At 46.5% G+C, this 120,744-nt stretch overlaps 5 protein-coding genes across 10 annotated transcripts; 3 read left to right on the top strand and 2 right to left on the bottom strand.

Annotated features, from left to right (window-relative positions):
* Window positions 1–3,547: 3,547 nt before the first annotated feature.
* On the bottom strand, window positions 3,548–37,547 carry ANAPC1 (anaphase promoting complex subunit 1). Of its 4 annotated transcripts, none has more exons than XM_049800078.1 (47): window positions 37,179–37,547; window positions 36,868–37,029; window positions 36,640–36,691; window positions 36,326–36,429; window positions 35,842–35,924; window positions 34,616–34,689; window positions 34,186–34,334; window positions 33,472–33,692; window positions 32,624–32,833; window positions 31,898–31,993; window positions 31,376–31,466; window positions 31,195–31,260; window positions 30,173–30,310; window positions 29,721–29,861; window positions 29,280–29,340; window positions 28,561–28,748; window positions 27,634–27,708; window positions 26,348–26,613; window positions 25,252–25,343; window positions 24,162–24,310; window positions 22,424–22,502; window positions 22,279–22,315; window positions 22,102–22,172; window positions 21,794–21,972; window positions 18,875–19,101; window positions 17,507–17,625; window positions 16,684–16,955; window positions 16,125–16,359; window positions 14,838–14,929; window positions 14,533–14,667; window positions 14,285–14,367; window positions 14,055–14,133; window positions 13,456–13,530; window positions 12,611–12,687; window positions 12,283–12,373; window positions 12,139–12,192; window positions 11,641–11,834; window positions 11,179–11,265; window positions 10,546–10,663; window positions 9,606–9,683; window positions 9,100–9,167; window positions 7,287–7,425; window positions 6,808–6,894; window positions 6,142–6,237; window positions 5,567–5,765; window positions 4,950–5,084; window positions 3,548–3,901 (listed from the first exon to the last, which is right to left on the bottom strand). In XM_049800078.1, exons 1-47 carry the CDS (start codon window positions 37,389–37,391, stop codon window positions 3,786–3,788), a joined length of 5,853 nt encoding a protein of 1,950 aa, XP_049656035.1. In that variant the 5' UTR covers window positions 37,392–37,547; the 3' UTR covers window positions 3,548–3,785. The 4 variants fall into 4 exon arrangements, with proteins under 4 accessions (XP_049656035.1, XP_049656037.1, XP_049656036.1 ...); XM_049800080.1 differs by having other exon boundaries at window positions 6,142–6,231; XM_049800079.1 differs by having other exon boundaries at window positions 34,186–34,331.
* A 5,572-nt stretch (window positions 37,548–43,119) lies between these two features.
* Window positions 43,120–63,890, top strand: MERTK (MER proto-oncogene, tyrosine kinase). 3 transcript variants are annotated; one of them, XM_049800694.1, is made up of 19 exons: window positions 43,120–43,220; window positions 46,909–47,272; window positions 47,567–47,667; window positions 47,913–48,086; window positions 49,158–49,244; window positions 49,926–50,041; window positions 52,530–52,713; window positions 53,020–53,171; window positions 56,314–56,467; window positions 56,812–56,965; window positions 58,368–58,453; window positions 58,561–58,656; window positions 58,962–59,042; window positions 59,357–59,449; window positions 59,593–59,711; window positions 60,670–60,779; window positions 60,980–61,139; window positions 61,531–61,667; window positions 63,324–63,890. In XM_049800694.1, the coding sequence occupies exons 1-19, from the start codon at window positions 43,151–43,153 to the stop codon at window positions 63,832–63,834; spliced, it is 2,949 nt and encodes a 982-aa protein (XP_049656651.1). In that variant the 5' UTR covers window positions 43,120–43,150; the 3' UTR covers window positions 63,835–63,890. The 3 variants fall into 3 exon arrangements, with proteins under 3 accessions (XP_049656651.1, XP_049656652.1, XP_049656653.1); XM_049800695.1 differs by having other exon boundaries at window positions 43,127–43,220; window positions 56,317–56,467; XM_049800696.1 differs by having other exon boundaries at window positions 43,127–43,220; window positions 56,845–56,965.
* Window positions 63,891–65,258: 1,368 nt separating this feature from the next.
* FBLN7 (fibulin 7) lies at window positions 65,259–71,535 on the top strand. Its single transcript, XM_049800097.1, has 8 exons — window positions 65,259–65,449; window positions 66,797–66,956; window positions 67,519–67,689; window positions 68,211–68,336; window positions 68,435–68,572; window positions 68,667–68,804; window positions 69,758–69,896; window positions 70,057–71,535. The coding sequence occupies exons 1-8, from the start codon at window positions 65,354–65,356 to the stop codon at window positions 70,427–70,429; spliced, it is 1,341 nt and encodes a 446-aa protein (XP_049656054.1). The 5' UTR covers window positions 65,259–65,353; the 3' UTR covers window positions 70,430–71,535.
* Window positions 71,536–77,518: 5,983 nt separating this feature from the next.
* Window positions 77,519–107,183, top strand: ZC3H6 (zinc finger CCCH-type containing 6). The gene is made up of 12 exons (XM_049801035.1): window positions 77,519–78,226; window positions 90,103–90,283; window positions 91,662–91,787; window positions 92,813–93,068; window positions 95,029–95,150; window positions 97,579–97,695; window positions 99,177–99,290; window positions 99,867–99,974; window positions 100,780–101,033; window positions 101,674–102,194; window positions 102,461–102,700; window positions 104,318–107,183. Exons 1-12 carry the CDS (start codon window positions 78,135–78,137, stop codon window positions 105,817–105,819), a joined length of 3,633 nt encoding a protein of 1,210 aa, XP_049656992.1. The 5' UTR covers window positions 77,519–78,134; the 3' UTR covers window positions 105,820–107,183.
* A 2,165-nt stretch (window positions 107,184–109,348) lies between these two features.
* Window positions 109,349–118,787, bottom strand: LOC126038418 (uncharacterized). The gene is made up of 8 exons (XM_049800140.1): window positions 117,994–118,787; window positions 117,623–117,838; window positions 116,848–117,031; window positions 113,273–116,524; window positions 112,364–112,549; window positions 111,931–112,103; window positions 111,491–111,608; window positions 109,349–109,354 (listed from the first exon to the last, which is right to left on the bottom strand). Exons 1-8 carry the CDS (start codon window positions 118,785–118,787, stop codon window positions 109,349–109,351), a joined length of 4,929 nt encoding a protein of 1,642 aa, XP_049656097.1.
* Between the last annotated feature and the right edge of the window lie 1,957 nt (window positions 118,788–120,744).

The following is a 120,744-nucleotide window of genomic DNA, read 5'->3' as shown; positions in this document are numbered from 1 at the left end:
GCACTCTGGGTACCGAGGCATGACGCCAGAGGAGCCCGGCCCTCTGTCCCCAGCTGCGCCAAGCTCCCGCCGGGAGCTGCCCCCCACAGTTATCCAGGCACAGGACCCCAGCGTGGGATGAAGAAGCCCCCGGGTGCTGCTGATAGATGGTAGAGAGCCTTCCGTGTTCCATCTCCGTGCCGTGCCTGAGCAGAGCTGCTGCCCTCTGCAAAGCCCCCCAAGGGGCCAAGCAGCCCGGCTCCCACCTGCGACTGCCCGCCCGCAGCAGAGAGCGGAGCGGGTCCCAGGGCTGTGCCGAGGACCCCCCAGCCTGGGGTTTGCCGAGGTGGGGGGCTGGATGGGTCCCCTTGGCAGCAGGGTGCTCGCCCACGCGCGGCAGGGGCAAGCGACAGCCTGCAAGGGAGCTGGGGGAGGCTTTGAGGCACTGGGATGCTGGGCACGGGGCATCGCACCGGCAAAGGCAAAGGTGGGATCCCCGCGTGCTGACCCTGCCCCTGCCTTGCCCCCCGCACATCCCAGGGCACCCCCAAGTCCTCCCACCACCCCACCGCAGCCAGGGTCCCCAAGCAGAGCTCCCCTGTGCCCAGGGGCAGCACACGCTCCATGGGTGCTCAGGGACCCACAGTGGGACGAGGCAAAGCCCAAACCCCAACCAGCAGCCAGCACTTGCAGTTTAAATACGCAAAATTTAAAATATTCACTCTGTGAGAGCCTGGCCCAAGTAACACATGGCAGCGCGAGGAGCGCAAGGCATTGCAAAGTCTACTGCATACATATTTTCTGCAATTCACAGCTAGCAGCTAAAGTAACCAGCGTTTTAAACCGCTTGCAAAGCCTCGTCCGCAGCAGTAAATAGCACCTTACCCTGGCAGGCTGGGGGACCCCGGGGTGGAGGCAGCCCCCCGGGGCCGGAGGGGGCGCGGGGGCTCCACGTGGGGCCGGGAGAGCAAAGCTGGCATTCGTAACGGGCGCCAGGCACTCCGAGCCAAAACTCCGCCGCCGGTCTGCCCAGATCATTGGTCCAGGTCACGACAGCGGCTGCTTTCAAATTCTGTTAAACCTTAAAAAGGAAACAGGAAGCCTCTCGGCTCTTCACTTCATGCAGCTCAAGAGGCTCACACACACATGCATGCACACCCACACGCTCTCCTTCCTACCCCCGAGGCTGAAGCAATGGCAGGCAGGGCACTGCCGAGGTGGTAGACCTGTGCCCTCGGCGTGTTGTGCTCCTGGCATCAGGCTGGACCTGCAAGTATCCTAACCCCGGCTGCACGGGGAGATCCTTCCTCCAGCCCCAGGGAAGCTGCCCTTTGCACCTCCTTGCAGGGGCTTGCTTAAAGCCTGCCTTGCTGCTTCATTTTGTTTGTGGTGAAACTCATCTTCATTCTCCAGCTTGCAGAGCCACCAAGCAGCATCAGCCTCATGCCAGCAGGAGCACGGACCCCAAGGCGCCAGACTGCTGTCCCAAACTCCTCTGAACGTAGGACAAAACCCCATTTATCCAGGAGGACAGTGAGAGGCATTAGCCCAGCTTCAGTTCAGGTTTCTCAGCTTTTCACTCAAAATCCAGCATTTGCATTTTCTGCTCTTCCTCCCACAGCACACACAGGGCAAAACAAGTAAGAGAGCTAAATGGGTGCAAGTTGTTCCGTGTTTGTGGTAGGGGTTTTAGGAGGCTAGGAAACATTCATCCTCAGAAAAGTCAAGGGCAGATTGCTAGGGAAAGAAGTTTCATTCGCTTTATGAAGAGTTTAATGCTTCACATTTCTCCAGTTTAGAAGAAAACAACTTCCCCGAGCTGCAGCAAGGGAGGACATATGCGCACCCCCAAGCCTGGCACCAACCCCTGGCCCCAGGGGAAGGAATGGCCAGGACCACACAGCTAGACCTCATGGCACAAGTGGGGTTTTCTACACTTGTTAATGGCTTTATTTAATTCACATAACAAAGAAGGTACCTTTGGAGTAGGTGGTTTTTTGTTTTGTTAAACCCAATGTCTCCAGGCTGCAAGAGTCGGAGAGGCACTGCAAGGTGCTCCCTTTCCTTTCCAAAATCTCAAAGGCAAACCCTTGTCCCCAGAACTGAGACATCTCCTATGCACTCTGCGCAGGAACTTCCCTCAGGACACATCTGATTTCCTCTTGCTGTCGCCGCTGCACCCGTGAGGGTGTTGTCAGGCTCGTTCTTTTTTGCAACCCCTGTCCTGACCCAGAGCCAGCAGCAGGACGCAGGAGACCGTCACCCCCAGGTCGCTTGCCAGAGCTCGCACCTGCAGAGAAAACCCATCCGCTCGCTTCCCATCATCAAGGCAGGGACCTGTGCAACCCACAAACAGGACAGCTCAGGGGGCTGGCACCAGAGCTACAGCTCCAAAGCCTTTGAGCTCTTTGTCCATCACGTGGGTTAAAGGCTTCACCTCCCCTGAAACAAAACACTGACTTCCCTATGTGGGTGCCTAAGGAAATTGGATCAACTTCTGAACAGCTTAAAAGAAGGGGAGAGGCGTGGGATTTGTCATGGGGCCCACATGTCCTTCCTTCAGTACACCTTAAGCCACTGAAAACCTTGGTTAATTCATGTCAAATGTTCTTTTTAACAACACTTAGAAGGTTTGTAAAATTTTTTCTACTTCTGCTTTCTTCACAGTCACTCTGCTCTTGCTCTGTCCATTTGTCCCCTCCCTAAAATCCTTTGGCTCCCCCTACTTGAGGGATTGGAGAAAAAAAAAAAAGGGGGGACCAAGATCAGCGCAAGTCCCACAGAGTAAGATCAAATTTGAAACTTCAGAATAAGCAGAGTCCAACAGCTTGGGCTGGCTGCTTTTCCAGTAGTAATCATTCAACCTCTGGCTGCTTTTATTGGAGTAACTCCACCTGTTTTATGAAAAATTAAGTGCCTAGCCTGCCCAGCACAAATACGGAACCAGCCATGCTCCAAGTTCAGTGCTCTGGGGAAATACATAAGGCAGGGTAGCAGAGATGTAGGAAACACAAACGAATGCCCCATTATTTAAATTGTCTGTAACTAGTTTCGGTTCTTGCCCAGACATAACGTAACATAGTGGAGGCAGGTGTTTTCTCAGCAGCCACTGACTAATTGCAGAACAAAGATTAGAAAAGAAAAAAAAAAAAAGATGTAAACAGTGCAGTAGTGAGTATGTCACAGATGAGTCGAGCAGAGCAATTTACACTTAGAGAGTATGTACGCTTATGGAGGAGACATACAGTAGCCTTTGTGAGACAAAAAAAAAAAAAAAAAAAAAAATCGCATGAATGAGACTGAAAGATCATGCCAGTTCTTGAAAAGCATACTTGGCACAATGCAAGCAGCGTGACAGGTGGCTTGCTTTTCCTTCCAGCCTGAGACCCAAGAGGAAAAGCAAGTTTGGCGTCTTCTGGGCTGCCTATCTCCTAAAATCTGCAGTACCTCATGGAAGTAGATTAAGATACTTCACAAGCTAAGAGGTTATAAAAACAAGGAAATTGTATGGTTCCCAGCCAAGGCATTTTCAGAACTCACCACAAAAAGACATATTTATAAACAATCCTTAGTTACAAAAGTAAATTTATTATTAGTTCACTTTTACAATTTTTTTTTAATTCATTGTAACAATTTATAAATAACTCCTGGTCATAGTCACCACATGCAGGGACAAGTCTGAAGTTTGTGTTGTTTGAGAAGTTATAAAATTAAGTACGTTTTACCTGTACGTTTTCAAAAAGCATGAAACAACACACAGCTGGCTCTATTGTTCAGTAACCGCACGCAGAACAAACGTCTCAGACCTACAGCACCATGGACTGTGGATTTCTAAGTAACAGAGGAGCGAGCCTTAGTAACGCACGAACTGGCATATTCAACTGCTTGAACTTCAAAAGCAGCTCAGAGAAACTCGTGCTTCCTAAAGAGATTAAAAAAAGAAAGAAAATGAGCACGCATTGGTGTAATGCTTGCACAACAGAAGAACTGTCAGTAGAAGAAGGAGAGCCAGCCGGAATTCAGAGCGTATCTCTGGAGATGTGCTCACTGCTATTCATTTTGTTGCAATGCTGGTTAAAAAGTGAATTTTTATATTAGAATTTTAAGAAATCTCAAATTCAATTAAGATGGCAGGAACTCCCAGAATAGAGGCACATAACAGGTAGAGAGGACACAGAAAACCAAGATTTCCATAAAGGTCTTTTGACCTGAACAGATACCCAGGCACCTCACTGGAAAACATCCAAGAAAAGACACATTAGCCTGTACGCTCAGGGTGCCATCACCTGCACAGGACTCCCGGGCTGGGGGCTGTGGCCTCCGGGAAGCCTTCAGCAATGGATTCCTCTCACCACTGAGGTGGTAATGTTCCTGCCACACCCCTAAGCAAGCCACAGAGTTCCCCAAATCGAAGTCCAGCTGCATTTCTTTTGCAACCCGAGAAACCTTAGGCAAGCAGAGGAGGACTGATACATCCCCAGGTTGGGCTGATGAAGGGCAAGAGAAAAGCTGCCAAGTGAAAGGGTGCAGAATTTCCCTGGATCCTAAATCAGATTACCACTGGAAACCTAGAAGAGGTGATTGGTCTGACTAGGTGCTTATAGGAAAGAGATTTAAGGACATTCGGGATACAGCTAGCCCAACAAAAAAAATGCCTTCCCCTGTCACAGCTCACCTTATCTGGTCCTACTGCCTGCGAGAACATTGCTACATGCAGGTCAGGAAAAAGCCAAGACTTTTTTTTTTTTTTTATATAGGCTAATTCTGGCTTCTTTAGTCCTGCATAAATTTTCTACCTTTTATGTCCAGACTCGAGACAATTAACAAAGAATAAAAAAGTCAACGGAACTGCTTTCAGAGGAGACACACGCTGTCACATAATTTACAGGATATACTCCTAGTATGCAAGGCCAAACCCAGCAGCATGTGTCCACGCAAGTCCGGAGTGCTGTCCTACACTCCAGTCTTACCTTCCAAGCCTCCAGCTGCCAGCTGACCTGGCGTTGGGACAGAGTGGTAAATAAGGAAGCAAGCCAGCATGCTCAGTTGAGATTCTTCCGTGGGCTGCCCGCTTAGATAGGAATGCAGAGACACATCCCCTCCAGCTGCAACAGACAAGACACACTGTTGAAATTTTGGGAGCATTTGTGGGAGGAAACAGAAAGGCAAGACAACAGTATTTCCACAGAAAAAGCCTGCTGAAAAGTGTCTCCATCTCCCCACAGATGGTGGGCTAGGGGTTTCTTGCAAACCTTCCTTCTGCCATGGCCAACCTACACCCTGTTATCTGCTGTCACCCCCCCTCACTTTCACTCCTACCAAATTCTCCCAGTGCATTATTAGGAAAGCACGTTCCTCGGGAAACAAAACCTTCCAGGTTAACTAAACTTCCCGCCAATACAGTCAAACATAATTCTTCAGTGAATGTTTCACACCAAACTGAAAACAAGTTGTTCTATGCTAACATGCAAGTGCCTTCCCTTCAGTTATAATTTTTCAGTACTTTTGAGGCACAAGTCAACCCAGATCAGCAAGACGACAAGAACGCTGAATCACAGCTGCAGGGTTAAAGTTATCTTCTCCATACCTTGAAGCCACTGATCCAAAGTGTTATCGATAGTGCACTTCATCACAGGCAGAAATTCAGAGTTCATGAAGAGTCCTCGGTTCAGATTCCTGCTCATCCTCTCCTGGTGACTTCTGGAACTGAAAAATTCTAACACCAGCTTTATCTGCCATAGCTCAAATGTCTCGGACATTTCTCTTCTTTCTAATCTCCTCACAGCCTAGCAGAGGGGAAATACAAAGTGACAGTGACAACGTGAGCTGAAGGAGGAAAGAAACGTTGCTGTCATAAACATTAATAAGTGAATCCTAATCCCCCTGCCTTGCCAAGGACTGCCCTTCTGAGTACCTACTGAGAAAAACTGCCAGCTAATGCTTCTGGTGTAATTTCAGTTTTCATTAACTTAGATTATTTTCCAATTTGCTTTTAAAATCTCTGCTATCTCCCTGTAAGCTCACTAATATATCTTCCCTTCTGTCTTCTACAAAATAAAAAAAAAAAAAAAAAGAAAAAAAAGAAAATCACAGGCAATGAACAATACTCTTATGCCAAAGTATAACTTTAAAAAAAAAAAAAAAAAAAGGCGTTTACTCCACCTGATCTATTGCTATGTACGTGGGCAGCATCTCTGGATTTTCTTGAGTAACACACTCATAAAGAATCGAGGAGAAAAGATCCAGGATTTCCTGTTTCTGATAAAAGACACATGTTTAACAAAGCACACATGCTAGACACAATTTATTTCAGGTTCTCGCATTGCTCACATTTCCTTCCATTAAAGTTAACCCATGCACTGACATTGCATAAATTAGCAATAGCTAACAATGCTACACAGTTTGCTTTCATTCTTGGGCTTATTAAAACTAGGCATAATGCAGCTATATTTTACTCCCTCCCTTAAGTCATTTCCTGCAAAGGAATACAGTGCAAAACACGCTAACCCTTCTGCAGCAATTTTACCTAAATGCTTCAGGACACTGAACATGGCTCTCGGTATTTGCTAAATACATTCTGCAATGAATACAACTGGTGTATACAACTAACAGCAACTGTGATGTAAGCAATGGGGAAAAAACCCAAATAAACCCAACAAAAACTATAGGGTCAACACTGTTTTACACCTTTGTATTACAAAACATCCCTTAGAATATTCCCTGTCCCCACCACTTGAAGGACTGAATTCTGTTCCTCAGTTTAACATTTTTCCCACCTTTTCTTCATGCAAACAAGAAACCATGCTAGTCCACATCTAAGCATCATACCTGGCCCATGTTCACAGTTGGTTTGCAAAAATAATCAGCGAATGAAAACAAAGCAGGATCAGAAGTGAAAGCTGAAATTGCTTCTGGCTAAAAAACAGATTAAAACGCACTCTTAAAATGAACTTTTTGGTTTTACTGCACAAACATAATAGCAATTTATACCCAACCTTTCCTTCCCCAGCACACAAGTGAGAAGATTGTAACCTACCTAAAGCGTCTCATGGGCAAAACATGTCCAACACTTCTGTCTGCCCATGACAAACATACATTCACATAGCTGCTCATAGCTTAAGCTCATCACATGCCCTGTGAAAGCCACCAGACTTCCTTTCCCTCAAGCAAAGCAAGTAACTTCAGTACTCATAACCATGTGGCAGAGCTAGGTGCTGGAAATAAATTAACACAGCATGACCTGCTGTGCTTCCCTCAACCTTTCTAGAGGTAGCATTAATGGCAGGAAACCAGTATGGGAGCGATACCTTGAATGCCCGAGCTTCAGAGTTTCGGTGAGTAACAGTCTGTGCTAAGAGACTGCGCCAGCCCATCGGGTCCTCCTTGTAGGACAGCTGCCCAGCTCTCAGCTTCACATACAAGACACCACCCTTTGAAAGGATTGATCTGAAATAACAACACCAGTGCCTACTTTAAATTGATACATATGCACAATAAGGAAGACCTGTAAAGGAAACCTGAACTCCCAACAGCTCATATGAGATAATACCCCCATTTAGGCTTTGTCCTGATTATTTAAGCCCTGCCCCACTTGCGTATACATAGAAATCTTGGTATCTTCAGGGCAGGCTGCTATCAAACAGTGATGTGATGGCAGGCAATGGTGATGAAAAAGGCATGAGGCCTACTGATACAAGGAATGTAACTTCCTGAAGCCACTGCAGGTTCTTATTAGACTCTTCTAAGATGAACTCCCAGCACCAAGGAAAACCATGCAAGTTGGTATCCACAGCTTTAAAGGCATGCTGGAAGGCCCTTTCTCCATGTTAGAAAAAAAAATTAAAAAAAAATAAAATAAAATATACAAAACCCAAACAAAACCCCACTATTCCTGACCAAGCCTACAAACAGAAGTGTGCAGCAGTTCAAAGTCACACTATTGCAAAGCAGCTGCATGTTTACCTGATTTACAGTATCAGTTGTGCCATTAACTGTAGGCTCTGGGCATCCTTAAAATAACTAAATTATCTGTACTGAAACTAACTGCTTAGCATAACAACGTAGCAGCAATTCACATGTAGTAAGATAGGGAAAATTACTTCTCACACGAGCATTTATCGCCAAAACACTGCCGGCCAGGTTCCTACCATTTTAAAGGGCTGAGGACAAGATGGTGTTACATGAGAGCTGACAGATTCAAAGCATCTGGAGACCCAGAGAACAGGTAGGTCCCAAAGGCAGCAAGTTCCTCAGTCACCCACGCTGGTTTCTGCTGCAGCAGCACAGGAAGGCTCTTTTGGACAAACAAGTGCTCAAGTGTGGTAAAGGCTCAACCCAGAAGGACAAAGCTGGCTTCTGCTGCTAGTGCAGCAGATGTATCAGTATTTGGCTCATGATCTGGAGGAATCTGCGCTCTGCCTCAGTCCTGTTTGTTATCTTTGAAGGCACGGACCAACAGATGCTGCATTGCAGTGCCTAGTTTAATCTCAATAGTGGCATTTAAATTAACCAGAAAAACCATGTTACTGATCAAAGATGCAGCTGGCTGCTCCTATACTACTCACAGTGACAAGTTACACTGTAGGCTGTTAAGCACAAAGATGAGAATGATTTTACCCACAGATACTGTATTCCGGTAAGATTTCTGTTTTTCACAGTTGCCCGACGGAGAGTTAAAATGCAGTAAGCAGTACTTTGTATACTTCACGTAATATGAGAAAAATAGTATTTCACAAAGCAGTAACAGTTAGCTAACTACTGTATCAACAGTCTGGGAAACATGACATCATATCAACTCAAAACTAAACTAAAACCATGAGTTTAAGATGGTTTCTGGTACTGCTCAATCCTGCTGCCAATATCTGCGGTTTTTACTACCAGGTTTTCCCCTGCCCTGTTTTTGCATGAATTATTCACATCAATAGGTGAAACCAGCCACGCAGTTTCTTTCTTCACCCAAAAGTGCTGTCAAATGCACAACAGTGAACCGATCAAAAGCAGACTTCTTTCCAAACTGTAGGTGTTACAAGTATAGGAGATTTTAAAAAAACACAAAGCCAACCTTAAAAAAGATATTACTACAAGGTCATTATTCAGTTAAGCATTATAAAGAATACTTACTTTAGATGATTCGTTCCCTTGGTTAGATCTATTAGTAATTCCCAATACCGTGGTCCCTTCACTCTGATCTGTCAACGTAAGCATTTTTATTACTAGATATAACCAGAATCATAAAATTAAAGTTTTCTACACAAGCCTACAGTTCTTTCTGGGCCCTTACAAGAGCACGTGTCCTTTTATAGTGCTACCCGCACAGAAAACTCAGAAGGAAGAGCACATAGCTTTGTCTCTCCTACAGTGAAGCTTTCTGGTACAAGGAACTCCCTGCGACATCAGATCTTGAAAGCATTATGATCAAGACCAAAGAGAAGCACATGGGTTAATTTAACACATGCTCCACAGAGACAGAATTGTCTTTGGAGCCACTGCTATGGGACAGCATTGTCCAGAGCCTGGCTAAGGTTGGACAGGGAAATCAAAGGAAAGTCACTAAGTCTCTGTTCTTGCACTGTTTGTAGCACAAACTGGGTGATTAAATTCCTTGTTAAAATGGAGACTTCCTTTACCTGCTTCAGTAAGTGAAGCTCTGGAAGAAGCGTGGGTGCCATCAGTTCCTCGGTGGCTTCTGCATACCACTGTGTGCCCTTCAAAATGCCACCATTATTCACATATTAGTAAAGCTCATTTTCGTGTGAGAAGAAAGAAAACGTGCATCTCATTTATAACAACGCCATTGGCAGAAGTCAGTCAGTTTCTGTTCCTGAGTTCTGAGTAAATACATGACTTAGCATCGCCTTTAATGTCAGGAAACATAAACCTAAATTAAAGGTATATTTCCCACAGATAGATCAACACATAACATTGTGCAAGTCAAGCACACTTCAGCTGAACTCTGAAGGCTTGAGAAATTAACTATATTATGAACGTGAGGAACTCTTTGCCAGAACCACAGGGGATCCATGCTGCACCTCTTCTCCCCTGAAATGCCAAGAACCCTTTCTTCAGTCCTTTCATGAGCATCAGCTGTCTCACATAAGCATGTACAAAATAAATCCTGCAGAAAGGACTCTTCCCCAAAAGACATATAATGGAAGCACTAAGGAGAAACACTAAGTTGACTCTTTCAGCAGAATTAGGAGAAGGCTTTTAAAACCACAGGTGGTTCCAACCACCTCTGTGCCTTTGAAAGTCCTTCCTCTTTAGAAGGAGAACTATGACACTGGGTCAGTCATTACACACTTGACTGAAGACTTTGTGGTGCCTTTTACTTGTCCCGTATTCTGCTCTCAAGGTGACATCAAAGCATGTGTAAGGTGTGAGTGGGCTGAGCACAACCCTTCGATTATTTCTGTAGAATTTGGCTCGCCTCCACCACAAGTTGAAAACAAACCCAAGGCTGCTGGCCACAACAATGAAAATAGCGTGCCTTTGGTATATCAGAGTCTTCAGTTGTCTCCCACACCTTCTCAAAGGCCTTTTCTCCTTCTTGCCTTGCAGACACATTACCTTGTACGTAACCTCTATCAGTGCATAACATGGAGTGTTTGAATCCACATCAACAGGTGTTAAGAGCCTTGGTTCTGCCGCCAGCACGTACAAGTGACGTAAAGCCTGAAGGTGGTACCTGTGTGTGGGAATGAGGAATTCGGCACTGTGCAGTACAGGCAGGGAATAAACCCCAAATACCAAACTATACACAGCTCAGTAACAAAATATAGTTGTTGATCAAACTAAAGAGAAATTTGTAGCAATATAGTAGATTTTACATTTTTTTAACATGTATGGGTTAGCTAACAGGACGGGACTTAATGAATCCTAACTAAAACTGATTGAGAGTCATAAACGGACAGGTCTTGCATGCAAATCTCTTCAGCTGAGCAAACTGGAACAGTCAAGTCACAGGAGCACAGCGTAGAGCCTCAGGAAACCTGCCTGCATTTCCTCACTGATCAAAGATCACTGCCATCGCCTTATATCTTCACTTATTTCTTCTGTTTTCCACTTTTTTTTTTTTAAAAAAGCTCAAAAAATTTATTTACAGAGCACCTAGGTAAAAATTCTAGATCATTTGCTTCTAGATAACTCTTTCTTAAGAGGATGATTTAGCTTAAGGAAATATCAACCCTAGCAAACCCTTACCGATTGTCCGTGCTGTGAACAGGGAAGTGAGGGTACAGAGCACAAAGGAGAGCAGCAATTGAAGAATTTGAAGTGCTTAGTGAGTATCTGTAGAAAAACATTATCTATTAGTTTCAGTGCTAACAAAGGCTGGCCACTTGCAAAGGTGTTCAAAATATTTTGGTGTCCCAGGGAAGGGAATGACCGTAGCAAAGCGCATACAAGCAAGGAATTTACAAATGTGCTCCTATAGCAGTGAAAATAAACATGTAGCATTATGAAATAAACAAAAGACAGAAACATTCCTATGGCATTCAAGTGATGCAGTATCTAGAAAACAGGACTTTCATTTGCAATAGAAGAGGTCTTATGCATCTGTATGTTATTTTAAAAAAAAAAAATAAATCAAGTAAATTGCACACTGCTCCAGCTTTTGCAGGAGAATTGAAAGAAGAAAAACTGTCTTTGGAAATGGCAAGTTACCTTCCTCCTCCCAGAAAGAGAAGCCCCAAAGCCATGTGGTGAGCCAGGTGGAACCCGTAGTTCATCTCTCCACCTGTCTTCTTGTGCATGAAACGGCAAAGCTGAAGGACTTTCAGGTTTCCAGAGCCAGCCATCACCATCGCAAGAGACAGCAGCAAGACACTCAAGCATGTTTCGAGATTATAGTGACCTGTCTTCAAGTACAATAGGGAAGGCATTATTACAGTTCTGTGGTCAAATGCACACTTCTGGTCGGTCTAACATGCTGCTTTCTACCTCAGAGTTCGAAAACCACATTCCACAGAAAGAGGGAGAGCGGAGAACCAGCAAAGTCCTTAACAAAAATGATTCACAGCCCTGCCACATTCTATAAATAGTCTGCAATATAGAAAAGTAAAAGGGATAGTTTTGTTTCCATTAAGGTTTTGGTGAGGGTAATCAAAGTATGTTAAACAACAAAGCCTCCTTTTCATTGAGAGAAAACTAGAAAGAACTTACTATTGAAGCTGTTGGTGCCGACAAACACTTCAGGAAATCTGTTGCATATTTGTACTGGAAAGAAAAGAAATGTGTACTAAATACAGATACAAAAGATAAGTTACAGCTCTATGGAAATTGAAGGGAAAAATAAAAACCTCTTACCAAGCATTTAAATGCTGCCAGATTTTCTGAACCAGCAAATCGAAATCCCAGTGACAAACACGCTCCAGCAATGATGTAGACATGAGCTTGCCTAATAAGCAACATAAACAGGAAATGACTAAATGTTTCTCTTTTCCTCATCTGAATACACATCACAAACTCCTTTATAATTAAAAAAGGGAAAAATGAAAAGAAAGACTTATCCTTTACAGAAAATGGAGAATAAAATTCCCTAAATATCAAGGGAGAGGTTTTTTTTTTGCATACTGATATGTCTATAAAGAGTTCAGCTGCATTTTTCAGAAGAAGAATTTTTTACATTACTTACGCCAGTGTTTCTAAACTCAGATCTTCAGATGAAGGCAGCTCTGTTGCATGAAGAGATATACTGTTCTCTCTTATGATCTATAAAAAGCATAAGAGAGAAAAATTAATCCAGGGGAAACATTAACTCAAACTCTGGGCATCAAGGGTTCATATGAGATACAAAACAGGGCTGTTTCACAGGCGTGTAAAAGTTGGTTTTTGGTTGGGTTTTTTTTCCCCACATGCTATTGCTCCACTGTACTTCTGATCCAAAAGGGACACCTTTCAATGGTCCTGGATCTGGTCCCTTAAAAATTTCTAAAACAATGGCAATATTGTGTCAGAAGCACAGTGTTACTGTGTGTACTCAAATACGAGAGAAAACAGAACAGGATGATACCTCAGGAGGCCATATAGACAATCAGCATTCTGTATTTCTGATATTTATTTATCTAACTTGCTGTTAAAAATTCCATACAACCTATCTTGGAATATCACTGATCTCACTGTTGAACAGTTATTCCTAACGCTCAACTGAAATCAGCTTGCAGCAATTTTGCACCTGGCTTCTCCCTGGTCACTGTGGAGAAAAGTTTAATCCCTTTCCCTCTGTGGCACCATTTTCTGCCCTGAACAGAAATGCTGCATCCCTCCTCAATCCTCTCCTTTTTAGCATAACGGTATGGGAGGAGTCCCCAGTGCTCCCATAACAGTCCAGGAATCCAATGTAACAGTCATCTCTGTCACGTGAACACAATTACCGTGCATTTTTTTGTGCAGGTCATGGGACTTCGGAAATGTTCACATGCAGAACAATACAGTGAGATGTAAAATAGGGAAGTAAACACATTAAATGTAAATACCTACTTGAGGCACGTTGCTATTAACCCACTTGGAATTGGGCAAGATGTCATCCCACAAAATCAGGCATCGAGCCAAGGTCTAAAAAAGTGAGAAAGCCAAAATGTAAGGAAGGAAAAAAACACTACACAAACATCAGTGGTATTTTTTATGGTACTAACTGCATCCAGAAACACAGACAATCCAGCTAACCACTAGCAGCTTCTTCACTCTTTCTCAGCTTTCAAATTAGAAATGACAAAATAGCACTATGTACTTAGATGCTGAGGCCTAACTTATTTTATCTGTGAAATTAATTTGGGAAAAGCTATAAAAATTTACCTAAATGTTTAATTTAACATTCCACATAAAATGTATCATTCAAATATTTCTCAATAAATTCTGTCTCTAGTGCTGCATGACAAGCAAACTGTCTTACTACAAGTGGAAACTGGTTGAAGGTATGAGTTTGGCTGGCAAGCAACAGGGTTACCAGCTACCTAAAGGATTCTGCATGATTGGCATGTGGGCTGGATTAAAAATTAAAATTTACAAAAAAAATTAAACTAAGATGCATTTTCAGTATCTTTAAGTAGATGGAGAAACGAAACAAAAGAAAATCTTACCCTCAATAAAAGGAACTCTGGTTTTACAAAGTCCAGCAAATACATGGTGTCTGGTGCTTGAAGCCAGTCAGCAATGGATCTGCAGAGCACAGTAAAGTTACAGGGTTTCCAGATCATATTTCAGCAACGCACAAAATTGAGTAAGCCACATGAAGCAGAGCCAATGTTACAGCAGTTTACACTGCTGTCACAGGTTACTGCAAAATGTCTGAGCAATTCCAGGTTAATACCTGTTATTAGTCTTTAGGTAGATCATAGCAAGTGCAAGTGTGGCACCTGGACAAGTAACGTCCACATTTATGGTGTCTCCCTCCTGAGAAAACAAAATGAATGCTTTCAGACCAGTTGACTAGGAAAGCAACAGCCTGTAGTGATGTGCATACGCATTCAAAGTCACTTGATGCGTCGAGATACACACCTCTCAGACTTCTAACTATTGCTATTTGAGCTTAAATGAGCAAAAATCATCAACACGTACCTTGATTTGATAACTGGGAGACTTGTGCTTCTCTCTGTGCATTCCTGCTTGGAATCGCCTGTGACCCCCAACCATGTACTGGTAAAGCTGCTCAGGAACATTGAGGTCCGACATGCCTATCAAATTACTACCGTGCTAAGGAATGAAGAGAAGTAGTAATATGGAAGTGCCTTCTCATACGAGAAAAAAAAAATGCTTTCAGACAAAGGCATTTGGGAGTCAAAGATGAAACAGCTCTTACTACCCCACCCCAATATATAATGATTCTTCTACTAACTGCAGTTGAAATGAAGAGAGGCACTTACCCCTAGGCAAACCATGCCTAAGGCTAGCCCAGATGCAAGTGAATAGGACTCTCTGTCTGTGCAGTACTCCATTTCTGGGCCAGGGGGACGTCCTGGAAAAAACAAAACAGCAAAATTAATCTTTTAAAATTCAAGCTAAGTAAACATTGTTTAATTAAGCACGACATTCCTAATGAAATGAGGAGAAAAAAATTAATCTGTCCTTTCTCAAGAAAGTCAGGAAAATTCTCGGTGGAATTACAAGTTATTGTCATTTAACTCACCCATCACCAAATGGCAAACCCCTCCAGAAGCAGTATATATTGCTAAATGATATGATTGGAGTTCAGAGACACAGTGAAAATGCCATGTTACAATTGTGTATACTTTAAGACCTCTGAACCTATCCAAATGCTGCCAGCAGAGTTCAAAAGCTGTTGCCAGAGAAAACAGGATGTATCAAATTACCAGAAACATAACATTTCACCCTAAAAATTTATCCCATTCTCTATTTAATAAACCATACAGTCTCTTTTAACTAGAGTTACCTATAAACATGAATAAGAACTTAACTGTTACAAATAAAATCAGAAGAACTATGCACAGAATGAGGACACAATTCAGATCAGAAATTTACTATTCAGAATCAGCTCTTAAAGACTACTGTTTAGAAAGCCTTAAACACAACTTGGAATATGAGAATTTAGGACACGATGGATGTACTTCCACCAACCTAGCGAGCCAAGACAACTGTCCTTGCAAGAGGAAAGCATTTTTTCCCCACCCAGTGCCTCTGACTGTTTTCTACGATAGCAGCTACCTCATGGACAGACAGGTGAAACAACAAATGTCTGAGAATCATCTGATGCGTTGGGTATACAGTGTGCAATAGATCTGCTCAAAAGCTGTAGAGGGTCAGGATCTCTGCAGCTATGGCACCTGGGTCAGGAGGAATGTGTACTTACAGCAGACCTTTTACCAAGTAGCTGGCAACCCCAGAAACCCCAGACCAGCTCTCATCAGACAAAATTTCCAGATGGAAAAAGTACCTAGGTGCAGCAGTGATGCAGCTACATCTCTTCTACTAAATTCAATGATTGTTCTATGCTATACAAACACACAGTTCACAGCAACTTCTGTTCCTCTGAAAACAGAGGATGAGGTTTGGAAAAAGAGAGGCAAATATTGTAGTGGCACATGCACAGTTTAAAGAAATGTTAAAATTCTCAGCTCCCTGATGTATTGTGCAAATCATTCACGTCATGGCTCTCCCAGTCCACATCCCATTTTTTCAGTGTTAGCACCTACCTATTTCAGCCAGCAGAACCTCAGCTGTGTGCCTGTGAGCAGTGCCCTGATAGACAAGGCCTATCCCTATCACAGCAGCCACCTGCACATTGTGGGGGACATCCAGCTCTGTTGAAGTTGGTGGCAGAAGGGCAGGTATGTGGATGCTCAGGAGGCGCGTAATGGCCATATCCATTGTGCCCAGTTTGGCAGCAGAAACGCCAAGCAACAGTCCAATACTTGTCATCTCATGGCCCTGAGAAAGGAAACAAATATCAGCGACCAAAGAAAGCAGACATGCTCAGAAAAGGAGAAACACTTGTCCCAGTGTTCCATTCACCCATCCCAATGAGCTGTGCACAATATGGAAAGATTTAGAGATAGAACTGCTGAAAATCTTTTAAACAGAAATAAAGTCCTGCACTACTAACATCAATGAAGCAACTCTGATATTCTCCCACACCAGGAAACTTCCAATTCAGTATTTCAAAGAAATCTGCTGACTTTTCTTTCTTGTTTTGTTTAAAGAATTCAAGTCCTATAGATACTTCTCTCTGTTGCTTCTGAAAGAAGGCCTCACCTTTGTTAAGTAGTCATGTATATTGAGCGTGGCAAGTTTTGTGAGATGCCCGTTGAGACCCAGAGCCATGAGGAAGCCTGCGTATTCATTCGCTAGTTCAGCAATTTTGGGCTTGTTATAGACAATCCAAGCAGAGTCTATCTGTGAAGCAGGTGCTATCTTCAGGCCAGCAGCTACCCCATTGTGAAAGCTGGCCCAGCAAGCCATGTTAGGAGGCACATCGATGTTCCCACTGTTCAGATCAACAGTGGTGTTCCTAGGAGGAGCACGGCCTGCCAATGACAGAATCATTAAAAGCAATTAGGCAATGCAAACCGCTTCAGAAACAGCTCTCAACTTCAGTAGGGTGGCAAGTAAATGAACACAGACAGCATGCTAGGTAACACTTCTGATCTGAGATAGCCTTGGGTATCTTCAGGCATGTCAGAAGACAGAAACACAGCATAGTAGATAAACCAACAATATGGACTTTGCAGTATCTGTGTCCTGTATGACACCAACACTGACCAGCTGTGTCCTCTTAAGCAATTTATTTCACTTCTCTCTGCTTCTCAGAATGTACCTGATATAACGTCTCAGTGTTTGATAATAACACTGGCCTTGAGCATTCCAGGAGAAGAAACTAGGAGGCAGATTCGAAACCAAAAATTGCTGCTACTTCACAAAAAGCACACTTAAGCTATGAAACTCTTTGCAGAAAGACACAGAAGATACCACAAAAATTATAAGAGGTTCAGAAAGAAATGGGTTAACAATTGAAAGAAACTCCATCACATTCTGTTAAATACTGAATTTCTTTGGAAGAAAACGCTGACCAACGTACCAGTTAGATTCAGCTTAGGGATGGGCAACTGCTCCGTTGGAACAGGATGGTAGGAGAACAAAGTGAACATTCCTCGTCCAACAGGTAGTGCCATGGTTCGCTGACACAGCTGTAACAACCTGTTAGGGAGATGAAAGCAAAACCAAGCCAACTGCTTAATATGGCAAGTTTTTCCAAATACATGATAGAAAATGAACCTACAGACAACAGGCACTGGACAGACTATTTTTTCCCCCAACTATGAGATAGCATGTTGTCTTTCCTTTTTTAGTAGGCCGAACTTTTGAACCAAATCTTTGGTCCTTACAAGACTGATCTCAAAGACACTTTAGCTGACATTATGTTGAAACTTGCCACCATTTTCCCCTTAAAGCTAGGTGCTAGTTAAATAAATTTGTGCTATGGACAATTTAGCAGCCATATTGGAAACAAGGTGAAAGGAGAAAGCAAAACAAAGCTGATTGCCATATGGGATCTTGCTATGACTAGTGATCACATCTAGTAATAACCTGTGTACAGAATTAATAATGTGCTTCCAAGAATGCTGACCACAATTCTCTATGATTTACTCTGGAAACACTTTCTAGACTAGTTAGATTACTCAGCTTGTTAGGTCAGACAATAATCTGATGCATTCCTTTAGCTTCCTACTTCTGTAGAGTGTTTTGCATGTTAATGATGTTCTGAAGTTTGCTTTTCTTCTTTTGGTTTTTGTTTTTCAAAGATACTTTTAACACGCCCAAAATAAGCAAATAAAGAAGCAAGATGGGGACAATTGTGAGGCCACTGGGCATAGAATGGCTCCAACAGGAGGTTTCAAAAGAGAGAGGGATGGGACAGTGAACTTGCTTTCTGTAGAATTAACTAGGTCCCCTGTCCCAAGCCTTGCTTAGACTTAAGAGCAACCCTGAACAAAGGGCTCTCCAGTTTTAGGTAGGGGATGGATGATGTTTTGATCTCTACAGAGGCATTTTCTCTAGAAAGCATGTCCTGCTTATATTTCATACTTTTTAGGTGGAAAAAAAAATGCTACAATCTGCTTTCAAAACCCTAACTGATCTCAACATGCTGTTTGGGGTTCAAACTAACAGTCTTTCCCATATGCTGCTCCAGTCCCAAGAGCCCTCCAACTCAAATACAGCAGAGTTTTGATGTACACTGAGCTTCAAAGACTTGGATTATGAAAGCCAGCCCTCTCCTATGTGTCCTTCACTGAGGCCTGCCTACTTTAATGTTCAGTTCAGAATCAAATATATTGCAGTGTTTGGTTAGACATACTTAACTTTAAGCCACCAAAAACATTCATACAATTTTTCACCCGAGTGAAATACTAGTGAGGAACAGCTCAAAATGGAGACAGTTCTTTACCGGTTTTCTTTCTCTTCTATGTATTCATGGTCACTAGCTTCTGGCATCTGCACTACATTGACACGTACAGGACGGGCACTCTGAAGGAGTCTGCGTACTTCCTGCACCCTCAAGTCCTCACTCCATATTAGCGACATCACTTCCTCGTTCATGTCATTCATGCCATCCTCATCCTCTTCTGATTCAGTTCCAGAGGGAATATCAGAGGACAGCACTGGGCCCACAGACTGCAAGGGAAAGAGAAAGGAGAGAAGTAATTTCCAGTAGTGCACATGGATATTGCTAACTCTCAGAAAGCCAGCAAATACCAGCACCACCACCTGAATGCACTCAGCACAATTACCTGCACTGAGATGGGTCTGTAAATAGAACGGACTGACACTTCTGCAATCATGAAACGACACTGTTCACACACCCCTTATGTTGATTTAGAAGGCTACGAGGATTTCTGAATGTTGTAATCAAGTATTTTTGCACATCTAAATGGGACAAATAACTATCAAGACAGGAGGAGGTGACATCTCAAATACGTCAAAGATGTAGCAAAGGCTGTTGAGCAAGGACTGACAAGCGGGAGCTTGAAGAGGTGACATATGAAATAGTTATCTTTCTTTCAAAACTACTTCTTGTTTCAGAGCAGTAGTAGAAAAGGGCTTTCCCCTCCCTGCCTACACAATTATCTCCGATGGCTATGAAAATATATGTGTTTTTTTCTTCAAGTTCAGCAGTGAAAAACAGAAACCTAGACGAGCATTTCGATGTATATTAAAACAGAGGTTAAACTCTGAAAGGCACAGATACAGTCCCCCTGGTGACAACCTGCTTTTAGAATTGCCAGTACCTACTGACCCTCAACCCAATCAGGGCTGCTGTTCTGCATATTCTGTTCAGAAACCTGCATTATTTTTCTAATCATTGACTTTTTCATGAATCAAAGCTTTAATTTGGATTACCCCCTGCAAAACCTTGGAAAAACCAAGCTACCTATGAAAACAGCCTGTATGGCAGTAAATTCCAAATGTTTTTTGCTGTCAGCCAACCTGGGTTTCACCACAGTAGCAGAACATTTTTTGGACTTCCACACTGGAGCTACATGACCAGAAAAATACTGAAGCATTTTATTGCTTAGAAGCACTGTGGAAAAGCCTTCCTTCTGTGCAAGACTTACCAAATCCTTTTTTAAGAATGTCCTCCCCTGATTATTCATATCACACAAGCGATGCACAGGACCTCCAACAAGAATTGCAAGGATAGCATACGTCAGGATGCCATGGAGTATGCCCACAATCTGCTTGCCCTACACTTGCTTCAGACAATGCTGTCACTCTGGATGAAGGACGGTTCATTTTATTTTTAGAGAGTTCTGCAGAAATAAGCTTTCCCACAGAATATAGTTTCCTTATGGTCTGACAGAATAATGTAGACATTGACCCTAAAGTGGGCCACTATATTCTTCTTTTCCATCCTTCATAGATGAGAGATTCATTTAAAAAAATAACAAGGCAAGTGATGACAAATATTGATATGGTAAATCTAGGAACAAAAAGACCCCACACCTCTCTTGAAACTGGTCATTTTTCCTGTTCTATACCTCAGAATTTCAACAAGCTGAAAGATACAGAATCACACAGACTAGATCAAACACAGGATCATCCTAAAGCTCACTGCTAACACATGAAGGAGTGCAAGTAAATTAACAGCTGATGAATGAAAACCAATTTCTTCTGATAAATACGCACTAAATCTCAATACATAACTGCACCACCCATATAGCCAGCGTCCGTTTTGAAACAGGAAACTCCACCCTGCCCTCCTGAGAAATGACAAACAATTTGGTGTTTGAAGATCACTTTATCCTTTTAAGGTAACGTATATTCGAGGCATTGTTATAAAGTAAGTGATAAAATCAAATTTATAATCATTTTAAGATTCAGTACTGTTAAAGCTGGGCAAAATTTCACCAGCAGAAAATAAAATGGATTTTTAACGAGCGGCTGGACATGGGATTTGAACATGTAGTTCGTTTGCTTTTCTGCTAAATGAATTAACTTTTTTGATACACAGTTAGTCATAAAGCCTGTTATAAAAAATTGGAATAATTTTAATATCATTTCCAAAGCTAAGACAGCAAAAAGGATCTTGACCAAGATGTACTTGAGACTACAAAGCCCTCTTCCTGACTTCTGAAGAGGCTACAGACAATCTGCTACTATTAAGTGCTTTTATGTATGCCACTAGCCAGTTTTCAAGAGCAGCTTTGGCTTCCAGAGTGTCCTCAACAAGACACCTAAGTGAGCTACCACTCGATGAGATGCTAGTGATTCCCACCATCAGAAGAAAATGTTTCAGAGAAAAACACCACACACTTCTTTTCATTTTACTTCAGGATACAACTAAACCCTTTTTGAGAAAAGAGAGCAATATGAAAAGTGTATTTCAGAAAGCAATCCAGTTCTTCCAGAGAAGAGGGAGATGCCAGCCATGCCAACCCAAGAAGGAGCCAGACTGACAAATTCCAACTTTCTTCTCCTTGTGCCATTGCTGTTTTGATGGCAGAGTCTCTGGATGGAGTATCAAAACCTCTCTAACACCTCTCAAAGGTGCAGCCATTTTGGAGAGGAGGACTTCTCATGGAGGCAATCAAATATCTCTGTAGGCAAAACTTTTGAGTACCATGCCTAAATTAAGTTTAAAATCTGTTTTATATTGACAGTTTCCACAGCTATGCATGTACTCTTCCTGTGCCGGCTGCTGGCTTTTATACTGAAACCCTCACATGCATGTAAACCCTGTGTTGCCCTCAATCTTGAATTCTGCACCTTCTGATGCCCAGAACATCAGCAGATGGTGGGGAAGCTTCTGAACAGAGTGCTCTATCCAATGCCCAGTATCGTGAAATCCATTTATGCCCATACTCACAGATTTACCCTTTTGCAGGTTCCCTTCACACGCCTGTTTGGACAGATCCTGGCGCCCAATCAAGAGACAAACTGCTTCTGGCCAGTCTGAGGCAGGCTGCTCTCGGCAATAATATATTGCATCTCTAATAGGAAGAGCCACACCAAAGGGGAGAGACTCCAGATCTCTTAGGGTGAACCCTTAAAATTAATAAGAAAAAAATTAAACTATTTTATCAAAACTAGATAAAGTGTATTTCATATTATACAAGCACAAGACTATTATTTATGATTGTTACCATTTTGCATAATGATAAAAGCTGCTCTTACCAACATTCGTCATCCAAATAACTAACTTTTCAGCCAGGCTAGAAACAGATGTGCTGTGGCTGAAACTGCATCTGTAAAATAAAGGTGAATAAAGGAGAAGCCAATAAATGCTAGTCCAAAAGTCAGCAGAAAGTCAAAAACTCAAGAGTTTAAAATAATACTAAAAAACCCCCATACCGACTGTCATCCTCTTCTGTTTGCTGTTTTCGTTGTCCTAGGAAAAAACAAGACCACATTACTTCCACATTCTTCAAGCAAAAGTACAGCACATAACAAGCACAAGACACTAAGAGATACTATGATGGTATCAAAGCATCATTACCTGATGTAATCTTGCACAAATAATGGGAGGCTTCATTAGATACAGCGTTCTCATCACCAAGTATGTACAGAGCCACACTCTGGATAGGAAAAAGACACCATATTACAAAGTCACTCAGTGTACAGCTGTTGCTATACTGCCTATCAAAATAGGCGGAAGAGTTAACTTAAACAGTGGGACAGGGCTGTTATGAAAACTTTGTTAGTAAAAGGAGATTGAAACAACTGAAGCAAGTAACAAACTCTTACGCTTTAGATTTCTAACTTTAAGTTTTGAAAAAATAAATCGTGAAACAACTCAATTTTCCCTAATAATTGTTTCAAAGGTAAGAAGAGAGAGATCTTTGAAACAGAAAAACACGTTCCTAGTCACATTCCCCATGTTGCTCATATTTCATTTAATTTCTCTTGCAAAACACACACATCTTCTCCAGACACCATTTTTCACTCAGTTTTCTCCACATCTTGAATATTGCCTCCTTTGTGAAGACTCTGAGCGAAAAGTTATTCCCCATTCAAAGCAGGGTCCACTTCAGCTATCTAGCCAGCAACATAGTGATCTGTCACCCTATTTACTTTTTCATACTGCCAGACAAGCTGGCATGCCAAAGGCAAAAGTTACAGGTAAAAATCTTTTGGTTTTCATTAAGATCTTCCAGTAAAAGACACTGCTGAGATGCCAGCTCTGACTTCCCCATAGGCAAGTCACACAGAGGTAGGAGGAAAGACGAGTTGGATGGACAGACACAGGTGACAGCCTGAGGGAAAGGCTACAGCTCTTCAGAGCTTGAATTCAGAGGCAAATTTTAAGTGAAAGATTCAGCACTTTAAACAGTTTCAGTGCTGCTGCTTCAACCCTCCACACTCTGAAGCAGAGGACAGGCTGACTCCTGGCAGCTTGTATCAGTGACTCTGCAACTAATCTTGGACACTTGGGTCAGAGCAGAGCCTCTCCTCCCTGCTTTGCTCTTCAGCCACCCCAGGCTCAACATCCCTGCTTCAAATCCTGTATTGGCAGGTTTTCTCCATAAATGCTTTGTGAATAAGTGAGCAAGGCTGACCAGAAGATAACATCAGCACTTATAACTACTCATGCGACTAAATATTTATGTTGATGCATGCCCAAGAAGAAAGCCGGGAAATTCTCACTCACAAAATACAGTTAACTGAGTTACATTATTACTTTGCACATGCCACTACTGCAAACCACAAAAAAAAAAAAAAAAAAAAAAAAAAAGCAGCAGTGAAGCATAGGCTATGCACTCAGCACTCACAAGCTCTCCTTCCCATCTCAAATACCTCCTCCCACCTGTGAAAACCCATCCACACCCTTCAGTAATATTAAAGTAATAAAAGAGAAGAGGGCACTCACAGGGATTTCTCTCTGCTAAATACATATTATTCTCCCTGTGGAGAGGCTGACACTGCACAGTTTACTACAATGCAGGGATACTCAAGAGAATTTCATGCAGACCGATGAGGTCTACTTAGTACAGAGTAGCAACACTTGGAGATGCTTAAGTCTCCAAACAGTACAGCTACAGCAGAGTTATTTATCACAGGCTCAATAACCCTCCAGTATGCCCCCGTTGCTCCACACAGTATGATTAAACCCTCTGTTATTTGACTTCCCATTGGGGACACTTCACTCACAGGAAAATAAGCAGCTAGGGCAAACCCTGGCCACAGTGTTGCTATGCTGACAGAATAAAACATATCCTTTTTAACAAAGTACGTACCAGTACTACCAGTTTGCTCCTTTCACAGACTCCTGGTAAGTAAGGATAAGGCTGTACTCCTTCTCCCTTCAGACAGGAACTCAGCCACTGAAAGATACTTGGAGGCTCAGCAGAAAAAAATGAGGGATGGTGCATGAAACCTGTTTGGACTTAATCATATGAACAGCAATGACATTAAGTTCATGGCAAATGCACAATAATTCTCCACTATTCCCAAAGCAAGCCCTACAGTACTTCTTTTAACAACAAAAACACAGTATTTCCCCAAAACGTTACAGATCACATCTCTCTCCTGTTAGATGGAAGTTTATAGCTAGACAGTAATGAAAACTTGAGACACCTGTCTTTCAAGAACAAAAATTATCTCAGCCCACAGCGAAAAGGAGTAAGTACAGAGTAATACTCAAAAACCTCACTGGAACAGTCTTGTAATTCAACAACATTAAATTGCTTAAGTGAGAGGACAACCTAACTACAACCTCTTTGCCTTCCCTATCCACAAACATGAATACCAAAGCCTGAGCAATGCTATGAGATTTATTTTTTTTTTGGTCAGGAGAAACAGTAGTTTGTCTTACATGATTAGCAAATTTCAGCTGGTTGGACACTAAACAGGTACACAAACAATGTATGGCCTTATTTTAACTTTGAGGTTTGTGCTTTCAGCTCTGATTTAGTTGTTGTGAACTATAAACCAAGAGCCTGCCAGCCTAGTGCTACTTTCCACAAGAGGGGCACATATCACTACCAGGCTTTTCCACAGTTGTCTGCTAAGATTTCTCAGCCAGCCTGAGCTAGGAGTTTGCCAAGATGAAACCATCGTTCCCTCCAAAATTCTTGTTCTGTGGAGTGTCCTATGAGGCACTGAACTGGAGGCACCAGCTCATGACTATACTATGCTAATTTCATTCCAGTCTTCTTAGGAGGCTATTAAAACAAGGCAACCTCAACACTGTGTGTAAGCAGTTTTGCATATTGGGGTTAAGTCCTGACCAGCCTTAAAGAGAACAGTTAGCAACATGCTCAGAATTAGAGATAATTTGTAAATCATCATGACTGAATACCCAGCTTCACATAGCCTTAAACTCACCTTGATCAATGATACAAGTCTGTCTGGAGGTTTTTACAAGGGCTGGATAGTCTCTGTAGTAATAGTCTATATAAGCTTCAAGTTTTAAGTCTCTAGAATGAGAGAGATTTGAATCACATTAGAGGAGGAAAAACCCACCCAACCTTTCTGCATTTCTGTGACATCTTCTGTTGATTTTTTTAAATGTTTGTGTACACACTAGATGTAAGAAGGGAAGTTCTGACTTTCTTAGCTAGAGCTGCTCAAGGGCATTGCCTCTTCCCTAAGCAGTGAATCTGCATGTTTAATTTTTCCCTGAGTACACTTCTCTTCAGCTGCTGTTCTGCTTTGTCCCACACCTCAACCATCATCACCACCTAAGGTGTGACAACTGTCACTATGGTTTCCCCCAAATTCTAATTGTTAAAGCCAGATAACCTGCTGGGTTATCTGCAAGACATGAATGCATATAACAACTGGCAGCCTTAGAAGACACACAATCTTTCATTTCAGACTTGCTTCTAGTTGGCATGACACAATAGAGGACAAGCCAACCTTTTCAGCACTAGGGACTGGATGCCACTTCCGGGAACCATTTAGCCAGCCAGCTATAGTATGTGCTACTGGGGAAGAATCTATAGCCATAGAAAAAATTTGGCAGAAATAGCAGATACAACTCAGGGAGATGTTACTGGGCCTTTTACTTAAACACACATCTATATCTATCTATCTATGTGCACGCAATGCAACTAGAAGGTGGTTGTGGAAGACATGAAGATGCAGTCACTGACTGCAGTGAAGATGCCACAACAAACAAGAATATTTGACAAATCTTGTGAGCTGAGCTGTGACAATACAGTAGAAAAAACACAGGCTGCAGCATCTAAGATTTGTGAATCACACTGATATTGGTAAGTGGCCAGACCCATACAAGAGATTTGCTCCAGCAAATACATTTAAGCACAATAAGGTTTTAAACATTCATTTATTTTCTTCAATACATTAAAAGCCTGCTGCACATTGGACAATCCCCAAACTCCCCATAAAAATAATACATACCCATCACCAAGAGACACTACACAATATACAATATCTGTGATTTGTCAGTTGGGCATACCTGGCCAGCTGAACCAGAACAACAACAAGTGAACGAATTCCTTCTCCCATTAGACTATTCAGCTTGAGCTCCTCATAGATCAGATGAAGAACAAAGAAAACAGCAGGAATATGGGTGAAAAGGAGGGTTGAGGAATCCAAACTAAGACTCTGTGAAAAGTCATCCTTTGGAGCCAAAACTTCCAGAGGGTCCAGTCGCAAAGCTTTGGCTACAGGATGAGACTCAAAATTCCTATGGTAATCAGAGCTCAAGAGATATTCCCAGTCCTGGACCAAACAAACAGGAAAGAGGCAGAGGTTCCACAGTGAACATAACCTTCCAGCAAGAGTACTCCAAACTATTGTTACAGAGGAGGTTTTTTTCCCCATAAACCAATGCAAATGTCATTATTGTATGGTAAATGTGCTGCACAAACTCTGCAAGCCACAGAGATTCAGTTGCTAAGTTTCATCCCCTGACACCCCGCCCCCCAGCCCCCCATGTGCATAAAAGAATCAAAGCCTTATATTTAAGAGAACAAGACAAAAGAAAGCCAAGAGGGCCTTCTTTGCACCAATATTCTGGGCAGGAGACCTCACTGAGCATTTACGCAATTTGCCTAGCGCTCCCAGCCTTCTTTGTACTTCCCCTGCCGCAGCACGCCAGGCATTAGATCCTGATCTTTGTTCCATGTAGACTGTAGTCCATAACCCCATGGGCTCACTCAGCTGTCAACCCACAAAAAACTAATAGCACAACTGGACCACCACAGATTGTAAGCTTCTTATGATGGGATGATAGTAAGCCTCATCCACTTTACTGTTAGGCCATGTGAAAACTTCCTATTCCTGTCTAGACAAAACCCAGTGAATCAGTCTTAAACAATCCGCTATATTTGGTGAAAAACAGCACATTCAGTGAAGTATATAAACTGATGCTCCCAACTTGCTAAAGGTGCTGAGTAGCCATGGAAGTGAGATAACTTCATTTTAAAGGGATGAAGTATCTAGGAGAGATTTGACATTGTCAGGAGACAATCCAGGATTGCTTTGTGATCCATATTAAATTCACTCCTGACTCCAACCTCCTTCTTTGGAAGTGAGAACCCTGACAAGCAAGATCACATCATGCATCCACTGCACAGAGCAAAAGAACTTTCCTTCCCCTAAAGGCTTGTAAACTCAGATGAGCTCAGATGAAATGCAATACTCTCAGGGTGTTTCCTCTGGTTTGCCTTTAAAAAATACCAAACCAACCAACCAACCCCTCCCCAAGACTCTTATTTGTAAAACAGAACCATTTCTTACTTCATCTGACCCTGTTTCTGATGGTCTAGCCTTCTTTGGAGCAATAACGGGTGAAAGTGATCCTTCAAAATCAAGCTGCAAGAAATAAAAAGATCAAAAGTAGCTCAGTATTGAAATTCCCAGGAGTGCACAAGTGAATCACTTATCATAACATCCGAATTTAAACTAAGCATTACATGACATTGCTTTGGGTACTTCTATATATTTTACTTTCATATAAAACATATACTGCAATTCGATTTTTTTCTATACACTGCTAGTTAATGCAGTGTATGGTACATTAATTTCACAGTTTGCGTGCCTAACATCTGGTATTTACTAGGATGGGAAATACTGTGGATGAGCTAATGCTAGTAATGTAGATATACTGTAATTGCTTTCACTTCAGTTGTATGCATATCCTTGCTGGTTTTGTTGTTTGTTTTTTTCCTGAGGGTACTGCAAACGTACTTGCTAGCAGGAAACTCACTTACAGAAAACTCCAAATACATCCAGTAAAACAGCTGAAAAAACCAGAACTTTAAATGTTGTAATTAAAAAACTACATAGAAAATCCTCTTTAGGAAACAAGAATCTGAGTTGTGATTTGTGTTTCTAGCAAAAATAGGCTTAATATGGATTAGGTGAATCAAATCTTTAATGCATCAGTATTAGTCATGAAATGGAGTAAAATCTTCATAATTTATTTTTATTTGACCAAAGACAGTTGGTGCTAAGTACCTTATAAATATATTTCATGATAAACACAGACTAAAAGGTATACCTAAAATTTAGCAATATAGAATTGATTTGATGGCATCTTGTTATTTAAGACAGGATACAATCTAGTTCTGACACAATTCGGTGTGTCTCTAACCATTTTGAACCTTGAAGAATTACCAGTAGCGTTAACATAAGCCAGGAAAACAAACATATAAGCTTGCTTACGTTACGTGTCCAGGACAGTCTCTCTGTGTTGTAACCCATCATATTCATGAGACATGTTACAAATAAATTCCATTCTGAGTGATAGCTTGGTCCTCCTGGAGCATTATAAGCATTGTACCACTTGACAAGCATCTGTACTGCTATCTCCTTGGGCAGAATAGCTTTGATGCCTTGCAGACATCTTTTCACTGTTGGAAAAGAAAAAAAAAAAAGTTAGGTGTGGTTTCCATCTTATCTTCTGGTACTTCTTCCAATCAGTGCTATAAATCTTTACAGTTCTTGGACCTCCTTTTAACTCTCCAGCAACTCTTTTAATAAAACCCACACCACACAACCTCCAGCAGCTGTTCCTTTAGTTCAGGTTAAGCACAGCCCCTCTAGTTCACCACACAAAGGGGAAAAAAGTTCCTTTTTGCTCATTACTGAAACCGGCTTGTGTCTGAACTTGCATCTCAGCCCTTCCTTAAGCAAGAACATACACAATAGCAGAGAGCAAAGCAACCTAAAGAACAAAGGAAGTTTTAAGAGTGCAGTGGGTGAATCACTAAAAGCTACAGAGCACACCTAAACAAGCGGTAGCAGCTCTAGAAGGTAAGTTACTAGAGCTTGGAACATGTGGTACTGAATCATTACAGTCCAAGATATGCATAAACTACTTTAAAAAAATGAATCCTCAGAAATTATGGAACATATTCCATGTGATGGATTCTGAATCATACCTAGTTCTGAAGTGGCAATTTCAGGAATTGTAATCCGAACCATTGTATTATTGCTGAGTTCCTGAAAAAATAAAAAAGGTAAGAGTCAAATTATGAAATGCATAAAGCCAGGGTCCCTTTCTATTAACTCAGAACTCATTTATGTATTAAGCATATTCCTAATTCCTGGCTATTTGCTACACTGAAGATTTGCACCTTCTGATGCTAGCTCCATGAAACACTTGAAATAGATCTTGAGCTGAATGACTTGAGGGAATCAATTAAATTCTGTGACTTGTAGAGTATTCTACAGAAAGAAAAATGTGGAGCGACCAATGCAAGTGTGACATTTTGCTGTTGATCAGGAGCTGCTACCAACGTCTCACTATGCAGTAGAAGTAAATGTTACCCTCACTTTGCTTTGCTAACGAAGACCAACTCAAATTACAGGATAATACCTACTAAAGTTACTCTGTTGTGGACAGGATCTCTTAGAGCATGAATGAAAGTACCAAGCTGCTGAAAAGTACAGTCTTCAATGTAAGTCGAGTCATGAATTTTGGAAGTATCCCTTAGCTCTGGAACTGGTGACAAGAGCACACCCTGAAAAGTGGTAAAAATGATTGCTTAGAATTGTTGAAAGAAGAGGATCTGAGCAAAAGACAGCTAAAATTGCCATTTTTAATGTACCAATAAGTATTTTGAAAACAATTATAAATCTTTCCAATCTCTGCCTCAGAAGTTTTACAGAAATAAATAAACAGTGCAGCACTAAATACATCCTCTTTAAACACTGTTTATTCAAGGGATTTACAGAAGAAAAATGAAAGATACCTTGAAAATTAAAAATCAATAAATCATTTGAAGCTGTTACAACTAAACTCTTCCCAAGGCAGGGCCTTCTTTCTTCTTACCTCTTCTATGGGCCCAAGATGCTTATTCAAAGGCTTTGATGGAGTGCTGACACTATCCAAGGGAGTACTTGGCCTAGGCATTTGGTTGGACATTGTCAGGGATGGAGCAGGCAGTCCAGGAATAAAAACCTTCCCCACCTTTTTGTGAACAATATATAGGAAACAAATAGTTGGTTTTCATGCCTGTGCTTCCACAAGCTTGCTTACATATACAAATGTTATCAGATTTTAACATCTTAAAGTTTTAAGAAAAGTGGCTATGTACTTAAACTAAAGTCTCTGAAGAGAAGATTAAAGATTACTTCATGTACTTACTTTCTTCAGGTGATGACACACCAAAGAACTACCATATATGGTCAGTATTGTACAGGTCTACTCCCACTAAAAGCTCTAGCAGGGCTTCACTGAGAAAGCTCTACTTTCAGAGAGTATACTTTTTTAATATACATACATATATATACACACACACACAAACGTGTACACACACACGTACAAATTGCAGTGTGCAAGGTTTCTGCATAGATAGAGAGAGCATAGTGCATCTCTATAGAATTTAAGAAAAAGTTTTAGTTAGTTTGGATGAATTGTGTCCACCCTAATAACAGCCCATTGAAATGCAAAATAATTTTGACATCTAAAGCTATCTGGCATGCTACAGAGAAGCATGAAAGTTTTTTGCTCAGGAACAATTCTTATGTTCCATATTCTTGAAGTTTTCTTTCTTTGAAAGCATTTTATTACTTTAGCATTTTACTATCACTGAAAATAAGCTCAAGAGATTATTTAATTGTACCACAAGATGCCACTGATTCTTCAGAACTACCTTTCCAGCACTTCACATAAACTACAGTTAGTACATCAGCACAGCCACCTTCGCAAGCAAGTCCCAAGTGAGCAGCAGCAGCCTACAGTAGCTTAAAATGATACCTTGTAAGGTATGATGCACACAGGATCCCTCTGTACAGCCCAGCTTGTAACCAAAGATTCAAATATTTATTGGGGATAGGAAAACTGTTACTTACCCGAACCACTCCAGAATAAAGCACTAGATTTCCACTGCCTTCCAGAACCAGCAGCGTATCAATGCCCTGTAAGAACCAAGCCGAATATTCAGCTTCTTGTATTTAAGTAAAAAGACAACAGTTGAACACAAGCGACAAAGCAGGATACTCCACAGTTAATAGTCCATACAGAGGTGTGTACCTGCACTGGAGCTGCATCCTTTGCTTGAATATTGGTAACAGAACCAAAGATCAGCTGTGACTTATCATTGCTCTCTTGAAATTTTACACACCTAAAGATTTGAGAAAACAACAGGAAACATAAAAGGACTGTCCCATCAATTAAAACAGTGTTGCATGGTGCAGTTACTTTTATTGTGGTGTATGTGGTTCTTTCCTCCTTCCTTTGCTTGTTTTGCCCTGCTAGTCAACTTATTTTTACTCTGCTAGTCTAATTAAAACCCCCAATGTATTTCTAAGGGGTAAAGACAAGGATAAATAAGAATACCGTTCAAATCACAGTGAATGTTCTCTCGCAACTTCAGTTTTATTTAAATAGTCCAAACCATCTATGCCACCACAGTTAAAAACATACGATATGTGAGCCAGAGATGTACTACAGATTCCACTAGCTGGAGGAGTAAGTATGGTAAAACCCATATCTAGCTGGTAATTTCTAGAGTGCTCCTCTTTGTTCACCTGCCCCCAAGATAGAGATGCTCACCGCAGCTGGAGCTGGGATTCCACTAAAAAGCACAAGAACTTCTGCCCACAAAGGTCAGTGGTAATAAACACTTTAGATGCTTGGGAATTCTTCTCTCTGTAGAAGAGACACAATGATCAGCACACTGTTTGGTCTACTATAAAAATTTTAAATGAAGGAAAACACAGGGTCCAGAAGCTGTAGGGTCACACTGGACTTCAATTAGCAGTGCATCAAGTTGCTAGAACGTGCCAGTCTCGGTTCCAGTCATTACTCTTGAAACTGATTTTCTAGCACTCCAATCTCCACATTCGCCACTTTTGGCATGCAGAGCAGATGCTATTTGGCTTTGTTCTCCTGTTCCATCTTAGGGTTAATGCTGTGTTTTGCCCCTTTTGATGGTAACACAGGAAGAGATACTCCCCCCAGAAGATCAGAAAAAACCCAAAGCAATGACGAGGTTAGAACCCACTTTTCTTTAGAAATCTCATGAAACCATTCCCCCACTCAGAGGGCCATGGATAATACAACAGACAAAACTGTTCCATGTGCCCACTTCTCTTTTGAAGGGAGCTAGGCACTGAGTGAGCATCATTTTTCAAAAAAAATTAGGAAGTACAAGTCCACAAATTTACTTTAAGGTGGCACCATTTGCAGAAAACACACTAAAATAAGCTGTCATTTTACTTTATTTCCCCCCCGCAATGGAAATCCAGAACTTCTCACAACCCAACACAAGCACCTAACCTCATGTTTGTGACTGTTTCCGTCCACAGATGATCTATACAGAGTTCGGGAATAATTGGTTCAGTTTCTGTTATGAGGAAGGAATCACTGGAAGCACTGTTTGGAGAATGGGTGATACTGTGCCTCTTTGGTGATTGAGCACTACTGGAAAAGTTGAACCTCTGCACTCCTGAGAAAGAATGCACTCCCAGGGCAGGGGAATGAGAGCGGCTGCAAGCAAAGACATAAGACATTACTGAAAAGTGATTTTCAAAATCAGGTATGGAATCCCACGGAGCTCATACACTGGTAGAGACTTTAAAAACAAACCAAACCCACCCTAAACCAGTAGCTAATTCGGTGTTAGTTTCCTTTAGCAATACACCCCAGCACAGGAAAGCAATTCTGTCATTAATTTCCAGTCATCTCTGTCAGAATCTAATAGAAGAGATTTCAAAAGTAGGAAAACCAACATTTTAAGTTGCGTGGTCCATTTCATCAAAAATCTCTCCCAACCTCTTCCCTCTAAATATGGCTTCCTTTAGAAAAGCTAACTGAAAACATTCATGGGACTCAAAAGACCTTCAGACAGTTCTCAACTCCACTACAGACTGACTGTGTGATGACAGAACAGCCTCTTTGGCTCTTGGAGACCAATTACCCTCCTGTGCTATAGGGATAATAGCACACCAAATGTCACAAGAGCATTCCAAGTGGGCTTTCAGATGCTGTAACAGAAGAGGCACCTGCACCTTAGATGGACAGATTTGTAATGGCAGACAGACAAGACAGCAATACCAGATGTCCATCCTATTCTATAGCTTGTATTCTTTGCTACCATCTATCTGCACGTTATGTTCAGCACGCACCTCAAAGCAGCCATGTTGGAGATAGATGGTGAGCGGGACTGCATGCTGGGTGATGACACTGATCTGCTCTGGCTGTGGATAGATGAGTAGTTCTGGAAAGGGGAGCCCACAGGCGAGTCTCCCTTTGAGAGGCTTCTGAGATGAGCAGTCAAAGAGCTGCTAGTGGCCATGTTCTGCGGTGTGCCCATCTGCTCAGAGAACTTCAGCACTGCGTTCTGCTCCTGGGAGAGAAAACAGAGCTATCTATACAAAACCAGCACATGAGCAATAACAGCCAGGAAGACAGTCAAATAGCTTGTTTCATCAGTTAGGTGTTAAAAATTTATGCCTAGGTAGGTGCTCAGCCTAAGAAGTTGTTTCTACCAACCATGCTCTCTCCCTCAGAGTCACAGAAACTACTCCTATGGTTTTCAGAGCAGTTGTTTGTCACTTCTCACAGAAGACAACAGTTTAAACAGTGTCCAAACCTTCCGGTACAATGCAAGGAATATGACGATAAACACAGTATACTTCATGACCATCACCATCACATGACCTCCTTGACTGTGGTATAGGCAAATACATGAAAGAAACTATATTTTTAAAAAACCCATCTTATTCTCTTATAAATAAAATAAGTCACAGATACAAGGCATTTCTAACATATACAGCCATAACGGCATGTCAATACACACAGAAATTTTTTATGATATTTAGTCAACAATAAATTTGTACCTCTGGCTTTACTCTCCGAAGAGCCCAAACAGTATGTAAACTCTGCACAGTATCATAGGTCATCACAATGGAAGGTTCAGCATTGAGAAACACAATCCTCAAGGTGTAATCAGCAACATACTGCACTCTAGCAGAGCCAAACACGCCTGCTAAAGAAACAGTTAACTTCAGTTAAGGCAAAAGGATCATTTCCACAGCAGCGTTATGAGTTACAGGGTTAGCATTTTTCCTACCCTCTTTCTTCCACAATCTGGGTTACTTTCCTGAACATTTTCTGTGTTCACAAAGCAACTAAAACACCCCACTTCTGAATTCTTGAAAGAGTGATTGTTTGCAAATTCTGTGATAGAGAAAATGCTCAAGTGACACATTAAGCATTTGATGCCATACTGATGGACTCCAAGTGACACATCTAAAGATGTAACCTTACCTCCAGACTTACAGACAAGAGGTGTTATCTCATCTAATGGGTGTAGCATGCTGAACATAGTAGGCAAAGGCTCTCTAGAAAGAAACCAAACAAAGCACGTTCAAAAAACAAATGCTAAGAAGAATCATTGTTCTCTCCTGTAGCTGGTACACGTGCTGCAATCCCAGAACAGCTCCTAAAACCTTAACAAATCAGAGCCTGAAATCTAACAGTAGAGACATGTGTTCTGTTCACAGAAGCTTGTTGAATTAACTTGAGTAGAGTCAGACAAAGGCTGATGTATCAAACAGAATGATTAGGTCTTGCTTTACATCGCAGAGCACTTGAGAATGACCCCACCTGGTGGCCACACGACAGACTTTGGCTGGCCCGAGTGAACAGAGCTGGCACCAGAGTTAGGAAGAGGAGTAGGAAGAGGAGAAAGCCCATAACCCAGATTCAGCTTAAGAGTTTAGTTTCCACAGCTTCCAGGTCCCAGACAAGCAGACAGCCATCAGGTCATTTGTATCCATCACAGAGAAGAAATCAAGCCACACATCTGTGGTCGCAATAGCAAAAGAAGGAATTTTCATGGAAGGCCAGTTTGAATAGGGTCAATCATGATTTTTGCAATGTACCCTCTTGAACATTCTCAGAACCTCTATTTCTAATCCCAACACTTCTGAGGACTAGAGAATCACAAGTGCCTGGAATGGACATATAAAGCCCAAGAGAGAGCAACTGGCTATATGAGAGCTGCTCATCAGCACACCATCCAACTCCTTACTCTGCTTCTCAGCTATATGCCCAGCCACAGAGCATAGGGTCTACAATCCTCACCAAATAAATAACAGGATGCTCCATACAGTTAAAGCATTCTGCAGCTGAGAGAAAATGTCTCGATGACAATCCTTAAGTGAATCTCCCAGTTTACCATCACAGCCTGGAACCAATTCCCAGGAAAAACCTTAATGAAATCAGGCTAGTAACACTCATATCGTGCCTCCCATACCCTATTCCCAGAATCACTACTCCCAACTAGTCCTTAAGGCAAGACAGTATCAGAGAAGTATCATGAATCGTTAGTATTCAGCCACTTCCTGCTATTTCCTGACGTTTCACCCGATTTCATCTGTCCCCGTCACGAACACACAGGTTCTTTCATTATTGCTCTTCAACTCTTGCACTGCTGTATTAGATTAGCAAACAGTCTATAATGAAAAAAATCAAAGCCACTCATTACATACCTGGGTGGACTTGGAGGTACTTCATGTGAAGAACTGCTGCGCTCAAATAACAAACCATATTTTGTTGGCCAGACATTTGCGACCTATAAAAAATTACAAATAGATTTATAACAACAACAAAAAACCCAAAACCCACAAGTACTTACTATATTGATTATGTTTCATGTTCGAGTATCTCGTTAGAGCAAAATAAGATGTTTAGGCCTTTTCTTGAGAGAAAGGTAATTTAAATCAGAGCAGGTTCTCAGACTACAAAGCAGTCATACCCATACTTTCCCACATCGTACAACCAGCTGCCACTACTTCCAGAAGTATTCAAAGCCTGAATGACACAGTTGCACTGTCATCAGCTTTGTTGCTTTCGCTCACAGAGTGAAGAAGTCAGGCAGCCTCCACCAGGAGTGCTTTATGCACACCTCCCTACCTCAACAGTGTGCAAACAGATAACAAGCCCATTTGTGGACAAAAAATAGGCAGCACTTACCTGAAAAGGTAAAGCAGCAATGTAATCCTTTCCCTCTATGCTATGCACATTTATACAGGAATTCTGCAATATGCAGATACATTTTTCTACTACTTCATCACTGCCTGAAACCAAGGGGAAAAAAAAGGAAAAAAAAAACCAACAATCAAACACAGTAAAGTTTCTCTCATTCCTTAGACATCCTCTATACAGAAAATACAAGCTTCAGGGGGAGTGGCTGTCTTAACATAGCAAGTCTTGATGACTAAACTTATCATGTCAAGAGAGCTGAACTCAAAGCATTTGTTTGGCATTACAGTAAGCAGGAAACTTACCATCAGCTTTTTCAGATTTTTCCTGGGGTATAATGAAGTCACACCATAAGGCCTGAAACCAAATACAATATAATTACTTCTGAAAAACAAGCTGATGCTACTACACAATCTTTGCCTTTCCATATTTCCCAAAGTAACCCCTCCTCAGAATGCTGTTTGAAAACAGTCAGTGAGTATTTTTTAGCTAATGTGCATTCGTTCAGTCACCACCTTTCCACGTTTTCATACCTGCAGAACAGGGCTGTCAACAGTGAAAGCCTTGTAAACAGTAGATGCTTGGTTTTTACTTCCTTTGCTCCAGATGACCATGTTGCTGGCCACATACAGCTCTTCATCGTAGTCCACCTCTTCCCCAACATCACTGACACCTTTCCTCAACTGCCAACTTTCCTGAAAACCAAGGGGTTTTTTAGAAAAAGTTACAAGACCTGCCGGCGTCATCACAACAGCCGGTCATTGCTCAGCGGTCACGGTTTGGCCAATTTATTTAGGAAGCCAGAAAGCCAGGCCAGGGCCCCCACGCCCTCGCTGCCTCCTACCCGCTGCCGCTCGTGGATCGTCACCTCGCGGAGGGAGCCCACCAGGCCGGCCGCCCCGTCGGAGGAGCAGAGCTCGGAGGCGGGCTGCAGCCGCCGCAGCTGGAGGGTGAGGGCGCTGGGATGGCGCCGGCAGTGTTCGCGGCCCCGGGGGGCGAACTCCTGCAGGTCGCCGGCCGCAATCATCGTCGCCCTCTCGTCAGAGTGGTCCGACATGGGGCCCCGATATCCTCATTATTTCTGGGACGGACGGACACCCGCCGCGACCGGGCTCCGGCTCCCGCGCCGCCCGGAGGCCACGCGGGAAGCGGCAGCGCGGCTGGGGCGAGCGCGGACGCCGGCGGCTCCTCACACGGGCGCGGCCATCTTGTCGCTCCCGCCCTGCTCCGCGGCGCCGCGCGGGGGACGCCGGGAAGGAAATGGCGGGCGGTGGCGGAGGGGCAGCCGCGCAGCCCCAGCTCTGTCCGCGTAGGGGCCTCACGGCGGGCACGGGGGCATTTGGCCGTGTCTCCTGAGGGGAATTCTGCTCAAAACGCTGTGCTGGGGTGGTACGGTCACACGGATCCTTAAACCAGAATCGCTGGCGTGCGGTCCAGAGCCTCGGCAGCCCGCTGTCCCCGGACGCAGCGGGGTACGTTGCGTAGCGCTCAGCGCCCTGTATGCCCGTCCTTTTCCCACCTCCCACGGCAACTTTCCTCATAAACTTGACCTACGTCGCCCCTCATGAACCGAATTGTCACTCTGCACCTTCTCTTCTGACTGTAGCCGGCAAGGAGCCAAAGGACTGTCCTCTTAAATCTCTGAGGGTTGCAACAAAATACCCCCTTACAGCCAAGCCTGTATTTCTGCAGTTAAATATTTTAACAGCTTCTACACTGATGCTTCAACATAATTTTGCTTTAAGGCATAAAAGTTTACACAGCATGGAATTTAGTTACCTGTAGAGTTTGAGCAGTTACTTTCCAAAGGCAGGCATGGCTCTTAGGAAACAGAAAATGCAATATACGTTAGACCATTTCACGGGACTGGCAGAGCCTCCCTGTCACTCTGCAGTTGCCAACAGGCATGTTGCACAGCCCTCTTCACAAAATTTCAGGTGCTCATGTGATATGGATGAGCATAACTCCTTGGAAGTCTGCCCTCCACAGACTTACACCAGCTAAAAACCCAGCTCCTGACGTGGCTGTTCTCCTGTCTTGAGCACAGAGAGGTTATATCATCCACCTTCACTCCTGAATGGGTGCAGGGACTGCCTGCCACATTCGTGAAGGCTAAGGCTGAGGGTGCCAGAACCTTTGCAGCTGTATGTCTGACTACCAGTGCTAGATGTCAGGCAGTTAGCCTGGCTTTTCTGATGAGAACCACCAGATTTTGCCAAAGGAATGATGCACTGACATGCATTTCTGTATAATCAAATGTCACCCATGTGTAATCGGGTCGTTTGGGTTCCAGCATCTGCTGGTCTGCCTTGGTTGTGGTCTCACAGCAAAACATGCAGAAATAGTGCGCTGGGATATACTCAGCTGCCAAAATCTGGTGGGACAATCAGATTATTTTTATTCTTTTAAGAACAAGTGTCACGGATGGGATCAGCACCGTGCTGTTAATCTGGCCATTTTGCAAGCACTGTAGCACCCACAGGCATCTGTCCCATGCGGATGCGTCGGCAGTAAGCAAGCTTGTCCTGCGGTCTTTTCAACCATTTAAACATTGCAAAATGAGCTCTTTTCTTTACCTCTCACCTTTTTAATTGCTCACCTAAACAAGAGGGTGTTGCTGGCTACACATCACAGCCAGTTACTAGCTTTCAGTGTAGCGCCATTCCTGCAACAGTGTACTTTCTCTATTTGTGTCCAAGTAGCATACCAGAAAATGTCTTTTTTTTTTTTTTTTTTTTTTTTTTTCCCAATTAGCACCTGTGGTGTGAAGTCCAAAAGGAGCCTGTGTTTGTTTGACAGGCAATAATAACAGAACAAAACCTGTATGAAGTACCCTGATGGGAACTGGAAGGGTAGGGCATTCTGATGAGGATGATTTATTTTCAAGGTATTAGTTTCACAAGAGAAATCAAAGGAGGAGGGAGAAGCTGTGGAAGAATTGAAAACATACTTGAAACCATGGTTCCAGCATGTGATTTGGGGAATCCTTGGTTCAAGTCATGATAATAAGCACTTATCGTTTTCTCAGAAATGAGAAGCAGCTTGCTGGGGAAAGCCAGGTTTAGTAGAAGCAAGAATTCACCGAGCTGCAGAGTGTTTTCAAATCGTATTGCAGCTTCTGGCAGGAAGACAACTGGAAGAAATGGTAGCCTGGATCTACAGATCCAGCCAGGGACCAAATTTCCATATGGAGACAAATGGGGGTATGTAAACAAATAAGACTGTGAAATACAAACAGCAGCTTTGTGGGCAAGTAAGAATGCCCAGGGCTCAAAACAAGGAAGGTTCAAGCCAGTGTCCAACCTTTGGAGATGGCTTTCTGCTTTTGCGAAATAATTTGCAGACCAGGAGAAATTGTCCTAGGAAGAAACAGCTGACCCAAGGGACAGAATGTGCCTGGTAAGAGAGGTAGCATGTACCGTGTGCCCAAAGAAAGCATCACAAGAAAAAAGGCATTTTAGTAGCGCCACAAAATGTTCCATTTTCTCTGCAAATTGTTCACGAGCTGCATCCTGTGACCGGGATATAACATTTAACACAAATGGACCATCTGCCTTGAGCTAAAAACATGTTGCCAAAAGAGTTTGGTATTTCAAAGAACAGGAGCCCTTGCAAATAGAAATAAAAATAGACACAAAGAGGAAGCAGAAATAAAGGAAAGAAGAGATTTAGCAAAGTGAAAACAAAAATACAGAAATAGCAAAGGGGAAAAAAAATCTCAGCAGATAATAGCCCAAAGCCCGATTGCCGAGTACCATTTCTGCTAAATGGTCCGATTTCACAAGTATTACATTGCTTCCAAAGTCTCTGAATAGTCTTGTGAGAAAATGGTGTCGATGCTCTGAAGTGAAACTGCAAAACCCCTAAACGGTCAAGTCCAGGCTCTGATGTTATCAGAAGAGGATTATAACTTCTCATCCAGGCAGGAGAAGCCCATGATGATAAAGATAGGCATCTTTGCGCTCATGAGCAGGACTCCGCATGGAGATGTATACCAACACAGCAGGAAAACATAGACTCATGAAAACACGGACTCCCTCAGAGGGATGGCCTGGGCAATGGATCCAATAACCTTTGTGCTGGAACGCATGGCTCAGAAATGGCCAGTACCTGTGCAGTTACCTGCACTCTACTCTGCCCTTCCTCCTTCGGAAGGGGAGACGTGGGTGCTCCCTCCATTGTGGTCTGTGCTGCGCTACAGCACCTGGAGAGCTGTGAGCATGACTGGTTTAGCTGGTTCAGGGTTGGATCTTGGCACTCAGACAGAGGAGACAGGCAGCCTTTGTTTCTGATTGAAGGTTCTCCCTTTGTTTCGGTCCTCCTTCCTTTGACATCAGTTGGTTTCTTTTCCTCTCCCACTGTCCTGTGAGGTATTTCTAGGGCCAAATGCTGGCTGATGCCCAGCCACAGGCAGCAAGAACAGGGGATGCTGTTTGGGGAGATCTTGCGAGTCCAGCCATGCATATACTTTGGGACCAAAAACCACAAGTTGTTTGTGTGCAGACCCCCCAGAAACTGTTGAGTTTGGGCTCTGAGGTATGGAAATATGTAATCTGCTCAGAGGAAGGCTGTCAAGGCTGCTTCTAAGCCTATACCCTATATGCTGTTGGAAGGAGACCGAGGACAGCAAGGTGGAAGCTGCACATCACCAACCCCAGAGCAGCCAAAGTGGTCAGACTGAATCCTGCCAGCTGCTTACAGACCTTTCCTATCACAAACCTGGCCACAAAGTTTTTTCTCTGGTTTCTCCTCTCCCTGTTTTTTCCTCCCCCTCCATGCACCAGCCTCTTCCTCACATCAAGCTGTGCCCAAATGAACCGCAACAAACCCTATCAAGCTGGAGACTAGTTTACACCAGCGCTGAGAAGAAACCAACCTACTGTAAAGAAATGACCCAAATTAGGGGATTTTAGAGAGCTATTTAAATCCTCTTTATGTGCCCATGTGTTCTCATTGTTTATTTTTTTCTTCCTCTTTCATAGAAATAGCTCCTGCTTCCTTCGCCCCATGTTAGTGGGGCAATTATATGACATTATCCCAATGCCAGGGGCTGTTTCCACTCTGCGGCCCACAAAGTCTAAAGGCCTTTCCATTGCTTTGTTCCCAAAAATTGCAAAGCCAGCAGCAACGGGGAACACAGCCAGATGAAAGTGCACCCATGTGGCAAAGGCTGACCACAAATGACAGGCTTATATCAACAGCCAGCCTGGAAAGACAGAGGGACGAATGCCTGTCACCTGGTCTCCTCCTACTCCCCGAGTGACATTGGATATATGGGGAATGCGCTCAAAATCTGGAGAAAAAGCGATGCTGCTGGAGCTGCACGGAAGGTGCTGGTGTTCGGGCACTGCTGAAGATGCTCAGTCTTCTTGCAGCAGCTTTAGTACATTTTTCTTCTCCCCTTTAATCTGGGCCTCTGGTGACATGCGCCCTTCCTTAGCTGCTGATCACTTCAAGATGTGAGAAGCTGGTCTGGAGTGAAAGAGGCGGCGAGGGGGGAAATTCGATCTTTGTCACCAAGGCCTGAGAATATGCAGTGCATAAGCAGCTTTGCAAGTCGAAGAAGTCTGGGAGTGATTTGCTCTTTTTTCACTGGACTTAAGATGTTTTTTCTTCCCTATTGGAAAAGATTTCAGACCGGATTTTGTACGGTTCTTTTCTTTCTAACAGCCTGAGAAGTGCACTGCCCTTCCCAGCTCTCATTATAAATTATACCCAGAAATGAGCAGCTTCAACCCTGAGCTGTCTTCTTGCCCCATCTCTGTTTCCACAGCATGCTGATGCTTCCCTAGTGCTAATTGAACAAAATTTACATCTCTTTTCCTAACTTCAAGGCTTTGGGAAGACTATAGCAGGCTGGTGGAAAAAAAGGTACACTTATGTCATAGTTGCAGACTTTTATGTGCGGGGAGCAGAAAGGTTGCAGCAGAGAAATACACTGAGTCACATGAAGTCCAGCTGCCGGTTCCCCAAATCCCGGTCCATTGCCATTTGTGGTGGGGGAAATGCTGATGGCCTCGGTACAGCTTGGTCTCAAACCTCTTGAAGCACGGCCAGCGTTAGGGTCAGGTTTTGAATACCCAGAAACTCCCCCATTTCCTTCCCGTGCCATCAGGAGATGTGTTCTGTTCACTCTTTATATTAATTGGCTCGTGTTGCGCATTGGTTTCACGGGGGTCTTCTTCCTTTTCTCATTGTGGCTCGGTTTTGTCTCTGTCCCCTCCTTGCCTCCGTGAAAACGAGAAGGAAGGGTGCTTTCAGCACACCATGCCCTTCCTAGCCTGCAGCACGGGGTCCGGGACCTGCTCCCCCCCGGCAGCGGCGATGCCCCCACCTTCTCGGTGTGGGGCTCCGCAGGAAGGGGAGGCTGGGAGGAAAGGAGCCGTTCCTCCGAACGTGCAAGCACAGCCCTAAAACACCTTCCCGGAGATAAATCCAGTCCCACTGCGGAAAGAAGTTGTCCCTCCGCGGGCAACGGAAAGACAAGCTCTTCTTCTCCTAAGCAGCAGCGATTGCACCACGGCACCCTACCGGGGCCAAGCCCGGGCACCTTTGCCACCTGCCGGGCCGCCCTTGCTGGGGCTTGTGGGACGGGACCGAAGCCCTGGAGCGCAGGGCACCGTGCCGCGGTGCTGCCCCGTCCCCGTCCCCGCCCACGCCCCACGCCGAGGCCCCGCGGGCGGGAGGCGGGCCGGTGCCCTGCCGGGGCGGGCCGGGCCGGGGCGGGGCGGCCAGCGCGCCGGCGGCGCGGCGAGACGCGGCGGAGAGGGGACGGGGACGGCGACGGCGACGGCGGCGGCGGCGGCGGCCGTGGCGATGGGCGGCGGGCGGTGGGCGCTGCTCTGGGCGCTGCTGGCGGCCCTGCGCCCGTCCCGCAGCGGAGCCGGTGAGTCTGCGGGGAAGGCGCCGGGCGGGGGGGGAAGAGGGAGCCCAGAGCGGGGCTCCCGGGCTGGGGGCGTCCAGGACGGCCCGGGGGTGGCAGGGCTGCTCCGGTGCCGGCGGGGGCCTCGGGGGTCCGGCGAGGGGTGTTCGTCCGGGCCATTTTACCTGCAAATGCTGCTTCGTTTCACCCGGCCACCGGCCGGGGTGTTGCGTGGCCACCCCAGTGCCCCCCGCACGCCTCTCCTGCTCGCTGGGCCTGCAGACTAAAGCGAAGCTTAAATCCTTGGGGGGAAGCTCAGCAGTGATTTCGCTGGGGGTCTCTGAGGGCAGCACCTCTCTGCCAGCCCCAGAGAGCGCGAGTTTTGCCGTTCTGGGACGCAGCTCTGCCTCTGCTCTGCCTCTGTCCCACTTTGTTGATGTGATGTGCCTCTGCTTGCTGGGGACACTGCGACAAGCAGGGACCAAAAGCTGCCACAGATCAGCGGGTCTGCGATTTATCCCATTTGCCGTGAGCCAGCTGCGTACCGGTGTTGGGAAAAGTCACCGGGAAGCACCGTGGTTTGTGGCACAGGGCTGCGCTTTGCGGTGCTGTCAGTCTGCTGGCTTTTCAGCTCCACGTGCTTGGTTACCTGCAAAAAGAAACGCAAAGAGATAGACGTAGTTTTTGGACTTAAAGTGTGCCGTCATCAGGGCTGCCCGACGTTTGGTCGCAGGCTGTGAGGTGCTGTGGGTTTGTTTGTAGCCTGTGCTCAGGGATGCTGGGCGGTCTCAGAGTCGGCATGCACATGGGGTTTAGCAGGGAAGGCAGGAATGCCAGTGTTTGCTTTGGGCAAGGTGGACTCAAAAGTCTTGACTCTGTCACTGCGGGAATCTGCAGTGAGGGGGAGCTCGCTGTGGATTTAACCAAGAATCCTAGACTGGTTTATAGAAAAGGTATTTGAACCCTGAGAGTCTCTTTGGAAGTCAGGTGTGGCCCCAGGGGAAATTCAATTCTGACAGCTCCCAGGGGATGGTGAGGTAGGAGAACCTGCGGGCAGGGGCTCTTCATTCCTCCTGCCCTGTCTGGGTGCAAAGATGCCTGAGCAGAAAGCTGTTGTCAGCAGGTGAATTACTTCCAGTAATGGGAAATCCAGGGCTAGGGATGTATGGAGCTTCTTGGCAGACCTGGGTGTTTTCTAATACCTTCCTCACTGGGACTGCAGCAGAACTACTTGCTGTTTCAGTTGCGGGGTATGCAACTCCCTGCTTTATTTTTTGTCCGTAATAAAGTATTTTGCCCCTAATAGCTGGCAGATTTTCTTGTTAAAACTCTATTCTCCAGGCTAGTAACGGAGAAGGGCATGCGGGACCTGCTGGGCTGCACAGAAAGATCTGTCTTTGCTAGCACTTTAGTTTTGCTGTGATCCCAGGTGTTTCCAGAGACCAGCACTGTGCTTGTAAGTGGATGTATTTCCATGCCAGCTTTTCCCTCAGGCCAAGCTGGGGTAAGCGAGGGGAGCTGCTCCAGTGTGGCAGGCACTCATGCAGGCACGCCTGCTTTCAGCTCGTTGGCCCTAGCGTGGGCTTTTAGAGCCAGCCTAAACAAATCGCTCTGGACACAGGTAAGGGGTGTCCTGCCACACTGAGCAGATCTCTTCAAAGACACCGTGAAGATATCCACATCCCAAACAGTTGGGGATGGAAGGGGTACCCAAAGGCAATGCTGGATATGAGAAATTCCTGTTGTCACATGAGTCAGAGAGGAAAGTATTTCATTCCTGGGCCAGCAAACACCTCTTTCCACTTCATCAGTGTAGAAGGCTAAGATCCTCTTTGCTCTTTGCCTTTAAACCTGAAGCAGCCTGGGGGAGCAGAAATCGTCCCAGAGCAGGCAGAGTGCCTGCCGAGGGCAGGGACCGCCAGCATGCATCCATGTCCTCCCTGGCCAGGGGTCCCTGCCGGGGGAGCTGCTCTGGCCAGAGCTGGAAAGCTTTGAAATGAAGCATGAAAACAGCTGTTTGAGATTGGATAGTGCCAGGCAGCGAGTGGCTCCAGCCTGGGTAACCTCCGGGAAGAGCAGGGGAGGGAAGGGGATTTGGGGTCGCTCGCTTGTTTGCATTTGGCAAATCTTTTTGGAGCTGCCTGTTTGAGAGCTGGTGACCTGGCCCGCAAGTAAATGGCAGTCGGCTGCATTTTGCAGCAGTCACATGGCCTTTGTTTGTGTTGGGATGGTAAAGCTTAGGAAGCAGGTTGGAAAAGCTTAGGGTCTTTTTTTTTTCCTGAAAGGGAAACCCATTGTTTTGTGTGAGAGCCAGGGAGAGCCCTGTGCTTTCCTCTGCACCCCCAGACCGGGCAGAACTTAAAAACCCTTCTCAAATTTCTGTCTAGAAGTAACATTTCTTGAGGGTTAAAAATACTGAGCAATTTAGCAAGGGAATATATCCAGCCTCAAAATTAGGTTGTGTTTCTTGGCTCTCGGGAAAGCATACTAGGTTCATGCCTCATTACTCACAACAGTAATGACGTAGCTTTAAAAACTTGTTTGATGTTTGAGGACTAAGACCTGCCTCAAAACAAACTCAGCTGAACTCCGGTTAAATAAAAAGGTTGTGCTCTCTACCTGCGGTATTATCTTTTAAATTGTGAACAGTTTTTTATTCAGAAGAGGCAAATTAATTTAGTTGAAATTCCTGTCTGGCACAATGCCTTTGCTTGCTGAAAGCAGCAAGGGAGATTTACCACTCTGCTTGGGATTTCTGTATGCCTGTGAAAACCTCAGAAAGCTCGGAAAGGGTCTAGTAAAAGCATCTACTTGTGCTATATTCTCTATATCTTATCTCTTAAAAAATACACAGGTTGGTTTGGGGAGAATTGCTTTACATGGAGCTGCTCTTCGTCTTGTTCGTGGCTGGGATGGGAAGTGGTGGGAGGGAGGGGGAAAACGCCGCTACAGCACTGGGTATGTTCGGTGATTTGTAGACGGGGGCACGAAGACCTCAGAAAGAGCTGGTAAATAGCCTTTCCTTGGGAAAAATGTCTGGGAAAAGACCCTGGGAGAACAACACTAAACAGCAGCCCGCTCCTACACACCGTCTGAAGGCATTTCTTCATCCATCTGCAGCTGTTTTCCTGAGAAAAGCAGCTCGCTGGAGGCACTTAGCTTAGCAAAAGTGGTTGACTCAGAGAGCATCTCCCTCTTTCAGAGCAGCTCACCCTGTCCTGGGAAAGAAGCAGCATTACCAGCAAAGAGCCTAAAATCAGAGAAATCCCTGCCGGGGACTCTTTCTCTGCCGCAGCTGAAAATGCTTGAGATGAGGCCCTGAAAGGGGTTTAGTGGAGTGAAGTCCCAAATTCCTCCTGCCCAGGGATCCTTTTATATTCCAGTCCCGGGGGTACGATGCAGCAGAAATAGCTCCTGCCTCTCCCCTGCTGAAAGAGAAGTGGCTGAGCACTTTCTTTAGCCTGAGCTGCTCCCATTTGTTTTAAAAAGGCTTTTTTTGGAGGTGCTGCTCGTACATAGTCAGTCTTGGGACAGCCCCCATCTACATGTTTCCTTCTTGGGGCTCTTACGAGAGGTCTCAGAGATTTTGAATTTTTGGAGCATCTGTAAATGAACTGCCTTTAATTATTAATTAAAGCGGTGGGGCTTCGCAGTGTTTTGGAGGGGGGCACTTGCTGCCTGGGGGTAACAAAACCAAGGTCTTCTCTTGCAGACGACGCTGACCAAAATCGAGGTCTAAGGCCATACCTGTCGGCAGAGTCCCGCCGCCAAGAGCGAAGCGTGGCCACTGTTGGTCACTGGCCTCGCCGGAGCCCAGAGCAGCCCCAGGACGAGCCCTCAGGCAGCTCTCTAGGACAGATTAAGTTTAACCCCACAGTGCAACACATTGTGATTAATGAGCACAAGGATGTCACGTTTAATTGCTCCATCAAAGTACCTCAGCTGCTGCTCAGGCCAGAGACCCCAGGCATTTCCTTGTGGAAGGATGGGAGGGAGCTGCACGTGCTGGACCGCATCGCCACCAGCCACTTCGAGATTGCCGACGAAGAGGAGGTGGCAATGACTTCCACCTTCAGGTAACCGATGCCATCCTTCCTGGAGGAATGCCCTACACGTTGGCTCCTGGGGAGGGACAGGAGGCCGGGCAGCTTGCAGGGGCTTGGGACTGGAACTAGGATGGGCAGGTGCTGCCTAGTCCCCAAAGCCTGGCTTTGCAAGCCTAGCTTCTGCTTGGTGTGTGCTGTGGAGTGGTTGGTACTGATTGAAACCCACACCCAGGCTGGCATTATTGCCATGTCCTCCTGCAGGAGCCGTGTGTGGGGCAAGGCTCCCTGCCAAAGCCCTGACCTGGTCTCCGTTCTCTCTGGCAGCATCCTTGCCGCCCAGCGCTCGGATAATGGCTCCTACGTCTGCAAACTCAATATCTCTGGCACTGAGGTGGTGTCAGATCCGATCTTGGTGCAGCTGGAAGGTGAGCTGGAGGAGGGCTAGGGCAGATGTGCTGGAGGTGTGGAGCATTGTGCCCTGGCTGAGTGACAGCCCTGGGGACCGTGATCTGGGAGCTGTGAGTTGTCCCCCAGAAACAGGGAGTCCTGGATGGGAAGGGGCTTGTTGCCGGAGCTGGGCATAGCCCCTGGCAGGACAGTTTGGGATTGTTGATAGGGCTGTGTTGCTGAGCTCTCTGAATCTCTTGCTTCTCTGCTTGTGTCCATGCAGGGCTCCCACACTTCATTCGTCAGCCCGAGAAGCTGAATGTCACCAAGAACAGTCCCTTCAACCTCACATGCCAAGCCGTGGGCCCACCAGAGCCTGTGGAGATCTACTGGTTTCGCAACAACGTCCAAGTGAATGAAAAGCCCCACATCTCCCCGTCAGTCCTGACCGTGCCAGGTGAGCCCAGCAGTGTCCTTGCCATGGCCAGCTGGGATACCTCTGTGTGGCTACCAGGAAGGGCAGAGTGGGAAGGTGTCTCCATGCAGCCTGGTGCAGCACAGGGAGAAAAGTCCTTCATGTAACATAAAACCCATCACAGTTTTGCTGCAGAGGCAAAAGAGAGGAGGGATTTCTTGCTTTGCTCATGATGAGAAGGCCACTAGCTAATTAGCAGCCAGACTATAACTGACTCGTCTTGATGTCCAAAGGCAGGCTTTAAAAGGCAGCGAAAGCCGGAAGAAATGACTCATTCCTCTTGGATGTTCTTGCATCCGGCTGGCACATGCTAGGTCAGGTCATTTGAACAGTCCCCCTCCTGGCCCAGGAGCCCTGTCGTACTGAGAAGCACCGCTGCTGGTGTGAGCAAATGCTCGGCATGTCCAGCGTGCCATGGCGAGCCCTCCACCCTGCAGCAGCAGCAAGCAATGTGCCCAGGAGGGACAACCCTGCACCTCCAGTAAAAGTCCTTTCCATGAGATGAAAATCCTGAGCACTGTTGCTGCCCAGGGTCATCTCACACAGGCCATGCCCGCACCACAGGGGAAACAAGCAGCTGTCTGCACTCGGGTATTTCCAGTGGCCCCCAAACCAGTCGTTCTCCATTATCAGCTGGGAGATTTGAGCAATCTTTGAAAAGCAATAAGTCATCTGATTCAAGCCATGGTGGTGGGCTCTTCTGCTTTCTGCCTTTCCCTTTTTGAACGCAAAACAAATGCTTACTCAGGAGGTTGTGCAACGGTGCCGTAGAAATGTACTGTCCTGATGGCACTGACGGCATGCTCGTGCTCCCGGCGTGGAAGGTGGGTGAGCTGGATCGCAGGGGTCGCCCCCAGACAGTCAGCGCAGAAATGCCACGAAGGGAAGCGATGAGTGCTAAATAGAAGGTCTTTTGTGTTGCTGGAAAAAAATAAAGCAACAGTGCAAGAAAGGAAGCCACAAGGGTTTTTGGTAAGCAGCAGGTGGAGAATTGGTGCGATTTGGGCGTTTTGTGCAGGTCCAGTGAACAGGCCCTTGTTTTTCCCCCTGCAGGTCTTAATGAAACAACACTGTTCAGCTGTGAGGCTCACAACAGTAAAGGGCTGACTGCATCCAACCCAGGGCAGGTCAACGTGAAAGGTAAGAGGGAAAGTGATGCTCACCTTACCTATTGAGTACATATGTCCAAGAAGGAGCTGTCTTGGTCTCCACACTCCCAAGCACTCATTCTAGTGTTTTTAGGACTCCTGTACTTATTTTTCCTCATTTTAAAACTATATTTAAAATCAAGTGGGATGCACATAGTAGAACAGTCACCCAGTGCGGTTCTGTCATCCCAGTATCACCGCTGTGGGAGGAAGCACCAAAAATCACATTTGAAAGCAGAACTGTCAGCCCCAGAGCAGGTTTCGGAAGGGCTGTATCACTCTTTTCCTTCCTTCACAACCAGGGCGGTGCTCACGATTTTCCATAGGAAACGGTGGAAATTCTCGACATTCCTGATGGGAGCCACTCTGGCAATGCAAGGAAGGTGTTCCCCGAAATATGTCATTGCCTCTAAGCAACCCAGAGTGCTGTTTCAGCTCACAAATATAGATCATGATCAAAATAGTTCTTGCAAATGACTTTTTTCTGCTTCCCTGTCTGGTGGTCTGAAACATCCGCAGTACACTGATAAAGGATGCCATTGTGGCTGTAGCCAGGGCAGTACCTGGGGTTCATGCAGAGTTGGTTTGAGCCCTGGGAGCTGCCAGAGGGAAGTCAGATGTGCTACGTTTGTGCTTAGGCCTCCAGCTGACTGCCCTTGACTTTTCCCTGCAGGAATACCATCTGCACCCACCAGCGTGCATGTCCTCAACAGAACGGCCCACAGTATTGTGATATCCTGGGTGCCGGGCTTTGATGCATTCTCTGCCTTGAACAGCTGCAGTGTCCAGGTAAATATCCATAACTCCCCTTGCCCCTGCAACCTCCCCTCACACGGATACTCCAAGGCAGGTGGAAATCAGTGTTGTTTGGCATGAACTGCACAGATTTGACCATGCTATTGGTTTGGGCAAATTGAGTTGGACTTTTCCAGCGGCTTTAAAAGGGGAAGCTGGTGCGCTGTCCCACCCGCACCCTGTGGTCCAGGTGGCTGGGGAATTTGTGGCAGCACAACGTTGTGGAGTCCAAGTTGAGCAGCAAGCAGTCCACAGGAGCTGGGATCTGGGGTAGCCAGAGCACTGCCGAGGTAGACAGGAGGCTTGGAAGGAGCTGCTGGAGACCGACCAGCTTGGTGGTGTCTGCTTACAAAAAGCAGCTTTGCTCTGCCCACTGCGCTCAGGGTTAGTTGGTGGAAGGTGTCCCACGGAGAGACTGACGCAGGGAGCATGAAGCAGGCTTTTGTCCTGGGAGCAGGGTGGTTGAGTGGGGCGAGAAACAAGGGGAGATGGGAACAGGCAAGCCACCTGCCTGGAAGAGCCCATCTGGGCTCGTGCCTGTGAAGCATGTAGGAGTGAGCCGCAAGAATCACTCTCCTCGAGCAAGACAGTCAGGTTGTCATGACTCTTCATGGGGAGATGCCCAGAACTGCTCCAGGTAGCTCTTTGGGAGACTTTGCAAGCCTTGAGTTGCTGCAGGCACATGCTTGTCCCTACTTTTACCACCTGGTCAAACACTTCCGACCAAGCAGCCTTCCCACTGGGATTTGGAGGTGGAACTTTGTACTGGGAAGGAGCTGAGAGGTTGCCTGTCTCCTGGACAAGTCAGGGAATGCCGACCCCGGGGTACAGCCCTGCAAGTAGTTTCCACCTGCTCTATCTGTTTGACTTTGCTGGGTTTCACAGTTCAAGCCCGTTGCTTGCCCTCTTGTGGATGTGTTTTTTATACTGGCTAACCTATATTCTGGCTGAGGTAGCACGTGGAGAGAGGCGATGTTTGAAGCCAGGTAAAAGTGAAAGGATTTACAGGGAGGAAAGGTACCAGAGCTAATATTAGCGCCACATCCACTGCTGCCTTCCAGCTGGAGCTCAGGAAGTGGGGTGGAGAGCCAAGGAATTTCCTATGACTTAACGTTCACGGTCTGTCATTAGGAAATAGCCTTTTGAATTGGAAAACAAGACATGATTTCTGGCAAAAACACAGCTGTGACTAAGCCTTTTTGCTCCTGTCCCCTTTGATAATCTCCTCACTAGGGTAGCATGGCCCACCGACCAAGTGACTCATTTCTGAGCACGCTGGTGCTTAAAAGGGAAGCTGTTGCTGTCACACCTGCCAAGTTCAAACTAAGTTTGCAAAAAGCCCAATTTTTTTAAAAAAAATATATTAATTTGATGGACTCTCTCCAGAAGACAAATTGAGGGTTGAGATAGCCGAGCTGGGCCTCATGCTCAGGAGAACAGCCAGTCCCAGTGGTGCTTTCAGGAGTGGCTTGCACATTCATCTGATCACTGTTCACCTCCCTCAAAGCATCTAGTGATGGCTTGGGAACCTTCTCAGCTTTATGAGGCTGAAGGCTATTCTCTTTCATTTTGGCTGGCAAATACTGCTGGTGTTGATGCTAAGACTGTCTTGAGCATCCTGAGCTAGCCAGGGGGATATTCCTGTTGCTTAAGCAGAAGGACAGGTCTCCTGCCGCCCCAAAACCATGCACAGAGGCTTTAGAGAGGACTGTATGACCTTCTGATTGTGGTTCATGCTGAAACACATCCTGTGGGTTGTCTTCCCAGTTAACTGTCTCGCTTGTGCTGATGTCCCTCCTTCTTGCTCTTCCCTCTTTCCTTCCACCGTCCTGGCCCAGGGCACTCTCATGGTGCTTCTCACGAAATGGGATGCTTTCCGGAGAACTGCAAGGGCTGGCTGTGGGCAGCTACATGGGTGCTCAATAGCCAGCCCTTTGGGGAGAGACCAATTTCTCTTCGTGTAAAAAGTGTGACTTGTTTTTAGTATGCTGAATTCATTCATCCATGCTGCTAAATGTAATGATGGAGTCTGACGAGGTCTGTGATTAGTCCTGCAACATTTGATGGCAATAAGTCCTGATGTCTAATGATGTGCTGCACGAAAAAGGACTTTGTTTGTTTGGGACTCGCTGCCTGGTAATGTTACTGGGTGCTCCTTCTGCTCCATGCCACAAGAAAGAGCAAATCACCCCTCCCTCCTCCTTTCCGCAGTGATGGCAATTTCACACATCTCTGCCATGTCCCCACAGCAACTCTTTCTTCTCTGCATCTGTTGGAATCCTCGCCCTGGGCCCTGTGAATGGCCTGCCATCAGCTTTCTGCTCAGCAGAGACGAGCCAGCATGCAGGAACAAGGCCCTGCCAGTGTTTGGAAGGAGGCAGGGCTCTGGATCCTGTTTACAGATATAAAATTCCTGCCATGCATCTCACCCTGCAGGTTGCTGCTGACTAATCCCTGTTTGTGGACTGATTTTTCAATTAAGGTCAAGGAAGCTGTTCCACGAAGCAACGTCTCACTTCTGCTCTTCAACACCTCGGTGCCTCCCCACGTGTATCACATCCAGCAGCTGGGGCCCATGGCAGACTATAACATCCGCGTTTCCTGCAGGAATGAAGTCGGCTGGTCAGCATTTAGCCCCTGGATAACCGCCAGCACCACTGAGGGAGGTAGGAAATGAGTAGTGAAGACTGAGAATGGTTTCCCTGACTCGGTTGTGCAGCTGTGCTTTGTGCAGGAATCTCTGGATGAGATGCTGGTTCAGAGTCATGGTTGCTTACGGGGTGGGACATCTCGACTCTGTTGACTGGGGAAAGGAAATTTACCCACGGGCGGTCACCTGCTGGAAATAGTAAAGGCTGTAGGAAATACAGTGTGCTTTCTGAATGAGCTATAGCTCATTTTCCAGCAGCCTACCGTGTCCTTGCACCCATCCACCTGGCTCCCCTCACCTTCTTTCTCTTTGATTCCTGCAGCTCCGACCACCCCACCACTGAATGTCACAGTGTCATTCAATGAATCCATCTCCTCTGTGGAGATCCGATGGGTGAAGCCACCCCTGGGGAAGATCCATGGGGAACTGCAGGGCTATCACATCTGGTACAGGTGGCAGAACTCCAAGGAGTTGGTAAGTCATGGGGGAATGGGGAAGAATGGCTAAAACCTAGAAAAAATCCCATCAGGCATCAAGCAGGGATGTCCACTTTGGTCTTGGTGCTTCCGTATATTCTTTCTGAGCTTACTTGTCTGCTGTCTTGTGCTTTCATCTGGGCTTTTTCGATACAAGTAGTCTCTCTCTCGTGTGTTTATGTAACTCATGGTAATGCCCTAAGTCTTTAATATTGTGACTAAGCAGTTCTGCATGAAGGAGACAAGAGGTGTGCTACCACGGCTCCTACTCTAAACTAGAATTGAGATGCTCTTCCCGGTGTTGACAATCTTTGGTATGGTCTTTGGAGTGGCAGTCAAGGTTTGGCAGCATCTCTTGGCACTTTCAGCAATGGAGTCAATCATAAGGTGTTTGGGAGAATTTGTTCCCTGGGTTTTGAGTCGTTCCTTACTCAGATGGGATTTATTCCGTGCATTAACTCATCTGCAAAGCCATGGCACAAAGTTTCATAGCTCAAGGAACATTTTGGGGCTGAGGGCCTGTCCATGAGCATATGAAGTCATCTGGTGCAAGCTTGCTTGCCTTTCCCAGGATTTGGGAAGTAGCCTTCAGGAATTTGCTAGGGCGAGGTTGGCCTGACCTCTCGGGCAGTCCTGGCACATCTCAACTACTGGGCGAAAGAGCATCCCGTCCAGCCTCTGCCAGTGGTCAGAGAGCCTCTGGATAATTGCGCAGATGTATCCAGCTGTCGCCTCTGCACTGTGGTTTGGTCTTCCTCTGTCCCAGGCTGAAAGCACAGAGAGGCACTGACAGCCTGAATCCGACGTGGAAAAAGTGACTCACACCCTATTTTTTGCAGGATGCTGCATTTTCTGTTCTCCTTTTGCGCCTCTGAAGAAGAGCATGTATAGATCCAGACCGAGTGAAGTCAGGGAAACAATATTATGGTCTTGTGACTAGCATGGAAAAAAAAATGCTGACATATTTGTAGTCTCTCAAGCAGAAAGCAAAAAATGGGACTTGCCCTTTAAACCCTGGGAGACTGTCTTTTTTTGTTGTTGTTTTTTATAAATTTCCCCCGTCAAATGCTTATGGGGTGAAATTTCTGCTTGGGTTCCTGGTCAATAACTGTTCTCATTAATGCTGGCTTTCAGGAGGCTCAAAAAAACTCCTCTAGTGGGGAATGAGCTCAGGAGGGAGGTAGCTGTGCAAGGGACCCTGGCTCCTTGCAGACCGAAGGAAGCAGTTGTGTTTGTTGCTGATTTGTTTTGTTAGCCTCCAGGTTATATGGAAGGCAAAAATACGTGTCAGAGCCAGCCAAGGGCAGGGGCCAGCACGCCTTTTTATAAGGGCTGTTGCAGAATTAAGAGGCACGGGAACAGCTTGAGCCTGTGCCGTAACCTTTCTGCAGAGCACCATGGGCTGGTGCAGTGCCCTGTTCCCCCATGTACCCCCAAGGGTCCCCTGAGCTGATGGACAGACAGTCTGAAGCAGAAAAGCAACATGCTTTCTGTCAAGTGGAGCTCTGATTTCTCAGAAATAAAGTCTCTGAGTTTTGGTCCTGGGCAGGCTAAATATGAAATACCCCAAAATAACCATCTATTTAACAACCGCAGCATGATAAAGGCTGGGGGGGGCGGGGGGGGGGGGGGTGTCCTGTATTTCTATGTCAGCAGGGCCACCTGCAGGCCTCCTTTTCTCCGCAACCAGCTTGAAAACTATTTTTAAAACTTAAAAAAAGTTGCTTTATTTTATTCTTAAACCAGCAGTACTTGTTTGACCCAAGGCTGCCAGAGCTGGGACGTGAAGAAATTCCTCAACTACCGCAAGACTCATAAAAAAACATTAACTTTGGCAGTTTTGTCCTGCCAGAATGACTGTCTGCTTTGCCAGTGTGCTCATGCTCTCCACGGTCTGTTTGATATCAGTTGGGCTCTGTCCTCAGATGACACAGCAGTGCCATCTGCGATACGAAAGGATCCCGGTGCATTTTTAAGTTGGCGGTAGGGACAAGATCTCATGTGCGTTTCCGACGAAGGATGGCGTGAACATGGGGTGGGAGGAAAGCAGGAGTGTGGGAGCGGAGGCAGCAGCAGGTATCAGCTCACGCCACTGCCTGATGGTGCAGACAGGCTCCTGGGGTTGGGGCGTGTTTCACATCCAGTTCTGTGGTTTTTTTATGACTATGAACAGAAACCGGTTCCCTCTGAGGAGTTCCAATTTCCTCCTCCTTGCCCACCGATTCCCTTCGGCTGCTGCTTTTGCTCATCCATGTGATGTTCAGCTAGGGTAAGGAGCTGGGCTCTGCTGGCCCCAGCAGCCTACCAGGTGTTTTGGGTACCGCTGGCCAGCTGTTTTGCAGCTGGGGGTCGGCAGGGAGCAGCAGCAGGCACTTTCTCAGTTGAAGGAGTCCAGGAAACAACAGGGAATTTGCAGGAAAAGACTCACTTGTTTTTTTACCAAGGAGAATGGTCTGTGCCATGGAGCATGCTGTCTCCTGCCATGTTACCAGGCAAGGAAACACGCCCTTAAAAATGGAAATATTATTGGCTTGACAGAAAAACCACAGACAGAAAATATCTGCCCTAAGATCTGCTTTCTGTGGCTGGGCACTTGAATGATCAAGCCAGGAGTGCTGTGGCTGGAAGCAGTCAGAGATGCTCTGCGGAGGAGCGGCAGTGGCGAGCACTGAGGCTCTGTGGGTGCTGAGCGGCACAAGCTGTGGGCATCCCTGGCCGGCAGTGAAGAGGGGCACGAGCCTCCACTGGCCAAGTCAACTGCAACAAAGGCTAGGGGTCAAAATCCATGTTACTGCCAGTGCATGAAATGCCTTTCCCCCTCCCTTGCGAGATCGCTTTCCTGCCTCTTTTCTGGCTCAGGCTGCTGGTCCTGCTGCTGTTGACAAGCAAAGAGCAACAGCGGCATGAGGTTTGAATGGGAAACGCTGCTCAGCCCCTTTCCAGATCCCATCCGGCGCTTGCAGGCAGGGCTATTATTCTCCGTAAATAGTTTGGTGCTGCATTTCCTCTGGGCTTGTGAAAGCAAAGCAACACAGAAGTTTGAGGAGACAATTCTCAATAAATCTCTGGGTTTCCCTCCTGCTGTAGGGATGGGCTGCTGTCTCCCCCAGCCCAGGCTTTTCTTCCCTTCCTCTCTCCAGCAGAACATCTCCACTGAAGCCCAGCCGAACACCAGCGTGGCCGTCCTGCCCGTGGTGGCCACCAATGCCACCTGCTCTGTCCGTGTGGCTGCCATCACCAAAGGGGGAGTGGGACCTTTCAGCAGCCCGGTGGAGGTCTTCATCCCTGGTAGCGGTAAGGAGATGGCTGTTCCTGCCAGTGCGGCATGGGTGCAGGGGAGGATGACGGGGAAGCACACTCTCCTTGCCTGGCCAAGGCCATTTGGCATCTCTCCATCCTCCTTCAGACACTTTCCCGGTCGGCCAGGCTATCGGCCAAGAATCTGGGACCTTCAGCATGCTTTGGTGGCCAGGAGAGACTTGCTCTCCACATGCAGCCTTGGTCCTCATGCCCTCTTCTCCTGTGTAACCCTTTGGGCTTTAGTGGGTTTGGTTTCAGCCCCTGGGAAATCCTCCCCCAATCCCTGGGTGCTGCAGGCTGACTCTTTTACCAGCTCCATTAATGGGATATCTTCTTAGGATTAATAACCTCAGCTCCCTCTTCGACTCCAGCATCTGGGAATGCAGACTCCTTTATTGTAGCCCTGGGCTTTATCTGCGGGACGATTGCTGTCGGGCTGATCCTCTGCTTGTCCGTGGTCATCCAGAAAAGATGTGTGGAAACAAAATACGGGTAAGCTGAAGGGAAAACAGCTTGCAGATGTGCCCCGAGCTGAGCAGGTCACAGGCGCGTGGGGCACGGGCAGGCAGGACGGATGGCCAGCAGCCCATGCTGGACATTGGCACAAGATTTCTGTCTCCAGTACTGATGTCATTGCCACAAATGGCATTTTTTTATGCCCGTGGTGAGGGACTAAGTGTATTTTTACTGCACTGATGGTACTTCCCCTCCCTTCCTTAGCCCAGCAGTTCACCTTCCACTCACTATTCCTATTTTTAAGGGGAAGTAAGCTTGTGCAACTTGGTATGGGAGGGTGGCCTCAGCATTTTAACACAGAGGTGAGAGAGCAGAGATGTATAATATCCTGTGGCCTAGAGAAACCCCTCCTGCCTTGTCACACGCCAGATCTGTCTTGGTCCCACGGCTAAGCGTGGCACCAGCCCCGCCAAGCAGAGAGACTGCCACTGGACTGCATAAGTGGTGTTTTAATAATGCAGACAAAGGGCTGTTTTCTGCTACAACAAGCCAACGCTACTCACTCACCCTTGTGACTTTCTAAGTGGCATTTAACTGCCCCGTGCTACTGGTTTTGTTAAACAACTGTGCTGCTAGCAGCTTCTCTTAAAAGCGCTATCACTTGGGTGTCTGCTGCCAAACTGGAAATGTGATATAATTAACTACTTTGGAAGAGCATCTTTTCAGTAAGGGTGTTTCTTGAGCTGGTGAAGGAATCCCACCTACTCTCATCTCCCATGGCACCACCCCCATCCCAGTTTGGAAACTGGTAGTATGTAAGGATGCCTTTCCTAGCTGGTGTAGCATTGTTGCTCTTTCCTTGTGGTGCCAGCTTCCTGGGAGCTCTTGAGCATCTGCTGTGTTTTTGTTCCCTGGAGCTGGACCTCTGCACGGCCCTGTACCGGAGAGGTCGCGCAGCATCTGCCAGCAGCATGCCCATCACCACCCTTTTGGGGCCATGGTGTGAAGCTCCCTTTAGTTTCTTTTTGGCTAACCAATGGGGGTTGCACACGCTAACAGAGATCATTAACAGGCTGGAGTTGTGCATCGGGCCAGAGATCGCTTTAGGAGGTGGTAGATCTGGGCACCATATTCCTACTGGTACAGACTGCTCTTTGAGTAGGAAATGAGCATCCCATTTCCTCCCCAAAAAACCTCTGTGACTCACTCCTTGACAGATCACCCTTGTTTATCAAGTGACTGTTTTGCTCGGACGTTGTAAGCAATGGCACTGATCCAGTAGGAGGGAAATGAAAAAGATTAGGGTGAATGTACATTTCCTCCTTTACTACCGATACCCCCAGTAGCACTGTGGTTGCCTGCCCCTGCAGCGGCAGTTCCTTCATCAGAGGAGAGGCAGCCACACGTGGCCCAGCAGGGTCTGTTTCTGTCCCGCCAGGAACGCTTTCAGCAGTAATGACTTGGAGCTGGCAGTGAACTACACAGCCAAGAAGTCCTACTGCCGGAGAGCCGTTGAACTTACATGTAAGTATATTTTTTTAATCCCTCTGCAAGGAGGGTGATGGCAATATCGCAGTACAATATGTCTGCAGGTTGGAGGTGACCTGAGCTCCTGTTCCCCTCTCCCACAGTGGGCAGCCTGGGAGTCAGCAGTGACCTGCAGCAGAAGCTGCAGGATGTTGTCGTGGACAGAAGTGCCCTCAGCCTGGGGAAGGTTCTGGGAGAGGGTGAGTGTTGGGGCTGGAGAGCTGGGGATGGACATATAGGGCAGGGACTGCCTCTGTTACCTACATCATCCCCCAGCTCCAGGCCTAGAGGATGTGGGGGAGATGGTGGGTCAGGATGACCAAGTGCCAGGACCCCTGGGTTCATGTCCTCCTTCTGCCACTGGTGAGACATAAGCCTCCCCTGTAGCCTTTAGGGGACGATGTCTCCATCTTAGAGCACTTCAGATATTCAAGGATGTAGTGGTGTCCTGAAGGGTGGTGCTTTGGGCTGTGGATAAAGTGTTTGCTTCTTTCCCATGGTGCAGGGGAGTTCGGGTCAGTGATGGAGGGGCATCTCAGCCAGCCTGAAGGCACCCTGCAGAAGGTGGCTGTGAAGACCATGAAGTGTAAGTCATTGCCCTGGCCTCACAGAACTTGATGTTATTTGTTCTAGTGGGTGCTGGTGTTCCTGCTACTCATTTGAGGTGCTCTCTCTGCACCCTGGCACCATTTTGTGGGGATGCTGGCCTCTCTGCCACAGCTCCTGGTACCAGTCAGGAAGGGGCACTCATATCAGACAGCCAAGGGTGGCAGAGACATGCTGGTGGTGCCTTCCCCCTGACCCATGCAGGAGCTGTGCTGTGAAGGGACATGGCAGCAGTGATTTGGGGTGTTAAAGTTCTTGAGCTTTTAAACCTCCTCCTTTTTCTCTGCTTCCCAGTGGATAACTTTTCCCAAAGGGAGATAGAAGAGTTCCTCAGTGAAGCAGCATGCATGAAGGACTTCGACCATCCCAATGTCATCAAGCTCCTAGGTATGGGCTGTTACTCCCTGCACTCCAGTTGGGATTTGGGCTGGGGAGCCGGACCGGGGAGTGCTCGGGTCCCGCACAGATGTCTGTGGGGGGAGTGTGATGCCTTTGCACACAGGGCTGTGCAACCTGTCTGTGTTTTCCAGGCGTGTGCATTGAGCTGAGCTCCCAGCAGGTCCCCAAGCCTATGGTGATTCTCCCATTCATGAAATACGGTGACCTGCACAGCTTCCTGCTTCGCTCACGGCTGGAGATGGCCCCCCAGGTAATGAGCATGGGGAGCAGAGGGCCCCAAGTCTGCAAGAAGCAAGGTGGGACTGTGCCTCTTTTGGGGACAAATCTGCCTTTGTTTTTTGAGAACATAAGAGGACTTGTTTGTAGTCCTGCTTCCTGCCTTTGTCAGGTGGCAGTGGTGGGATCCAGCTCCACAAAAGCTTGTGAGACTCTCGTCTTCCCTTCTCCAGGCCCTCTGTCTCAGCCCCTCTTTGTACACCATCTCCTCCAGCTCTGTCTTAGTGGTCTCCTGTGGGCTTGCTCCAACATGTCTTTCTCCTACTGAGGAGCCCCAAATGGGACACAGCACCCAGATGTGGCCTCAGCAGTGCCAAATTAAGGGGAAGAATAATTTCTCTTGACCTGCTGACTGTGCTCTTGCTAGTGCAGCATGCTACAAGGCTGGCCTTTGTTGGCACAAATGCGCACTGCTCTATAACCATGGTCAACTTGCTCTATACCAGGGTCCTTTTCTGCTGAGCTGTTTTCTAGCTGAAAATACATGATCTGAAGGCAGCCAGTGGGAAAGGCAAGAAGGAAGCAATGTCTAGTTGCAGGCTGCACTCCAGAGATGTGGAAGGAGGAGACGGGCATGGGAAAGGTATCCACTGCTACAGCAAACCACAGCGAGATATGGTTTGCTGTGACGGGCTCTTCTGGCCAGCAGCACAGCCTGTCAGACAGTGCTTGGGGTTATTGCTAAAAGAACTGTCCCCGCATCTGGAGCTCCTGCGGGCTTGTGATTCAATAAATCTTACAGTCTGAGGGCCTTAGCCCAACAGGGATGAGAGGGGCCACAGTGGCCGCTGCTGTGGGCTTCTGGTGCTCTCCAAGGCCAGTGAGACCACTAGGATGTCAGCCGGCAGCCCTGGACAGGGAAGCCTTTCAGATCAAACCAAACATGCTTCCCAAAGGGTTTCCACTGTCTAACCCTCACCTTCCCTTCCCAGTTTGTGCCCCTGCAGACACTGGTGAAGTTCATGGTCGATATCGCCCTGGGCATGGAGTATCTGAGCAGTCGGCACTTTCTCCACAGGGATTTGGCGGCTCGAAACTGCATGTGAGTTTGTTTCCCTCTGCTTCATCCTGGATAGATAAGCACCAGTGGAAGCCCTGTGGTTTACAGCATGACTGCACTTCCTTCAATAAAACCTCCCTTGATCTTGAGAGACATGGGAAAAGGGCTCAGCCTCAGGTTTCTGCTTCAGAATTTGGCACATCAAATCTTTCTATCTTGCCATCCCTGTTTCTGCCTGACAGGTTACGGGATGATATGACGGTGTGCGTGGCAGACTTCGGTTTGTCAAAGAAGATTTACAGCGGCGATTACTACCGTCAGGGCCGAATAGCAAAAATGCCAGTGAAGTGGATTGCCATCGAGTCCCTGGCTGACCGCGTCTACACCACCAAGAGTGATGTGGTAGGTGCACGTGGCTGGGCAGCCAGGCGGCAGGAGGCGAGAGATGGGGACTGATCCCTGGATTGAGTCGTCCACCCTTGCCGCACTTTGTTACGGTTGTTCTTGTACCCTGGAAGTGCAAAGCCAGACGAGCAGGAGGCTGTTGGTAGCGGGACGCACTGACCTTTCACTGCCTGCCCAGCCTCCTGGAATAGGTTTATTGAGTGGGCCGCTCGCCTCTTCTGTGGCATTGCTTGTTATTACCAATTTTGGGGAGGGCAGGACTGGAGCGACAACTCTTAGCATTGTGTGAGGGCCCAGTGGATGCTTGGCAGTGACCTTTCCCCATGAAAAGATTCATTCATTCCTCCTGGAAATGTCCTTTCAGCGTGCTTTCCCTTTGTCCTCGCAGTGGGCATTTGGCGTTACCATGTGGGAGATAGCGACCCGAGGGATGACGCCCTACCCAGGAGTGCAGAACCATGAGATCTACGAGTACCTCTTCCACGGGCAGCGCCTGAAGAAGCCTGAGGACTGCCTTGACGAGCTGTGAGTATTGTAACCCTGTTTCTGGGCTGTAGTGCAGCCTGTTTGCTCTCTGTCTGCCTGCAGATGACCTGTGTATTGCTTGCCCTTAGCCAAGGTGGTTTCTGTGGGGTGCTACTCTTTGTGCTTTGCGGCTCTCAGTTGCTGATGTCCTTTCTTTAAGGACACAACTACTTGTGCTGTGGATTTGTGGCTTAGCACTAGATTTGGCCAAAAGCCTGCAAAGCTGTGCATCACAGAGCAATTAAAGACTGTTCCAGCATGCCTGTGCTCCCACCTGCTGCAAACCTGCCTCTCCAAGTGGAGTAAGAAGGGTCTGTACTGGAGAGGGAGGAGTCACCTTCTGCTTCACCCCCTCCATTTCTCCTACAGCCCTCAGAAACAACAGTTATTAAAGACTGGATTTTTTAAAAAATGGCAAGGATTTAACCTTTTCTTCCTTGTGGGGTTGACAAGCAGGGAGCTTACAAGAACGCACGTGCAGGTTAGCTCTCAGTGGAAAGCTGGCCGGAATGGTGTGGGTCAAATTTTAAATAAAAGTAGCACAGAAACAAAAACTTCAAAACCCTTAATATTTGCATGATCTCCCGAGTTTTGACGTGCCACATGAAAGCCAGATCCCAGAGCAGCGTATCGCCCAGGGATGAAAAAGCATCTTCTTAACTCCAGGCAAACAGGTGCACAGAAATCCCAACAAATATCCCAGGAGAAAGCAATGTGCTTACAGGGCTGGCACAGAGGGCTGAGAAGCTGGGCTGTTGGCAGCCGGCTGCCTGAGGTGGGTGGGAAGCACGGAGGTCAAGTTGCTGGTCCTGCAGGGACAGGAGCAGTGCCCTCTGCAGTTCGTGGTGGAGGAATCAGACTTTTTAGGGTTTTTTGGTTTTGCTTTTGTTTTTTTTTTATTAAGATAGTTTTGGCCAGAAGGTCTTGGCTGGTCATGATCTCTGCCCCACAAAACTCCCTCTAGTTACCCAGGACTCTTCAGTGCCTAAAATATATGAACTTGGAAAGGGAAAATGTGGAAACCTCAAAACTTTGCATTTCTGAGCAGCTCAGCAAGGGTTTTTCTCCTGTTTTCTTCCTGAGTTTTTCTCCGGTGCCATTACAGCCAAAAATGTTTAACCCCGCCATGGCTCGGAGTCACACAATGGTTCTTACAAGGCCCCTCTCCAACGCCTGTCCCTGAAGGAAATGGCAAAGAAACCTTTTACGGGAACTAGCCTGCTAGAGGGCAGGGGAGGCAGCGTGTGGCCAGCAGTGACGTGCTTGCAGGGAGGTGCTGGGAGTTTCCAGTGTGCCCTGACATCCAGCCTGGGAACAGGCACCTGCAGGAAGGACAAGAGAAGGACTCGGTGTCCTGGGAGCAGAACTGGGATGTTCCCAGGGGAGCAGATCACAGGGCTGCAGCTGGCTGCCTCTGCCTGACCCTCAGTGAGTGCCAGGCTCCAGAAAAGGCTTCCAACAGCAGCTTGAGCTGATCAATCCCTGCCGTTGGGCAAACAGCCTAAGCGGGGGGAGTTGTTCTTGCTTTGTTTCAATGCAAAGCGGCTCAGGGCTTACCCAGTTTGGAGAGAAGCAGGGAATTAACCCCCATACATCCCCTAGCCCAGTGCCTGGCAACATCCTCCGGAATAACCATGCTTGTCGCCTGATTTACAGGTATGAAATAATGTCTGCGTGCTGGAGAGCCAACCCCACCACCCGCCCGACATTCTCACAGCTGAAGGTCCATCTGGAGAAGCTGCTGGAAAACCTGCCCACAGTCAGGGGATCTGGAGACATCATCTACATCAACACCAGCCTGCCCGAGGAGAGCCCAGACTCCACCCAGGATTCAGGCTTCCCCCAAGTGGACTCTGATCTGGACCCCGGGGACATTGCCGAGCCCTGCTCCCCCCGAGCAGAGAAGGCACTGGTGGCTGTGGATGTCCACCACAACGAACAATGGGGGACGAGGTACGTCCTGGAGGAGCAGCTTGGCGGCCCTGCAGAGGAGGCCTACGTCCCGCTGCTGCCCAAGGGGGTGGCTGGCGAGGGCTCAGAGTGGACCCAGGCCAGCACCTTGCCCGCCGGCAGCTCGCTTGCGCCGGAGCTGCCTTGCGCCGATAGCTGCACGGAGGACTCCAAAGTGCTGCTGGGAAAGGGGGACCCCGCGCAGAGTGGGGTGTAAATGGGCTCAGAGTAAAGGACAGAGAGGGTATATTTTAATAAACAGTCGTCTCTTTTATTTCTTCCTGCATGATGGTCATGGTGGAGTCTGGCTCTTCCCCATAGCTCTTTCCTGGGCTGAAGTCAGGGTGGTTTGTAATTAAATGCTAAAAAAATTAGTTTTTCTGTCATGGGAGGCTTTGGTATTTGAGCTCCCCACGGCTCACAGGTAATAAGAGGCAGCCCCTGACATCCCCAGGGGTGACAGAGCGTGGCTGGGGTAGATGGTGCCAAGGTGTGTGGGCACAGGTGAGCTCCCACTATGCCACCCCATGTGGTGATGGCCTCCCGCCATCCAGGCTGTGCCAGCACCAAACGGCGAGGGTGCAGCCAGCCTCGCGTAGCTTTTTTTTCCCCCCCTTTTTCACCATTTGTTGTGGCTTTTGCGATGGGCAGCCCTATGGCTAGTCTGGGCTCCTTCCACACAGCCCGCTGGGGGATTTCATGCTGCGAGACATCCCTCTCAAAAATCGCAAGCAGAGCCCCACCTGGAACAGCGGGTGCTTCGAAATCCCCTTCTCCCAGACAGCAGCGATTCCATCTGTCTCAGCTGTGTGCCGAGAAAACCATCGGTCCTGCTGCAACGATGGGGAAACAAGAGTCTGTAAGGGGGGTCCCGGGAGGGATAAACCACCCTGCCATGGCGTGACCCTTCCCAGCTGTCCCTTCTCCGTTTTTGGGGGGGCAATTTCTGCTCTTTCCATAGCAGGAGCTGCTCTACAGCAACCGGCAGCCCGGCCGTGCCCAGCAGGTGGAGCCGGGACCCCGCGCACCGCCCGGCCGCCTCTCGCCTCTCCTGCGGGGGTCCCGGGGCTGGGGAGGGGGGGTGTCGGGGCTGGGGAAGGGGGTCCCAGCCCAGGCGGAGCGGGGGGCTGGCTGTGAGTGCCTGCACGGTGCTCGCTCGTTCCGGCAGCGGCAGAAACAGCTTTTCTGCACACACACCCCCCAAAAAAACCCCACCAAACACCGCAGGAGAGCATCGTGCCGGGGGTGTCGAGCGTTTGCTTTGCGGGGGGGCTGTGCAGAGTGCTAATGCGCGTAGCCTGGGGGCTGCTGGGAGGGGGACAGAGCTCTGAGAGGTGTCCCAAGGGGCTGGATGCGGCGGCGGCGGCCGGGGTGGCAGCAGCATCACACACACGCCCCCCCCCCCCTCCCCGGAAAACGCCGGCGCCGGGGCGGGGGGTCCCCGCAAGCCCCGGGGCGGGATTGGGAGGGGGGCACACGACACACGACCCGGCTCTCCGGGGCGGGGGAAGCGCCGTCCTCCCCGTCGTGGGGGGGGGGGGGGGGACGACGGGGGACGGGGGACGAGAGCCGCGTCCCGCTCCACGGGGGAGCGTGGCCACGCGTGGGGCGGGGGCGGCGTGGGAGGGAGAGAGTTCGCTCGCTCGCTCGCTCGCAGCCGGGGCGGGGAGAGGCGGCTGCCGGCGCCCGGGAGAGCCCTTCCTCGGCGGACGAGAAGCCGCGCCGGCCGCCGGACCATGCCGGGGGAGCGGTGCCGCCTCCCGCTGCTGCTGCTGCTGCCGCCGCTGCCGCTGCTGCTGCTCCTGCTGCTCCCGGCGGCGCCGGCGCCCCAGGTGAGGGGGGGGGCAGGGGGGGAACCCCTCGGAAAGGTTTCTCGAGGGGGGCAAGGTCTCCTCTTTCCTGGCCCCCTCCCCAGGGCCGGTGCGCTGTGTGTCTGTCCGCCCTTAGCGTCGGGCTGTGCAGACCGCGCTCCTGCCCTGGCCCCGGCAAACAGGTGGGCAAAGCCGGGGGACGGGGGCGGGGGGGGGGGGGGGAGCTTAAGCAGGGCTTAAACCGGGCCCGGTTTCTTTTGGGCTCTTTTCTTCCTTCTTCCCCCACACCTGAAGTCGCCGCCGAGTACACCGGGAGCAAAGAATCCTCCCGGTTTTGCGGGAGAGCGGGGGTTTGCTACGGTTCAGCATCCCGCGGGGAGCTCACGCTGGCTCTTGAAGTTAAAACCGGCGCTAACAAAGAGCTGTTTATTAAAGCGAGCTGCGTGCCAGGCATCTATTTGCTTTTGCCTGCCTGCCTCTCGGCGCAGGGCACCCCAGAGCTGCAGGCACAGACTGGCTCATCCCCGCCGGCAGCCCCTGACCCCCCAAAACTGCCCCGAGGGAAGCAGAGGAGAGCACAGCCGCTTGGAGCTGGCTTTTCTTTCTTCTTTGTAAACCCTCCGGAGCTATTTGGAAACGAGAATAACTTCACCCCTGCACAGCGTGGCCAGGGAGAGAAAGAAATCCTTTGGGCCAGGTGGGCCAGTGCCCAGCAGCTCTGCTCGCTTTCCTGGAGCTCGGTTGCCCCCAGCCTCATGCCACCCAGAGCAGACCCTGTGCGCTCTCTCCCCCATGGGCTCTGCAAATCTCTGAGCTCTAAAACTGGCTTGGCTTTGCTCAGCCCTTGCTCCTTTTCTTCAGTTCGAAGTCAATTCCACAGGAAACCTATAATAACGATGCCCATCTCCTGCATGAGTCAGTCCCGTGGTAGCGATCGGTTTGCAGGCAGGAGTCCCACCAGTGTTCCTGGCCCCGGCAGAACTCACAAGACAGCTGTTTTCCTCTTATTTTGTAATGTGGAAGTGGGACAGGGCTCTAGCTCCAGCAGGATGAAACATGAGTTATGGCATCTCTCCCAGGGCTAACAAAGTGATTACAGCCCTGCTTGTAGTGCTGCGTTACCCATTTAGATGTAAGAGACCATGCCTGAGCTAAGGACTTCTTGCGCAGGCTAAAAAACCTCCTGCATCTGGGTAAATGGGGTAAAAAAATATAAAATCAGCTATCTCAGGGGACCTTTGATGCTGCAGAGCTCCTGCTCCTCCGTGGCCGGGGCAGGCTGCGTGCAGCAGGTTGGGTCCCGGGTGACACGGCAGCGTGGGGGCCGGAGCGATGTCCCCCCGCTGAGCAGCTGCCCCGTCCCCGCAGAGCTGCCTCAGCAGGCAGCAGCTCCTGGCCGCCATCCGGCAGATGCAGCAACTGCTGAAGGGGCAGGAGACGCGCTTCGCCGAGGGCCTCCGTGTGATGAAGAGCCGGCTGAGCACCTTGCACGCCTCCCTGGCCAAAGCCGCCCCTGAGCCGCCGGCCGGTGAGTCCTCCCTGGGTCCCACCAGTTGCTTTTATGGCCTCAGAGGATGCTGGGGTGGGCAGGTCGGGACGCTCGGGGCTGTGACAGGTGGAGGTTTGGGCATCTCCGTAGATGGAGATACCTGTATCCATGTTGGCCATTTGTACTTGTGAATTCGAGCACCTTTCCAGCCTGGTAAGATGTGGGGAAGCTCAAAAGCCCTTAGCTGCAAAGCAGAGAGCTCCTGGCAAAGCACTGGAGGCGAGGGGGCTGGAAAACCACTTCTCCAGCAAAAGAGCTACAGTCTTGTGCTGGGAGCATGAGGGGGTTGGCAAAAATGCCACCAAACCCTTTGCCAGTGATGGTCAGCCCCAGCGTCCCTGCTGGGCTTTCGCTGGGGGCCTGGATGTTACTGATGAACCTCAGCAGGCCAATATTTGAGGAAAATAACAGTTAAAGAGGAGGGCTCGGAGGAACTGAGTGAACCGTGGGTCAGGTGGAGCTGGGGACAGGAAAGATAAGGCAGCGCTCCCCCAGAGAACCTGCCTGAACAGTGACCCCCCACCCCGCCATGCTCTTCCAGCCTCCTGCCCTGCCCTGCAAGCCCCCGTGGATGGGAGGAAGTTTGGCACCAAGTATTTGGTGGAGCACGAGGTTCACTTCACCTGTGACCCGGGCTTCCAGCTCCTGGGCTCCAGCACGCGGACGTGCCAGGCCAACGGCAGCTGGACCGGGCAGGAGCCCCACTGCGCAGGTACTGCTCCGGGCTGCCTACGGCAGGGCTGCTGGGCAGCTGGCCGCGGTTGTTGGGGCTGCTTCGTGCCCGTGGCTGCCTAGGGATGTCATCTGCAAGAGTGGGATGGGATTTGGGTTTATTTAAACATGGGGGGGGTGATTGGGGTCCACCAAATGGGGAGGTATTGTGGCTGTGCCTGAGTCCCAGCTAGCCAACATCCCAGGGATGCTGCAGCTCCCACGGCTGGTGATTTGGGGTTTCTTATCCTCCAGGAAAGCTGGAAATTACAGCTGGAGCCTCACCTGCAGCTCAGCAGCAGAGATGAGGGGAAAAGGCATCAGTGCTACAATGGCTCCCTGCGTCGGAGCAAACGATTGCACCGGGGCAGCGCCGCAGCATGGGAAACAGCCGGTGCCTGAGTTTGGCAAAATACATGGTTGTGATGCGCCGCGGGGTACCAAAGTGGCTCAGTGCTCCGGTGGCTTGCTTCCCAGATAAAATAAAATAAAATAAAATTGTAAAATGTGGCTATTTTGCAGAGATCAGCGAGTGCTCGAGCAGCCCCTGCCAGAACGGCGGGACGTGCCTCGAGGGGCTGAACCAGTACAAGTGCCTCTGCCCCCAGCAGTGGACTGGAGCCACCTGCCAGTACCAGGCGCAGACGGGTGGGTGACCCCCCGCTGAGGTGGGTGACCCGCCGCCCCCCGGGCCTATTTTGGCACCCCACCTCATTTCAAACCCCATCCCGTGGTGTGTCCCCCAGCTCCTCCTGCCTGGAGCGTCACGGATGACCCGGCATTCAGCCGCCAGCCCCGCTGTGCCCAGATCGACCGGACCCAGCACTGCAGCTGCGAGCCCGGCTTCCATATGAGTGGCACGGCCGCCAACGGCCTCTGCCAGGGTGAGCCGCGCTGGGGGGGGCACGACGACGACGGCGGCGGCAGGGTGGGCTGCGGGGTCTCGGCCGTGCACCCGCTCCCCTCATCTCTCCGCAGACCTCAACGAGTGCGAGGTGTACAAGCGGGAGGGGGGTCCCCGGCTCTGCGCCCACGCCTGCGTCAACCTCCCCGGCTCCTACCGCTGCGCCTGCCCCGGTGGGTACGTCCTCCTGGGCGACGGCAAGAGCTGCGAAGGTGAGGGGGGGCTGGAAAGGCACAGGCTGACTGCTTTTTCCCAACTTGCACAATTGCTTTTTTAGTTTTTTCCCCCCTTTTTTCTCTTTGTTTGCAAGCATCTCTGCATGCAAAAATCTCGGCGGGTTTGCGCAGAGAGGTGGTTCCCGGGCGGGGTGTGGAGGGGAGGAAGATGATGGAGGTTCAAGTGCTGGCAAACAGGCGCCGTGCTTTGGGGTTGCGTCTCACCAAAAAAGAGCACGGGATCCCCGCTGAGGTGGTGGAGCTGTCCCCTGTGAACGGGGCATCCCTGAGAAGAAACTCAAATAGCGTTCAAAACCAAGAATTACGCGACAAGGGGCCGGCTTGGAGGCTTGCAGCTTCTCCTCCAAAACCAGGGGAGTTGGGGTGCGGGTTGGGAGCAAAGCAAAATGGCAGCTGGTGGGGATGGTGGGTGGCCAGAACTGCTTGTATGGATGTCTCCTCCTGAAAACCAGGGATTTTTGGAGGCTAGAAAGTGATGATTATTGCAGTTCATGGTGCGAAAACGCATGCTTTCTCCTTTTCTCCATGATTTCTGCATGTTTCATAGCATCTTGCTAATGCTCCCAGCAAATATCTGCGTTCAGAGCTCCTGATTTTATTGCCAGGTATCTTCGTGGTTACCTAGGTGTTTAGGAAATAAAGAGAGATGGTGTTTTCAAACAGCTTAGCAGAAAGTTAGGAAAATAAGCTGCCCTCCTGCTGTGAGAATGCTGCCATTAACCCTTGCTGGCCCAGGGCAGAGCTCGGGGAGAGGAGAGCAGGCACAGAATGGGATTTTGGGCGATTTAGGTGTTTTCAGCCATACTCTCATACTTTTTTGATCACCATTTCAAAGTGCTTTTGCCTATTTTCTGCCAAAACAAACCCCTCAATGGGGTCGGTCTGAGGTCTCCGGTGAACTTGACCCGCTGCCCGCCCCTCTTTTGCAGACATCGATGAGTGTGCCCTGTCCCAGGATAACTGCACGAGGGGGACCACCTGCATCAACACAGGGGGGGGCTTCCAGTGCGTCAGCCCCCAGTGCCCTCAGCCTACCGGCAACGTCACCTACGTCAAAACATCACCCTTGTAAGTGCAGCACGGCATAAAACCTGTCCCTGCTTTGGTTTTGGGGGGCAGGGTCCCAAAACCACGTGCACGGCATCCACCGGGATCCAGTGCCACGGAGGTGGGGGACACGAACCCCTGGGGCTCCCTGAAAAGCTCCCCCCGGCTTTTGCCTTTGCAGCCAGTGTGAGCGCAACCCCTGCCCGATGGAGAGCCGGTCATGCCACCAAGCACCCAAAACCATCTCCTTCCACTACCTTCCCTTGCCTTCCAACCTGCTGACGCCCACCCCGCTCTTCCGCATGGCCACGGCAGCGGCACCCGGCCGGCCGGGACCCGACAGCCTGCGCTTCGGCATCGTGGGGGGCAACAACCGCGGCCACTTCGTGATGCAGCGCTCCGACCGGCAGACTGGGGAGCTCATCCTGGTGCAGAGCCTCAAGGGTCCCCAGACCATCCAGGTGGACGTGGACATGTCCGAGTACCTGGACCGTGTCTTCCAGGCCAAGCACATGTCCAAAATCACCGTCTTCGTCTCTGCCTACGAGTTTTAGGGGAGGTGGCAGTGGGGGCGGCTTCTCTGACGGCGATGGTCCCTGCTCAGCATCCTGCACCCAAAAGCGCTAGCCCCGGAGGCAAGTGTCTAATGGGAGCTCCAGGTGACATCCCACACCGAAGCCTCTCTCCAGCCAACCATCCTCTGCTCTGCGTTAACTATTCTGCCCAGGTGGCTTTTACACCCACCTATGTGGGGAAAAATAAAAGCAAATGAGGTGCAAAAGAAATCAGGTGCAGGGGTTACCCGCTCACCGGGGTGCAGGAGCAGAGCATCGTCCTCACCCGAGGGTCCAGAAGGACTATGTCCCGCAGCCTCGGCGCCTGTGCAGCGCAGAAAACAGCAGATAGAAACCACGGCCCTTATTTCCTTTTTAATTCCTTTTTTTCTTTAGGAAATAAGTTAAGCTGGTGCATGCAGGAGGAGGGAGGCTCATAGCAGCTACCGCTCTCCTCCCCGCTCGCGCTGTCTTCAGCCCCATCAAAACGTGCCTCCGGCTCCCCTTTGGATGCTGAGAAAACCCATGGCAGCCCACACAGAGGGGGCTGGTCTTGTGTCTCAGTCCCCCAGGATTGACTGGCACCGGAAAAAATCCACGAACATCCATCCCTACAAGACCCAGCTGGCTCTCGGTGCCCTCCTTTGCAAGTGGGACGTTGCTGCTGGGCGCAGGAGGAGTCCCAGTGCCCTGCAGATGAGCGCTGGCGATGGGCCGGGGCCATCCCATGCTTCAGCCCATGTGCGGCAGCTCCTTAAACCTCCTGAACTGGGTTGTGTGTGTGCATCCCCCCCCCCCGCCCCACCGCCGTTACCTTGGGGGGGGGGGCTTCGGCTGCGCTTGGTGCTCACGTCGAGGGAGCTCGAGGGGTGAATATCTCATTTTTTCAATCAGCCACGGCCTCCGCCCCACTGTGTGTAAGCAGCTCCAGGAACAGCTGGGGTTCGGCTGTAACGTGTGCCGGGGTGGGGGACACACCTCCCCGGTCTCGCACCATTCCCCCTCAGTACCTGTTCCTCAGTGCAGCGCTTGTACGTGTTAACCACAAAACCCTGACGTTATGCATGTTTCTCCATTATGCTGGTTTTAGTACAATTAAATGATGATATAGCCTCTGAGAAGGTGCAGAACAGAATAAAGTACCCAATGCACATGCGGCCGGGGGGGGCGATGCTGAACCTGAGCTGTCTGGGTAGGGCTCAGGGTCTGTGGGGCAAGAACCTGCCGTAATTAGTTTTATTTTTTTTATTTTGCTTGGAAGGGGCTGGCTGGTAGCAGGGCAGCTCATCCCTGAGCACCCTCTGGAGACCTCAAGGAAGAGGAGCCTGCTGCTGCCCCCCCAAAAAAGGCAGCAGGGGAGAGTCCTGGTGGGGGGCTGAGCTGCACCCACTAAAATCCTTCCCACTCTGTGCCCCAGGGGAAGAGACTTGAAAAGACTGATTTGTGCTGAATCCTTTGGGGGATGGAGCTCCCAGATTTTTTTTGGGGGGGGGGGGGGTATGGCTTTTCCGTGGGACCTCAGGAGGGGGGCAGGACCTCTCCCCACAGAACAAGGAGGGACATTCAGTGCTTGCTCCTTGCCGCTGTCGGAGCGGGGCTGCCGGAGCCCGGGCACGGCAGATGGAGGATGTTTGGGTTGGCAAGCGCTCTGGCTGGACGGCAGAGCTGGGCAGGGAAATGCATCCCAGGGTTGCACTGGGGGAGGGAGATGAAAACCCAGCAGGCTCACTCCTCCACCCGAGTGCTTAAAAAAACCCCAAGAAACGTTAAAATAAAGTGTTTTTCTGAAAGTGTAGCTGCTTTCAAAAGCGGGTGGTGGTAGAGAGGGATGGCCTGGCTCCAAGTGGGAGCACAGGTGCCTACAGAGCAGCAGACCCAGGGGTTGCCCACCTTTAGTGGGGTGGTGGAGATCTGCAGGGAAAGGGCCCCAGCTGCTGGAAGACAAAGCCCAGGAGGACTCTCAGGAGAGGAGAAAGGAGCGGCTGGTGGGGCAGCTCAGTGCCGCATCCCTCAAAGGGAGCTGAGATGTCTTCTCCTCTCCCTAGGTAGGAGGACTAACCTATCCCACTTAGGACACCCTGTTAATCGTGGGGTGATGTGGAGGGGGTGTCACCCCACAGCTGGCCTCAGCACGGGCAAGGAGAAAGCTTTCTGGACCTGGTCTAGGAAGGCCCTGCAGGAGGTTGTGCTGCAAGAGAAACCGGGTTGCCGTATGGATGCTAGGGGACGTGCCTGGTTTTATTTCCTCAGCATGCACAGGGAGAGATGAAGCCTGCCTGGGGGGGAAATGTCCTTTAAAGCTCCGTGGTGTAAAAGCAGAAGTAGAGGCAGACGCACCCACAGATATACAGGACTCTGCCAAAGGCAGCCCAAAGGGTCCCAGAATAGCAGGGAGAAGAAAAACACATGGAGAACCCGTGGGGGTAAGTCTGGGGAAACCCACCCTTACCTTCCCCCCCATGCCGGGATGCTGAGGGTGAAATCCTGCACGTGCCAGTTTAGCGCGCAGCTGGGGCTACGGATCGGAGGACAATGCCGGGCATTGTCAGAGGAAGGATGGGGAATGGGCAGGACACGCCGCTGGACCGCTCCACCGTGCGCCTGCATGCTGGGATGCCCCGAGCAGCAGGCGACGAGGTTTTCCTCAGAGCTACCCGGCCCCTGGCCAAGTCGCTTTTTGTCCAGGAAAGGGAGCAGTTTTCCCCATGAACCCAGCTTGGCGTGTGTTTTAAATTAGCGCCTTAGATAAGAGAGCAGCGCTGCGGGGGCTGCTGGCTGTGTCCTTGTACGCCACCGAAAATCGCTGCTGCAAGACAAAAGCCGTAACAGGAAAGGAGCTGAGCTGAAATGAGAAAGAATATTTTATTTAATTTAGTTTAATTTTTTAGGAAAAGCTGAAGATGGACAGACAGCCTTGGGGAAAGAAAACAAAGTTAGGAGAAAAAAGGCTACAGAGTGGGTAGCCCAGAGCCTGTGGTTTGCCGGAGCAGGGTCTGCCTGGCTGTGGTTGCCCAGCCTGGTTGGATGTGCTTCTGCAACAGGCTGTTACCGTGTTTTAGGGGTGATAAAGAGATCCCTGTGCTTGGGTATGTGCTCCTCCAAGAGATGCAGAGAAGGAGGCCGGGGACGTGCCAGAAGAAGCTCCTGGTGCCTTACCTCTGCTGCCTCCGTCACCCATTCCTTGCTGCAGTACCTCTGACAGGGTGAATGATGTGTTTCACTATCCTCACACTGACGACACTTTCCCCCGCTCCTGCCGCCTTGCCAGGCTCTGGGAGCCAAAAAAACAGGAGTCCGTAAGAGGATAAGTTTCTGACGGGGCAGCATAGTTTCCATCTGATGCTTTAACCGGCTAACGAGGCTGGAGACGGGTGCTTGGACCTTTGCATTGGAGACTTTTCCTCGCAGCACAGCCCCGAACTGACAACATTTTCCTAATTCCCGAGGCCAGGGTGAACTGGTTTCCCCTCTCTGGGATGGGCTGGCATGCCGCCGGGGCTTGCGAAGCCATGCCCGTCCTCCCAGCCTCTTCTCGCCTGCCTTGAGGGCCAGGACTGGAGCTGGGAAGCTCAGCCGTCTCTCCCAGCATTAGCTGGCTGCAGATCTCCCTTTCAGCCCCAGAAACGTTTAAGGTCGGCTCTCCAGTGTCTGGACTGGGCTGCAAACCTCTGGCCAGCATTTGAGCTGACTAAAGGAGATTTTTTTTCCCCTCCCAGAGCGGCCGCTCCGGCATCTTGCAGACTTCCCAAGCCTGGAATGTGCAGAGAGAGGCTCTTCTGGCCCTAGTAAATACAACTTCTCTTTGGGATAATAATATTTTGGAGCCCCCAAAATAGCTGGTTTGCCTCTGCTCCCCTTCTGCAGGCTGAAGGCAGGCAGTCCCCGGTGCAGCTGCCTCCAGATGTGCTCTGTGTGCCCTGGGATGGGTTGGCTGCACTGCCCGAGCCCCAAAGCCGCAGTCTCTCACCCCAAATGGCTGGGAGGTGAGGATGCAAAGGCTGAAGACTTCACGAGGAGGTGGCCTTGGAGGGAGGCAACGCAGTGTCCGCTGAGGTACCAGGAAAGAAATACGGCGCCTTTGAATTTCCAAGGTCTGCGTGGGAAAGTGCTCCCTTTCCTCTTCACCTCATGAGGGGAGACAAGCCCCAACCTCAGGCAGGGGCGAGAGGATGTGACCACAGCTTCATGTCCTGTTTTCTCCTCCTAGTCATCCTCCTGCTTCCAAAGTGCATTCCTGATGGGCCTTTCCCTGCTGAGCATCCGAAGTCCTGAGCTTCCCTGTGCTTCCCCTCGCCTTCGGTTTAAGGAGATACATCCCTGCAAACAAAAGAATGATTGTCTCTTTAACACACACAAGAATGTCAGGTTATTTTCAACCGCAGGTTAAAATCTGAATTTTATTACCTAGCTAGCATCCCTGAGAAGTCCATGTTTGGTGCACGGCCCATCCATCAGCGCTGCCGTGTCTCCTCCCACCCCACAGATTTATATCACAGTTCGAATCCTTGTTGAAGCAAAAGCACAAATACACACGCCAAAACACTTATTAATCCTGTTATAGGCTTTAATGAAGAGCTGAACCACAACATTTTTATTTGTTATGGTTGCTAGGTATGTTGCTACGCTCTCCACACCATACTCCAGATCCCTGTATATTTGCGATATCTGAGAGTGTGTACAGGGGATTTTGTATAGCTGCTATTGCCAAATTTAGTTATACTTCAAAAAAAAAAAAAAAGAGCCATTCAGGAGCTTCTCAGCAGCATACCTTTTTCCCTGACAACACAAACACACGTAGGGTAGGGATATTTAAACAAACAGCTGCACACTGCTCCTGCCCACAGATTTCTGTTTAAAATGGATGTTTGCACCTGCAGACACTGCAAAAAAAGCAGGAGCTAGGCTTTTATTCTGAACTTGAAATCCACCCCCACCCCCACCCCCCCCCCCATTACCTGGGGAGATGGTGCTGAGCCCTGTGGGCATTGCCTCCTGGGCTGCACACCTCACTGAGATGCTTACCTGCTGATGGGACTAATTAGCCTTAATTAGCATTAATGGCCCTCACCAGCCCCACCTGACACCACCACACACACCCCTCCCGTGCTCCCTGGAGCCCTACTTCAGTCCCTGAGCTGCAGGAGTGCTGGGTTTTAGCTCAGGTTGGTTTCCTGGCTTGACTTTGGACTTGTGTGATGATCTGGGCCCCTGGTTGAACTTGGCTATCATCTCCTGTCCTGTGCATCTTGCTCTGGTACCAGTCTGGTGTGAGACCAGGGAGAGACAGCTCTTTCCTCGTGGATGCGAGGCCACACTTTGCCTCTGTGTAAGGGGAAAAACATTCTTTCCCAAATGGGAACCGATGTGGGTGTTCTTTTTATTTTTTTTTTTTTTTAATTTATTTCTTGCTAGGATTGCTGGCACTGGAAAAAGAGAGTCATATGTCCTGAAAAGCCCTGCAAGCCAGGGAGACTAGCCTGTAAAGGAAAATAAGTTGATGTAACTTACTTGGGATTTTTCCAGAAAGTTTTGACAAAGTCCCTCAAAAGACAATGTTAAAAGAAAAATCGTTAAAATGCTTAGAGAACAACAAACAAGCTTCTCCTGGGGACTATGAACTGCTGAGAGTCAGCAAAACCGGGGTAGGAATAAAAGGCCAGCTCTCAGCATGCGGGGGTCTAGCAGGTGGGCTGTCTCCATCTTGGTGCCAGTGTTGTTGTAAACAGACACATAAAGTTTATGGGAGAACTGATGAGCAACGAGGTGACAACATTTGCAGCTGATGCTATTTATTTGAGTTGGACAAGACGGTCCTGAGGTGAAGGTACCGAGTAGGGAGACGCAGTACTGCGGCAGAGGATGGAATTCACTGTAAACGCAAACCAACGCGCGCAGCGAGCTGCGGCCTGCGTTACTGGATGGCAGAGAAGATGGGGAACACCAGCCTGCGATAGGCTGTGACCCAGTGACAGCTGCCGAAGGCGCGGGTCAGGCCTGCCCTGCTCATGGCACAAAGTTAAACTTCTTGTCATAGTATGAGCAGCACAAACATCGCGTGTTTGGTTTTGGTGGTTTTTTTCCTGTTATTGGCTTCAATAAGGCTCTCCAGCATTTTGTTCTATAGCTCTACTAAAGGTTTTTTGATGAGTTTTGAATTTCCTCCCCTTTATCGAGTCATTGAAGTGATGCTAAATCTTCCCTGAATTGGTTACGCTTTTGCATAGGCTATTGCCTCTCCACCTCTTTAATACCTTTTTTTATCATGCCCTGACCGATCACCCCCTCCCTAAGCACCGGTTTTATCACCGGCCTGGGCCAACGTCCGCGTTTTTCTATTTTTCTAGGCCCCTCGGTCGAAATGATTCCCGGCCTAAGGCACTACCGGCCGAGGGCCTTTCCCTTGCTAGCACCACGGGTCTTAGAACCGCGCTGGGGAAGGAAACGATTGTTTTTAATTAGAAATGTCCATCTCGGAACTAATTAATGGCCTGGGGGCCCGGCCTGACGCTCCCTCGGGCAGGCGGGAGGCCTGGCCCCCGCGGGGGCGGGCGGACAGGGCAGAGTAGGCCGCGGGTTACCACAGCGGCAGCAGCGGGGGGGTGGGGAGAGGGAGGGGCGGGCACCCGGCTCGGCTCTCGCGAGGCGGCGCGGGGCGGAAGCCGCCCCCGCCCCCGATGAGGGCGGGGGAGGGAGGGAGGGAGCGGCCCGGAAGCGCCATAACGGGGGCGACGTCCGCCATTAGCGGCCGCCATAACGGCCGGCGGGGCGCGCACGTGACGCCAGCCCGCACGCGGCGAGGCGGGGCCCCGCCCCTTTGCCTCCCTTCGCGCCTCCCCCCCTACCGCCCCGCGCGGGCGGCGTGCGCGCCCTCGGGCGCGCGCGCGCACGCCGCCCGCGCGGGGCGGTGGGGGGGGAGGGGCGGGGCCCGCCGCGTTCGCGCGACGTCACGGCGGCGTGACGGGCGGCGCGCCGCTGCCAATGGGCGGCCTGGGCGGCGCGGTGACGCGGGGGGCCGTCGGCCAACGGCGGCGCGCGGGGGGCGGGGCGGCGGCGGCGGAGGAGGAGCGTGATCGCGGGCGGCGGCGGCGGCGGCGGCGGCCAGCGCGAGGCGACGCCATCGCGGCCCCGACGGGCGCGGAAGACGCAGTGGTGGCGGCGGGCGCTGTGCGGGTCCGCGGCCGCTGAGCGAGCTGGGGGGGCAAGCGCCGGGGGTCGCTGCCGCCGCTGCCGCCGTTCTCCTCCGCCGCCGCTGCCGTCCGCCGCCGCCGCTGCCGCCATTTTGTGAGAGTGCCTCGAGCGGGCGCCATGTTTGTAAGGAAGAATTAGGGCAGCCATCTCCGGCCACCAGCACCTCCCTTCCCCCGTGTGTGTGTCCTCTCGTTCTCCTGTGCCCCGGGCCTGCTCCTCCGAGCCGCCGCCGCTGCTGCCTCCTCCTCCTCCTGCCCGCGCGGGGCGGCCGGGCTCAGCCTGTGCAGCCTCGCCCTGCACTGAGTGCCCGTTAGTGTCTCACTAAGTAACCGTGAGTGAAACCTTCATCATCTCTCCTCACTGAGGGACCCGACCCTCCTCCTCACCGAGCCGCCCCCAGAGCGGCTGTGCGCGCCGCCGCCGCCGCCACCTCCTCCTCCTCCCTCCGCACCACGGGCAGCGGCAGTGTCCTGCCTTCCTCCACCTCCCTCCTCCTCACCACACCACAGCCAGCACAATGGCCTTTGAAAGCCTGTTCTCCAAACCCCCAAACCCAGTTCTTGACCCAAACATGCCCGACTCTGACAGGCAACATGCAGGGGACGAAAGGTCGAGTAACATTCTTCTCTCTCTCCGCTTCTCATAATGGTGATACTAGTGGGGTGATGATGATGCTGATAATGATGATGATGATGATGCTGTGTGTTAATGTGCCTAGGGGGTTAACGATGTTTTTGTGGGGGCAGGTCACCTTCAGGCTGGAAGACCGGGGTGAGGACTGGGGGGGGGGGGGATGCAAGGAGGGGAGGGGGGGGGTGTCACTGGGTGAGAAGTGCATTATTAGTAGGGTTTTATTTTTTGGAATGCATGCGTTTTACATCTTCATTTATTTATTCTGGCTGGGAAGGGGGACTGTTTTCCATTTCTTTCCATAAATTGCACTTTCCAGCGGGTGTCTGTTGAATGTCACCATTGTTCTTTTTCTCCCTTGCCCTGGCGCTGCTAGTCAGGTAGGAAAGGGTGCTTTGAGTTGGGTTTGGGTTTGGGGTTTTTTTTTTTTTGGTTGTTTTTGTTTATACAAGAATCTCTCACTAGATCCATATTTTAATGTCATTTTCTTGCCAGATTACACCTTACACATTTAACTGGATCTTTTTTTATGCAGATTAAGGTCTGACTGACGTTATCTTTGCCACCTCTCAGTCCCCATGCGCAGAAACCCAGAGTCCTGTTCCTGGTGAAAGGACCTCTGTTCCTCCCTCCCTTTCTCTTCTGCAGCTGCTGGAAATTCAAATCCTTTCTCCAGGCAGCCCTGGCCTTCCTAACTAGTTCCAAAAATACTATGCCAGGGTGACAGCTACCAGTCCTTCAGTCTACATCTACCCAGAGCATTCCTGACACAACTGCAGGAGTTAAAAATGCTGGTTTTTGACAGCTGGGCTTCAGTCTGTCCTCCCCACACAGCTCCACAACCGTGCTTGGTACTTGCTTCAGAGGACTGGGGAAAAAAACCAACAACAACAACAAAAAAAATACCAGGGCTTGTGAGCGAACGTAACTGTTCCGTCACTGGAGAAAGAGTCACTAATTCTGTGTTACAAATTGGGAAGTGGAGGGCCGCACAAGCTGACTGACTGGTCCAGAGATCGTACTATGATTTAGTGACGGGTTCAGGGCAGACCCCAGCGCTGCTGATTCTTGTTTTCACCTTCCTGCTTTTTATTGTGAAACAATGTTGTGTCATGCTGTATGTTCCAAAAAGAGTGCTGTGTAAAAAGCAAACTAGTAATCCACTGGGATTGCTGAAGATAGGGCATAACTGCGTATTAAAACTGTGCAGCAGTAGCAGGCAAAGTGTTCTAGAGTTCCTGGACTTAATAAGTCTGTGACTTTTTACTCTTTCAGGGATTGAAAGTACTTCGTGTTTTAAAGTCCTCCTTGAGGACAAGCCCAAGTTACCCACTGTTCTGCTGGAAGCATAGTTTTTCTAACTTGGAGTTACTCAAGCAATGTTGACAAGTTAGAGTTCCTCTAATCAGCTGTTCTTACCAGTATGCCTGTTGTTACACTGGCAAATTACGCAATAGAATAAATAAGTACTACCTAATAGTCTAATGTACTTTTAATACAGGTTAATTTATAAACGTTGCCTTATAATGTTTTAATTTCAGAAGAGCAGAAGACTCTAACAATAAACACATTTACCTGTTAAATAATACTTTTTTGTAAACAAGACTTTTAGAAAACTTCTGCTCCCCTCTGATCTAAGACGCATATAGCAAAGTGTATTCTTGATACACCTAGAACATTGTTTTTTAAAAAAAAAAAAGCCCCAAATATTTGTCTGTTATATTAGGTGTGCACATGTAATCTTGTCAAAATGTAATATTTTAACTTTGTGAAGTTTATAGAGATCTCGCTACCAGCTGGTAACTGGGAAGGCCTAAAGAGAAACAGGGTCTTTCCCATCCACAGAAAACATGGCTGACTTGCCAAGGTTGAGGGTGGGGAGGAGCGTAGCACAGCTTTAACTACGAACATTTTTTAGTACTGAATTGGTTTTGTCCAGTCTCCAATGCAGTCAGTTGAAGAGCCCATTGTAAGGTCTATAGAAAAGATGCAAGTACCTGATTTACTCATCTTCTGAGTTACTTTGAGTTGGAGTCTTGCTGTAATACTAATTTGGTGTTTTAACACGTCTAGTTTCAATACGTTTTATCTTGCAATCAATTTTTTACTGCATTGGTAGCTCAGTAGAACTAGTTTACTGTAGGTACAGCCCATATTAGGAAGCTGCTGAAATCCTTCAACAGATTAGATCAATTTGTGCAGCATAAATTAATAGCATTTCTGTTAATGTTTAGTTAGCTTGAGTTTGAGCTGATTAGTAGAATTATAAAGAAATTGGTTAGTGGTTTTCAGCAGTAGAAAATAGTAAAAAACCTAGTCTGTCCACACTTTGAATAATTCCAAGTCGGAAGATTGTTTTAATCCAAAGTCTTTTTTTTTGTGTTTATAGATGGGGCATCTGATTAAGTGAGGAAGGTTTTTCATTCTTTAAATATTTTTAGTTAACTCATGGGAGATGTTGTCTTTGATGAAGTATTTGAGACTTTCTGTACACAAAGATAGTAGGTGTCTTTTAAAGTTTTTCCTGTAAGGTTAGGTTTAATTAAAGATTGCTTGTTACGTAGGTAATCTTTGACAGGGTAAGAAGGAAGTCCAAGGCAGGGTGCAGGCAAACTCAAGTTACAGCAAATAAATACGCAGGTGTGTGTAAATGTGCAAATTACCGCTCTCTTCCAGAGGTCAGCAAGGTCTGATTACTTGCGATAGTTTGTGGTTGCTGTTCCAGCATCTGCAGGACTGGGTGCTTCATGTTTCTCTTAAAGTCTACTTTGTAGACATTGTCACACCTATACATCATGCTATAGATGAATGTACATGCCTAAGAGAAGAACTAAACACTTGTGACAAATACAGAATAATTCAGTCCTCGTGCAGACTTCTGTGGACTTTGATTTTCTGACTAATAGTGAGCTATACTGCAGGCATGAGAAGGGCATGTTTGCTACAGTTGGTTCTGCATTTGAAATCGGTGCCAGATTTACAATTGCCAGGAACTTTAGAAAATAACTTGGAGTTCATTTATTTTGAAAATCTAAAATGTTAGGTTGGTACTGATACTTTCTGTTAGCTCTCTCTGCTTTACTGTCATTTAATCTCCAGACTTGCAGTTTTCTTGTACCATTATCTGCTTTAAAAATAGCAGTGACCTAATGATAGGTCTGAACATGGAGATGCTATCTCGCAGATCGCAGAGGTACAAGTAATGCTTCTGTGGCCAGCATGGTCTTACGAGTTGCATTGCAAGTGTAAGTATCAGGCCGCTTTTTATGTGCTCATGGTACCATGAAGGAAATTGAACGTTAGACACAGCTCTCCGTCAGACACCTGAGCGGCCTGTGAACTTTCTGTAGAAAATTGTCCTGATTTTTGCAGAGGGTGTTTGGAAATGCCACTTCAAAGCTGGGCTTGTCTGTTGCATTTCAGGCTCCTTTTCCTGACAACCATGCTAATCCTCATTGTACACTTGTCTGTTATGTATTTGATACAATTTTTACATTTAAAAATGAAGTTGGTACAGTCACTTTCTTATTCAAGATAAACTGATTGGAGTTTTACGAAGCATAGCTGAGGTGTTTGATTATGTGAGTCTGCCCGCCTCTGGCTGTGGTGCTGCTCTTCCAAAGCCTTGCCTTCACCAGCTATGTATGCCTGGTGCATGTCCAGATGAGCCAGGTGAATAGACTCCAGCCAGCCACCCCTTTGTTTTTATTTTATTTTCCCAGTTTCCTCTTCCAGCTGTCTTAGGAACTGCCTGCTCCCTTTCCATCTACCAGTTTTGCACTCCTGTCCTCAGCGAGCATGATTTACACTCTGCTGCTCTAACAGGTCTGTCTGGTTCACCGTAATGGAGACCTCCTCTGCTAAATTACAGCCGGTGGCAAGTAGAGGGGAAAAAAGCAAGTGGCGGGTTGTAACTGAGATGAGTAACAGCAAATTGAAATCTGTATTATCAGTTGTACATTTTCTCCATTACTGCTTAGCCAACATTATATTGCAGGCGGCTTTGCCCGTGTCTTGTCTCAATCCATATGGCTCCTCAGCTCCGTGAAGCCCCATAGCATTACAGATCAGGGAACCATTTGTGGAGCAGAAGGGCTAAAGATCTCCCCCAGTCTGTAGCTGCTATTGTCCAGCCTGACTGCTCTCCCAGTCTCCCTTGCCACAAGGCTTCCATCCATCTTTAAGCTTGACAACTTAAATGTGCCTCTTTTATTCTACCTGGTGCTTTAATGCCCTTGGTCCACATGTGCATGGTTTGGTTTGAAAACATTTACTTACAGTTATTTTCAGAGATTTCTTTTTTTCCCAGTAATAGTTAATTACCAAAGAATGTGTTCATGTTAAATTGAAGTTGTTTGTGATCGCTGAGTGCAGCCTTGTAGTGATTTATTGTTTTTGAGCATGATTTCAAAACTTGCTTTGACGTTAGGGAACTAGGAAGTGAAGAGATAATCACTCCCAAATATGCCCTATGGGCAAACAGGGCTTGCTTGCCATCCAGCAAAGATTGCAGGAGTGGCAAAAACACAGCTGGCTGACATAGCTGTTACTCCTCCTCCTCCTCCTGGAGAGGAGGGGGTGGTGGTCTGTGTGAATTTCTGCAATTTCTTCTACAGTAATAAAGCCCAGAGACTGGAGATGGTTAGGCAGCAGGGTGAGAAGGTGGGCTTTCCAAAAGTTGCTTGTTGGCCTCCATTGCCACTGCAGGAAGCTATTTTTTGGCATGCCTCACTGCTGTCTTTCTCACTTCCTTCCCCCATTTTATGGGAACACAGTATCTGTTACAACCAGCCCTGGGGATGAAAGCAAAACAGAGATTAAGAAAACCCAAGCAGTCTGGTCTGTAACTTTTCATGGTGCAGTTTCCCTGCCTGGCTGTAGGTTAAAATAACTTCATGTTTGCAGAATGGTCAAAACTAACGGGCAGCTGTAAGTGACCTGCATAACATTGTCAAAGAAGCCAGTGCCGATTCTTGGTGGACACTGGCTTGTTGTGTTAACTGTAACAACACCTTCTAGTTTTGTAGTTATTTTCCTTATTAATTCGTAAATTCTTTAGTGTAGGAGCGTGCTAGGACAAACTCATTTCATGAATTTCAGCCCTCTAAGATCTTACTTAGACATGTAATTTTCTTGTCATTGAATTGCGCCCAAGTTATTGTGCTCTTCATAATTTTATAAAACAAATGGTACCTGCGAGAGTATCGCGGGTTCATTGCATGGTAGTGAACAGGACAGAAAGTAAGCATGTAATGATGAGAAGTGATAGCCGTGTACGTCTGTGCAGTCATGAGTGCTGCATAGCAGCATGTTTTTCTAGATGCATTGGGTGTGGAGAATGCGTGCAGGAGGGTTATTTGAAGCAGCAGGAGTGTATGAGGAGCTAGAATAGAGGGGTTGAGGGAGAAATTTAGTTTGAGATACTAAGGAAAACATGCCCAAAGGAAATTAAGGAGAAGAAATACATGGGAGGAGTGTAAGGCTTTTTCACTAAGTAAGTCTTGACCAGTGTCAAAAACACTCAAGTAGTTTCCCATCAGTTTAAGTTCTCTCCCCAGCATTATATGTCCTTATCACAGACATTCAGAGGTTGGCTGAATGGGTGTATGATGCTGTTATCAGCCTCTGTAAATTAAGGGCTGTTAACATACTGTTTCTATATGAGAATATGAATTTTTAGACATCCTGGATGGTTTCTGATAAGCTATCTCTTCTGGAACTAATCGCAAAAAAAAGAGGTTAAGGTTTAACAATGCACTCACCTTAGGAAGAAGTAGATTTTCTTTTCTTTTTGGACAGTAATATTCAGTCATGACCAGAAGTTAGTAGCTTCTTAAAAAAGTAATTTATTACTCAATGCATTAGAGATCTGCTGATGTAAAATGTTTGCATTCTTGCTGCTCTGTCCTTTCTCTATGTCTACAAGAAGTAAAAGGGAGTTGTTTGCGGCCTTTATCTACTATACACTTTTTCTAGTCTTGGTAATGCTGTCAGAAAGTCTTCAGCTATCACTATTCTTTTTAAGGCTTATTCTAATAAATAAAGTCAAAAGCATCATATTGTAAAACAAAATGTAATTATTTTTAAATGAGACCTTTCCTCAGCTGTGAATCAAACCTACCAAAAAAAGACTTAACAGAAAATCATGTTTGATGACAAGATTCGCATTTTGGTTATATGATTTTGTTCGTGTTAGTTCTTAAACCATACAGAAGTATGGTTCTCGTGTAGCACCTGCTCTGTCTGCAAGTATGCTGAGTACTTCTGTTAAGAAGATTGGAAAAACAGTCCCACAAGGAAAACCCTTTTAGTTTTCTTAAATATTTCAGAGCTATCATCGTCAGTGTACTGAGAAAATGCATCTCATTTTTGTGTCTTGGACTTGAGGAGCTTGGGTTGTAAATCTTCTTTGAACATAGAGTGCTATTTTTAAAAACGACTCAGACTAGGGAAGAAAGGTAAGTTAAAGTCGAGTTTGAATGTTAGAAATTAAACTGTAGACACTAGAGTAATGATGAGTTACTTTATGCATGGATTTCTATTTTCCCTCACCAAATATTTGCATAACTGCTCTTGCAGTGATTTCACCAAACTGATTCTCCCTGGAAGATAACTTGGCTTTTGTGCCTTTCTAATCCATTTTGGAGATGCTCTAGAAATACACTTGGGACAGTGGAAATGCTTTCTGGTTTTGTTTTAACATACCCGTCAAGCTCCAAGTAGCTGGAGATTGCGGAAGAGGGAGCGAACCATTGGTGATTTTAGTTCTTCCTCTCACATTTGGGGATGAACCAAATTTTTTTTGTGCATACCTAGTCCTTGTGCAGGGACTGATAGGAAAAATCACGTCCAGTATGCTGCCTTTTGTTTAGTTAGGGTTTGCTTAGCTCGTGAAGTCTAGGCGATGTTACTGAATTTTGCATCTCCTGTGTTCTGGATTGCAAGATTGCATTTGCTGTCCCATGGGTTATGAGGAAATAGGAGTACCATATGGCAACTTGTTTTAACCACTGAAGTCATCCAGGGCTCTTTATGAAGGAGTTCCAGTAGGTCAGGCAGCAGAAGCCAAACCCCTCTAAGCAATTTAAACTGGGTATTTAATGAAGATGCTTTTGTTTCTCTTCCAAAAGGACTTTAAATGCACTAGGATGGGAAGGCCTTGGTAATGCTAGTTGAGATCTCTGGGTAGATGCAAGTTAACCTCTTCTGCTTTTTTCTGTGCCAGAATTTTATACTGCAGGTTTGCACTGTAGTAGTTCAGGGATTAACTTCTGTTAATCTGATGATGCATCAGATCTCGTTCAGCTTTTGCAAATACAAGTATAGAATCCAAGAAAATAACACATGGCAGAAGTTAAAAATTGCCAGTGTTTGTTCCTTCAGCACAGAGGCTGTCTTTTTGACTCCCGAGGTATGCGTTGTGTAGGCATTATAAACTGTTCCCCCCACAGCTCGTTGGCATTATTTCAGTGAAGGTTGTTTTTGTGGTGTATTGTTTTGTGGGGTAGGGTGGTTGAAAGAGAAGTGAATCTTGAAAAAGACAAGATTATACTTCCTTGCTTTTCTAGATCAAGAAAATTTGGGGGTTTGTGTCAGGCATTTCCAGCAATAATAGAAACATACTAAGATACTCTGTAAGCAAGAAGCTTTACTTTGCAAAGCAGAAGTTCATATCCTCTCGTTAGATCGGTGTTGTGATTTGTGTGCTGTAGATACCTGCCGAAGGGAAGGCAACCTCAGACTTGAACCCATTTCCTAGAAAATCAACGGCTAGCTGTGTTTTTTCCAGACCACATCTGTTTGTTGACTTCTGTTACTCACAGTGGAAAAGGAGGTAGTCTTGGTTCACATCACTGAAAGCCTTTCCCAAAGCTGCTTGCTATAGCCAAGTCTGTGGAATATATTTCGGAAGTGAACTTCTAAAAGGGGTAGGTTCTGCACTCACTTTCTAGCATACAGCTCCAGTTTAGATTTTAAATGGGAATAAAGCCTATAAAATGGAAGGTAATTTCTGCCCTATCACTTCTTTTAAACTTTCTTTGAAGAATAATTCAATTATTTCCAAGAAATGATAAATTTTTGACCATTATCTTTTCAAATCGTATTTGTCTGGTCTTTTTTTTTTTTATTTATTTTTTTATTTTAACATTCTTGAAGTTCAATGCTTGGAAAATTCTAGGATGTGGAAAGAATTTAGGCATTTGGGGATTAGAGGAATTCTGTAGTCTTCACCTTTGAAATGCAATCCAAAATATAGTATTACTGAGATTCTGCACAGTTGGTTTGCCTAAAATGTTATTTGCGTCCTGGATGCATCACAGAAGTATAAATGTATGGCAGCAGTTCCCAAAGGAACTGGTTAACTGGCAAATACCTTATTTCCAGAAGAGCATTTTTAGTAGGCATTTTACTTAAGGGGATATTTTAATTGAGTAGACATCCTTGAGAGAGTGAGTTTAGCTCACTTTGTCAAAATACAAAAGATTGTTTTTTCTAATAGCTGCAGGTGTTCATAAATATTTGCATTTCAGTTTCATTAGGCACACTTTATTAATCAAGTATCTCCTGGAAAGATGTGACAAATGCTTTCTTGGGGTATTAGATGAGGTACTTAGACTTTTTCAGGGAATGCTGGAGATAATGGACACTGTGATATTTGAAGACAGGATTTATAATGGATTCTGTGATGTTTGAAGACAGGATTTATGTTATGCTTGGGGTACTTACTCTGAAGATTCTTTGTCTCTTCTTAAGTATGGGAGTATCTTGGTGTTAATGTTCTTCACGAGGCAGTGTAAGGATTGTGTATGAGCAGATCTCCCTGACCACCTTGTGAAAAAACACATAAAAATGGATTCTGAAGCTGCCTCTCTACTTCACCTTTGCTGCCCGCTTGGTAGTGGACATACCTTTATTATTATTATTTTCCATTACTTGTTCAAAAGCTGACTTTGGCTTCATGGCTTCCTGTTGTTTTATATTTGCACTAAAAAATAATGTCCTTTTCAAAATGTGTCCAAGAAATGTTTAAGGCCATAATTCAAACCAGTGACGATTGCATTTGCAGTGTAGCTAAACTGAAGACATAGCAGTTGAGCAGTTTTTCTTACCTTCCTTCTAAGTTCCTGTTTGTTTTCCTGGCGCCCACAGTTGTATTCAGTGTGTTGGAGGGAAGAGCCATGCCTGTAATGGGCCTGTTTTCTGTGAATTTGTTCTGTCCCTTTCTGTGGCTGCTGCTGTCTGCTTCAGCAACTGCCTGTGGCAGCAAGTCCTGCAAGTTCACTCACTACCTGCCATGAACTGTCTTTTACTGCCCATCAATATTAATGATGGTCTTTAAATGACACCTTCTGTAGCAGAATCTTTTATTCAGATTAAATCTGTCTTTTTATGCCCACTTTTTAATATTTTGACATTTGAAAGCTTCTTATAAACTTTCCTTCTTTCCAGTCCAGTTACTTAGCAAAACAGAACTATCTTCAATACTTGTCGAGAAGATTATTTTCTCCCATATTCCAGAGTACTTTTTTCAATCACTAGATAGACTAGCTACTCTTCTGCATTGCTTAGAAATGTTGAGTCCCCTTCTTGATCATGTAATACAGCAAAGCATCTTCATGAGACTTGATGTATGTAACTGGTCTTCATGTGGTTGCAGTGGGCTGCCACAAGGTGATGGGGAAGTGTTGCAGTTGCTGTAGATATGCTGTAGGATTCCACCAATAGTTGAGAATTAAAGATGAAGAGGTGATACCTTGAAATTGATGGATTTTCTTAGTTTTTCTCCAAAGCCTTTATGCAAGTCGATAATCTGAATGTGGTTTGGGTTTTTTTCCCCCATTTTTTTGGCTGGTTAGTGATCTGTGATCATATCTTGGTGGTGGTTTGGGGTTTTTTTTTTGTTCTCCCCCACCCCCACCTTTTTGCATTGTGATTGCTAAGAGCATTTAGTTCTAAGAAGTTCCAGAACATATGAGGTGACATACAGCAGTCATGTCTTCTCCCCTTTTCTTCTCCCTGGCATATCCATTTACTCCTCTTAGAAAAAGTCAGAACTTTGGGTTGCTTCTAACTTATTAACCACTGTTTTTTTCCTGTGGAGACTCAGGTCTTTTGCTTCCTGGTGAGTTCTTTCCCCTTCCTACTATTCGTAGTCCCTTGAAGGAGACAGAGTTGGTCATCCGGTTAGCTAATACATTGTGACTACTGGACTGAGGTGGACAAATTGTAAGGCAATTTAATATTGCCTAATTACTACTTCTGTCCTAATACCTTGTACTACCCCCAGCATTAGTTTGGTCTTGTTTTAGTTTGGTTTTTTTGTTTGTTTGTTTGTGTTTTTTTAATATAGTTTTCTGGTATCTACAGGCTTCTCCCCTTGCTGCCCCCACCATCTTCTGAATCTGGTATGTTTGTTGAGTGAGGGTTTCAGACACTATAGGACTGATGGCATTTTCAAGCAATCTCCATGTCAAAATTCAGGACTTGAGTTCCATGATGCCTGCAAAGGCTGAATTCCTGAAGCAGTGGTAATGTAGAAATAATTATATAGAGCCAGTTGTAAACATTTAAAAGCAGTAAATTCTTCCACAACCAAAACCCAGCAAATACCAAATTGTAGGAGGGGAGTTGAGATTGTTTCAGCAGCACCTCTGAAATAGTGATGAGAAACAGGTTAGCTGGTGTTTTGTCAAAATGTTTCTTTCACGGCAAAGTATCTTCAGGGTTGTCTTACCTAAATCTAAACAAAGTCTTACATAATCATAGAAACTGTTTTTCCCTACTAATGGAGATAAGCACAAGCCTTTCTGTTACTTAGTCTATAAGCATTTAAAGTGTTACATTTTGTGTCAGTATTTATTTTTTTTTTAGTCATCTTTTGGTGCTACTCCATTTTGAAGACTTTTGAGACAGCCACATTCATATGCAGAAGTTAGGTTCACATGCGTATTGTTCCATTTACAGTATTCATTGATGTATGAAACAACCCCCTACAAATGTCAATGTTACAAATTAAAAAAAAAAAAAAAGACCACCGTGGGTAGCTTAGACAAATACTATCATCAGATATCTGGTTTCTGTCAGTTTTTTGATTCTGGCAAATGAAACTCAAATGTTAACTACTCCTTTCTTGTCAACTACTACTAATAATTTCTTCTGAAGAATCCACTTAACTGCTAAAGTAATTCTCCTTTTTTTGAATTGCTCATGACTTTGCCCATTACACCCTAGATACTACAGACCCATCTTTAGTGCCAGGAGCTGGTGTGTTGAAGGACACGTTTGTATTACTATGCAGTTTTTCCTGCAGTGCCCAACCGCTTGTTTTCATTATTACTACTCTTTAACTATATGGTTTTCAGAGAGTTTTAATTGCCTTTAATTTTGACCACATCTGTTCTGCAAATACAGCAACGTAAAGGCATGTAATTGTAGTAAAAGTCTTCCTAGGAATTGTTAAAATACCTCTTCAGTTTGAAATGTGTTTAAGGGCAGCAGAGTTATACTGAAGTAGTTTACATTGAAGCAGGTTTTTTTTATATAGGTTGGAGAAAACTATGTAAGAAGAGAAGACCTTTGTTCTGAGAAGTTAAAAAGATACATAGTTTTAAAGCTTTTTAATTTTGCAGTGTAATTCAAGGCCATTTAATGGCTTGCATTCCATTTTTCTTTAACTATGAAAGAAAATCCTAGTAGTTCTTGGGGTGTTTCATGTGTTAAAATGTATATGCACATGTACAAAAATGTAACTGGTGGAAAGACATACTGGGTGTGTTTGTTTTTACTGTGCTGTTGGACAGATGAGGTGGATAATAACACGTAATTTTACTGTATTGATATTTTTCCTCCTACAGAGAAGATGGGGAGCTAGAAGATGGTGAAATAGATGATGCAGCATATGAAGATGTGAAAGAACATGGTACAAAAGGTGATGATAAACAGAAAAATGAAAAAGGACATAGAAAATCACGGAAGAAACGCAAAAAAGAAAAAGAAAAGAAAAAATCAAAAAGGAGAAGACGGGATAAGCATAAGGTTAGGAAATGCAAACCAAAATATTGGAGGTGCTTATTTTAATTCCAGGTTCCCAGGCTTAGAGAAGGATCCAGGGAGTTGGAGAAGAAACCTAAAATGGTTTTATTGCTATTTAGGTAGTCTTCAAACTCTTGAGTGCGATTTTTGAGATTCCTATCTTACCAATGCATTTCAGTATTAAAGAATTCATTTAACGAGAGTTTCAACACATGGAAGTGCATATTCACACATTTCAGTGACAGTTTATGTGAGCTCAGACAATAAATCATTAAATAATCCAGCTGTAGGACATTTCAAATGATAGTTTGGAAACTAACTTGTTAGCTTTGCCTAAATGTGTTTTCATAAACTTTGTTTTCATCTGTTTATATTCAAAAGAAATACTAAATGAGACTGTGGGTCTAACTGTGTCGTGATATACGTCTTCACTGGATGCTTATTAATTTCAAAATTTCTTTTATTAGCAGTTTACAAAATACTGACATTTATGAGCGTATTACTCTTTGCCATTGTCAATGGTTGTGGCAGTTCTGACATGAGAGGCTGAAGTGTTAAATCACTTCTTAAATTGTTTAAATCTTAAGCAGCGGTATAAGTTGAGCACTGGACACTGACAGCGGTAATGGTAGGTGCACTGTAGAGAGTGAGTTTTTTAGGATAAGGGGCAAAATATAAATTTACAAAAAGTATAAAAATATAAATTTTGCTTTTTGTGCTAATTATCATATTTACGGAAAGAAAATATTTCAGTCTAGTTAAGTGAATTCTTCAGTAAAGTTCATTAAGATAATGTTTCTAATATATATTTTAATCAACTTAAATAAATGCAAGCGCTTCACAAAGTTTTAACCTAGAGAATTAAACCTGACGGTAATTCTCTACAAATCACAGAAATATAGTGTTCTCGTATGGTTGCCCCTCTAAATTTTCTGCAAAACAACACATCTAAATGAAACAGTTGTAATGCAGTAACACTGAGTTTTCTCCCAGCAGAAAATGACAGGATGGTAATCATTTCTATGGTCATATGCAAGCTTCTAACTATCTCCCAGATTTGTTAAGCCTTCCAGGAGCATCCCTGCTATGTTGCAGAGAAGCAGGGCTCAGAGAGTCCCATAGGAAGCTGATATAACCCAGAGAAACCACATAGCCCTCAATGTTTACATTCGGAAGCCTCATCGGATCAGATCTGATAAAAAGAGTGGGTCATCAAAGAGTGTGCTTTCTTTAGCCTCCCCTAGAAGCAAAGGTTTGCGCGAGTTAAGGAAATATTTTCGTTTATGAGCCTAATGCTTCTTTTAAGTTCATATACAGCAGACCAGTTACACAGAGAATTGCATAACAACACCTGAGAGTGCTATTTTCTTCTTTCTTTCAGCATAACTCCCCTTCCAGTGATGACAGTTCAGACTACAGCCATGACTCTGATATTGAGCGTACAGAAAGACCACATAAAAAGAGTAGCAGCTCTTCATACAGAGATTATGACTCTTCGTTCAGTCAGGTAGTATTTTTTTAAACTGATTTCTCATGTCTTTATTTAGGTGTAATTTAAAAAATGTAAATGTAAATGATGCGGTTTTTGAAGGCTGACTTGATCACAGTGCCCATTCTCACAGATTTCAGGAAGCACATCTACTTCTCATCTCCTTGGGTAGATTTCCAAATGTAAAGCATTATCTGTGGCATGAATGTAGGTGGTGTAAACAAGCCTGATACTATTTTTTTCCTCCATCAGGCAACAATTAAGATATCTTTATTATTGCCTGTGTTGGATTTAGACCGTAATGAGAGGAAACAGCTCTTGAAAAGCCACCTTTAAGTAGCTAGAGTTGATTCTGTTTTCTGATACTTCAATTTGTCCTGGCTTTTCTCAGTCTGTGCAGCTTGATAGCCCTCCTGAGACTGCTGGGTGAAATAGAACACATTCTCTAAAGCTGCGATAGAGCAGCTAGAGGCTTGGTGGAACTCTGGTACTTCAGAGGAGAGGAGACTTTCCTTTTAGCCTGAAACCATTCCAGAAACCTCATCAGCCAGCCAAATTTATTAACAAACTGAAGATTCTGTCTGCAGAAATGGGAGAAGGGACAGTGCTGGCTTAGGAGTGGCGATAACCAGTATTTCATCCTGACTGACAGAGGCGGGCCAGGTTGTTTCATCTGTGTCCAAGATTGTCAGGATATGGAGATCATGAATGGAAAAAAAATATTCTAATCATAGTTCATCTAAGTAGCACTTAGAACTGCATACGTTAAAATGCTTTGTCAACACCACTGAAAAGTTTTCTGGAGTATAGATGCTGATGCTGTTCTTTTTTGTCCGTTTTCCTATTTTGATGCATTCGGAATCAAAAGTACAGGTTTTTACTAAATAACTGATTTTCATTGTTTATTATAAATGCTTGTTTGTGCAAATCTGTTAACATGACAGTAAAACAAGGTGAAAACAGTTGGTTTTGTTAGAACAGTTTGGAGGGGGGTTTTTTGAAATACTGAGTTGCTTCTGAACAATGCAATCCCTTTCATACAGCATGGACACGTATCAGGAAATTACATGAGTTCACAGAAAATGCAACATAAAAAAAATGTAAAAAGTAAGGAGTATGATGACTATAGTCATTACAGTGATGAAAACTTTGGTAATTATAACGAGGAAGAAAAGGATGAAGATTTTGCTGATCAGCTTAAACAATACAGACAAGCTAAAGAGACCTCCAGTACTGATTTAGGACCTCCATTCCCAAAAGAACCAGTGAAAAAACAGGGGATGAAAGGGATCCAGAAAGGTAAGATAATCTGAATAGTTAACTGTAGTAATGGTGGTGGCAGCAGTTGTATCATGCATCATTTCAGGATGTTTGTCTTGAGAGCTGAATGAAGAAAGCTGCCAGCAGTGGCTTTCCTGCGAGCTTGCAGTCTCCCATCAGTGAGTGATAAGGCTGCTCACAGGGAAGGAATAATATCATACGGTTGCACTGATGCATACATTGAAGAAAAAGATCAAGTGTCGGGTAATATGTACGTAGAAAATAAACAAATAAAACCCTATTAAAAAGCCAAAATCTTTGTTGTGTAACTGCTTGAGTAGAAATCATAGGGCTGTAAAGTGACTTTCTGGTGGTAGTTCATGAAAGTCTGAAATGGGACTTGACTGGAGGGAGGAATGTAAATATGTCAATTCCAAAATGTAATTTAGCCCTCTGTGCGCCACCCCCTCCCCCCCCCCCCCCAAAATAAATAAAAATTAAGTACCTAGAAATTTTGGTAGGTGCCTGAATATTTTACTTTTATTAGTACGTCCCACAAGTATGCTAGTACCCGTTTATTGTTCTTTTCACAAATTTTCTTGCATTCAAAGCTGGACCAGTACAAATGCTGGTGAAAAAGTATTCCTCTTAAGCGATAAGCTCCTGAAAGAGACCTGCTGCCCTTATTTCATTCCTTGCTTACATAAGCCAAGTAATGCAAGCATTCTTGTTTGCACCTTTCATTTGGTCTCTTGATTGTTTCCTTACTATTGTAGTGCAATTCATTGAGCCAGCTTACATCTCTGGCCTCGGTATTACGAAGGGACTTCTGACTCCCCAGTTGTTTTGTATCACTCCATATTGCCCTGGGGTGTGGAAGGTTAGGCAACGGAGACGGTGTATAGCATTGACAGAGATGGCCTGATCTGCCATCTAGAAATGCTTAACTTGTTCTCATCCCTTTTTTTCTGTGAGGCCAAGGTCTCGTTTCAGAAGCTATTGATTCAGTTTGAAAAATATTCTCCCTTTAATCATAGATAAAAGTTTGTTTCCCAGGCAAAATTTGAGGAGGGTTTTGTAATGACATTGTGAATACCTTACTAGTTCTTGGGAAGATACTGTGTGTTACACAAAGGTAGTAAGCTGTCTTCCATTTGCTACAGTGAAGATTTACTGCATTCTGTTTTGGTTCACAATAAAATAAATTGGCAAAAGACTGGCAGAATCTTTTTAGCTGAGTCAAAAATGGCTTTTCATGTGCTGCTTGGCAATACTGCTTCAAAATCTCTTTCTGCAAATCATCTGAGATGAAGTCAAGGCGTTTTCACTGGAATCAGCCTTGCTGTCACAGAGTGGCTGCCACCTGAAGCGAGTGTGATATCTGCAGAGCTTTTCTAACTGGTTTTCTTTGGTTTTAAATTGATGAGAAAGCGGATACTGTCTCAGTGGTTTTAGTTGAGACCGTGACTCCTGGCATGCTGGTAGCTGGATAATTACCCTCTTGAGGCTTCCAAACAGTTACCATTAAACATTTTTATATTCAAAGCTGTTCTGTCATATTTTTTAGGTTATGATCTTGGGTCTCTTGCACATTGTGACAGTGAAACATGCACATGCACCTGTGTGCCAGTTGTGCTGGTTAGTTCTGTGTTCAGAAAGGGACCAAACAGCACAAAATATTTCAAGTATTTGGGCTGGTTAGAATAACATGTCTGCACTTCTAATTGTGAGACGCTGCTTTGAACAAGATTAATTTTATATTCAGTTTGTCAGTCTGCTATTGATTTGAAGAGCTTTTCAAAGAGCCGGCAGTTGCACAGAATTACAATTGGCTGCTGTAGTTGTACTTGCCAACTCGTGATTCAAGCTAGTATTTAGGAATTCAGACTGCAAAAAGGTAGATACTCAGTTTGTTTGATTTGTCTGTATTTGATGTCATTAGATAACCATTTTTCTTTACTTTCTGAGGTTATTGAAAGAGGGCATTGCTGTTTTTCAGGTATTTCTCAGAGAGGTAATAATTACAACGTTGGTCGAGGGCGTGGAATGCAAAAGAAATTGAAGCGTAAAGATCGTGGAAGGGGCAGAGGGGGCAATAAGGGATCTGATGGCTTTCATGAGGTACGTGGAATTAAAGTTGAGTTCCTAATGTAGTTGTTTTAAATGACTGGATGCTTTGCTTTAACAAAAGAGTATTTAAAAATACATATATTTAAACTTTTTTTATCTAGGAAATCACTAGAATTTTCCAGCTCTTGATGTACAAAGTGTGGTTAATAATTTAAGCTAATACATAATTTCCTTGTTTTTCTTGGAAATATGAAAAAACTAGCAGAAAATGGTTTATGAGCTTTGGTTTTGAATGGTGCATGAACTTCAATGTTAACTGTATCTGAAATAAGTTGTTTTGCTACTACCAGTTCACCTCAGATTTTTCAGCAAAGACAATGGACGCCTTCACAGCTTTTGCCAATTTTTGTCTGAATCGTGAAGAATTCTCCTTCTGTTTCCGAAGCTGTGACTGTGGAAATGGAAATGTATATGACCTTGGTTTTCATTTAGTAATTCTTTGCACAGGAATTAGAGAAAGCATAGTATTGCCACACTATTCATAAATTGTTAACTCCAATCTTCATCTAAATGAAAAACAATACAAAATTGATGATTAATGAATCAAATCCATCCGTGGTTGAAAAACCAAATCATATTTAAGTGTACATACTGCAACTAAAATGTCTGTGGTTCTCCTCCCTCCTGTACTCAGGAATGCACGTGGCTAGCTTCTAGCTAATGCAGTGATGTATGAATCAGCAGTGTTAATTTTTCCCCGTGTTCTCCAGCTGGCCTAGCTCTCTGGGGCTCCTGGGTGGTCTAGATCAGATGTTCCTTTCCCTGCCCGGCATGTGGTAGGGAAAAGGGCAGCCATTTGATCTGTTAGGACGATGCCTCGTTTATAGGACTCCTTCCTGTTGCTGTAGAGCATGCCCTGTCCTCCAGCACCATCTCCCAAGCTGTGGGGAAGGGTGGAGGCAAGGAGGCAGCTGCAGGCAGGTCCCAGCAGGGCTGGGAGGCAGAAACCAAAAAGCTGGGCTCCTGGCTACAGTGAAATAATGAATTCTGCAATGGAAATGCTGAGCTGTGCGGTGTGGAGGGGTAACCACTGAGTCCCAAGCCACACAGAAACATCCCTGGGATTCTCGGGGACACAGTGGGAGCATTTCAGCCTTCCTCAGGCCATTGTTTCAAGTGCATTGTGCTGTGGGACAGTCACTGATTTGCAGTGCTCCCAGAGAGACTTGGAGCATCGTGTTTATGTGATATTTGCGTTAAACTTGAAGAGGATTTATTATTATATGCAAAGCTGCTTTTTCTGAAGGAGCTGAGATTTCTCCGGATTTAATGTGTTCAGAGTAGAAAATGGATCTTGACTGATCCAGGAGTGGGATTTCTAGCTTGAAGATTGCTGCTTCTCAATGTCAACAAAATCCACAAATCATTCTCAGTGTTAATGTTTTGTGACATTGCTTAATCTGCCGAGCGAAATGAGACCAGACACTTGGTGTGCTGATGCTCATGTGTGCTCATGATGCGGTGTGATGACTGTGGAGAACCACATCCATTCTGTTTCAGAAGTTCCCACTCAGCCGTCAGAACCCTGCTCATTCTTGTGAAAATGGGAAATCAGAAAAGCCTATTTCCCTCTATCATCAGATCAGTAGGCAACCACCTAGCACTGCGAAGAAGGCGTTTGTTTCTACCCTCTGTTGCAGTGTCACAGACAGCAGTTCATTAAAGGCCCTCTACTTCCATGACTTCACTAGCTCTGCCAGGCCCCCTCAACACCTATCCCAGGCTCTCTAGTTAGATGAGTTTACTGCGGTTTCTTTCATTATCTCAAGTGCAGATGCCACATGGGAATCAAATCATAAGAAGGAACAATTATTTGCCTCACCAGGTATATAATAATTCTTATGCGTTAGGGTCATGATTGAATTTTGCTTCCTCTCTGCTTTGCCTCGTGGTATAAACAAACAGGTTATTTTTCTTCTAATGGGAGAAAAAAGAAGATAGATAATCTGGAAATAATAATCATGTGAGAAGCACGTAGAGAGGAATGATTGGCAAAACGTAGCCTTGTGGCTAAGATGGTGGTCTGGAAGCCTGGATGATGACTCAACTCCTGGCTGTCTGCAGAGGTGCCTGTAATCAGGGGGCAGTTGGCACTGACTTGGTGGGTGCCCAGGAGTCAGCCCTGCTTTCCAGCATTGTCAAATGAACTGTGAGATACTCAGTCCATTCAGTGAAGTTATTTGTGTCTGTTGTATTGTAAGAAGTTTCTGATTTGGTTGCATTTATAAAAAAAGACTGTATTAAAGCAGCTAAGAAAAAGTATGTGTATTTACTTTGAGCTGTAGGTATAATAATAAAGAACTTAAATCATGGTGTAGTTAATCACATTTTGGGGTAACTAGTGCACCAAGTATGCTGTAATATTTTTGCAACTGCACTTAATAAGTAAGCATCAGTAGGGTGTTCATTTTTCTTACAGGACGGCAAACCAGTGAAGAAATGGGTTAATATGAGTCAGGAGTTCATAAATCAGCATACAGTGGAACACAAGGGCAAACAGATTTGTAAATATTTCCTTGAAGGGAGGTGTATTAAGGTAAGTATGCACTGTGTCTGTTGGTCTGCTTCTTTGGTGTGAGGAAGGGGAGAAGATGTTCTGTTCTTTTTTACTTCAGCTGGTGCAAAGAAAACTTGTATGTTGAAACTCAGTGTTGTGGTTTCTAGTGTTTTGAGTACTTGTAGATAAATGCCATCAGAAGTACTTATGGAAAAATAGCCCCTTCTGTTAGACAGTTTGAATTATAACATTCTACTAAAATTATTGTGTTTGCTTATTAGTATATACAGTAAAAACATCTGTGATAGTATCATAAACTTACACTGACAATGTATCGTGTGTAAACATACATCAGATCTTATGGAATCTGTAAATAGGCAATGATTTCTGAATATATTAGATTATTTCTCTTTTATGTGCTACTGCTAATTTTGAAACATTGAAGGAATTGCTTAATTATGCTAAATTATTTCTCTCTCTAAAGTAAAAAGTGGGGTTGTAGTAATAGTTCCCCTACCAAAGAACCATCTTCCTTCAGCCAGCAAGTGGAAGGCAACAGAAAGAAGAGAATGCTATTCAAAGCAGTCAGCTGTCAAGCAAAAGCGCTAGCAAGACAGTCTCTTATTACGTAAAAAAATGCTATTGCTTGATTTTGAAGCTTGTGCTGCTGTGGAGTTGAATCCTCTGATGTCAGACTAGTTCAGTCAGTTATAAAACACACTTAAGAAAAACTGCATGCTCCTCGAGTAAGTGAGTGCGTCATTTATTTGGTTCCTCTGTGTATTTAGATAGAACATTTTCTGTTTCTTTTTCAAATGGTCAAAGTAAAGGTGAAAGTCAGTACGCTTTTTTCCCAAACCAGGGGGGAATTGAAAACAATGCATTTGTTGCTGCCCTTATATATTTTAGTATGTTCATTTAGATGAGCATTTGCTGCCACCTTCAGTTTTAAAACAAGTGGCTGAAAGAGCACTGAGGGTATTTTTCATCAAAATAAATACAACAAATATGCAAAAAACCTTCTCCAGCAGAGTAATCCTAATATATAACATGATACGGTTGAGATAAAATTGATACTATTTGGACTCTGTTTTTCCTACATGGAAGAATCTTAATCTTGTTGGATTTTTTTTAAGTTCTCCCAAAGACCCTTAAAAAACAGAATCAGGTTTTCTGATCAAGTGCATAATTGTTTATATGGAAAATAATTTCAGTAAAGTATTCGTTTAAATGCCTTTTTAATGCAAATTGCTAGGTGGAGGCAGAGAACTGGTACTGTAAGAGCAGCTTGTTTTCTGTGACCACTACATATATTCTTTTGAATCGCAATTCAGGAATTGTTTATCTATGTCCAGGCCCCCGTATTGACAGTTTTTAGGGACATGCTTATAATGCATTTCTGTGTTAGTAAAGATAAAAAGTTTAAATTCAGCTAAGGAGGATGTTTTTCTTTAAATATGAAATGGAATTACTCAGCATTTCAGATAGATAATGTTTTTTTCTTGTTTTTTTATTTATAGGGAGAGCAGTGTAAATTTGATCATGATGCAGAGATTGAAAAGAAAAAGGAAATCTGCAAGTTTTACATACAGGGTTACTGCACCAAAGGAGAGAACTGCATTTATTTGCACAATATCCTTTAGAAAAATATATACTTGAATTAAACTGGAAGTTTATATTTACTCTTAATTGATGTAAGTGATTTTTAAGGGTAGCCATTTCTTTTCTTAAGAGACTATACCAAAGACTATGTAGATTTTCTACAAGAAGGTTATTTTTCTGCTCAAATACTTAGGAGGAGAAAATACATACAAAATTACTGGTTTGTTTTCAGTTTTAAGGCTTTTTAGTAGTGAAAGTTGAAGTTAGATGTATTTGTCCACATACTTTTAAAACCCTGATCTGTTCTTGTTTGTTGTAAAGGACTTGTGTTTTACTCTGGAATAGAGACCTTCATCTTTTTAATCACAATTTTAGAATCAAGTAAAAAATAATGTTAAGGCCACAGTAATGTAATTATTAGTGGAATGTTAAATGGAACTTGGAGGTAAGTTGGTTATTAGCTTTCAAAATTCTTAACATACTGCTTTGGGAAGATTAAGTACTGGTGAAGAATTGAAGGATAGTTGACAGCTGAATTTCATAAGCTTGCCAAACAGCGCAAACTAGAAGCCAGCCTTTGTTAGGAATCCTTAATACATTGCTTACATGAATTCCCTTGCAAGTTCTACCATACAGGAGCCAAATGCTATCAAGGAGATAAGTGCAAATTTTCTCATGCTCCCCTGACTGCAGAAACAAAAGAGCTGTTGGATAAGGTAAGCAATTTGTAGTCTGTAAACATATGGTTTGTTGCTAAATAGAATGGGGGGGGGTTGCTGGAAATTTCTGTGAGATTCTCAGGGAGTGTAATGCTAAACACTAATGATGTTAAGCTTCCCTGTTGCTCTTCAGCACGGTAAGTCTGTGACCAGGTTCAAACCAGGAATTGCCCTTGCCATCAGTTACTCGGTTCTTTTTTAACCATATGAGACTCGTTTATTTTCACAACTCATGTTTTTGCTCATGAACTTTCTTTCACATCCCCTTCTGTGGAAATCTTCATGTACTGTGTAACAAGAAGTGTGGCTTTTATGTTGTCTACCTTTAGCTGCCTAGAAGCTAGATATCATCTGAGTGACTTCTGCACTCAGGGTGGAGAAAGGAATTAGGTGCCTCCTCTGAATCATTTATGAAATCCTGACCTTTTTTTAAAGCAGAATATTTGTGTCTCTCTCCGGTTCCTATACAACAGGCCTTAACAGAAAAATGATGTGAATTTTACACCAGAAACGTTACGAATCTTAGAATAAGTCCTTCAACTTCTGTCACTTAAAATTACTGTTTGAAGGAAATGGACTTGTGTGAAATTGTCCCTTCCTGGCTACAGAAATAGTTTTCTTCCTGGCTGTGAATCGGTGTCCTGCAAAACAAGTAATAATAGATTTATAATTCATCTGAGTCTGAATTTGATACATAGTAGTACTGTAGCAGGTAATTACATTTAAATGGAAAGTGCAACGCTAAATTGACTTGCATATACTGCAAAATTTATGAAGTGTTTGCTACATTGCTTTGTTCTAGGTTTTGAATACGGAGGAGGAACCACAAAATGAAGATGAGAAAGAATTGGAGGAACTTAGAAAGCGTGGCATAGTTCCTCTCCCTAAGCCACCACCAGGTGTTGGACTTTTGCCAACCCCGCCAGAGCAATATCCGTTTTCTGAGTCCGACATAGAAAATTATCAAGATCCTTCAGGAGAATATAAGAAAATCCCATCTCTCTTTGAAATAGTTGTGAAGCCTACTGTGGATTTAGCACACAAAATTGGAAAAAAGTAGGTTTTAGAATTTTGTGTAAGACTCTCCTTAAAACATTGCTGCATAAATATTGAAACGATTATCTTCCTTTCTGTCAGAAGTATATACTTCTGAGTATATTGCTAAGTTAATGATCTGTCAAATATCGGCTATCATAATTAGTTACTTATTTAATGCTTTCCATAGAACAGAATTTACTGAGCCTTGACCTTCCAGAAAATCACTCCATTGGCCCTTGTTTTGCCTCTGTGCCTGCCTTGCCTATCTCCATTTGCAGGTTGAGCAAAGTTCATTCTCTTCTACAATCTTTTTATAGCTCGCTTTTTCTTGACCAAAGCTAATGGACACTCCTGATGGAGACTCTTGGCCTTGGCATCTCTAAAACTCCTAGTTGCAGCAAATGTCCAGTTCTGCATGTGCTAATATTGAAAAAATGTTCTACTTCCAGACAAGCTCTGTCACATGTTATGATGTATATGTAATGTATATAGTCACTCTCTTTGAAAATCATTTTGCTTCTTTCACATTTTTATCCAACTTAAGATCAAGTAAGTACAAACAGACATCTGTAAGAGTGAGGAGGGGGAGAAAATAGCTAATAGGTTGTTCATCTTTGTAGGTGCAAAATTTGATTCACTAATTTTCTTTTGCCTACAGGCCACCGACCTTCTATAACAGCGCATCACCACCAAGACCACCATTTCAGGGAAACGACCCACATTCTCAGCATATGTATAATCCAGGTTCAAGTCCAGGGCCAGGACCCGGCATGTCACAAGGACATAATGGGCCGCCAATGCACCCAGGTTCTCCTGGACATCATCCATGCGCAGGGCCTCAAGGCCCAGGAATGCCACAGAGTCCTCCTATGCAGGGTGTTCCACCAGGCTTTCTCGGACCGCAGAACCAGACTGGTATGCCTATGCAAGGACAGCAAGGTGGTCCACCTCTCACACCACCGGGTCTCGGTGGATCTTACAATGCCCCTGGAGTTCAAGGACATATGGTGAATATGCCGAGAGAGAATCATTGTCCTCCAGGGCCACAATACCAGCAGATGCCTGGTGAACGGCAGCCCAATATGAATTATGAGCCTATTCAGAACCCAGCTGATTTCTATGACAATTACTATTCTCATCAAGCTGTACATAACTTCCAGCCAGCTAATAACTCTGGTGGTAAGGACATTTAAAAATTGTTGTTCCTTGATATGGCACTTCGCAGTTGCATGGTATTAAAACATCATGGCTCCAAAGCTGAACAGCTGAAAGAATTTTGGATAGAGAGCCAAACTCCCTGAAGTATCTTCAGTATATAGGCTTTTTTAGCTGATGCTTTGCAGTCATGTAATATAAGTCACATTAGTTTTGCTTGAGTATATTTTATCTCCTCTGCTGTAAAAGCTTGTATAGGTTAGCTGCTAACTGTTTTTTTTGTAATACAGATGGAACATGGCATGGAGAATTTACAGATCACCAGGCTCACCTCATGGCTCAAGAGTCCCATCAAGGTGGAAGTGAGTCAGACTGCATGAGTAGCCATATGGGCCATAAACCAGCCATTAATGTACCAGATTTTCTTCCAGCAATGCAGAAGGCCCTTTATGTAAGACTTAGTCAAAAGCATCAAAGAGATGGAGACTCTGTCAGCAGCCAGGGTCAGAGGGCAATGAGCAAAGATGAAGGTAAAGATAATTTTGTTAGAGTTCCATATGTACTTACTGACCATGTATTAGCCTGGAACAAATCTCTTGACTTGGATTTTCATCACATTACCATTTGCAATTATTGTGAGTGTGCAAGTACCAACTCGAGTAATATTTTCAGCTGAATATACTTGCTTTCCTTCCCAACTTGTTCCAGGATTTTAGTATACACTTAGTTGCTGCATTCCAATTCCAAGTAGAAAGATCTGTGGATAATTTTTGGATATGGTTTGTACTTCTAAAAGATTCTGTTGTCTATAACTCCATTACTACTTTAAATCCCTGATTGAAACAGAAAAGTTATTATTTCTAACTGCCAGTATGCAAGTGCATCTTAGATTCTGTTTATTCAGTTGCACCTCTTGATCTTTTCTGCATATTCCATTTCTCTAGAGGAGTATTTTTTCCTCTGTGATACCTGAAATTTGCAGTATTTAATCTGAGTGTCTCTTCTGTAACCTGGAGGATGGAGAGCAGTAAGCCTGCCAATCAGATTCAGCCACAGAGAGTACGTTTGTCCCTTGGCCTGCTCCCTGCTGTGCCCTTTTCTGGGGCTGCTAGGTTATGTGACCAGAAATGCATCTTCTGTCTGACCAAAAGGCAGTTGCTGTATCAAATGTTTTTGAGGACATTGCTGATGTAATTCTGATCAAATTATGAGAGAGAGGTGGAGATGCAGCCCTTCAGGCTGCGTACAAAACCAGAGCAACTTAGAGTAATCTGCTCTGAACTGAAGACTTCTCACCAGTGCTTTAGAGTGACTGGGCCTCCCGTCTAGAGAAGAAGGCTTATCAGAAGGCAGCATAACAGAAAAATGTTTCTGTTAGCTGCCTCCAACAACATGTCACTCCTTCTTGAATATTTGTGTGGTACAAGAAGCGTTGAGGAAACATGCATTACTGTGTATCAGATAGTGGTGATGCTGATGGGTTTCGCTTTCATTTCTCATTTTACTGAGCCAGAGTAGACCACTAGTCTCCTTCAGTGAGTAAGCAAGTTTAGGATGTGGACCTGAGCACACAGCTGTGTTGATAAGTCTTTCCAGTAAATTGCATGTGATAGTTGAGAATTTATCCTTGCAAATTAAATATTCTTAATTCTTCCCTTCCTGAATCTTGACCTCTCCCCAAAACCTTGTGATTTTGATTGTAATAAGGCAGCAAATTCCACATTTGTAATTGATCTGTTTTTAAGACTGCTGTGAGGTGCCATTTTACTTTTCATTCTGCTGTCCCACAATGAAGGTCATTTTCATCAAGACTCAGATTTTAAATGGTTTTTTTTTTACTAGTACTGGTAGAAATAATTGTTTGAAAGCAGGTTATTTTCCCAGATTAATGTTGAGAGACAAATATGTAGAGAGAATGCAGCAGAGTTTGGGAGTATCTCAACTAGCTACGTTTTTTTTGTTATGTCTGTTCTTCCTTGATTTTTGTCATTTTAGATTACAGTTGTTATAATACAGAGAGCGATGATTTAATATCAGGTCTTTTCAGTTTGATTTTACTGAGAAGTTACCCTTTATATGAGTAAGTGTGTTGTATTCCCTGGTGATTATTTGCTTGAATAATCTTTTTTTTTTTTTTTTTCCCCTAGATGACAATGTCAACTGGTATTCCAGTAGTGAAGAGGAAGAAGGGAGCAGTGTTAAATCAATACTAAAAACCTTAAAGAAACAAAGTGAAAATTTTAGGAATCGACAACAACATTCCACAGAGCAGCACATGCTTGGTATTCCTACTGATCCGAGGCTGGCAAAAGAAAAAGGCACAGGGCCTCAGGCTGCTGACCCGAGACTTCGGGCTTCTCCAAGGTCCAACCCCAGAAAGCCTTCAGAATCCACATCCTTGGACCCACGGCTTGTACGAGATCCCAGGATGCACAAGGTCAGTGAAGGTGGTCATGCCAGCTCGTCTCTTGGGGGAGCAAAGCTAGATTTACACCATGCGCACACTGGAGTTAAGGTCAAGCAAAAAGGGATGGATGATGATGAAGAGGACTCAGAAAGAGAACTGAGAGAAAGAGCTTTTCTGATACCGTTGGAACCTTTGCCTGGTGTAACGTTAAGGGATCCCCGATCTCAGCTTAGGCAGTTCAGCCACATTAAAATGGATGTTACCCTGATGAAACCAAACTTTGCTAAGCATATTGTGTGGGCACCTGAAGACTTGCTCCCAATACCTTTGCCTAAGCCTGACCCTGTCTCTTCAATCAATTTACCTCTTCCTCCCCTCATTGCTGACCAGAGACTTAATAAACTGCGGAATTTGAAAAATGATCCTCACCCAAATGCAATGCCAGTTGACCCACGACTAGCTGCAAAGGCAAAAAACAACTTAACGGGCAGGAGTGGCTATTTGGATCCATCTGCAGATTCGCATGCCAGTAGCTCAAGCAAATTAGGAGATCCTCGCTTACAAAAAAATGTTGATCCCAGACTCCACAGACTGTCGAGCGCAGATACGCATCATGGAGTCGCAAAGGATTCACACCCTCCGAAGTTTGACCCCCGCCTCGCCAGATCTGCTGCTGGCTCATCGCAGCCCTCGGAAGCTGCCACTGCTAAACCCGACCCAGATGCTCTGCCTCCGTACGCACCCAAGCTATCATCGAGTGGTGTTAGGCTGGGAACTCCAGGCTCGATACTGAGCGGTATTAGTTTGTACGATCCGAGAGATCACAGCTCATCATTGGACACAGCTCCAGCAAGTTCAGGAGAGAATGGAGAGAACCAGAAAAAAAGTATTTTGAAAAATTCTGGTAAAAATGAACCCAGTCTCTCAGAAGATACATCACTGCAGAAGGCTGCCTCAAACGTGGAAAAAAATACAGAAGGATCAGCAGAAGCCACTTCAGATAAAGCAAACAGCACCAGTAAATCTCAGGCTAAACACTCCAGCGCTGCACCTGCGGTGCATAATCTTCCTATCCAAGCTTTATCAGGATTAATCAGACCGCAGTACAGCGACCCAAGGCAGGTTAGACAGCCTGGACAGGTAACTCAGACACAGGATAGTGATCCGAATGGGGAATCAGATGATAAGTCATTAAAAGATGTTTTCAAGACTTTCGATCCAACTGCTTCACCGTTTTGTTAGCAATTGATTTTAAGTCTTTTTACTGTTGTGAATATTGCAGTTTTCTGCTGTTTTGTAACTGGTTTACCTCTTTGCTTTATTTATTTTTAAATTATAATTATCAACACTTTTCAGCTGCTAATCTCAGAACCACATGCAGTTATACAGTATGCTATAGTGTTTGCAAAGCTGTGGTATTTTCTATATAATACTTTTCCAATTTCAGGGAGACTAATAATTGACATGTAGAAACCCCCCCATGTATTGTGTTAGAGCTGATAAAAGCACTTTCATTGTAAATAAGTCATTCAGAAAGTCCGAAGACCTGTATATGTGTGAGCTGTCTCTTTCATAAACAACATTTAGATATGATTGCCACATTTGTATGATTGTATAGATACAAGCAATATTATGTACATTACTGTGAGAGACGCTGTTTGACAAGGATTGTCTGACGCATCAAGCCAAACGTACTAACTGATTTAAAAACTACGTAAATGATTTAAAAGGAAAATGACGATCCTCCTTTTCAGATCAGTTGATGTAAGACATTGACAGTTTTTATTCATGCAGTCAATATTCTTAGTGTAAAAGAGACCTATATCGCATATTGAGGATTAAAAATGTCATATCTTTTAAAAGTATTTTATTCTATGCTGTATATAGAAGAAATTGTGAAGTACATAACTAGAAGAAAGTTACTGTTAAAAGTGAAGAATACCTAAGTTGTCTAATACAAAAAAGGTTTTTATTTAATTTTTTCACGCATACACAATTCTGATTAGTGCTATAAGTTACATTGTGGTGTTCATGTATTTCAATGTATTTTTGTATTCAGCTGCTTAATTTGTATTGCTTTTTTTGTATTGATGTAACTGCAGTACTTGTATTCATGGTGTCTTTATGACATTTTTAACAAAAAAATTAAAAAGGGTACAGTTAAAGTCTGGTAACGACTGTGATGTTGACATGTTGGCAGCTAGGTCAGCGTCGGGGAGAGAGCAGTGGGGGCGTCTGCAGGTTGAAGGTGACTAAAACTGGTTTTAGTGCAGTCGCTACACCACTTTACAGTCAGACCGTAGTAGGTTTTTAAACTAACCTTGTACTGAATCCAAATGGGGAGTTAGCTTGCTGTGTGGTTCCAAGATCAGACTGCTGATTTGGAGAGGGTCATTATTGTTCTCTTATTACAATTACCAGCATTGCTATGAGAAATGTCATGCATGTTCTTTAATTTCTGAAGATGTTGCATGCGGAGAGCACAACTGTCCTCAAAGCCTCTCTTGTTTTGCCTTTTGGGTTGCTTTTTATATAGAGGAAATGTAGTCATACCTAGCTAGCTACATTTACAATAAAAATTTGCCGTCTGCTCAATTGCCATCTGGTTCCCGCCCACTTGGAATGTTTCTTTGCATTAAGTCTCTTCCTTGGTGGACCTTTTCCTTTCTGTTTCTGTTTGTTGGCCCAAGTAATGCTTGCGACTGGGACAGTATAGTGGTTTATCACAAATTCTGAGGTTTTGGTTTCTTGTGCCTGTGAGACAAATAGGCAAGACTGCCAGTGTCTTGCTTGGATGAGCAGAGCTTGGATGAGCCGAGGGAAGCTGCTGATTTCTACATGTGCAAAACATGGCAGAGGAGACATTGCTGAAGGCAATAATGGTTTCAATTTGCCTTCCTAATTTCCCAGAGTAAAAATTGTTTTAATTTTATGATACTTTGAATTGCACTCACTCAAAATAATTGAAAACTAGGTAACAGACATGAAACTTGGTTGTTATTTTGGAGTAATCTGTTAGTCCTACATAATCACTTATTAGTACTTCATCTGGTGACAAGTTTGGCTGTTCAAGAACTTCATCAAAAAAACAAGCCAGCAGAATTGGACAGCAGGGAAAAATAGAAACAGTTTGGAAATAGCACGTGGATTGATAGGGGAACAAAGAGAAAAAGTGACAGTATTGAAGCCAAAGGCGTGGTTTCACATTTAGATGTGGAAAGTACTTGTAGGATGTGCAGCTCTAACCTGAAGCTACGACTTCTTGTAGAGTGGTGATGATGTCATCACTGAATTGGATTCTCAGTGTTTTTTTGAAAGTACTGGAAAAATAAGAGTCAAAGGAAAAGCTTTGATACCAAGAGCAAAATGACATGCATTACAAGTGGTTTGCCATTGGTCTGGTTATGGACCCATTTTGGAGTTGCAGGCTGTGTTCTGGTAGGGGGATGCAGAGTGCTGGCTTCCAACCTTGGAGATCCACTGCCATCTCGGTACTTTAGATACAATACAGGTCTTTATTTTGGAAAAGAAGGGGTACAAAGTAAGAAGGAAACATAATCTGACAGGGGCCAGCTAGTTCTTGCAGCCTGTTGTCTCCATGTGTAACTGCCTCCTTCCTTCCTTCTTCCCAGATCCAGCCATGCACAGCCAGCAGGTCCCCGCGGGCTCCCCCAGCCACGGTGCAAGGGTCTGCAGGCTGCTGCTCGGCTCCTCCATCTGTCCGTGCTTGCTGCTTTATTCGTTGCAGGTTTCTTCCCCGAGTTTATGCTTGCTGTGGTGTGCCTGCTGCTACTGTGCACTCTCAAAACGAGGAGGTTGATGGCTACAGCGCAAGTACTAAACTATCTGATATGGGGAAGGTGCTGGGGGTGTCAGAGGGGGCAGGTGGGGACAGTCCTGCCACACCGAGGTGGGCTGGAATGAGCTGCAGCCACCAAGCAAGTCAAGTCTGATCTGCGGTGCGGACTGATTGTGTTTTCTGTGTTTTCACAGGGCAGGCTCATTTCCATCTCTTCTGCAAGTGCAGGATGCTGGCACGGAGCAGCTTTTCCCTCGGACGCTGGCAACTCGTGCCCCTGAGGCTGTGAAGCGTGGGTGTGGAGAGGGGTAACAGGAGTGGTCATTGGTCCTGGATACTCTGGAAGCCTGTAGCTGTGAGGTGGGTGATCCTTCAGCATTGAATGTTTTATTCTGGATAAAAGAGGGTCCTGGGGCTGAGAGGGATTTTGGGAGAAAAGTCTCATTTGTCTGCAGGCTGCAAGATCTGCAGAGTTGGGGGCAGCAGGCGGGACAAAATGCTCCCCTCTTCTGCTAGTCCTGGAGATGTCAACGAGTAAAATGTTTTTCTCTGACCTTGTTTGCTGTCTGCACTTCAGAAGGACTGAGCATTGCTAGATCACCACCTTGTGGTTGCTGCCCCATGGCAGAAATACTTGTAGGGTGATTTCTAGCCTCCCTAGGTAGCCTGTTTTAATATTTTTCTGCCATGATGAAAAGACTCTAACGTGAATCCTTCATATTGCAAAGTAAATCAATTTATTTTTGCAAAGTAGAGAATACTTAATTACACTTGTGTTCTGCATTTCAAAAGTCAGTGATCCTATCCCTTTGTCTTCCTCCTCAATTAGTTCTTCTTTCCTCCAGCTTTTGTAATGCCTTTTTCATGTCACCCTCCGAGTTCATGTTTTGCATATGAGCTCCACCCAGTGCACTGGCTCTTCTGTAGGGTTATATATCTCTGGCTGCCCTTCCTGTGTGGTATTTAGGATTGCTACCCCTAGAAGAAAAAGGGCATGGTTGCTAAAAAGGGCATGGTTCTAAGAAAGGTTGATACTGTGCTAAAGATCAGGGCCTGAGAAAGACGTCCCAGCTCTGACGCTCTCTTGTGCGGGAGACAAGCATTTACAGAACCCCCTCATCCTTCCTTCCGGCCAGATTTGCTGGTGCTGCTACAAGTGCGTTCCTACATCCTTCTATTCACATCTTGGGTGCTGAAGAACACAGAAGAACTGGAAGTCACTGAAAGTAATACAATGAAGGTACCTCATCAAATGCTGTCTTCTCTATTTCAATATTTGCCAAAGAAAAGAAAAAGCCTGCCTTACTACATAAGAGCTGGAGCTGGCTAGCAGCTGGATGGGGGCATGCAGTATATGAATATAAAGAACTGTAGCTCCACTTGGTGGCTGTGGATTCAAGAGTAATGGTTTCAGGCTGAAAATTACTCGGGCGCCAGGTAACAAAGATCAGTGAATGGTTATTTTACTCAACAGGAAACCCTCTGTTTTCTCTTTCATGGGATCTTAAAGCTCTTTCCCAACTCCTGTGTCCTCTGTGGCTTGGTATCACATCTTATTACTCAACTTCAAACACCATCTGGAGGAGAGGCCACTTAGGAAATACACTAGCGTGTGGCATCATCTTATTCTTCTCTTTGTTCAGTTGCCAAAAGGAAGCAGCGACTCTGCAGGGTGGAATTTGCCACAAGAGGAGCGCCTAGCGCACAAAAGCCTTTTCAGGCCTTGCACTTTCAGTCCTCCTGCAAGAGCAGCTCTAGCAGAAGAGATGTGAGCTGGAAGGAGTGCAGCACGGGCTATGTTCTTTCTGCCAAGGCCAGTTAGCAATGCGGGTCCCTCCAGCAGAAGTCCCTTCCTGTTTTTACAGATGGCTGTCTGTAATTGTATGTCCTTTAATAGGTTTTGGACACTTGGGCGTATTCTTGGTCTGAGGTGATTGTTCTTGCACCATAGCCATCAGGGTGGGTTCAGCCCTTGCCTGAGTCTTGCGAAGCCCTAATTCATCCCTGTCTGAGTTTAAAGACTCCTTGGCTCTATGCCACAACAGGTTTTTTCTCCACTGCATGCAAAAAGCAGCTACTTCTTCTTCTTCAGAGTCAGGTGGGGGCTGTCGCAAACCCTATTAGACAAAATATTTGCATGCTTTAATATACTGTTGTACATGAACTTGTTTAAAATATCTTAAACGATATAAAAGTCTGAATGCATCAATGTGTGTGTAACCAGTGTGGCATCTCTACCTCTTAATGCTTAAAATGCTTAGAAGTGCTTAAAAACTTGCTTACAGAGAGATAAAAGGAATGCAGTATAGTTTATTGATAAGCAGGGAAATTTCCAAAGGCAAAAAGCCAGGTCATAGAGGACTTTGTAGTCTAGACAATCAAGATAAAAGAATGGCTGGTTACTTCAGGCTGACATCAGCGAAGTGAAAAATGGACATACATACAAGTTTTTAACAATATACGCAATTAACCACAGGAGGAGTTTTTTCACCCTTGTGGCTGATTGTTCATCAAATAGGATTCTAATAAAAACCGTGTCTCTTTCAAAAAGACATGCTGAAGCTCAGCAGAAGTTGTAGGATTACATAGGAGGCTAGGGCACACGATATAAAACTGCATCAGTGGAGAGTCTGGTTGTATTTGCACTTGTTTTCTGAGTGCTTTCAGATAAAGTCTGCTCTCACAAACTATTTACAGTTGGATCAATCAGCCATCATTGGCAGCTGCAAGGGAGGCTCTTGGGAGTTTTGATCAAAGCTCATCCTGAGACAACATAAAGGCTATGACTATTTCCAAATAACGGCTCCAGTGAGATTATGCTGCTCTCCCCTATCCAAAAACGAAATGGGAAATGGACCAGCTAAAGATGACTTCTGAGTTGGTAGCAGTGACAGAGCAGATTCAGTGCCTGGAAAGATGCATATTGGGCTTTGCAAACAAAGACAGAAAGGCATAAAATAAAAACATCACAGTAAGAATGTTTACCCCCAGCTGGAGTTAAGAGGTCCCACAGCAGCCAGCTCCCACCTCCCATAACCCAGGTTGGCTGCAGGAGGTCCCCACAGCGTGGACTTACCTTGCAAAACCTATATGATGCCACCAGCGTTAACTTACTTTGATACATGCTGCCTCGGCTGCCTTCAGAACATGCAAAACCGCTTGAATTAGGTTCTGCGCATTGCTCACCAGCAGCTCAGAAGAGGACTTGCTCTCTGCAGTGACTGCTTTTACCCTTAAAAGACATTTTAAAGGATTTTCTTAGAAGAACATCAGACAGTGTGCTTCCCCTGTGTGGCCAGAACTCTGTCAGTTACTCCAACACCGGAAGATTGTCCCCTGCGTGATCAGAGCAGGTTTCCACAGAGGCAGGCAAACTGGGGGAGGAAAGGGCTGTTTACAGCAACAGGAAGAGGAGAGGGAGTCACCTGAACTGTAACTGAACTCTGAGGGCTACACCCAGATCCAACAAGGGCATCTGGAGACCACCATGCACATCTCTATGAGAAGGGGGCCACCAGCCTTGGGAGAGATTGTCCTTGACCCTGGCAACTCACCTGGCCACCATGCTGAGCTGGCTGCTGATGGTGTGGGTCTGCTCTGCAGCACACAGCAGCTCTGCCGAGCATCTCTTGTCCAGGCAGTGCTTCGCAACAATGCGGCCAAATTTAACAAACACCTGCCCATCAGAAGCAATTTGCCTTGCACAGGCGACAAGCTGGTCCTTGCTCTAAAACAAAATAGAAAGAAATGTCTGGGGAGAGAAGGAGAGAAAAGACCGCTTTTCCTGCAAGACAGGGGAAGTATCCAGGAAGCCCAGATATATTCTGAAACAAGGAAAGGACTGGATGCCAAGTTCACATCTAATCAGGAGGAAGTAATTTCTAGTGCTTTACATAAATGTAGCTGGTGCCACTCTCACAAGCGCAGGGTAATGCAGGGGTTTCGAGGAAAAATGTGCTGGGGTGGAGGAGGTGAAGCACTCCATACCATGATGGGGCCCTTCTTCCTCAGGAACTGAGTCATGTGAAGCATCCTTGTTGCCATGTCTTCGGTGACCTGGGACATCTTACTGGGGCCACCCTGCCATGGGTCACTGTCTTCTCTCCCGTGCTTTGCAGGGCCGCTGGCAAAGGAGATGCTGGGAGGACCGTTCTGGTGCTGTTGAGACAAGAACTGAACAGATTCGAAGTCTGGAGTGTGCAGATGCACCAATGCTGAGAAGTCTCCACCTGTGTGTTTCTGAAGCAGTTTTTGGTGAGTAAAGGAGATGGGAGAGCTGCCCGCCACCTTGCTGGGTCTGCTCTGCCTTCCCAACCAGGCCTTCTCTCCCTTTCACCCACAGTGGGACTATAAAATCCCAGTGCCCCATGCTGCTGTCTCCTGGAGCTATCTCCAAATGGGTGGTAGCTGTCGTGTGAGCTGACAGTGCCTGCGGCTGAGAAGTATGATTAAGTGCTCTAAACCGCTCTGCTGAGTGATCTGGATTGTGTTGCTGAAGCCTTTGCCAGCTCCTGACAACCAGCAGCATTTGTTGTGGGAGTGGATTTGCTGGTAGTCCCAAAGGGTGCTTGTGGAGAGGTGAGGAGCTGAGCAGAGACAGGTAGTGTTTCAGGGGAGGGAGAGCGGTACAGCCCTCTGCTCCTCAGAAACAGTGTTTTGAAGACGGGTTTATTTATGCAAGAGTGCCCATCAGATCAGATATCCAGAACTCAGCTGAACAGGGCAGCCAGCAACCTGATCTAACTGTGAAGGTGGCCAGGGGGTTGGACTATTGACCTCCAGAAGTCTCTGCCAACATCACTTATCTTAGTGCTCCATGGTGTGAGTACTAGGACTGACTAACAGCCCTGACCATCACCCTGCAGTAAGAGCTGACGGGGTAAAAAGCTACTGTACCATTTCACGTGCCTCCCTGACAGCTCCACTTCCTCGTCTGCTCCTGCTCGGGCAAGTTTCTGCTGACTCAGTGTGGCTCAGAGCATCAAGCTCTTGGGCTGCGAAGAGCTTGGCTGTGCTGTTGTGTTGTCTTGGAGAGCACTGGTCTCCCACATTCTGCAGGCATTGTCTGATGAGCTGCAGAGTATGTCCGCTGATGCCCTGGATGGCCCGCAGCTGTGTGACAAGGTAGTGTGCCTTTGCTGACCAGTACCAGACAATACTGTCTAGGTGGAGATGCCCTTTGTCCCAGTGGCTCTGGAAGAGCTGGCTGGCGCTGCCCACTGCGTCACATGTGAGGATCAGGAGGTGGTCTGCGATGGAGAGCAGGTTTGCCTGTGACTGCAGTTGCGCATTGGCCTCCAGAACGTCTTGGAGGGTGGTTTTCACCCACTGAACATTAGCCATTAGACGACTTGCCTTCTTTTCAAAGGCCTGTTTGCTTCTCTCCCTCTCCTCTTGAGAGAGGGGGGAAAGGGCTGGTCCAACGACATCTCGGATGACCCGCAGGTGTTCAGTATTGACCTTCTCCAGGTGGAGCAACAATGCCTTGGCCCTAAGGGCCAAGTCTCTCTGCAGGAGCTCAAAGCGAATGTACAAGCTGGCAGTAGACAGTGGGGAGACCAAGAGGGTATTGGAGGCATCCAGCAGTGCTTCCATTAGCACCTTTATCTCCTCCCTGAGCGCTAGGATTTCACTGCCACCATGGTCTTCAGGGCAGGACAAGTAAGAGAGCCGGGCGGCCTCCTGCAGCCTCAGGGAGTTCTCGGACACAGCAGCCAAGAGACTCGGCGAGCAAAGCTTGTTCTTCACGGCGCTCCTCAGCTCCTGCAGGAACAGGATGTCCTTGCCTATGAACCGATCCACAGCGCCCAGCAGGATGTGCATGCTGACGGCCCATTGGACACAGTGCAGCTCCAGGCTGGCCTTTCCCACCCTGCAGGAGCCATTGAAGGACGCTGCTTTCTCAAGTAATGCTTTGGTGTTCATCTGAGCACGTGAAAACTTGGCTTGGACCTGTTGAAAGCTCTCCCAGACATTGGGGAAAATGGGATTTTCCTTACTGCAGGCTACGCTTGCAATGTCTCCTGCTAACTGAACTGCTCCTGCTAAACCCATCAGAGTCTCTTCCAAAGCCTGTTTGCCTCTCAGAAAGTCAGCAGACAAGATAAAGCCAAATACTTGCTGAGACAGACTATACCAAGAGCCTGCCACGGCTGCCAGGCACTCTTTGGTCTCACAGATCCTTTTGGAGAGTGTGAGTGCCATTTGGAGAAGTCTGTTTGGACGATGAAGCTGCCTTCGGGCTGTTTCCCTGGCCAGGCTAATAACACATGGTGTCAGTAATACAATCTTCTGGTACTGCCCCAGCGTCTCCATCTGGGGAAACTCAGCAACGGGCAGTGCTTCCTTTGCCGCATCAATACAGCTGTTGGAGAGTTCAAGCAAGGCAGAGCAAGCAGTGTTGACAGCTGCTATATCATGGACTCTTGTTGCTGCTAGGAGAGCCGTAATGACAGGGTGCGTATCTCCTTTCCTTGGAACAACATCCGGGTGTAAGTTACCTGGTCGTGAAGACGGACAATGTAAGATGTCTTCTTGCAACGCAGCCTCATGTGTAATGGTTTTTAGCCCAGCACGCGATGGGCTGAATTCAAGCCCCTTTGCAACATCAGTTCTTCGCACTTGTGCTCGGAGAGGGCTGAGGATATCTGGGTGGTTGGACCCATCCAGCACGTCCTGGATGTGGTGAGCAGTATCCATCAGGCAGCTTGCTGCCTTTGAAAAGGCATCCCTAGTTTGGAGGCAGGAGAGTCTCTCTGGGCAAAGGGCTGTGACTGCTTTCAGCTCAAGGATGGAGTTGGCTAGTTGCTCAACCCAAACCAGCAAGCCATTCCTGAAAATGGGGTCTGTAGCTCTGTCCCCATACCTGGTGGTAGCTTCAACCACCCACCGAGCCCAACTGGTGAGGTGAGTTGCGTGCCAAGAGAGCCTCTCAGAGTCCTGACTTTCCAGGGCCTTTTCACACCATTCCCTGTGCTTGGCCATTTCCTGGATGGACAGCTTAAGGAATTCATGCATGCTGACCGTCTCCTCAAAACACCGCAAGAGGCTTTCTATTGTTCCAGCCCACACATGGTACAAGGACTGCAGTTGCTCAGCAGTGCTTGTCTGGGCTGTATTTCTGCTCATTTCTGTGAGCAGTGGAGGGAGACTGGCAAGGAGTGTCTTCAGATACTCTACCCACTCTCTGATTTCTCTAGCGGTTTGGGTTTTGGTGCACCTGGCCAGAACAAAGTCTGCCACTCTGAGCATCTGCTGGGCGTGTGTGAAGAAGGTGGCAGTGAGGGGCTGAAGCTTCTTTAAAAGTCCTCCTTGTCCTGCTGGAAAACACCCTGTACCAGCAAGGCTGAGGGCATCTTCAACTAACTGCCTCAGGGGCTCCTTTCCCTCTAAGAAGGTGTCGAGGATTTGGCACAGAGTAGCTGTGAGCACTGCCTGGTTGAGAGTCTCCACCTCCTTTCTCATGGTGTGACATTCCTCCTCCAGGCTGCTTTCTCCCCAGCTTTGCCCTGGCCATCCCTCCTGCTGGCTTGCATGGCTGCAGATGCTCTTCCTCAGCTGTAGCAGAACCCAACAATGTTTTACCAGGTCCAGCTTTAGATCTGGCCTGGATGAGTCTGCTAGAAGCATGCAGTAAAAAATGAACGCTTCCACATGAGCACTGAACTCACTGTCGGAGAGATGCACTGGGTCTGGGTGAGAGAGGAGAGCCAGCAGCCTGCTCACATGCTGGGAGAAGGTCCCGTTTCTCTCCCATGGCTGCTCACTGCCTGTATTGTTGATAAGCAGGGAAGTGAGCTCTTTGATGGTCCTCTCCGTCAGCTGGAAAGCATAGCCTTTGGAGAGGTTGACTTGCTGATCCCAGGAGTGTTTAAGATCGCTGTGCTTGGCTGCATGGAGCAAAGGAACGCACTTTTGAAGGAGCTGCAAAGTTTGGGCCAGTCTCCTCTGTCGAGGACAATCTCTGAGTTCCTCGAGGCGCTTTGCTGTCAGATTGCTCAGCAGAAGCAGGGCCTCGGAAAAGGCCCGGAAAGCAGCCAGCAGTCCTGGCATGTCCCCTGCATCCCGCAGCACGCTCAAGCACTCCAAAAGCCAGCTGGCAGCCTGAATTATCCTCCTCGCCCCAGCAGCGTCTTCCATCTGAAGGATCTAATCAGAAATAAACGGCAGAAAAACTGGTCAGTGTGGCTAAGGCTCAAGAATCCCTGTTCACTATTTCTTCTCTTGTGCAGCCAAGATGACACCACAGCCCTTGTAGGGAAGAGAAGAGGTGCGTTTTGCTCAGCAGACCTGCCCTAGTGAGCACACGGTGAAGAAACAACCATTGCTCCAGCTACAGCTTCCCCTGAGCCCCAGCCCCTGTCCTGGTGGAGCAGCTCTTGTCCCCCCTACAGCTGCACCCTTACCCACTGCTGCATCCCAGCCTGACCTCCTCCCCTGCTCGCTCCGGCACTGCCCCCCTCCACTGTTACCTTCACTGTGTCTGTTAAGACCCTCTTTGCCGACACAGCCAGCTCCTCCCTGTGGCTAGGGTTCTCCGGCTGCACCTGGAGCTTGTGGGCTGCCAGCAGCATGCACCTCCCTGCCAGGATGAGGGACTCGGCCGCAGGACACGTCTCCTCCTTGAATACCTCGTCGCTGGACTCCTCAGCCAACCTGGAACAGAAGCCGCTGGGCTCAGCTCTTTGCTGTCCTGTGAGTACCGGCCTCGGGCTTTGTCACAACAATTAGCCACGCCAGACCTTAACTGGGCTTGAATTGATTTTAGCTGTATTTGCAAACTGTTTCAGAACCTTTTGCAGTGGCCGCAATTCACTTTAAGATAGGATGTCTACAATCTGCCAGGTCCTAGCTGTAACAGCAAAATAACCCAGTTGCCAGTGCCTAATTGTGGATTTGGGCTCCAATTTTACTGAAGCATTCAGTAAATTCACTGAAGCATTTGGTCAATTGTCTATTACTTTAAGATGTGTTTAGCTTAAACGTTGCTTGTTGAGGTTTTGCTTGCTTTGCCACCTCGCTTCCAAGCACGTATCCCTGCTTTGTCCCATCTGTCCTTTTCCCTTCCTAATCCTATTCCCCCCCTCACGTTCCCCATCCACTTCCTCCTCATGCTTCCACCTCTCCAGGGGGGTGCAGGCAGGGAGCACCAGGCAGGAGAGGCAGGCTCCCTGCCAGTTTCTTTGCCATCCCTTCCTCCTCCTTCCCAGCCCCCAAATCTGCCATGGAGACACCCAGCAAACTTACCTTCTTGCAACAGAAGCGAGCTCTTCTGTGGCTTTGGCTAATTTTTCTGCATTCTCCCCTAAATTGGGAAAGTCCTGACAAATCCCATCTTCCCATTCCAGGGCGAGGATTAGATGGCAGAGCTGCGCAGCCATGGGGCAGAGGATCCTTTGAATAGCTTTGTTTTCTGTTAGTAACCCGAGGTCATAGAGATAAAAAGGCTCCATTTTGTGCTGCCTGGAAAAGGGAAACAAAACCTGGGATTATCTGGGATCCTTTGCAATGTGTAGCAGTTATCAGTTTTACCAGCGACCTTGGATTTGGATGGCAGCTTCTGGCTTTGAAAATGCTACTGGGTCTAGTTTCTCCCGGCAATGAAGTCAGCAACCCACATTTCCCGCAGCGGTGGGCTTTTCCCCCAGCTTTCCTGCTGTGGACCCCCAGCTTTCCTGCTGTGGACCCCCAGCTCTGCCGTCCCGCCTGCGAAGCATCCTGGGGCTTTGCTCAGCTCCAAGGCACAGCCGCGTCTCAGGGATGCCCCGTCCCCGTCCCCGTCCCCGTCCCGTACTCCTGCCTTTACGTGGTTATGCGAGCCCAGGGACGCCAGAGCTGGTATTTCCTTACCCAGGCGCAGACAGCCCAGCAGACGAGCGCTGGGGATGGGGTCTCGGGCTGTTCCCAGGGGTGAGACCCCCGTGGCGGTGACGGTGACGTTACCTCCTAGCACCCACCCGGCTGTCAGCGGGGGGACGTGGGTGCCCCTGCCACCGCGGGCCTGCGTGCACGCAGACAGCTCCTGGGCAGGGATATGAACCCGCGGGGGGGTGTGTGTGTCGGGGGGGGGATTAATTACACCTTGATTACCATAACTCGGTTCCTTTTGTGGACAGGGGTGAAGGCAAGCGCCTGCTGCTGGCCTGTGTGAGGCAGAGGGGCTGGGGTGGGGGCAGCGGCTGGCATGCCCCTGGGCGTCTCTCTCTGCTCCTCCCTGCCCTTTAGCAGCCAGGGACGTTTCTGGAGGTCTGGGGGTTGCCTCAGCCCTGGGGGTACACCCCCCCCGGGGGATTGCTGGCGGTCCGCAGGGCGTTTGAGGGCCGGGGATGGGGGCGGGGGAGGCGGGTGTCCCGCCGCCCGGATGCGCCAGCGTCGCCATGGAGACGCCGAGGGCGCAGGGCAGTGATGACATCGCGGTGCCGCCCGGCCGCGGGGCACGCCGGGAGTTGTAGGCAGGCGGCGGGCGCGGGAAGGCCGGGCCGCCGCCTCCGCCCGGCCTCAGCGGCCTGAAGGCCCCGGGCCCGGTCCGCTAATCTGCCGGCTGTCTGCACGGCTCAGTCCTGGCCCTTCCAGCCCCGTAATCCTCCTGCTCGGCGAGTGGCTGTGCTCCCTGCCTCCCTCCCCCGGCCCTCCGCCATCGTTCCCGGGGGGCTGAGTGGGCTCTGTGTGTGTGGGGACACACCGCTCCGGCCTTAAAACCCGAGGAAATAAGCAGCTGTGTGAGTAGAGATGGTGCTTCGAGGGGTCGCTGCTCACACCGGGCCTGCCCGAGAGCCAGGCTCCCGCTTCGGCCTTTACTGACAAGCGTCCCTCGCAGGGCCTCGGCCCTTTCGCCTTCAGTTAAGAAATGAGGCGGGTGCAGCTTCACAGCGTAAAAAAAGAGATTTCTACCTTCTTTTCTCCTGGGAATCTGTGTGAAGTCTGTAAGCCGTGTGCTGAACTGGTTTGCTAAATAAGGAGGGACTCGTCTGTGTGCTCAGATAATTGGGGCGGTGGGGCACAAATGCAAACAATAGAAAACGGGCACATTTTCTGCCTGTTCTGACTTTTTCTGTACCCTTTCGCTTAATGCAGAATATCCACTGGAAACAATGACCCTTCTCCCGGGAGCCTAAGCTTCAGCTCTGCCTCTCTTAAAGTAATTCTGTGGAAACTCAGAGTAATGTAAATAAAAGCAGAATCAGAGCTGGGGGAAAAAAAAAAAAAAAGACTTTCAAGTTGGGATAAATACACTTTTTCAATTTCCTTGTATTTTAAGTACTCCAATCCTAGCTAATTTCCTAACGGGGATGTACGTTTTCAGCAAGGTCACGAATGAATCTATCTTTAGAAATGTTTTTTGTAATTCTGAGGGTTACAGGTGATACCGAAAAAGCTGGTCAAAGAAACTCTATACGACTCAATTTTGAGTTTTAGAAAGCAGGCATTCTTTATTACAGCATTCTTTATTGCAGCGCTGGGTGCACAGCAGATCGCTCCACCTATCATGCACACCGTCAGGCCCAATTGTGCAGGTTAAGTAGGTGTTCTACATACATATTCACTAGATTTCTGAGAAATGTTATACATATTCATTACTTCTCCAGGAAACTATTAGCATATGCAAATGTCCTTTACACAGACGCATTGAAGGTCTCTGGTGGTCTACAGGAGTCCTCTGGTGGTCTTCCATAGTCTTCCTCACTTGTTCACTACTTGACCCTCCTCAGGTGATTCTCCGCATTATGGTCCTTTACATGTTTTGGAACATCTTGTCCTTAAAGAATGCTTGTTAGTTCCTAAAAATACTTGTTAGTGCTCTTATTATCTAAGTTTTTATTAGTGAACAAAGGCAGAGTTCTTATCTTTTCTGGCCCTATCTATCAAGCAAGGCCTCTGCTTTTGCCTTCTTACTTAGCAAGATCGTAAATTCATCAAGCATTTAATTAAGCTTTGTGATTGCTCATGACTCCCTCTTGCTCATTCTCATTTTCTTGATCTTTCAGCTTTTATTATATCACAGGTGCCTCTGGGGCAGCATAGCTGCACGAATTTCACCCTCTTGCACAGTCCCCCGTTGTTGTGAAGGTGCAAAAGCCGATTGACTCCAGCTGTACGCGCAGGTGTCGGGATGTTTGCTTTTAAAAAAGCTGCAGAAGAGTCCTGAGCGTTCCTCCGCAGCGCCTCACCGCAGCACTCGACATGTGGATGGTGTGTTGATGCCACTGCTTCCAAAACGCTGGAGAGCTGGAGGGAAAATGCTGCCTAGTGTGCTTGCCTTCCTCCCCTTTGGGGGAAGCTGGGGTGGTGCGTGCAGCAGTGTGCAACGTGCGTTGTGCAACGTCATGCAACGTGCAGCAGTGTGCAGCAGTGAGCAACATTGTGTAGCG

This window comes from Accipiter gentilis, chromosome 5 (assembly GCF_929443795.1).
Source record: "Accipiter gentilis chromosome 5, bAccGen1.1, whole genome shotgun sequence".
Taxonomy (NCBI): domain Eukaryota; kingdom Metazoa; phylum Chordata; class Aves; order Accipitriformes; family Accipitridae; genus Astur; species Astur gentilis.
The sequence above is the reverse complement of the archived record's forward strand: the minus strand, read 5'-3'. Positions and strand labels throughout refer to the sequence as shown.

Coding starts and splice junctions, on each gene's coding strand:
- ANAPC1 (XM_049800078.1), bottom strand. CDS start 37,391: ATGTCGGACCACTCTGACGAGAGGGCGACGATGATTGCGGCCGGCGAC. Junction 14,134..14,284: donor TACCTAAAGACTAATAACAG/GTATTAACCTGG, acceptor TGTGCTCTGCAG/ATCCATTGCTGACTGGCTTC. Junction 12,374..12,610: donor CTGAGTTTAGAAACACTGGC/GTAAGTAATGTA, acceptor GTTGCTTATTAG/GCAAGCTCATGTCTACATCA.
- MERTK (XM_049800694.1), top strand. CDS start 43,151: ATGGGCGGCGGGCGGTGGGCGCTGCTCTGGGCGCTGCTGGCGGCCCTG. Junction 50,042..52,529: donor TGAACAGCTGCAGTGTCCAG/GTAAATATCCAT, acceptor TTTTCAATTAAG/GTCAAGGAAGCTGTTCCACG. Junction 61,140..61,530: donor ACACCACCAAGAGTGATGTG/GTAGGTGCACGT, acceptor TTGTCCTCGCAG/TGGGCATTTGGCGTTACCAT.
- FBLN7 (XM_049800097.1), top strand. CDS start 65,354: ATGCCGGGGGAGCGGTGCCGCCTCCCGCTGCTGCTGCTGCTGCCGCCG. Junction 67,690..68,210: donor GCAGGAGCCCCACTGCGCAG/GTACTGCTCCGG, acceptor GCTATTTTGCAG/AGATCAGCGAGTGCTCGAGC. Junction 68,573..68,666: donor CGCCAACGGCCTCTGCCAGG/GTGAGCCGCGCT, acceptor ATCTCTCCGCAG/ACCTCAACGAGTGCGAGGTG.
- ZC3H6 (XM_049801035.1), top strand. CDS start 78,135: ATGGCCTTTGAAAGCCTGTTCTCCAAACCCCCAAACCCAGTTCTTGAC. Junction 78,227..90,102: donor CAACATGCAGGGGACGAAAG/GTCGAGTAACAT, acceptor TTCCTCCTACAG/AGAAGATGGGGAGCTAGAAG. Junction 99,975..100,779: donor CAAAAGAGCTGTTGGATAAG/GTAAGCAATTTG, acceptor GCTTTGTTCTAG/GTTTTGAATACGGAGGAGGA.
- LOC126038418 (XM_049800140.1), bottom strand. CDS start 118,787: ATGTCATCACTGCCCTGCGCCCTCGGCGTCTCCATGGCGACGCTGGCG. Junction 117,839..117,993: donor AGCCCACCGCTGCGGGAAAT/GTGGGTTGCTGA, acceptor TCCCTTTTCCAG/GCAGCACAAAATGGAGCCTT. Junction 112,104..112,363: donor GGAAGAAGGGCCCCATCATG/GTATGGAGTGCT, acceptor ATTTTGTTTTAG/AGCAAGGACCAGCTTGTCGC.